This window comes from Limanda limanda, chromosome 14 (assembly GCF_963576545.1).
Source record: "Limanda limanda chromosome 14, fLimLim1.1, whole genome shotgun sequence".
Classification (NCBI taxonomy): Eukaryota; Metazoa; Chordata; class Actinopteri; order Pleuronectiformes; family Pleuronectidae; genus Limanda; species Limanda limanda.
This window is the reverse complement of record NC_083649.1, coordinates 26,333,040-26,477,218: the sequence shown is the minus strand read 5'-3', so window position 1 is coordinate 26,477,218 and position 144,179 is coordinate 26,333,040. Positions and strand designations below refer to the sequence as shown.

At 40.9% G+C, this 144,179-nt stretch overlaps 2 protein-coding genes across 7 annotated transcripts; one reads left to right on the top strand and one right to left on the bottom strand.

The window, feature by feature from the left end:
* The first annotated feature begins 7,818 nt into the window (after positions 1–7,818).
* cblb (Cbl proto-oncogene B, E3 ubiquitin protein ligase) lies at positions 7,819–60,674 on the top strand. 5 transcript variants are annotated; one of them, XM_061085397.1, is made up of 20 exons: positions 7,823–7,891; positions 8,018–8,050; positions 8,956–9,133; positions 9,557–9,807; positions 27,144–27,290; positions 33,089–33,245; positions 35,936–36,057; positions 43,907–44,044; positions 46,111–46,198; positions 46,756–46,887; positions 49,254–49,454; positions 49,704–49,898; positions 50,361–50,735; positions 52,622–52,713; positions 56,117–56,251; positions 56,360–56,424; positions 56,846–56,959; positions 57,600–57,797; positions 58,017–58,124; positions 58,752–60,674. In XM_061085397.1, the coding sequence occupies exons 3-20, from the start codon at positions 8,966–8,968 to the stop codon at positions 59,003–59,005; spliced, it is 2,940 nt and encodes a 979-aa protein (XP_060941380.1). In that variant the 5' UTR covers positions 7,823–7,891; positions 8,018–8,050; positions 8,956–8,965; the 3' UTR covers positions 59,006–60,674. The 5 variants fall into 5 exon arrangements, with proteins under 5 accessions (XP_060941379.1, XP_060941382.1, XP_060941383.1 ...); XM_061085396.1 differs by having other exon boundaries at positions 7,819–8,050; XM_061085398.1 differs by lacking the exons at positions 7,823–7,891; positions 8,018–8,050 and adding an exon at positions 8,513–8,580.
* Positions 60,675–81,744: 21,070 nt separating this feature from the next.
* On the bottom strand, positions 81,745–140,816 carry alcama (activated leukocyte cell adhesion molecule a). Of its 2 annotated transcripts, none has more exons than XM_061086364.1 (16): positions 140,593–140,816; positions 105,848–105,954; positions 103,143–103,362; positions 102,187–102,251; positions 98,184–98,271; positions 96,857–97,027; positions 96,348–96,472; positions 95,839–95,971; positions 94,152–94,264; positions 93,345–93,468; positions 92,868–92,989; positions 92,574–92,703; positions 88,801–88,827; positions 87,275–87,389; positions 86,841–86,960; positions 81,745–83,441 (listed from the first exon to the last, which is right to left on the bottom strand). In XM_061086364.1, exons 1-15 carry the CDS (start codon positions 140,651–140,653, stop codon positions 86,876–86,878), a joined length of 1,686 nt encoding a protein of 561 aa, XP_060942347.1. In that variant the 5' UTR covers positions 140,654–140,816; the 3' UTR covers positions 81,745–83,441; positions 86,841–86,875. The 2 variants fall into 2 exon arrangements, with proteins under 2 accessions (XP_060942347.1, XP_060942346.1); XM_061086363.1 differs by having other exon boundaries at positions 81,745–83,438.
* Positions 140,817–144,179: the final 3,363 nt, after the last annotated feature.

Below are 144,179 nucleotides of genomic sequence, written 5' to 3'. Positions count from 1 at the left end.
ACATGTATTCCGTTACTCCCCAACACTGCCTATTACTCTATCTGATCATGACCCAGTAAGACTGAAATTGAACTTGGGTTTCGAAAGGCATTTTAAATACTGGAGATTAAATGTCTCTTTGCTAAAAGACCCGACAACTCAAAAACAATTAAAACAAACTATAGAAGAATACTTTGCAATAAATGATAATGGAGCAGTATCCCCCTCCACCCTTTGGGATGGGGCCAAGGCTGTGCTGAGAGGGAAATTTATCGAAATAGCTGTTAAATAAAATAAAAAGAGACTTGAAAAAGAGAAACAATTGGAAAGTGATTTAAAAAGATTGGGACATGAGCATAGAGTGACTGGGGACAAAAATATATTGAAACAACTACAGGAGTGTAGAACTGCTCTGGATGAAGTACTTACACGCAAAGCTGAGGGAGCGCTCAGATATACAAACCAGAGATATTATGAGATGGGGAATCGAGCAAGCCGGCTACTCGCCTTTCAGTTGAGAAAATAGCAGTCAAACCGTATTGTTCCTAAAATAAGACATCCAACATCCTTGGCTGAGGTTTCACACCCAGTAGAAGTGGCAGAGGCGTTTCAAACCTTTTACAAGAATCTTTATGATGCACCAGAGGAAGCACCAAGCACGGTGAAAATGGAGGGAATATTTAAAGATCTTAATTTAGTAAAGTTATCTGAAGCAGAGGCGGAGGAGTTGACAGCTCCAATTTTAGAAAGTGAAATAGAAGGAATCATCGGGTCTCCGAAAAATAACAAATCTCCGGGCACAGATGGTTTGCCTGGTGAATTCTACAAGATCTTTATGAAGGAGCTTGTGCCTAAGCTTCGGGGGGTTTAAATTACACTATGGAAAGAATGGGATTTAATTTGACATTTATTAGATGGATTAACACTCTAAATAAAGATCCAATATCAAGAGTTAGGGTAAACGGACACTGCTCTCAATTCTTCAAACTTAAGAAGGGGGTTCGGCAAGGAAATCCAGTGTCTCCTATTTTGTTTGCACTGAGTATCGAACCCCTGGCCGAGTTAATAAGGGGTAATGATCAAATTGAAGGTATTGCAGATGAGGGGGGCATGATGCACAAGATATCGATGTTTGCGGATGATATTCTTTTGTTTATAAGAAATCCATTGTCGTCTATACCAGCGGTTATGCATTGTCTGAGGAATTATGGGGAAGTTTCAGGACATAAGGTTAACGAGGGGAAATCGGAAGCAATGATGATAACAGGAAGCTGGCCCACACAATTGGACAAACATGTGAGATTTAGATGGTGGAAGGGGGGCTTTAGGTACTTGGGGGTGATTTTGACTCCTATTTCCTCTAAATTATACAGCGCAAACTATGACAAACTTATTTCCCAGATCAAAAAAGACTTGGAAGGGTGGGAGATGCTTCCTCTTTCTTTGGTTGGGAGGGTAGAAACCATTAGGATGAATGTTCTGCCGAGGCTGTTGTTTCTCTTTTGTTCTCTTCCTATTGCTGTCCCGGTATCTACTTTTAAGCTATTAGATAGGCTGGTTTCCCGATTCATATGGCAGAACAAGAGGCCTAGAGTGAGACTCAAAGTTCTTTGCTCACATAAAGAGAAGGGCGGCTTATCTTTGCCTCATTTCAGAAGTTATTACTGGGCAGCACAACTTAGAGTACTGGTTTCCTGGATGAGATTGGATATGGATACAAAATGGGTACATATAGAGCAAAGTTCAGTAAACACATCACTCTCAGCACTCCTCTTTCAGACGACAAATGAATGGTGTAAACTCAGGGTACAAAATGAATGGGTTAAGTATACATTAAAGGTTTGGAAGAAAATAAGACTGGTATTAAACCTACCGTTATCTATATCTAGGGCAACAAAAATAGCTGCTCTAAGTGATTTTCTGCCTGCTAAATTAGACAGTGGTTTTAGTAAATGGGCGGAGAAGGGTCTGACAACAATAAGTCAATTATTTGAAGGAACGACTCTCAGGGCTTTCGCACAACTTCAGGCAAAGTATGGTATTGAAGCTAAGGATCTGTTCCGATATTTCCAACTTCGGCACTATTTGACCACACACAAGGAGTGGGACAAAATTAGGGAAACACCAGGCAATTTTGAACAGTACTGGGTGGAGATGGCTCGAATTCAAACAAAACATATAATATCCTGTTTATACACAAGAATTCATATGGATACAGCTATTGACACATTGGATATAAAAGGTAAATGGGAATTGGAGGCTAACACCATTATTACAGATTATGAATGGGAAAGCTCTTGGGTGTCCTGGCACAAATGTTTAAGTAGTCCAACCTGGAGAGAATTTAGTTGGAAGCTAAGAATGAGATATTTTAAAACACCCATAGTAATAGCAAAGTATGACAAGAAGTATTCCCCTCTCTGCTGGAGAGGTTGTGGTCTGATAGGCGACTTCTCTCACATTTTCTGGGATTGCCCTAAATTACAGAAGTTCTGGGAGGAGGTGATGAGGGAGATACGTGAGATCTTGAACTTAGACAGCTCGATTGACCCACAACAGCTGATTTTGGGAACTACACCTTCAAGGGGGCTAGGGAAAAACGAATTTTATATGATCAGAGTTATGATGCTAATTGCCCACAAAATGATCACAGTAAATTGGCTCAAGCCACACCCACCTACCGTAGACCAGTGGGCCCAGAGGCTCCAGGCTGTGAATTGCATGGAAAGTTTAACTGCAAGCCTCCGACTCCGGATGGACATTTACTTTGCAAAGTGGCATCTGTGATAATGTATCTGTTAAAATGAACATTCTGTTGACATTTGACTGGACAAGCTGAACTGAATGTGAAACTATGTGAACCCATTGGGATAACTCTTCTGCCATTTGTATTGTATTTTTATTTTATTTTCACTTGAAATATTGTATGACATGCTGTGTGAGACATTGTCAAGGTACTTGTTCTAATAAAAGTTAGAAAAAAAATAAAAGTATACATGAAAAGTAACTTTTTTTGTATTACAAGTTTCTTTTTAAATGAACTTGAATATGCACATGAGCTCCACACGTATTGAATATGTCCTAATTTCCATAGGCAGAAACACCATTCATTTGTATGACAAATACATCGGGCCAATCTTCATCCAATCATCCCACTGCCAATGGGTGATAGCAATGCTGCTTTTAGACTGACATCTAACCTGACAACTGCCTGGCTTGGTAGTACCTGCCAGGGGTATAACCCCAGCCGGTATAGTCTTCAGGGTCACGGAGGCAGTATTTTGGGTCCATACATTCACTTCCCTCTTTCAACTCCATCATTTGGTAAAAGACCCGAAGACTATGGAACTTTGCAGCTGTTGACGTTGTAAAGGTCACCTTAGTGCACTTTATGAATCGATAAAAGGTACATATGTCATTAGTCAGACGCCTTAAAATTATAAGAATGAGGGAATGGATCTGTGTATGTATTTGTTTATTATTTGTGATGATTATGTACATATGGGGTTCTGTAAGGGCAAATGTGATAAATATGGGGAAGTGACCTCCCGGGGGGGGGGGGTTTGGTTCTGCGGGCTGGTGGTGCTGCCAGAGGTTCGAGGGCCAGGAGATCACTTACGACTTGCATGGATTTTTCTCGCCAAACGGGATTATTGCCTGGGAGTCACGTAATGGATTACTTCAAGGACTGAACATTTTCTGGGCACTGGAAGGTGGTGAGAACAGCGTGGACTTTGTTTTGGTTTGTTTGCGACACTCACCTCGCCACACCTGCAGTAATTTTGTTTGGGATGTTTGTTTGGGGATTATGTTATGGACCTGGGGTGGAAAAATATTGATGTTTTTAATGTGTGCAAATAGCGTGTTTATGTTCACGGGTCCGCCATTGTTTACGGGCACGAGCGCGGGGATATGTGGGGTTGATTGGTGTTTTGTTTAAATACACTTTATAATACGCAACCAGACAGATAACAAGGTTATCGGTCCAACCAGTGATCATTCGTTTATAATAACTTGGTCCGGCGGCGCGCAACGTACACAGCGGGTCGGGTCCACCCGTGTCCTTAAAATTAAAGCGTAGTACATTTTCCCTTGGGCTTAAACAGGGCGAATTATTACAACGTTGGAGGGAGAGTTTGAGGTTCCACTGGAGATGAGTTCTGAGTTACTTTATCACAGAATCGCCTGTATCTCAGCATATCCAGTGATTGATCTTTTTCGCCCCCATACAGTGATACTACAGCTTTTTCACCTGCTGCAATGATGATGCCTTTTCCCACATTTTCCTGTGACTGGCTGGACACCTTAGCTTGCTCGAGAAAGCTAGTGTCATTCTTTATTCTTACGTGGTGGGGAGGCTTGTGTGCCTCTGTGACCCTGAAGACTATACCGGGGGGGGGGGGGTTATTTAATTTGGTGACATTTACACAGTAGACATTTGGAGAATTTTTAAACATTCTTGAAAACTCTTTCCTTTGAGTGATAGATATAAATATTCCACAGGACTAAAAGTCACAGCAGTTTTCCAACACCTTCACTTACATTGTTAACAACAAGTTTTCAGTTTGATGTAATGATCTCTCCAGAGGACTTGAATTATATAACACAGAATACATGACAGATTGACAGGATAAACATTCAACACCAATGCAAAGTGCCCAATGATATAATGATTGATAAACTTTATGAGGTCAGAGTGGGCAGACATAGACTGATCAATTGTATGTTCGTCTGATGCAGCAGTCACACTGATTTTAAAACTGATAGAGATTCATACAAATTGTCATTCAATACACTTGCTATGTGTCAGCAGCTCCTACACTCCCCACCTGTACATTTTATGCACAATACTTCCCTTTCATGTCAGGATTACCAAACTAAATAACTGCCAAGGTCAAGGGGCACAGAGTCTGATTAATGCTCAGTGTGTCAGCCTTTATATCATAATCCGAGTTACTACATATAATTATATTACACATAACAGCATTTATTTCTTCTTGATACCACTGGATTACTGCAAAAAGTAATATTATATATATGTATGTAGTCATCTTTGAGGGGTGACAATAGGGTGGAAAAAACACTACAGCTCCTGCTGTATATCCGAGAAATAAAGTGGCCGCATTCCAAGTAAAGAAACGTCTCCTTCTTATTCAGGGAGTGGTCCGGACGGTTACCAGACAGAGAGCGAGCCAAGATAACCCGTGAGCTGAGCTCCCCGCTACGGCTCGGAGCCGGGACACTGGCCAGAGAAGAAAACACTTGGAATACGTTGCTTGTTTGGTCTACATGTGTGTGCGATGAATCATGTGTAACGTAGTGCGAAGTCGAGTTAGTTGGTTTAGGTTATGCTACATCGCAGACATTTTACGGGCACTGAGCAACGAAATGGTTCAAGCATTCGATTTAGACAGCGTCTCTCCTGAGGAAAAAGTATTGAAATGTCCTGAGGGTCAGTGAACAGGTAGGGGTGGGGCACGTGACAGTTCTAGGCCAATGGCTGTAGGATTAGTGGGATGGGAGGCTCTCATTGGCTGATGAGTTGGCGTGTCAAGGGTGAATGAGGAAGCGGAGTGAAGAATACAGGGGTGGATCATAGGAGTGTCGGAGTTACGAACAAGAAGTGTGTCGTTTGACTTTATTAAAGTTACACATAAAGAGAGAAGTTTCCTGTCGTCTATAAGAGAGGACGCTATAATATGAACGTGTTCACCGTTCAATTTCATTATTTGTCATTGAGTTGCGTTTAGTACACCGTTCTAATAAAAGTGAACGTGTTCAATGAACACGTTCTTTTGCGTTCGTTCATGCACAACACTGGCTGTTTCTGTGTAAAATTGCTCAGTGACAGCAAGGAGGGCAGTCTCAGTTAATTTGCCTGCCTTGAAACCAGACTGGTGAGGACCAAGAAGGTTGTTCTTGTGAAGATAGGAATTACTACACATAGTCATAGTGCATAGTGCATAGTCCATGACAAAGCAACAAGCAAACCCGCCTCAGTCGACATGCACCACTTTTTTTCGAAACATCTCTTCATACTCCAGAAAAAAACGGCACATTGTACAGCAGTGTCCTGAGGTTGTGAAACATCACTGACTGATCCACTGATACAGCGTTTTGACTGATCCATTCACACAGCGATATAATGTACCACCGTGCTCAGCGGAATGTGAACGTGTGCTTTTTTAGGAAGGGTGACAAATGGTCTTGATTTAATGCAGGGGTGTCCAAACTTTTTATCCCGAGGGCCCATACAGAAAAAAATACGAAGGTCTGGGCCACTCAAGCCACTATGCCCCCCTCCCCTGTAGCGGACTGTTGACAGTGCGCCTCAATCTCGTCGCTCAGGGCGGGGCGGCGTTCTGCGGGACAGCTGGCAGGTCAGGGGTGAGTTGGGTGCTACCAAGTGTCTAAACTGAGAAGTTCAATACAGAAGGCCATAGTCCATTACATTACATTACATTTCATTTAGCTGACGCTTTTATCCAAAGCAACTTACAATAAATGCATTCAACCCCGAAGGTACAAACCCAGAACAGCAAGAATCCAGAAAGTACAATTTCTTCAAAAATAAAGCAAAACTACAAAGTGCTTTAAGTAAGTGCCGTTTAAGTGCTACTAAATTGTTAGTTTCAAACATTTTTCGTATTTTTTTTCAAATTATTTATTTATTTTTTGATGCGGGCCAATTAAAAATGGATGGCGGTCCGCTGTTGGCTGGCCGTAGTTTGGACACCCCTGAATGAATGAATGAAAAATATTAAAATTTAAACCAGGGGGACGAACAGTTGCTCCATTGGATTCTTGTGTTATCGTGTAAAACTAACACCGCTCATTGCCAGAGACAGAAAATTATCAAACATGCCTCAGGAGGTTTGTGCGTGCGTCAGTGTGTGCGCCTGTGATGCTCGCTCATTAATTTCACTTGACTCCTCCAGGCATATGTGTTTTATTCCATTTGGAATTACTACAGTTAAATTCTTCCAAACATTATAATTGGGTTATTTTGTTGCTATGATTGTTGCATGCCTGTAAGAATAATTGTTGTCTCTGTAACAGTTATGATGCTGTACATATTTCTGTCTCCCACACTGCTTCCTGTGTTATTTCCGCTACAACACTGATGGTTTTGTCCAGAGAGAGAGGAGTGTGGATTTCTATGGGAGCGGCCCTTCAGCTGTCACTCTCCTCCCTGGCTGCATCAAGACACGAGCATGAAGCTGGAGCAATACCGGAAGTCGGGCCAACGCGCCTCTAAAATAAGAGCATACACCACTGGTGCTTCGGGCAAAATGAATAGAAAGCAGGAGTAAAGTAAAAGCAGTTTATTCTGAAATCATTCAAAAGAGAATCCTGGTTGCGTCCAGCCTTCGTCCTGACACCGGGCTCGCTGCTCGCTCTCAGTGCGTCCAGCTTGACGTCGGTGACACCCTCCCAGGGCACCAGCGCGCGCCTCGTCGCTTCTGCCATTGCGTTGGTCGGTTCCTGGAAAATATTGCTTCACACTCGCATTGACCCTCCCACCGCTGAGACAGCTGCATCAAGCCAGTCGAACACAGGCAAGAAGCACCGGAAAATGCGCCATGGCTTCAAAGTAAAGGGAGAGAATGTGACACGATCGGGTGGAAGGGACGAGTATCGGAGGGATTGGAACAAGATTCATTCGACCTAAAATATCTGATGGAGAGGAACGTTTCAACAAAGAAGAAACAGGCAGCTACAAAATACAAATGCAAAGTGAATAACATTTTCCCAGAACTGTATCTTTATTTTGAAACGCGCAACTGGAAATTACGTTTTATATTTGCTGGCTTCACGTTGATGTCGCTGTACAAAACATACAGTGTAGACCTGCCAGCTCCGCGTTTATGAACTCATCTCCTCCGGATCAGCCTTTAAACACCACCCTGAGGTATGGAGTGTTTGTAGAGGAGGAGCAGGATCACACACACTGGATACTTTCATCACACTCTTTTGGACTTGGACACTCCTTTTTCTGTTTGTGTTTGTATGTTCGCTGGATGCTGATCACATTCAGGAGGGATCCCAGCAGACATCCCCTGGTGGTTTGGTAAGTTAGGACTCTGTCTGTCCTCGGCAATGATCGATTTCTGTGAGTTCCTGTTGAAAACGCCACAGTGATATGGAACGGGATCTCTGCTCCGCTTGTGTTACTTGTTTCTGCTGCTCACAGGCGCTTAAAGAACCAGCTTCAAGAAACGTAGGACGGTTTGAAGGTTCTTTAGTAAGAACAGAACTCTACGAGCAGACAAGAGAAAGAATGAATAGATCACAATGTGCGTGTAAACCACCTCTAATCAGCAGTTTGTTTAGTTCCTTCTCTTCGCAGTGGGGTGAAGAATTCATTTGTGAGAATGATCATGAATGGGCAGTGATTCTGGGTTGGGTTGAAATGTCCTGTCAGCGACCGAGCTGAAGCCACCTCTGTGACCAGTGAGCAGGTCTGCGTCCATCACTGCTGCTCTGCGGCTGAGGCACAGTGCCCCTCGGGATGAGAGTAGTTGGTAGAGCACACTGTCTCGACGTGACGCCAGCCTGTGAACATCTCAGTCATCAGTCAAACCCAAAGACGTCTTTCAGGTAGATGTGCTGCTGAACAGCACTTAAGAGACAAGCAGTGGTGATAACATCAATATGTGTGTTGTTCTTACAGTTCTCTGGAGACTGTTTTTGTTAATGAACCAAAGACATCAATCTCTTCTCTGCTGTTCTTTAAGGTGTGACATCCTATGTTCTTAACCCTCAACAGGAATAAGGAAAAACTACTACCCACTCTCTGAAATAACACAAAATTAAAGAAATTAAAATATCTGTCAATGGGTAGGAACCAACCACAGGATAACTGATTATTTCCACAATCAAAGAACAGGTCAACATATCATCAGGAATGTGTATTTCAAATACTTTTTGAATGGCAGTAATCATTGGCTGTATTTATTCCTTTATTTGCTTCAGTGTTTAGGAAATGGCAACTGCTCTCAGTGGCCGAAACCCCGGCGGACGTGGACAACAGCGTAGTAAGGGTCGGATCTTAGGGATCATTGACGCCATCCAGGATGCAGTGGGACCTCCGAAACAAGCAGCCGCCGACCGGAGGACTGTGGAGAAGACCTGGAAACTCATGGATAAAGTTGTAAGTTTTGAGTTTTAAACCTGTCAGGCCTGTCTGCCAGATGGAAGGAGGCACATTCTTTGTTGTAGATGCACATGGAGAGTTGGAGCTATTGCCAATGGCTGCATGTGTTCCCCTTAATATTGTCTGATAGTGTATTTAATTAATTTAAGCATTTGTTTGACAGCCTTCATTGTTCCACAGTATGAGTGGCACATATTATGATAACTCATTAATGATGTGCCAGCAGAGGACTGATTCATTCATTTGCTTAACCAGATGCTCAGTGGTAACATTGTAACATGAATTAAGTCCCCTTCAGACTCCATCAAATTACGGGATACTGCTGTGTTGTCAAATGTCATCTTAGTTTATGTGATGTGTGAATCTGACAAAATGTCAGAGCATAAAACAAATCTTCATTACTGGATTTCTTTGCTACAGGTCCGGTTGTGCCAAAATCCCAGACTCCAGCTAAAAAACAGTCCTCCGTACATCCTGGATATCTTACCTGACGCCTACCAGCACCTGCGGCTTATACTGGGCAAATATGAGGAGAACCAGCGACTGGCACAGCTCAGTGACAATGAGTACTTTAAAATCTACATCGATAGCCTTATGAAGAAATCCAAACGGGCCATCCGGCTCTTCAAAGAGGGAAAGGAAAGGATGTATGAGGAGCAGTCACAGGACAGGTAAACGATCTTCTGATGAGAGAAAATATTTATCTGGAGTTTTTTTTTCACTATATATACAGTAAATATGTAATATATTAATTTAACATGTCTACCTGCACATCCTCCCCACACTCTGTGGCCATGTTAGAATAGCAGTTAGTAAATACATTTTTAACTGCTAGTGAAGAATACTACATTTTTTAGTACCGATGTGAACACGTGATTTATTCGATTTGAATTTGTCTTGTCTGGCTTTTCGGCAGGATGTTGTTTATATTTAAGAGTTAGTGGTGATGAATGTGAGATGAGTCCACTCTATTCCTGTGAGTGTTTCATTCAGGCATCGTCATGCAGTTCATACACACTTGGACATAGTCCGAGCGTCCAGGGAACGACTCCTGTGTCAGAGGCCTGTCCATACCTGGTTGTAGGGTTCATTATATTTTTAATTGCCGTATGTTGCGAGAATAGACCATCACTATTGTGTCGGGATTTCCTCTGGAGTTCGCCTTTCACATGAACAACAAATTCTCTGGTCAGACACATTCACAACTACAACAGAAATCTCAGGAGCGTTCAGAGGGGTGGGGGGGAGTAGTGCAGCATGCAGAGGCAGGACATGACGTAAAAATCACAGTGTGGACATCATATGTTTTGGTTTATAGCACTTGTCGGCCCATATCACCAAAAGCCCTTTTGACATCTTTGTCAGTATCTTATACATTTTACTGTCCTTTCATTCTGAGTTATTTGTATTTTTGTTATTTTTCAGCATTGCGTCCGTCGCTTCTTAGAAACTTCATCAACCCACCCACTCACTTGTTCTGAGTACACCTCAGGAGGATCTTCTGCTGGGTTCTCACACAGGCTCACTAGAGCATTCTCAAGAGTTCCTAGGGGGCTGGCAGGAGAAACTCAGGAAAATGCCCGGAGCCCCTCATTCATACATTTGTGTTCTCAAATACAGCCCAGCCAGAGCAGATCATTTTGAAAACAGTTTATGTTGGGTTTTGAGATTACAATAATAGTGGGGGACAGAAGTTAAAGTTCCCTACCTTGACTTTTCACTGGAAAACCACCTTTTTAAGTGACAATAATCCTGTGATACCATAGTTTTCTTGAACTTATCAACTCTTTTGCAATTCTGAGGCTACCCTCTGTCTGGGCCACATGGTTCCAATGCTGTGTGCTGGTTTGAGTTGGTTAGAGACATAGATGCATCCTCTTCAGTTGTCATGCACTTGAACAATTACATAAGACACAGAATTTTTAATTAACACTGACAACCAGGGTTCTCAAGTCAATGTGGAACTTTACATTTGTGGATGTTTAATTTCATCTGAACGAAATGAAGCTACGTTTCATCAGAAGCTGCAGCTGTGTATACAAGTAGAATTTTATGGTTAAATGGACCAAGCTCTTACAGAATGAATTCATCCATTATTGACTCACATATCTCACACTGAATTTTAGAATTAACTGTATTTTAATAAGTTACAAGTTGCTAATCTTTAACATAATCTAATTGTCATTAATTCAGACACAATTACTCTTATTTAGTTTCGAAATGATCTTGACTCATCGATGCACAATTTCATTTGATCTGTTGTGATTGATGATAACCAACAATTGGATGACAGTCGAGGGGCTGTGGTAATCCCTTTCACCAGGATTTCCGGCAGGTCATTCAGTAAATGAGAGTAGAATTGAGGGGTAAAGAGCAGGGACATATTCAGCACAAAATCAATGTCGTTGTCACTTCTAGTTATCTGCGTGTAGCAGCCAATGCTGCTGCCATTGCTGTCGTTGCTTCTGTATGCTTGATCTTACAAAGGATTTTTACTGAAAATGTCATGCTCAAATGTCATGTTACTGTACCAACAATTTGTTTTGCATCATCATCATGAAATGTGAGCTTTGAGCCTGGACTATTTCCTTTAACAACGACCTAAGGCATTATGATCACTTAGCAAGCCTATTCACTGGAGCAGCGGATGTAAGCAGAGTGAGACACCATGTACAGTGTGGGTTCTACTGAGTAGTATAGTTGTTTAGGATCACTGTAAAGTACCTAGTAAAAACAGCAAGGAAGTGGACTGGTTCACTATCAACTACTATGCTGTAGGTACCATAATACATGATTTCATGATACTGTGTCCAAAAAGGAGAGAGGACATTGAAAGTTATCATTTAATAAAGATTAGCGCTTGAGATGATAGAGAGCGATTCTTAGGAGCTTGCTATGTTTGCCATGTGCAGAGTAGAGGGAAAATCCCCATGCAATTTACATCCTGTTCATATACGTATTTCCTCTCTGGTTGAGTGTTTGATCTGTGTGACATCCCCCACTTACATTTTTGCTCTTCCACAAATGTCTTTTGTGTAGAACAGCCCTGCTTTTCAGCTTTATCTGTCACACAACATTATTGACAGTATTTGCAATAATCACGACACACTGCTGCTGAATTTATGAACAGGGAGAAACTCAAGTTAAGATCAAAGTCGAATCTCTTAACCATAATTTTGCGTTTTTTAGTTTTTATAGTTATTTTAATATTCCTCATTTGGACCGGTGTATAAGAGATTTGGACCAGTGTATAAGATACACTTTATTTGTCCCACACACATGCACAACATGCAGAAACACGCTTCATGCAATGAAGGGAAATTTGTCTTCTGCTTTTTTCCCATCTGGTGAAGGACACACAGAGCAGTGGGCAGCCATGTACAGCGCCCGGGGAGCAGATGTTGGGGAGTAAGGTGCCTTGCTCAGGGACACTAGGCAGGGTAGGGAGAATAGTCTTTTTGATTCTTGGACAGATCCAGGTTCGTCTTTCATTGTTGATCGTTGTTAATCCATCCAGGCAAGTTTTTGCAGAAACTCCGCGGAGTCAAACCGTGGAGTCGAACCAGAGACCCTCTCCGCCAGAAGTCCAAGACTCTGCCACTAGTCCACCGCCTCTCCTCAAGAAACACAACAGAACCTGTTTCCATCAGATTTTATACAGGTTTAAACAAGAATCATGACAGTTTAAACTGCATCTTTCAAACTTTTTGTTGAGCGACACAGCACTTTTACAGTCTTATCAACCACTCGTAGCACGTTATAGCACAAGTCACATTCACCCATTCACACAACAGCAATTTGAGGTTCAGTGTTTTGTCCAAGGACTCTTTGGAATGCCGACTGGTCATTGAACCACCAACCCTCTGATTAGTGGACGACCCGCTCTTCCTTCCGGGCCACAATTGCCCACAATATAATATGATATTGTATTGTGCAGGCACGGTGTAAAGGTGTAATTCCTAATGCGTCATTCTAGGCCCATAAAGACGAGTTTTAAGCCCCAACCTTCACTCAAGAGAAAAAATGATTTGACATTTATTTTGATAATATTTTGCTGACTGAAATTGAGATTTTGAGACAAAATCTCAATTTGTTAAAGGTTCAGTGTTAAAACAAAACCACACTTATCACGATATATTGGTAATACACCAACACCTACATCACAATGAATACCATTTCTCTCTGCCACCTTTTATAGAAGTCCAATTTAGACAACTAGAGCCCATATGAAACACATTTGTTGTAAACCACAGGCTTTAAAAATGTTTTAAATAGACCTTGACCAAAACATTTTAGGCTTGTACTTGCATTATATATTGCTATGTGATATGGTTTTTCTTCCTACTTTACTCCAGCACATCTTGGTTTTAACTCTGAACAGTCTGCTTAATCTCCTTGTACAGCTGGATGGATTATGAGCTATGACACAACTGGCACCTGTAAAAGACCACTACAACCCCCCCCCCACCAAACCTCTTTGTAGATTTGTCCTCTTCAGTGATATTTGCTTTGTCCCCCTCAATATTTATAGCCCTTAGGTCTCTGCCCCCGTTATCTACTCATGTTCTTCAAGTTTGATCAAAGTCACTAAGTTATTAAAGAAAATTGGTTGTATAAGTGAGAGTGTGAAGAGTAAGTGGGAAAGAAATGAATCTGAGGTGCACATCAATGCATCAAATAACTGCAAATGCACAGGATTAACTTCACATTATAATGGATGTAGCTGCTGGCGCTGTGTTATTGTAAACATCAGTCAACAGAAAGTTTATTCTGATGTGGGAGGATGTGAAGAATCTCCTCAGCCGTTTTAATCAGCAACTCTGCGAGTGTATAAATGATGTTTTACACAACAGTCAATATCCTCTTACAAATATACATGAAAGGAACACATTCTCTTTGAGGAACATGTCACATCTGTATCCAGAAAAATGGGTATACCCATATGTGGCCTGCTGTGCCTTTGTGGCAGCCTGTCTAGCACAAGTCTGTTTCATATACTTGATTAACTGCTGTGATCAGCCCCCAAATGTTTCCTCGGGGCTGCACTCTATTTTAAGACATCAATGCGTCACACCCAACCCCCTAGCCACGTTACCCTGACTTCATTGTCCCAGACGCCACATCTGACCACCTGATCCCCCATCCCCCTGCATCGTTCTTTTCCAAATGCTGAGCAGGACAAGGATGTGATAGGAATATTAATTAGGAAATTAAAGAACATAAGAAAATTACAAACAGCTGTTATTTTAAACAAGTAAAAGTTCACCCTGAAGTTACATTTGCCACTAAAGACTGAATTTTATTTCCATTTGTAGCCTCTTTTGAATAAAAATACCAGGGAGCTCCTCATGTGAGTCTGCAGGTCATTTAATTTAATAAGAGAAATTAATTAAGATAATTTTTTAATGAAGTCTTTATTTTCCAGAACAAATCTTTGGCACTGTTACACTGGCAGTGACTGAGCACCTCTCTCTGCCTCTGTGTTTGACTACAAGTTGCAATGTGGTGGTTATCTGTTGTGCATGTTAGCAGTTAATGGTCAGCAGATATCATTCTTTATTCAGCCAGATGAATCTTTTCTGAGATGGAAACTGTTCTCAGCGGAAGTCCTGAAGCCACAGCTCAAAATGACAAACGCAGGAGCTGTCAGCTCATAACTCACTGCTGCACAGGATCAGTTTGCTGCATGAGATCCGTCATTTTCCGAGGCTGAACTGAAACTTCATCAACACACCCACTCACTTGTGCTGACTACACCTCAGGATCTCCTGCTGGGCTCTCACATGAGCTGACTTGGACATTCTCCAGAGTTCTTAGGGGGCTGGCGGGAGAAACCTCCTTTTTTTATTTTTGCATCTGCCGCATGTTAGAAATATCATCATCATACTACTCACTTACGGAGAATCATGCGGTGTCAGCTCCTCCAGACTTTCTGTGGAAGTAATGCTAGGGGACTTGTCCGAGAGGCCCTCACTCGTACATTTGCCTTCACACATACAACCCTCCAGAGGATGTCCAAAGGATCTCCAGAGCTCAGTGCATGTCTGAAAGCAGCTTAATTGAGATCTTCCTTGAAGATTCAATGAAAACAGACTTTCACAATCAATCAATTAGCTTTAAGTAGAGACAAAAATACAGCAAGTGAAGTGCTCACTTGAAAGTTGTCTGCATTCTGACTGTACTGTCAGAAACAGTTTGATGAAGTTACCTGTAATGTATAGTGTGTAATGCACATTGACAAAAGTGTGACTGCATACACTCTAGTGTGTGTGGCCACACTGCAAAATCTCCAAAGCCCTTGTGTGAAACAGCCACTGTGGACATATGAAGTGATTTGCACCATGGGGCGTTTTATAGCCGGCCTGACAGGCACGCCTTCAGCAGCCTCCCAAAGTGATTGTCTCAAAATCAGCTGGATAAAGTGCACTTCTTTTGCCTGGAAGCATTGTTGCGGATAAAAGGCACTCTGACCCCACTCCCTTCCTCTTTGACCCATTTACTCACCTGCCCCCATCTGACTGTGAATAACCCCTGACTTATGGTTCAGTGACATGCTGGAAAAACATCCTCAGTATTTTTGCTGTGAACAACGGTAATGATGATGATGAGGACTGTTATGCTCAACTTGTGAGTGGTAAAAGCAGATCTAGTTGGATAAAATAAAAATAATTTATTCTGGTGGTTAAATTAATAATCACAAATAAGTAAATTAATAAACTAAAAGAGGGGAACAGGATGAGTGGATACTGCATAAATCAAAGAAATACATCTTTACATTGAATGGTTGAGTCCTTACAATATTCTAATTTGAGGAAAAGTTGAGAAACCCAACATTTCCAAAAACAAGCAGACACTTGGTGACTGTGGAGAGAAAAACTTTCCTCAACAGGAATAATCCTCCAACAAAACCACACTCACTGGCATGAGCGGGGAAAAATGGGAAGATAGAGGAGAGGTGGATGGAAAGAGGGCAGAAAAGAGATGAAGAGGGATAGGGAGGGAGAAGAGAGAGACCAGGAACGGTTGTTGAACTGTCCGATTTAAATTCTGTCTGACTGTTATAATGAAAATAATAAGAGTGATACCAGAGTCAGGAATTTTATTGAAAGTATAGTTACATGTATTAATGTGATCAAAGGTGTGGACTGATTAATCTAAATGGCAGTTCATCTTTTGGTTGCACTCCAGATGGAAATTAGTTTAAATTGAGGCTTGCTTTTAAACCTTCCTAATTAGAAGTTTAGCCTCTGTGGGATTAACAGTGGCTCTGAGTTACTTTTACTTAATCTCATCAAAGTCAGCATTAACAATACAAACGTGCCGGTTGCAGACTGCTTCTGTAGTTTAAAAACATGTTCAACCTGGTCCACAGGCTGAAGACACACTGCCCGCCCCCACTGACTGCTGCTGAGTGTGGGTGGCCTGTTTAAACAAATTGCATAAATAGTAAATGTATTGCATGTCCAGATCGCACCAAATTTCAGGAAAGCCCTCCACCCCTTGTAGTTTAATATATACTTGATAATTGTGAAGTCAATAAAATGAACGGTTTGCGAGAAATGTTTTCCAACGACAGACAAACAGATGTTTGTGGAATTTATAGGTAGGTGTGTTACGTCAAGAAAGTTAAGGTCTGTATGACTACAATCTAGAAGAAGCTCTTTTGAAAAGATTGATTTCTTTATTTATTTTCTTTATTTTCTTTATTCATATTCAAGGAAAATTCAAGTGTTGCTGCCTCACAGACACCAATCTAAAACAAGTTAAAATAAATATTTTTGTAAATCTGAATATTTGATTCCTGTTATTATCACAGGCTGCAGGTAGATAAACTGAACGTGTTTTACTGAGTGAATAACTGAGATGAAAAGACAGGAAGTGTTTCCTTGGTGAATAATCTTGCCACATTTCACACATTTCTCACTTTGCATTTTTTTTCAATTTAGACTTTACTTCTGTCTTTTATAAATACTCATTGTCTGAATGAAAAACTTTCCAGTACTCACATATTGTTTAATGCTATGTAGACAACCTGAAGTTGAAAGTAACATGTATAATCTTTAATGTGGTGTCAGTGGAATGATTTTGTACACGTTCTCACATGATCGCACGTCCCAGCAAGCAGTCATACTTTGAAGTGATGATGTCACACGTTCCCATGGAAGAACTACAAGGCTTAAGCGTGAGCTTAGATGAGTAAGCCTCCGAAAAGTAGAACCAGCTGGGGAGGAAGTGGAGCACCAGAGAAGGAAGCCAGTGCCAGAGGGGGGTTGGGGGTGGAAAGGGTCATTGCTAAGCTAAACTGGTGCTCTGACTCAGGTTTTGTCTGCTGATACATGGGATGGACACAGAGGAGTTTTCTCTCCATGAATCAACTTCAAAAACGTACTCATCATTTAAACCTTTTAATCAAATGAAGGAACAGTATGTCGTTAATGTCTCTTCTAAACAGTGTGGTGATATGTGTTTTTGTAGCGTTAGACATTCCTGCAGCAGTCTATCGTTTGAGAGTCACCAGAGTGGTTAGCTAGTAGCTTCTCGTAGCTAATATTCACGAGAGAAAAAGGACAGCACACCTAGTTCTCTTTGGTCTGTGAACTCAAGAGACCGTTTATTCTGCGCATGCGCACAACAGCATCCCAGTGCACGCAGGCACAATATGTTCTTATGTGACATCATTGCAAGGGCTATTTAACATGGCATTGCTACTCATATTATCAAATATGCTCAACAATTTTACACCTAGAATCATAGACTTTGAAAGACATTGGGGCTCTCAGCATTAACCAGCAGCTAGCCACTGTTTGATCATATCTCCAGAAAAGGGCGGAAGAAGTGTATAGCTGCTTTCAGACATACACTGAACTCTGCACCTCCTCCGTATTTTTGTCCGGAAGAGGGGCATGTGTGAACGCCAATGTCTCTGAGGACTTTTCAGCCTGGCCTCCTAGTATAATGTCTGTTAAAATCAAGGACAATCTGATGTGTGGACACAGCAAAGTGAATCCATCCCACACTGGACTGGACTGTGAGCAAGTGAAGGTTGAGGACACGTGTAATGCACGACAGATGCAAAAAAAAAGAATATTTCAAGAGAGTTTGTGGTGATAAGAGCCGACACTGGTGTTTGTGTGAAGAATATCACGTGACCTCTGCAGCGGAGTTAATACGTCACTTCCGGCTCTGTCTGCTGCGCCCGGCTGCTCCACCTCTCACCTGAATAATGCAGAACATTTGTTGCTGTTGTGAACGCGTCTGTGCAGTGAGTGTGTTGTGCATGTGTGAAAGACAAACTCCGTAGCCAATTCTCCTGATTGTGGTCATGTCTGAAATAAAGGCTCATTATTTCCTCCTCTTTATCTACCTTTTATGAAATCTGACATTCAGAGTCACCATGTATGGGCTACAAAGAGAAATGTTCATAAACACAAACTCTTCTGGTTTTGTATTTTCTCCCATTCCTTCACTTTGCGGCTTTTTAGTACCTTTGATTGATGTTCAGCTTTTTTTCTCTTTGTGTCGAACAATTTGCTTTTAAGAGCTCATCCTCCCTCTCTCTGTCTTAAGCTAATGGAAAGTGTTCTGTGGCTCTTTTTCACTGGCAAATGATTTTCCTAAATAATTGATGCTAATAAGAGTCCTTAGATATGGGGTTCCATTTGTAAAGCAGCTCACGCTGAAAATAACAGCAACATTTTGCCACATTTAGCTTCAAACCATGTTTAAAAAACTGGTGTGAATTTTTGAGTAAATTTTTGCACATTTACAACAATATTTGTCAACTAGAAAAACTAAAAATAGAGATATTTTAAATATTTAAATCCAAATGTTGAATGTTACACTTAAATGTTAAATCTAAATGCTAAATCTAAATCTTAAATTTAAATCTAAATGTTTAATCTAAATCTAAATGTTTAATCTAAATCTAAATGTTAAATTTAAATGTGAAATCTAAATGTTAAATCTAAATCTAAATGTTAAATATTAGGGATGAGCGAGTACAGCATTATCTGTATCTGTATCTGTTAACCATCTGAATGATCCGTATCCGTACTCGGAGTGGGCGGGGTCTAACCCGGAAGTGGGTGTGATTTAACCCGGAAGTGGGCTGGTTCAACATAACTTTTTTAACTTTGAAATTTTTTTATGATTTTTTTTATTTTTATTTTTTTTAAATTAATTTCCACACCAGGTGTGTGTGTGTGTGTGTGTGGACGTTCACTGTCTCCCGGAGAAACGAACACTCTGTGTCCCCAGCACAGAAAGACGCGAACCACATTCGCCCACAAGTCATACAGACCGGCCCTGCCATTTTCACCCTACACTAACACCTAAAGTTTAGTGCAGTGTAATTGTTTGCCGTGATAATTAAATGCCAGTGTGATAATAAATGACAATTTCAAACCATACAAACTGTCATGTTGTACTGTATTTAATAGAGGTTTACTTTACTGTAAAGTAAGTGTAAATGTAAAGTGAAAACAACAAAACCAATCACCATGACCCGTGAACAAATACAACCCACGTCCCTCCACACCAAAAACACAAAGTGCTCACCTCTCCGGGAGACAGCGAACGTCCCTCGCATCTCCAGCGCTCCTCTACTGAGCCAATGCAGGTCTCGTGAAAATTTTTCCAAAGACTCGTACCCGAAGACCCAGTCGGGAAATGAACGAATCATTTCCGCTTCCTTGACTGAGCCTATGGAACAGTCCCGATGCGCAGTGAACCTGAGTGACTGAGAGACAGAGAGCTGTTCTGTGAGTGAGTGAGCAGAGCAGTGTGTGACGGGAGGAGCACTGTGACGCTGTGTGAGGATTTTCATTCAGTCCGAGCACAGATAATGACTCCGATTACTCGTATAATAATCGTACTCGGCAAAAGTGCTTTATCCGTACCGGATACTCGTTTCAGCCGAGTATCCGGCTCATCTCTATTAAATCTAAATCTAAATGTTAAATCTAAATGTTTCGGGTGAAACTAAATATTTAACTAATATGCAAATTCAAATGCCGGTAACAGGAAGTAGTAACAAAATAAAAGCTCGAGGAGGTCAGAGTGTGTTTATAGTGGCAAATAACGAATAAATCTTATCCGGAGTTTGTATTCCCCTTCTGTTGTCCTGGAGTTTTAATTTTACCAATTTTACCAATCAAATTATTAAATGTCCCCCTCTGCCCCTCCACTACAGACACACAAGCAGTCATAAAGATAAAAAGAGAGAGGCTTGAGTGGAGAATACGTAATTTACCCTCGACACCCGACATTGAACGGAGCAAACAGCGGAGAAGTTCTTGAATATGGATGACATTAAATTAATAATTGAAGTGGAGAAGTACAGTGAGCTGTATGATCCTCGGCACATGTTGTATAAAGACAACACCAAAAGCGACAAATGTTGGGACGCTGTTGCAGTTAATGTTGGAGCAACAAGTGACTATATGCTTTTATACTACTAGATCAACGGGTGATATTATTAGCGGTGCCCGGCGCCTCAGCGTCGCTTCAGCGTCCGGTGGCCTTGCTGGCCTCCTGCAGAGTCATGACAGCGGAGCTCTGGAAGCGCATGCCGGTCTTCTCTCACCAGGCGCTGGAAGGGCAGCTTGCGGATCAGCAGCTCCGTAGATTTCTGGTAGTGACAGGACTCTCTCAGATCCACGGTCCCGGGCCTGTAGCGGTCCCAGGCCAGTAGCGGTGAGGCTTCTTCACGCCGCCGGTGGCAGGGGCGCTCTTACGGCAGTCCTGGTCTCCAGCTGGTTCCTGGGGGCTTTGCCTCCGGTGGGTTTACGAGAGAGTGAATAAACTCGTGAAACAAAGAAGTACCGTCATGTAATCCACCTATTTCAACAATGTAACTGTATTCCGAATACCATCTATTTAATTTGTAACTGTAACGGAATACAGTTACTCATAATTTGTATTCTAAATACGTAACGCCGGTACATGTATTCCGTTACTCCCCAACACTGCAAATAATGAATTTGAACGGTGAACACGTTCATATTTTAGCGTACTCGCTTATAGACGACAGGAAACTTCTCTCTTTATGTGTAACTTTTTTAAAGTCCAACAAACCCCACCTTATTCTTCATTTCACTTCCTCATTCACCCTTGACGTCATATCATTAGCCAATGAGAGCCTGCCATCTCACATACCCCCACAGCCATTGGTCTAGAACTGTCACGTGCCCCACCCCTACCTGTTCAGTGACCCTCAGGAAATCTCAATACTTATTGACATGGTGTAGTTAGCTGAACATAAGTCATAGAAAACACAGAGCAGTCAAACAGAACATTAACCTAACTAACAGTCCGTTACAATATTATCTGAGGTCTAGCTTAAACGTTACGGAATGTTTTCCATCTCCTGAGGAGAGACGCTGTCTAAATCGAATGCTTGCACCATGTCGTTGCTCAGTGCCCATAAAATGTCCGCGATGTAGCCTAACCTAAACCAACTAACTCTACTTCACACTACGTTACCCACGATTCATCGCACACACATGTAGACCAAACAAGAAACGTATTCCAACTGTCCAAGAGTTTTCTTCTCTGGCCAGTGTCTCGGCTCTGAGCCGTAGCGGGGAGCTCCGCTCACTGGTTATCTTGGCTCGCTGTCTGGCTGATAACCAGCCTTCAGGACCACTCCTTGGATAAAGAGGAGACGATTCTTTACTTGGAATGCGGCCACTTTATTTCTCGGATATACAGCAGGAGCTATACTCGCATCAACTCTAGGTGGTCCGTCAATTCTCGTTATACACACACTTTGAGCATCTTTTCCCACAATACCCAGGTGCACTACGTCACACACTACACACTTTCCTTAAACTGGCAGGCCATACCTGCAACACAACAGCTCTCGGTCTCATATACAAATGGCAAGAGAAAGGAGAGACGCAGACTCAGCGACTACGTCCGATGCACCTTATTATTATCTGAGGGATTTTTACACACTATCTGATAAAGATTCCGACAGTAAAGGCAAGGGGTAGTGATGGATACAGTTCTCTAAAAAACAAGTTAAGTCTTTCATTCTCACTTTCCACCTAAAAACTATGAAATGAACTGAACTATGAACTCCTTCAGAATTTAAATGGTGAACTATGAACGTGAACGATTCATGTTTACTTGTATGAACTGAACTTTGAACTAGTTCATGAGAGGTGTGAACTTGCACAACACTGTCCAAGAATCCAATTCCCCGGATAAGATTTATTCGTTATTTGCCACTATAAACACACTCTGACCTCCTCGAGCTTTTATTTTGTTACTACTTCCTGTTACCGGCATTTGAATTTGCATATTAGTTAAATATTTAGTTTCACTCGAAACATTTATATTTATATTTAACATTTAGATTTAACATTAAGATTTAAATTTAAATTTAACATTTATATTTATATTTAACATTTATATTTATATTTAACATTTAGATTTAGATTAAACATTTAGATTTAAATTTAACATTTAGATTTAGCATTTAGATTTAACATTTAACATTTAAGTGTAACATTTAACATTTGGATTTAAATATTTAAAATATCTCTAAGTTGACAAATATTGTTGTAAATGTGCAACAAAGTGACTCAAAAATTCACACCAGTTTTTTAATCATGGTTTTAAGCTAAATGTGACAAAATGTTGCTGTTATTTTCAGCGTGAGCTGCTGTACAAACGGGACCCCATACTCAGAAACAATTAAATCAGTGACTAATAACTTCTTGCCTGTCCCTTTAATTTCTATTTTATGTCTCTGCTTTGACATGCAGTGGGTTTTTTCCTTTCCCAAACTAATTCCAAAACCTCTTCTTCTCACCCTCATCACAGTTGTTTGTCCCCCACTTCCTCTTTACCAGCTTTTGTAATATTCAGTGTGGCATCAGCAGCAGCAGATGAGGAAGAAGGGGATCTGATAGTCATCTCATCTGTTTAATGATTCATTTATGAAGCCAATACAGTCCCTCGTGGCCACTCCACTCTTGATGTATCTCTGCTGTCAGCTGCACAAGCACAGCCGAACCCAAAGACACACTCATGTAGGAAAACAAGACTGACCCCTTTTGGATTAAAGCATGTAAATTGTAATCAGGTCCAAACTTTGTACTAAGGGCCCCTTTACCCCTACAGTAGCTGTCATCCCCAAGCTCCGAACCTTAATCTCAAGGCCTCATTCTCATGGGTGATCTACAATCCCATACAGCATGATATAAATCCACCCTTCTCCCCCCATGTTTTTCACACACAGAAAACATAGAGATAATTAACTGGAAATGGTACAAATGCTTGTAGATCAAGCTTTTTTCATATTAATATACTCTATTAACATATTTTGTGTAGGTCTGTTATGATAAATGTATCCCTAAATACTCTCCTTAACAGTCTTAGAGTGAAGGTGACACCAATGGTGTGGCATCATGTAGGTCGGTGTCCGAGTGCCTCACTGTAGGATTTTACTTGATATCAAAGGAGGCACAGATGTGATTTGGTTAGTGAAAAATGTGTTGCATGAGAACCTATTTGATTTCATTCTGTTGATGGGTTGGATATATATCCACACAACAGAGCTATCAAAGGATTACGGCTAATAATTATGTGTTAGTCAGCCAACAGTGTCTGGCCACCCTGTTCCACACTATCTGAGTACATAAGCCCTAATGAAGGGGCTGGCTTTCCTGGGGCACTTGTCAAAAGAGCCAGATTAGACAACCAGTCAAATGGCAAAGAGCATGGCAAGGTTACATGAAGAAGTCTAACTAAGCAAACCATGTGAAATGTTACTGCAAAGGGCTTAAATATACACTCTGCACTCTGTGTCCAGTATCAGGATGGAAAAGGCATGTGTCGCAGTGAATTCTGGTGACGCAGCAATCTTGTAGAAATGCTGTACATCAAAAATGATTGCAATGCATCATACAGCTCAGAATGCATATTGCTATTTGTCTTGGTGTGTCTGGAAGCTGAGCCCTCCTGGAAATTGAGTTCCAGTCAGAACCATTGTCTAAGCATCTGCAGCCTTTCCCTCTGCATCCCAGCGGAGAGTTTTTTGGCTGGTCCATGGTTGATTAGAGGCCTAATGGTGACTGGAAGAGCATGAAATTATTGAGACGGGTTTGGCTTTGTTGGTGCAAGAGCGCGTGCACACACAAACCCACACACACACACAGAGTGGAGTGTGTATTCTATCAGGCACAGAAGATTGTTCCTCGCTTACGACACTTTAACCTTTTATACCCCTCTTGTATTAAATTCATCCACTAATTTGTGATTGCAGTAAACAGAAAACTGTTGAGATCAGTCTAGGATGAGGGGAAATCCTTCTGAAGTTTGCAGAATTGTACTCAGTGTATATTCTTAATAGCTCATTGCAATCCCGATCATTGATTGAGTTATATCATTGCCAGATATGCTATGTACAGGCAAACTGTTTGTGCATGCTCAAGGACAAAGATAATACAGCATCTGGTATAATGTGCTGTAAATATTTTACCCAAACAGCACTGAGATTGATCGACGTATGCTGGTCGAACACATTGCAATGAAGAATAAATCATTCCTGCCATCTAGATGTATTAAACAGAAAACTATACAGAGTACTTTTCTGCATTTCAGCTCATTCAGCATGAGTCAGCAGTTCAGTGTGTACTAATGACAGGTTGATCTGGAGAATAAATGCATTCTGATACCTTATGTCGCTCTAAGGCCTTTTTGTGCTGCATGATGCCACAATGCAGTGAGTAATGTTGTGGATGCATCTCAAACCCTCAGACTGTGGCTGTCAGTAGCTCTTCCTCTTCCTGTAATTATGTGACTTGACATGAAAGTTCTTTGAAGAGTTTATGAGAAAACCTGTGGCTGTATATGTATACTTACAGGTGACGTTCTTCACCATAACTAGATGCTGCCACTTTGCCCGTGAGACTGATTCATATTAGATATAAAAAATGTTACATCATAAAAAAAACACATAGACTAGAACATAAACTCATTGTGGGTTTTGTTATTTTAGCACTAATCTCACAACTCTCTCCCTAATACCACATCAAAGTATGACTTGTGTGGGAAAAGTCTTTAACTGTACCATTCTGAGGATTGAAGTCTTTCTGATTAGTTATCTCTGTGGCATTGCTCAAGTCTGTGTTGTTCATGCAATTTACATTTTTAGATTGTGTAGACCAGGGGTCGGCAACCTGCGGCTCCGGATCTTCAGCCCCTCTGCAGTGGCTCCCTGTACAGTGCGTGTTGCGCATATTTTTCGCGAACGGTGAACTTAACGAATCAGTTTTCATATGATGAACGTGAGTGAACGTCACGTGCGTGCGCGCGCGTGAGAGCGTGCGTGCGTGTGTGTGTGTGTGTTTGCGCTCCCAGATAGCGGACACACACAAGGCCCCGGGGCTCCGCCCCCCGCCCTGCGCACTCGCTCAGAGACTTGCGTCCGGTGTGAACCGGCGTCACACCGTTGAGATCAGAGCTCGTTCACGTGAAGCTCAGTGACTGACCGGCTGCTTCTTAACAGTGAAAACAGTGAAAACACAGAGTTTCTCTGGTCTCAGCTGCTCAGAGATCAGCGCCGCAGCTTCTTGATCAGAGCAGAAGCTGCAGGTTGTTTGTACCGAGCTTAAGTTTCTGTGTCCGCCTTCGGTCTGACCTGCTCTTGTCAACTAAAATATCCGTCACATCCTATTATGTGCCGGCGCTCTTCCCTGCAGGTCGCTGGAGTTTTCGACCCCCGGCCTTGGTAAACTAACCAGGGACAAAACAATTCCAGAGCAAGCACACAGCATCTGCTGAAAAGTACCAAGCTGGAGATGAGCAAAAAAAGCAGCGTTCTGTGTTTCATTTATTTCAAAGTAGGCCTGCACATGCATTTTGTTCTCTTCTTCATAAGAGTTTGGTGTTTTCCTTTTTTGTAACAGATAAAACTAGCAGTTAAATGTCATCAGTTTTTTTTATTGTCGTTCTATAATTTAATAAATGCAACAAACTATAGTTTTTATCTATATTGTATAACTCTATATATAACTTTATAACCTGTGTTATCAAATATGTTTTGCGGCTCCGGAAAGATTTAATTTGGGGGAAGAGGGGGCAAAATGGCTCTTTCGATAGTAAAGGTTGCCTACCCCTGGTGTAGACCTTTATATATATATATATATATATATATATATATATACAGTCTATGGTGTAGACCGACTGGAAATGGAAAATCCCATATTTATCCCAAAACTTTTTAAAAGATTTGTCTCACAAGGTCAAATATTAGGGCTCCACCATTGCCAGTCTAATGCTCTTAATGACATTAGCAATGGCGACAATTTATAGATTTATTCAGTGGTGTTTCCGAGGAGAACTCATTCTATTCTTTGTCTATATTGGAAGGTTGGTGGTTTGATTCCTGGCAACTCCAGTCCCAAAATGTTGTGTCCCTGGTCATTGCTGTATGAATGTGTTTGTGTGAATGGGTGAATGGGACATGTATTGGACAGTGCTTTGAGTGGTTGTTAAGAAGACAACGATGCCGTTAAAGGCATAGATCACCCATAAATGAAAATCCACTCATTATCTTCACACCACTTTACTGATGGAGGGGTGGGTGAAGTGTTTGAGTCCACAAAACATATCTGGAGTCTCATGGGTAAACAGTATTGCAAATCAAATCCGATACAATTGAAGTAAGTGGTGACCACTTCTTAAAAAAAAGTTATCGCAAGTTCTCGCTGATCTCGTCTTGCGCAGATCTCGTCTCATACACCCTTGGGCGAGAGCTTGTGTGTGCATGCACGAACGTGAACGCAGCTCCAGCCAGGATGATACCAATGGAGTTCAGTATCCTCCATTAAATCATCTCTGCACTTTGAATGACTGCATATTGTGTTGGGACAGTGGGTCAAATATTTGTTTCCAGTAAGCCAACAAGATTCTGTCAAATAATTTCTATATGGTGTCTATTAAGCATTTTAGATGCACCAACTGTTTCCTCTCTTTTCTCACCTCTTCTCTGCAGGAGGAACCTGACCAAGCTGTCTCTAATCTTCAGTCACATGTTGGTAGAAATCAAAGCCATCTTCCCTGGAGGACAGTTCCATGGAGACACGTTCAGGATCACCAAGGCTGATGCCGCTGACTTCTGGAGGAGATTCTTTGGAGAAAAGTAAGCTTCACCCCATCTTAGCTTGCAGCTCTGAGTTAATTTTATTCAGAGGTAATTTTATGGCTGAAAGATTCATTCTGTGATAGGGAGATGATGTTCCAGTTTTGAATATCCAGGATATAATCTTTTTTGTGATGGTTCATATATAACCATGTGGTTTCTCAATATAATGATATGAGGGGCAAATGCTTGGATGTTACCCCAATACAGTGTTAACAACATTAACGGCTTAGTATAATGATTGTTGCTTTTTCTGTTTTTATCTGTATAAATTGTAATGCCTGGTTGGATGACACAGTACAGTTCAGTTATCACCTGTACAGTTCACCTGCTGAACACCTGCTTTTTTGGGTCTCCACTCTCCTGTGCTTTGTTGAGCCTGAGATCTTCTTGGCAGAGTAATTGATGCAGCCGCTTAATATCCTATCTGCTTTACCAGACAGTGATGGGTGATGCGAGGATGGACTCTGTGATAGCAATGTAGATGTGGAACAACACTGTGTGGCAGGTTTCAAACAACCCTTCGAGAACAACAACATTTCACTTGCGAGCTAGCTTACTTCCTCTGTGCAGCATTGCTGTTTTATGTTATTGTATTGACATGTATTTCACCCATTTGATGCTGTGGGAAACAGAAAAGGTACAAACTGCCTTCTAAGAGTTTGCAGAGGATACTGAAACAAGCAAACGTAAACATGCATCCAGCCCTGTGTGGCAGGAGTCAGAAGTGCACATGTACGTTTGTCTACATGGCTTAATTCCAGTTATCACACACAGACCGGCAGCCAGTCTGCACTCTGAAATGTCATCTGCGCTAACCCCAAATTAGCCCTGACTTCTGTGCTTGCAGTGTGTGAAGGGTGTGTGATAGAAAAGTGCTACATAACAGTCCATTCATCATTTACACATGAAGGACTTTATAATCTTAGTATTATAATCATGGGTGTATTAGCTCCTCATCTTCTTTTTACTCTTTTACACTAGACGATCTGGCAGAGAACAGATGGAAAGCAGGTGAGTCTGGGGGTGGAGCAGGTTATGGGATCCGTAGGTCGAGGTGATGCAGAGCAGGGGGGAGTGGCTGAATTCTGAAATGACATGAGAATTAGTACATGCAAAATAAGATAAGACAATGAAAATGTTAAGAGCTGACTTAAGTTGTGACATACTGTAAGTAGAAGTCGCACATCATTATCTCAGATAACAGAATGCACAACTATCCCCTGATCACAATTTCATGCCATCAAATAATTCAGGAGTAAAATAATACATAAACAACTTGATTTTAATTAGGCCACAGAGGAAATGTGTGAAAAGAAGAGATTTCTTCAGTGGCATGCAGGGCTAAGACCAGGTTAACAGCATTTATCTGCCAAAATATATGAATCATACAATAAGCCACCTTCAACTGGTATCCCCATGAGGTTTTTAGTTTCCCCTGGAAAGACTTTGCAGTCTTGTGTGTATTTGGTTGTGTTGTGTGTTGTTGATAGTATTTCCAGTGCTTTTTCTTAATGCCAAGCATGTATTGTCAAATTGAGAAAGGTGTTTCCTCAATTCAGAAAGATGTTTTCTCAATTTGAATGAGTTTTGTTTATTTGCATGTTTTGTTAAGTTGGAGGATGCTGAGCTCTCAGCCCACACGACATTTCACCATCAAAAATCACTTTCTTGTGGATGTTTGTCACGTCTTGTCAGGAGACCTGTAACCTTTATGGCCTTGCCAGAGGCTCAGTAGAAGGTTTCCCACCTCACAACCAACCAAGGTCATAATGCATCACTAAGTCACAGATGTCACAGACTCAGCAAAGCCTGCTTCAGTAAATGATCTATGTATATTACTTATGTCACATATGTCCCTTAGATCAATGGATTTCTTGTGTTTTACGTCAGGATATGGTGTAGGAGACACAGTTTTAATTAGAAGGAATAATAGGAGTACAGCTAAAATATGCAACTTAATACATCAGCAAAAGGAAACTAATGATACTAAGTCTGTGTGTTCTAGTTAGGCGTTGTCAGACACAGCACTTGCTATGTGAGGCTAATGTATACAGGCAAGTGAATATTAAAGTGGGCAGCCATGCGTTGAACGAGAAAGTGATGTTCCCATCAGCCCTGGCTTGCTTTTATTAAAGCCGTGACTACTTTCAAAAGGCATTTTGTTAAACTCAGAGGTCATGAAGCATTCAACTGTGCTTTATTTTGTCAGGTTAATATCTGGCTGTCCTTCTGCTGTCTCTGTCCCTGTTATCTCCCTCGTTCTCTGCTCAGTTTGATCTTTTTGCTGTTGCAGCTGGTAGCTCTGGAACTGTTGTGATATCACCACATTGCCTTGCAAGGTGTGCATTTTTATTTTATTGTGTCAAATCACAACCTATATCATCTTAAGGCACTTTACAGAGAACTAACAACATAATAGAGAGAAACCGAACAGTTCCCCCAATATGCAAACACTGGGTGACAAGAGGAGATATAGAACAGACAGCGTACTTGCTGTATTCAACTGTCCGACTGGTTGTTATAATGACAACAATAACAGTGAAACCTATTGATAAAATAATAATAATAATAACAATATAATTATTAATAATAATAATTTATATACATGTTAACACTTTCAATTTAGTGGGGACTCAGCTATCTTAAGATTTGATGACCAGCACTAGTTGTATGTAGTTTTCCACCAGTAATGCAACAATACTATTAAAATATATTTTTATAATAAGTTGGGAGTTATATGGTTGGTTTGGTTTTGTATTTATATAGCGCTTTTGTAGTCTTGATGACAGCTCAAAGCGCTTTACAATACAGTTTTAAATTCACGCATTCACACCAGTGTTAATTTTCGCAGCTATTTTTGATTTAGTCTTAGTCTTTTGACGAAAATTGCATATTAGTTTTAGTCTAGTTTTAGTCATTTTTATCCTTCTTAGTTTTAGTCTAGTTTTCGTCGACGAAAACAAATTACATTTTAGTCTAGTTTTAGTCACATTTAATAGCCACATTAAACTCCTTATCTTCCCTTCTCAGGTCCAGGCACCCCCTGTGTTGTGTCTACAACTGCATACTAGTCTAGCTTGCAGTAGTTAGGTTGTCCATTAGATGTCCCTCCTATAGGTCTATAGCAGGGGTCGGCAACCTTTACTATCAAAAGAGCCATTTTGCCCCCTCTTCCCCCAAATAAAATTTGTCTGGAGCCGCAAAACATATTTGATAACAAAGCTGATAAAATTTTATATAAAGTTATACTATACTAATCTGTAGATTATTGCATTTATGAAATTATAGAACAACAATAAAGAAAACTGTTGACATTTTATTTATTTTTACCTGTTACAACAAAGGGAAACACCAAATGCTGATGAAGAGGAGAAGAAAATACACAGGCAAGTGTAGGCCTACTTTGAAATAAATTAAATGCAGAACTATGTAGGGTTATTTGAGTCATCCCCATATTTGTGGGAAATGTATGAAATAAGAAGTACCCTATTTTGAAATAAATAAAAACATATAGCTGCAGCCTATATATTTTAGTTGGCGTTGGCGAAATGTGAAAACAAAAATTGAAAGCAGATCAGACCGGAGGGGGAAACTGCAGCTGGAGCTCGGTAGATACCAACTGCAGCCTCTGCTCTGATCCAGAAGCTGCGGCGCTGATCTCAGAGCAGCTGAGACCAGAGGAACTCTGTGTTTTCACTGTTTCCATAGTTAAGAAGCAGCCGGGGAGTCAGTGACCGCCTGCTTCACATGAACGAGCTCTGATCTCACTGTCTCTCTGAGCGAGTGCGCGGAGGCGGAGCCTCGGGACCGGTGCGCTGTCTGGCAGCACACACACACACACGCACACACACACAGACTCGCCGCTCCGGGAACTTCATGACGGCCTGATACGATTATGTTTTTAAAAATTGTTGTGACTTAGTCAACCGCCAACATTTTCGTTTCGTCTCGTTAAGGAAAATTAAAATAGATTTCGTCATAGTTTTTATTTTCAAAGATCCATTTCGTTACGTCTTCGTCTCGTCTTAGTCATGGGAAAAGGGGCGTTAACGAATATTTTTCGTTATCGTCAACGAAATTAACACTGATTCACACACACATTCATACAGTGCATCTGATCGCAGCACTTTGTTATTCTATGGGGGGCTATTCAGGGTCCAGCATCTTTCCCAAGGGAACCTCGGCATGCAGATGGGTCAGACTGGGGATCAAACTGCCGACCTTCAGGTGGGAGGACGACCACTCTACCCCTCAGCCACAGCCGCCCACAAAGTACACCTCCAAATTATGCAAGAACTATTTAGGGAAGAAGCAGGCAGCTGGTATGCTGTCTGTAATGGAGTGGCCAGCGCAGTCACCAGATCTCAACCCCATTGAGCTGTTGTGGGAGCAGCTTGACCGTATGGTACGCAAGAAGTGCCCATCAAGACAATCCAACTTGTGGGAGGTGCTTCGGGAAGCGTGGGGTGGAATTTCTACAGATTACCTCAAAAATTAACATCTAGAATGCCAAAGGTCTGCAATGCTGTAATTGCTTCAAATGGAGCATTCTTTGAAGAAAGCAAAGTTTGAAGAACCAAATTAATATTTCTAATAAAAATCATTATTTCTAACCATGTCAATGTCTTGACTATATTTCCTATTCATTTTGCAACTCATTTGATGAATAAAAGTGTGAGTTTTCATGGAAAACACGAAATTGTCTGGGTGACCCCAAACTTTTGAACGGTAGTGTAGATATCAGCTATTCCTCACTTTTTTCATCAACATCCATGAATCAAAATGCCCTATTTTGCAATGTTGAAGAAAATGAAGAGAAGAATCCTTGATCCACCCCCTAAATGTTCCACCAAGTTTCGTTGTAATTCGTCCAGCAGTTTTTGCTTAATCCTCCGAACTAACCACCAATGCATATGAAATCATAACCTTCTTGATGAAGGTAACCAAAGTACTTTACAGTAAAAGTCCTATTTGACTACTCACATCCATTCTTTTTTGTACAATGATTTCGCTATCACACAGGGAAAAATTTAGTTTTCAGCATTTTGCCTGAGGACACTTTGAAATGCAGAATGGACACTCAAACCACTGACCTAATGGTTAGTGGACAAACCACTGTGAGCCACAGCCACCCTTTTCATTATGTTAATTAGCATAAAACTGACGCTCTGTTCATCCCCTCCTTGTGACTGCTGCTGTTACTAAATGTAACACTTCATTTATTCAGTAACTGTGTTGCCACTGAAGTTAACCCAGCCTGCAATTATATTTCTGCAAAACAAGTTTGCTTTTGCAGTGTAGGTGACAGCAGTGGCCTCACACATCGGGTATTTGACATTTAGCAGCAAACAATATCACAAACAGATACATTCCTTTATCAAGACACCATCAAATGAAAAGTATACATTTCTACCGAGTCATGGGTGAGGTCATCACTTTTATTACTCTGTTATTTGAAAATCAATTACTCTTTCTTAAGAATCTTCACACCTGAGCTGTGAATTTGTATCATGTGTCTCTTTGTAGACCTTCTATTGTATTCTCAAATATACATTTTACTAAATAAAGACACATAGTTGGAAAGCAAAATCCAAAAGCTGCCCTGTGATAGGCTGGTGACCTGTGTAACCCACTAGTAGCCCAAAGTCAGGTGGGATTGGCTTCAGCCTCCTCACGACTCCCGGATAAGTGGGTATAGCTAATGGATGTATTTGATGAAATTTGATAAAACACCAGTTATAACACAAGCTGCTAGTATCCATGATTATATTTTTGGACTTGTTGCTCTTTTTCAGGACAATTGTGCCATGGAAAGTCTTCCGACAGTGCCTTCATGAACTGCATCCCATCAGCTCGGGCCTGGAAGCCATGGCCCTCAAATCCACCATCGATCTCACCTGCAACGACTACATTTCTGTGTTTGAGTTTGACATCTTCACACGCCTTTTCCAGGTTGGTTGACACATAACTGTGAATCTAATCTTTTTCACACATGCACAGGTGTTTTACTCTAGGTTCCATACAACAGGGTACAACAGGTTTGGACATTTGTATGCAGTGCCTCTAGTTTGTTTTTACTTTTGTACACATCTTTTTTGTGAATGATTCTTGCAAAAAAGGGAAAAGAAATGTGTTTTGGATCTGTGCTAGTCTGAGTTGTATTTTTAATCTTCCTTTGATGTGACATAAGAACTCAGTCAGTCAGAGTACTGCAAGCAATGACACCCACAAGTGCCACATTTAAAACAGGGAGACCAGCCAGTTATGTCATTCTGGAGTATTCCTTTCTGAGAATAAACCAGAAACAGAAAGCATTAAAACAAAAGGATGCTGGAAAAGGCTGGTGTTGTTATTACATGTGTTGACACATCTGCAGGTGTTCCCTTCTCCAAGCTGTGTTTATACCGGGTCTGCTCGTATCATAGGAAGTTTCAAAGATGGCAAAAGAGGATGTTGCACTCATGGTGGTGGCTTTATCTTGAAGACAGGATATCTGATCAAGCAATCTCCCTAGCTCCTAGTTTATTTTTGCTAAAATGTAGTATTGCCTGAAACTGAAATAAACCATTTCTCCTACATATGGATGTTGAATGTATTCTTGAATAAGAAATATAGAATCCATTTTGCTAGTGCATATTTTCAGTTCTATTTTTGTTCCTCTTTGAAATGTGTGGATGTACTCTGTGTGGCTTTAGCTCCCTTCTGTTGCCAGATTACAGGCCCATGTGGCTTCAAGATGGTGTGTGGGCGGTGAGGCCTCAAAGCGATGCTTTACTTTGGCACAACCTTTGTACTTTACATGTTTACTCCGAGCATGACAAATACGCATGTGAATACTAGACTGATTTTGTCAGGATGTGTTGATTTTAATAGGTTAAAAACAAACTGAAATCTCGGATTTATCGCTTTTTTGACTTTTCATGAACTCGTGGGCTGTCGGTGTGCTAAAGCAAATACAGTGGTAGATAGTAGTTACCTGGGAAGCCACTTCAAGGCTGGTGTAACTTGTATGTTAGTCCCCTGTGTTCGGCCTTGTGTCCCTGGCCTGTTGATTCACTGGTTGGGAATCCTGGTGGAGACAAGCGAGGGATCAGATAACAAAGAACAAAAATGGGCCAAACATTTGGAAGGTTGGGCAGGTCTTATGCTTAATTACTTAAGTTATTGACTGTAGAAACTGGATTTACCTTCATGCAAATGTACAAAATGTGTGACGGAACCAATGAATGACAGAACAGTGTTTTGCTTGCTTCCCAGTCTGACTATGTCCCACTCAATAGTTAACTTAAGTGTATTTTTCCATTTGGCTGTCGACTGCCGCTTTGGGCAGGGCCACTCTCCAGTGTACTGCTCAGATCAACAAACTCACAGAGTGGTTAGGGCTTGCTCCATTGCCATATCAGCCCAAAGGCCAGTAATTTATTTGCCAAACCACCTATACAGTTTGTTGTTATTGTCCCTGGTGAGCTCAGCTAACAGGCTGCATGGAGGTGAATGACGTTGCACCACATGGAGCCAACTGGCAGCCCCACTGATCCCCTCCCAACACAATCTTTATGCTCTTAATTCAGGGATCTGATGAACACCGCTTCGCTGTCAATACCAATGTTCTTTTTTCAAGTGGCAGGATGTCTGAATTTAGTATTTCAGCAACATTATGCATCTCATTTACCTAAAATCATTGGTACACTGACTTGTAGGTGGAGAATTTGGAAAGTGGGCTACTGATCGATAAATAGTGGCTTAAACTACTAGAATCATACCCAGCAAGTTTAAGAGTAAGTAACTGTAGGTTAAACAGGGTTTGTCTCTGATATTCAGTGAGGAAACATACATTTTTTTTACCAAGAATTCTACATAGAGGTGTGTTTGTTCGAGCAGTTTCAGTTCATGAAGCCAGGAATCATGAGCAGTATACACGTTTGGCCACATTTCATGTTGGTGCAGTTAGAGTTCCAGACAAGAAATGCATAGAGGCTTAGTTTTCTGTTAATGAGCTAAGAGCATGATTGAATTACTATATTTGGCTGTACAGGAAGCTGTTGCTCAGTAAAGGTTATAGTGTTACTTTAAGCCGGAAGTGTGGTTGTTACACAGGATGGAAAAAACACTGTGTCATTAAAAGATAGACATACACATTTGTTCTCCTGTCTTTGTGTTGTGTTGTGAAGTGTCTCTTTTATATGTGCATATAAAGTTACACATTAATGTCTTATTGATAACACATTTATTTCAAAGATCATTTAATAAATCTTTGCTGCTGAGCAGTCAAGTAAACTGACTCCTCCCCTCAGCATAAGTTTTGCTAGTTCTCTTCCCCATCAACCATTTTGTCATTTGTATAACTCTGTCCTGCAGAAAACCTCAAGCCAGCAGTAAACAAAGCCAAACACAATGAGTTGCAGTGCACAAGCTGCTTGCATGCTCTTAGTTGTGGAGCTGGCTGGACATCAGAGACCTCAGCCTAAGCATTTTCTCTCTCAAACATTCACTTTGTTTTTCCTGTTTGGTGACACCCAGAGAATTCAGACGCAGCCACGTTAACCTACACTTTATCACTTGATGTTGACCATATTATCAATATATGTAGAATGTGTAATAATTTGTTTTGTGTTAACAACTCTGGATGGTCTTTTTTTCAGCCATGGGGATCAATTCTGAGGAACTGGAATTTCCTAGCAGTGACACACCCCGGGTACATGGCCTTCCTTACCTATGATGAAGTCAAAGCCCGACTGCACAAGTACATTAACAAGCCTGGAAGGTATGGTTACTGAGTGGGTATTTTAATTACCTGACACTTGTTAATTACATGGAAAATTTCACATAAGTCAACCCAACAAGAAATTAAAAACTGTGCATATGTTGAAGGATGATAGAGCATCAGTGCACCTGAAGATTAGAGTGGGTTAGGGCTGAATCAGTTTCTGTAACTTTACCAAATTGACAAGCTGACATTCACGCTCAGTTGACACCACAGCTGATGGTACACAGCTTTGTCTCTCTCTGTCACTGTTGATGTGAACAAAAAAGTACAGGTCCTTCTCAAGACACAGGCCAAAAATGTGGAATTGATATCATGTCTGCCTGCTGTCAAGGATGGCTGATGTCTTTTGACTCCACCCCACCTATGGCTATTTTGACTCAACCCCACCTGTTAAGAGTCGGGTGAGATTCGCCTAAAACACCTGTCTGAGGAATACCCAAACTAAATTGAAAGCTGTTCTTCAACCATTTGGAGTACATGCAAGGTCTTGGTCTCTTTTGAAAGGTAACATTCTGAACTCCCCCCCCCCTCCACAAAGGCCATTTGGAGACTCCAAAAGACCCTTTATAACCAAATAGGCTAAAAAGGCTAATTTTACACTCAAGATCATACTTTTATATAAAGGAGACAAAACCGGTCTTATGGTTTAAAATGTACACAAATAAACATCTTTCATGTTTTTAGCAACATGAAGCAGTCCCGACCGGGGACGAAACACGGACGCACGATGCTCGCGGACCAGCTGGACACTGTTTCACAGTGACTTGCTTGCTGTCTCCTTACATTTTTTCCGTGAAGCAACACATCTGCATGTTGGAAATTTTATTGGCTAAACGATACGTCAGTCATCAGAACAATCGGTTGCAATTGGCTCAGTCTTTACACGTCAGAAGAGGGGCAAGCTCTGTCCGTCAACGAGGTGTCTTGTTGGCTATTGTAGGCAGCCCATGCCAGCTCCAATTGGGTCAAGTTTAGATTGACAGCTTACTTGAACCGATAGGAGCTGCTAGCCACCATTTTTGAGATCGAGAGATCCTCTTTGTTTACATGTGAACAGAAGGCACATCAAAGTTTACATGGAGCTGCTGGCTGCTCTGAGATTACGCAACAGCTGACTGTGGCTATTCTTTGATGTAATAGTGTGTTTTGGACTGATTATGTTACTGGATTGGATCGTCTGGACCTTTGGCAATGTACCAAGACCGTTTTTGTTGGAATGTTATCGATCTGTGGATTAATATGATGCTTCTGAGGTGAGTGACGTCGACTTTGTTATTGTTTTAAATGTGTCAGTGTTCTGACTTAGACGTAGATTGTACCGGCTGTGGTGATCATATCAAGTACACATGTGCCAAAAGTTAGACTAGTTTGATGAGCATAAATTGGATCATTCATATCAATTACATTTTATTTGAATAGTGCCAAATCAAAACATACATTATCTCCAGGTAGTACATAATACAACAATCAAGAATTTTGGCAACTGCTGAGAGAAAATACTCTTTAATTTAAGCCCCTACAAAAAACGTTCCTTTTTTTTGACTTTGTCGCCTCTGTGGACAAAAGCGGTAATGCTTTCACTATCTTCTGTAGTTAAAACTTTGTAAAGCCATCATTTGCATTTGTTTTGGAAGGAGTCTGCACCTTACAGTGAGGTCTGGGCAGCAGCGTTTAGATATAATGCCTTCGGCTGTGAACCGGCTGCTCTTCCCGGAGTCCCTCATTGGGTCTACTCTGTAAAGAGAGCAGCTGGCTACTGCGATCGCAATGTCCAGGATGTGGTTGTTCCGCCAGGTCTCTGTGATGACGGTCACACAATGAGGCGTCATTCTCGTTCTTATCTTATCCATCTTGTTTGTAAGAGACCAAGAGTTGGCACAGAACAGACATTGGAGCATTGGTCTGTACGGGTTAGCCTTTAGCTTAGCGTGTGGCCCGGCTCGCTTACCCCGCTTCTGTTTCCTCTTCGTCCACCGCCTGTATAATTTCTTGTTGGATGGTAATTCCGGTGGTCTCTGGGGGGATTAAAGAAGTGTTGAGACTGAACCCCATGCCAGCAGAAACGGAAACAGCTTTTCGGGCTTGACTCTCATAGTCCAGCCATCTGCCTCAACACATTGTATAGTGTTGACTGTTTTCTACTTTAGTGTTAGTTGTCCAATTAGGATTATATTAGGGGTGGGAATTAGCAAAAATGTGACGATTCAATAGTATTGCGATATTTGGGCCACGATTCAATATAATGGCGATTCTTAACATTTTGCGATACAGCAAGTATTGCGATTCGATTCTGCGATATATTGCGATTCATGTCCCCCATATTATTCAAAGGCATTACAAAAAATGAGGAAAATAAATCTGCTCAACTCACTTCAAATGTCACATTTAATTCTGTGAACAACATTGTCTTCTACACATTAACTGAAGTGCAAAAACTAAGGAATGGTAGTGCACAAACTTTGTCCTTGAACATTCAGGACACTAGGGGCGGGAATCAGCAGGGACCTCCCGGTACGATACTATCACGATACTTGAGTGGCGATACGATGTTTCTTTTGGTTATTTTTTTTTTTTAAATACTGGACCATGGAAAAAAGTTGAATCATACCTTAAAATACAACACAGTCAAATTCACTTAGAGCTTTACAAGTTTTATTTCAAATATTAACATTCATTTAATGACTGCCGGGCAGCCAATAGAGAAAATAAATAAAAATGTGCCCTTTATTGTATAGCCCCTGTCAACTGCACACAAACTGACAGATTACGAAATGTATCCCACTTAGGCTACTTTTAAACAATAAATAAAAGGTAAATTAAATAGAATGAATAAATTGTTACTTAAAATATAAACTTTGAAATAAACAAAAAGTAGGCTATGCTTCATTGTTGTTTGCATGTATGCTATGCAAAGCTAGTGCTTGGGTATGTTTAGATTCTTGTGCTAAAATAAGAGCTGGTCAACATGATCTGGGGTGATGTTACTCCTCCCCCCTATATATACCCCCGTACAAAACCAATAAATATATGTTTAACTTTTTTTTTTTTAAATACATTTCAAAAAATAATAATTCGTAACTGAATCGATTTTTTCCCCCATCCCTAAATTATATCAACCCAAAACGGAACTCAACGAGGGCATCTTGTCATATGAATGAGTATTTTTTGCCTATAGTGCATGAGCCAGAAAGGTTTTCAAATTTTAGTATTCACAGCCATATTGTTTGGCTGATTGCAGAGGTTAGTTATTTTTCTTGTTTCTCGTGCTGTCTGTGCGTTTCCTCTTGGCTCATGGACATTGCACTGGAATGACGTCACACACACAAAAACTCCCTTATAGAATTTGAAAAGGTAGAAAGTACATATTCAGCCTTGTTTGGCAAATCCAAAGTCCCATGAGGAGCTATATTAAGCCACTCAGACTTGAAGACTTGGCACTGTATATAGGCACAGGGCACAGACACACAATACGAGAGCATAATAACAAACTCTATAAAGTAGGGACAAAAGCAGAGGAGATGATGGGTTTACAATGTCTATTACCTCAAACATCCCCGCTATGGAGTAACTGTAATTTTCAATTAGGTGGCCAACCTTTCACATTCCACCCGTGGTCACATTAAGCAGTTTGTATTTTCTGCAACATTTTCATAACACTGGCCTTTGTTCATTCCAAGACATCAAAGTGGAATATGATTTACTGGTCACCTCTTACTTCCTTTACTTGAGGCTAGCGGTGTAACGGTACATGTATCTGAACCAAAAAAAATTGGTACGGTCCTCTCGGTATTTGTGTGCGTCTCAAATTCCACAAGACAACTTAAGCGAAGGACCAGATGTGATGTCGGCTCTGGTCATAGCGACCACATTGTGAAAACCCTACCTCAACACTTTTTTCCGCTGTGTGGCAACACTTCAGTTTCACAGTCAACACTAATGGCTATGGACAAAGACAAGTAGATCGTACAAAAGCCGACATTGCAAATTGTTAGTGCCAGCAGTGCCACCCTCTGCAAACGATGTGGACAAGTACAAATATGTATATTTGATTATGTTTATCATACAATACAATAACTGTGCAGTTTGAGAACAGTTAATTTAATTATTATTATTATTTTAATTAATAAGTGTTTACTTTGTATTTTACTTTGTAAAAATTAGGTAGGTAAGAAAGACACAGCCATAGCTTACCAGGGTTGAATAAAAAGAAATAAACAATCAGTTTAATATTTTCTTCTCGTTTCTACCGCACGGAAAAAAACGAACTGTGACCTCAAAACCGAGGTACGTCCTGAACCGTGATTTTTGTGTACCGTTACAACCCTACTTGAGGCTGAGATCAACAATGAAGGTTTGCTTAGCGAAATTACATCAATGAAGTGATTTCTTGCATTAGCTGGGTACAAGTTTGAAAATAATAATAACGTATGACATCACATGGAAAATGTATCCAGTGTGCAAAGGCCTGAAGTGTGATCAGATTCTGCTTTGCTGTTAACATTGATACATTTTCATTCATCTAAAAGTGTCGACATTTCTTTCCAGCAGTGCTGGGAGAGAAACACCTCATATACCCTCACTGGTCTAATTTATTAATATGATCATGTTTGAAGCTGTTCCGGAAAATATCAGTCAGAAATATTGACTGTCTCTGAATTTCCATTGGGATTATGTAAGTCATGAATCTCATCCTTTACTGTCACACGTCTGACTCACAATCTGAGTTACCTTCCGAAATCATCATGTTATACCTTTGTTTCCAACCCTATGATAGCATCAGAGTGTAAATGATCCCTTAAAACAAACAGCAGAAATCCTTTTCATCGAAGGATATCCTGTTTTAGACCAGTTTAAACTTTGGAGGTGGATATCTGTATATATACAGGTGGGTGCATTCTGCACACAGCACCTCACTTTCAGCTATGAAATTCAAACTCATTGCATCACAGCTTTCTCAAAAAAGAGAATCACACAGTTTGTGAGTAGCGACTGTGGATGTATGTGTGTGTGTGGCATGTGCTGGGACAAATGCTGACAAGCTGTGTTTAATGTGGTGCCAATGCTGAGGGTTTTTATGTCAACGTGTCAAGTTACTGGTGGTGAAGAAGAATGCAGCTCAAGAAACTACCTTTAGGAACACTGCTAATTTATTGCACGTGGCTTGTGTAGCCCTGACCCCCTCAAGTGTGATAACATGGATCAGATAATGAGGGAACACAAAGACGTGTGTCTGTCTGTAAGGGAATGTGGATGGGGTTTACTTATTGTCTGAGTATGCAAATGTGAGGGTAGCAGATCTCCGAGTGAATCACGCAAATACCATTGTTATGAACCAGCAGTGGAACAAACACAGACACACACACACAGCTGTGTGGGCGGAGGCAGTCATTTCAAATGAGCTTCAACATGTTACCATTTCAACTCACTCAGACACACTAAAACACACAACCACACCTACACACATGCAAAAATACACTTATATGCAAACACTTGGATGAGTCAAATCCTACAGATCCAGTGAAAAGTCACCGCAGGATTTACCGAACATTTCTCAATGTAACTTGTGTCCTCACACTTTATTTTGCTCAGTGGCTTTGTTGTGGTTGGAGGTGGGATCATACTGTTGTCAAGGCTTGCTCCAAATCCAGTTTTCTTGCTGGACTGCATTAGCAACTCTTCCTTTGTCTATGTTTTTCACACATTTCCTTTGTATTCAGATGTGAGTGACATAAAGAAATCGCTCGTGTTTAAGTTGTAATCCTCTTCAATTGTCCTTCAAATGAAGTTGATCACATAAGGTCAGTGCTGCTCGCACTTACACTCCTGATCAAAATCTTAAGACCAGTTAAAAAATTGCATGAATTTGCATTTTGCACTGTTGAATCTTAGGAAGGTTCTAAGTAGAGTTTCAAAATGCAAAAAGAAGAAATGGGAACAAGAGCCCAAAAGTTGTGAGCAGGCAATTTATTGAAAACAACAATTTAACTGAAGTAGGCTGTTCATCAGCTGATCAAAAGTTTAAGACCACAGCTAAAAAAAAAAAAAAAACCTCCTAAAACAGAAATTAAAGTGTCAAAAACTGACTCAGTAATGAGTAGCTCCACCATTATTGTTGATCACTTCAAAAATTCGTTTTGGCATGCTTGATGCAAGTGTTTCCAAAAGGCTAGTGCGAATGTTGCGCCAGGTGGTGAAGATGGCTTCACGAAGGGAATCCACTGTCTGGAACTGAAGTTCTTTTTTGTAAACTTCCCTTGCCATCCATCCTCAAATGTTCTCAATTAGATTAAGATCAGGGGAACACGCAGGATGGTCCAAAAGAGTGATTTTATTCTCCTGGAAAAAAGTCTTGGTCAGACGGGCATTGTGAATTGGAGCGTTGTCCTGCTGAAAAACCCAGCCGTTACCACACAGACGAGGGCCCTCAGTCATGAGGGATGCCCGCTGCAACATCTCCACATAGCCAGCTGCTGTTTGACGCCCCTGCACAACCTGGAGCTCCATTGTTCCATTGAAGGAAAAAGCACCCCAGATCATGATGGCGCCCCCTCCACTGTGCCGCGTAGAAAACATCTCAGGTGGCATCTCCTTGTCATGCCAGTAACGTTGGAAGCCATCAGGACCATCAAGGTTAAATTTTTTGTCGTCAGAGAATAAAACTTTCTTCCACCTTTGAATGTCCCATGTTTGGTGCTCCCTTTGGTGCAAAGTCTAAACGGGCAATTTTGTGGCGTTGAAGGAGACGTGGCCTTTGAAGACGTTTCTTGTTTTTGAAGCCCTTCATTCGCAGATGCAGTCTGATGGTTATTGGGCTGCAGTCAGGACCAGTAATGGCCTTAATTTGGGACGAGGATCGTCCCGTGTCTTGATGGACAGCCATTCGGATCCTCCGGCTCAGCGCCGGTGAGATTTTTTTGGGTCTACCACTTGATTTTTTTGTTCCATAACTGTAATAAATGACTGTCTCACTGCGTCCAACCTCAGCAGCGATGGCACGTTGTGAGAGGCCTTGTTTATGCAGTTCAACAATCCTACCACGTTCAAAGACGGTGAGCTTTTTTGCCTTTGCCATCAAGAGATCTTCACAGTGTGATTACTTGACAGGAAATGACATGGAATCCAAATTTTTGCACAGATTTTGGCTTTTAAAGGCTGTGGTCTTAAACTTTTGATCAGCTGATGAACAGCCTATTTGAGTTAAATTGTTGTTTTCAATAAATTGCCTGCTCACAACTTTTGGTCTCTTGTTCCCATTTCTTCTTTTTGCATTTTGAAGTTCTACTTAGAACCTTCCTAAGATCCAACAGTGCAAAATGCAAATTCATGCAATTTTTAACTGGTCTTAAGATTTTGATCAGGAGTGTATATACACACACACACATACGTATACACTCACACACACACAGTCGTGTCTCCATGACTTCAGAGGACGTTACATTGACTAACATTGATTTCCAGGAGACTTACTAACTTTAACCATGGTAACTACTTGCCTCACCCTAACCTAAACCTAACACTAACCTAAAACATCTAATAAAAAAAATTATAAAACACTGAAATACTGTGTTTTTATACAGTAACAGTAGTAAATTCAAAAAGAAACATGTAGAGAAGAATACAATGGATAAAAGTAACAAATACAAGACAGAAAATGAAAATGTATATTATCAGGTGTAATGATGAGAGAATTACTGTGGAATAGAGCATGAGTTGTTTCTGTGTATTTGTGCTTAAAAAATGCAAATTTTAATAGAAAGGTAAATTACGTTTTCATCCAAAAATGGATGCACTGATTGTTTTGCACATTGTGAACCATGTTGATCTGCACTCCCTCCATCTCTCACAGTTACATCTTCAGACTGAGTTGTACTCGGCTGGGCCAGTGGGCCATCGGTTATGTGACTAATGATGGGAACATACTGCAAACCATCCCACACAACAAGCCACTGTTCCAGGCCCTCATCGATGGCTACAGGGAGGGCTTGTATGTATCCCATCAAACACTCCAACACACACTCTTCCTTTCTAGCTCACTCTCTGTTCACATATTGCAAGTTGTGCTGAAGTATCCACAAGTGTACGAGCTGCACACAAATGAGAAATTATCTGCTATTTGCATGGTCCTTAAATGTCTCATTGCAGACCTTCTGGAGGACCTAACTTTTCTGAAAGCCACTGCCTAGTTCATGGCTATTTAACTTGCAAGAGCCATGCTCTCTGAAGAAAATATTAGGCCATAAAAGCCCAAATTTGGTGCCTCTCATTCTACTGCCCTGGTTCCTTCGAACACACTAATCTTTTCTACCTGATTGTTAACATGTAGTGCTTTTGATCATTCACTTTGTTTCAAGAAAGCAGGACACGAGGATCCACAGTGACAAGATAAACCAAATGCAAACATAGATAAAATATATATTTAGTCCAACATGTGACTGGTCCAACTGATGACAGCGGCCACTTATTCGATATAGTTTCTACCCTCGGTCTGAGCATCAACTGCTTGACCTTGGAGCACGTTTCATCACTTCTTCCTTTTGTTAAATTTGACTCACTGTTCCACGTTTCCCAAAAACATCAAAAGTACTAAAAGCACATGCATCTGAAATGAACATAGTGCTTCAAAATTCTCATCTCACTTTTCCATATGATGCCTGATCCCATATGATGCCATGGACTTTTGAGAAGCGCTTTCTGAGCTCGTTTATATAAGTGACATTCAAATAAAGTTATTATTATTAAATGGTGTGTAGAAGCATGGTGATCATATGCAGGAAGTTGCATTACATCCTGTTCACTTCATAAAACATGATTTGTATAATCTGACATGACAACAAATGGGGTTTCTAAAGGAGAGACCTGAGACATTAGTCAGTATCAGTCCCTCCTCTGTCCTCACTCCCCAGCTGCTGTGGCTCTGTCTACAGGTGCCACTGTTAGAGGGGAAGGGCTGGATGTCTCAGACAGTAGGGCTGCTCAAGTAATCGAAATATAATCGTGATTACGGTTATTGGGTCAAACGATCTCCAAACTACTATAATCGAGTTGAAACGATTATTTGGCATTTTTTTTCTAAAGAGACGCACATGCGCAATTCAGTCCCTCCCCCAAAGCATTCAGCGCGGCCCCGCTGACTGGCCCTCACTCTCAAGCAGCTGTGAAGTGAAGGAGGCGAGTTGTGTGTGTGGGGACCGACATATCCGGGATCGACTCTTTGAATCCGACGAGCAGCAGCACCACACAATGTAGCGGCCGCGCAGCGTCTATTCTCCAGCGCGCAGCCGCCGGCTGTTCACACCGGACCCGCGCGGGTCAGCTCGCGATTCTCCGCTTGTTGTTGTATGGAACCCGTTCAATGTCGGGGTTCGGGGGTAAATGATGATGATCCTCATAGCCCCCCCCCCAACCAGGCACCGATATCCTGCATGGTTTCACAGAGGAATAAGACACGCAGCCGTAATCGGTGTTTACCGGAACCGGAAGTGACTGGTACTTCCGGTTAGTCATTTAAAAAAAAAAAAAAAATAAATAAGGGCACATATTAACAATCGTTTGAATAATCATGATTTCGTTTTTGCCCAAAATAATCGTGATTATGATTTTTTCCATAATCAAGCAGCCCTATCAGACAGTATACGTTCATCAGAGTTTAAACAGATTCATGACACACTCGCGTCTCAATAATAATTAGCTAATTACCTTAGCAGCACATGGCTGTGTTTATGTAAATCCTGTCGCCTGCAGACTGTGTGTAGAACAGATGAAGCGTTACTGTTGTCAACAACATCACTTCACCTGCTTCACTGTGTCTCTGCAGCGTCTCTGCTCTCACCGTGTTGTGTGAGTCGAGTGGTATGTCAGTCAGTGAGTCTGTGCATGCATGTTAATTTACATCCTTTTATTTTATGTTATTTACTTTTTCACATCAGAGCTAATAATCCCTTTAGTGCAGTAAGTGAAAAGCATCCTAGATAAATTGCCAAAAGACATGAGCAAATATCTTATGTGTGTTTGTATCTGCTGTCTCGCTAAAACTTCTTTCTTCATTTGCAGCTACTTGTTCCCTGATGGTCGCAGTTACAATCCTGACCTCACTGATTTATGTGAGCTGACGCCTCATGATCACATCAAAGTCACACAAGTAGGTTTGTGAATGCATGGTCATGGATTTTTTTGTGACACACAGCCGGAAGCTTCAATCTTTTTTATGATATTTAAGTGTTGAAAATGTTTACTAAAAATGATCAAATCTAATGCAAAATATGTCAGGCCATTTACATGATGTAATATGTGTGGGTGCGTTTAAAAAAAACTGACTCGCAGCTCCAGTCACTCCATACTCCAAATGTCAAGAACAACTATATAACTGCATAACATCTGCTGTTACACAATGCATCATTGTACGACTGTGTGGCTTTCTGATTTACTTCGATATATTCAGAAACTGAATGTTGTGCATAGTGAGGCTGAAGCTCTATTGTCTATTGTGAATATCGTATTTGAGGCTACTTTGAGCAGTGTGTATTGCTTCATCCAAACAGGGGGTAATTTAACATAATGGTAAAATGGAAATTGTTGTGTGATTCGTTTTACAGAGATTTTACTTTAATTGAGATCAAAAAGATGAATAATCTAAATATGTATATTTTGATCCCTGAATCACGTGATGACTAACAGGAGTTTGCTCTGCCTAAACAGGAACAGTATGAGCTCTACTGTGAAATGGGCTCCACCTTCCAGCTTTGTAAGATCTGCGCTGAGAACGACAAAGATGTCAAGATAGAACCTTGTGGTCATCTGATGTGCACTTCCTGTCTTACAGCTTGGCAGGTAAAGAAATTCTCCACACAGCATAATGTGATTTCACCAGTACATCTTGTTTGCGTATGGTTACAAGTTAAAAGGTGTCTGATTAAGCAGCTGAAGAAGAAGAGCCCGCTCTCACCCCTTCCTCACTTTCTTCTAGGGTCCTTGTGTCTGCCCCAATCAAATTTCTATATATCGGTCATTGAGTAAGTAAAAAATGAGAGGGTGTACACACAGTAAACACTTGTGCTTCAACAAGTGGTCCTCGGTTTTAGGCTCCACCTTTGAATTCGTTTTTTTTTTTTGTGTCAGGCTCCGTTCTCTCTATCGTACTCCCTCTCACTCAGTGTATTATCCACAGCAGCAGCAGTGTATCAGTGTATTTTCTTTATTTATAACATCACTGCTGTGGCCACTAAATTTTATTTGTATAGCCCATATTCACAAATCACAATTTGTCTCATAGGGCTTAACAAGGTGTGACAAACACTGAACAAGAGTAAGGACAAACTACTAAAAAACCTGTGAACAGGGAAAAAACGTAGAAACCTCAGAGGGAGCCACAATATTTTGTATTGAAAGATCTATGTATTTGGCAGTGGAGCTTTAGCGAGGGAGGACCTGGAAAATTATTCAAAAGACTGTGAATGTAAAGGCTTTATACAAGTTTTTCTGTCAGTCAGAGTTTCCATTTGTCATGAGCCTTTTGTTTGAGTCATCTCAGTCAGGAGCATTAATGGACATTCTAGTAGTTATACCATTAACATTAAACACATTTCAGAGATTAAAATGAAAACCTATAATACCATTAAATGCTTTCTCTGTTTTTCTGGCTAAAGTGATGTTCTGTTGATGAAAATATATACGGGATGAGCACTAAAGTCTCTCTGTCTGTCACTCACATTAAGTCCTGGCTCAGTGGCATTTCTCTTGATATTTTTAACATTTTGCAAAATAATCAAAACTCAAATTCAGCCAAAATGTTTTTTGAAACAATAGATCTGACATCGATAAGGTATAACACTGATTTAAATGTGTTTTTGTTTTTTTGGACTGCATTTATAGCACTTTGCTTTTGTAGTCTTAGTTACACTAGTGAGTATGTTTCTCAACGAACATCAATGAAATGGTGAGTCAGAGTAAGAGGAAACCCTCCTCCCATGTGACGGTGAGTAACCCAGCACCAGTCCGTTCCAGGTCATTGACACAGTGGGGGTTCCCTGACTTACTGTATATTATTCACTAGGGTAGCAACAAACACCGACTCTCCCTCAGAGCTGTCTGATGATCTATGCACTACAACATCCTAGTCTCTTTATTGACCATTTTAGGGATCAAATGAGGTCTCCCTTGTTCTAGCTATTAGTTTAATCCCAAATCACAGCATTCACAAAGTGAATCATTCTGGGAGGGCACAGAATGATTCCCTTTGGCTTTTCTGTGTTTTGTTTTGTTGTTTGTGTGTCTGACTTCTAATTGTATCAAGTGTTAGAAAGTGTAAGCTATTTCAACCCACAAAGTATTAAGTCATATTTGTAACATGTAACATCAGAGTGATGCCAACAGAGACAGTTATTTCACTTCTATCCATAGAAAATGTATCTGGTGAATCTGGTAAAACTGGTTAGTACATTTATCAATACTATAATTATAACCTTCAGCTTTTGTCTACTTAGATATTTGTGTTACCCCATCGCTTCGGTTCCATTATTTGGTCAAATTAGATTGGATCTCTTTTCTTGTTTCTCAGATGAAATTTCCTGATAAAAATGAACATGCATTCAAATGATCTCTACAATCTTTCAAAATCGGGTCCTGATGGAAAAGTTATCTCAGCTGTCTGTTGCCGTGGGTTTGTTTAGTGTCTATTATAATCACACCATCTCTTTCCTCCGTGCTCCCTTCCTTTTCAGGGTCCAATCCTTCCCTTCTCCTCCCAATCTTATTTGGAGTAGGTTTCAAACATAAATTTGGTGGGTTCTCGGTTCTCCACTAAGTCTCCACTATGGCTGATACAAATTCAGCTTTATTCTCTGTAAACAGAGTCTGCCTTTGATTGAAGCCACCGAGTCAGAAGAGAGAGATGCACTGAAAACCCAAACGGCTTTATTATCTGATTTATGACCATAGTTTGACAGGGGCTACCATGTGGAATATGCACATGTGGCCAAGTTTAAGAACTGTGTTTACCCTGGAATCGATCTATCTGAGCAAGTGTCCAGTCAACTGTTGATTTGTTTCACGAATGAGGGGGAAAAGCCTAAATCTACTTTTGCTAATTTAACTGAAAAAAGGTAAAGTTTGTCTCCTAATTTATCGTGTCTGTGTGAGAGAGAGAAAAAGAGAGAGAGATATTGTTTCATGCAATCTCTCATCTTCGTCTGTTCCAGGAATCAGATGGTCAGGGTTGTCCGTTCTGCCGTTGTGAGATCAAAGGCACAGAGCCCATCATTGTGGATCCCTTTGACCCACGAAATGAGGGCACCAAGTGCTTCTTCCTGGACCAGCACAGCTGCCACATGCTAGAGCTGGATGACGAGGAAGACCGAGAGGACTGCCTGGTCATGAGTGGACTTGCCAACATCAGGAAGGTAAACATTTGACCTATTGACTTGTGGGGTAACACAAACAAACATAAATCAGGATATTGCTATGCGTACCATAACAGAAAATCATTCACATGTACATAAATGGAGCTTGTATAAATTGACTTGTAAATCATTACAAAAATTCATAAAAGTGAAGGAGAGTCAGTCCACAGCCCAGTTTGGTAAATACTAATAATGCCTCTCTTACAGCTGGTCTTAAACACACCTTTAAGAAATCCTCCTGTTTTTCAGCACTGTGCTGAGCGGCAGAACTCCCCAATGGTGTCTCCCAGCTCTTCACCTGTCAGCCAACACAGGAAAGCCCATATAGGGGACCCCGGTCATTGCGTCCAGCACCTTGGCCTTCCTCCTGTCCCGCCACGACTTGACCTCATCCAGAAAGGTGCCATCCGCTCTCCGTCTGCCAGTCCCACTGCCTCTCCAAAGGTCAGTCACAGCATTTCCCAAAGAGAAAAGTGTTGTATATAAAGAGGATGTATGCAAAGGAAATGCATTAAAGCTTGTTAAAGCATAGAGGAAGAGAAAAAACTATGTTGTACTTAAAAAGCGAATAAGAAACATATCTGCAATGAAGCTGCACAAGACCTTGAATGTCTTTGATGGCCCAAAGTGACATCACGACATAAATGTTGAATTTCTGAAGGTTTGCTGAAACCAAGATGAAAAGTATGATAGAGAACAAGCAGTCGTGTATCATGGTACAGGACAATTGAACCGGAACACAGGAGCAGCCTGTTGAGCTCTCATCACCTAACCAATGTAACATTAATGTGTTTTTTTTCTTTTCACAATTAAAACTACTCACACATGTTTAAAATATGTGTTCCATAGAAAGTACATGGTGGAGTGTTATTAGAAAACTGGTCTCTTATCTCTCAACCTCTGCAGTCTTCACCAGGCATTTCAAGAAAGCAAGACAAGCCTCTCCCAGCCCCACCTCCCCCGCAGAGGGATCCACCTCCACCGCCTCCACCTGAGCGGCCTCCTCCCATTCCTCCAGAGTCTCGCCACTCTTGGCTTCCCAGTTCCTCTTCCACGTCCTCTTCTACTGGGGCGCTCTCAGACTCCCAAATTACCCCTGAGACACGCTGTACCAAAGACAACCATTTGGCAGATGCCCACAGGCCTGGAGTAGAACTCCAGCTCCAGCTGGGACCTGCCGGCCCCTCTCACCTGAACGGAAGACCTCTCAGTTTTCCATCTGCAGGATTTGGAAGGTTACATCACAGAATGGAGGGGACAGGAAACCGAGAGAGCTCAAAGGTAGGGCTTATGTTGGGCTGGTTTTTGGTTTTAACAGTTCACAGTAGTTTTTACATGTATGTGTCTTGCTTAAAGGTTCAGTGTGTAGAATCTAGTGACCTCTAGTGACGAAGTTGCATTTTGCAGCTGAATACCCCTCACCTCACCCTCCCCTTCCAAACATGAACGGAAACCTGTGGTAGCCTACAGTTGTCATGAAACTCAAAAGGTCTGAGCTACTGTCCAAAAAACATTTCAGCCTTCATACGTATATATAAAGTATTTGAATATGAAGGGCTTATTCTAGTGTAAAGAAAACAACAATTTGTACAATTTGAACCATATTGTAGACTGAACCATATTGTACATGGTTGTTAAGGCTTTGAACTTGCTCAGGTCTGCACTCCAACAGTACAGTCAATCTTCTTCACTAAACTTCAAAGATTAGTCACAAAGTGGACTAATTAGTGGCATGTAGCAGCATAGTTTACGAAGCGTGACGTAACTGTCTGTAAGTAAATGTTTGTCCTTTATGTCATCAATGTTTATATTCAGCTTGGTTCATGAGCAGAAAGATTCACATGTTTTAATTGTATGTTGAAATTCACAAAGGAGTTGAGCCTGATTGAATTACTGATGCTTACACTTTACCAAAACTAATTAAATCCTTGTCACATTGTAGACAAGACGTTAAACATCCTCTCTGCCTTTCCTCCAATGAGTAAATACACACTTTTATGGAATTTAAGCATTAAATATAAATAAAATATGCAAAGAAATAAAATCCCTGATGTAACTGTAATTCACTTTTTGAAATGACAACTCGTACATTACCAAGCAAATCCTCCAGAGACTGCTGCAGCATTTACTGGTGTGGAAAAGAGAATACCACTGAAGGTCTGCATAATTTGTATGCTGTCTCCACTTCATCATTCAAAGTGCAGTTGCACACACTTGTGCACATGCAGCCTCTCCCTCTAGAGACTCTTTGATCACAAAGTGCCTCCAGTTGCTTAAGGAGAGCATTGCCACTTTGGGTCCCATCATGGAAGTAGATGTGCTTCTTTACATACTTTTGTCTTCCATAAAGAGGCAGATGTGCTTTGCATATAAAATATATTTCTGTGTTCTTGAAGGTCACATTCGGCCCAAGGGTTTTCAGAATTGTCCACTGTCCAGGCCATACTAAATGAATGTGCTTTTATTATCAGTAGTCGTCTTTCTATCAAATATCAGTCTTAAACATGAAGCTGTGTTAAAAACGAGTCTCCTCCAGCAGTTTTTTCACTTAAACACATAGGATTGCACATCTGAAAAGTAACTCTGTCACAAAGACAGCTAATCTTTATCTTCTCTGGTGTTAGCGGCTCACAGGCCGATGTGACAGCACAGTCATTCCTTCCCTGTAAATGCAGATTCTTTTTTGGCATAGGAAAATGTCTGCATCACATTCCCTCTCAGCATCACTGCTTTTATGAGCTGAGCTTGACAAAGGCTTTGAATTCTGCTGTTGTTGTTTTCTCATTTGAACAGATCTACTCTCAGGAAGGGATTCATACTGCTCACAACACTGTGTTGGTTGATGAGTGGAGAAAGCATGAATACATATATTTACAATACTTGTTTCTGCATCTTTTACCTCAGTCATTATTTTAAGTTAGTTGTATTGACGCTATAAATGACCAACATGACACTGAGCTGATGTAACTTGCTTCATTCAGTCTGGTGTCCTGGCCCTGATTAAGGGGATAATAACTTCACTACCACCCTCCTATGCCAGACTCAGGGAGGAACGAAGTATCTAATGCATATTACTCTGTTTAAGTGTATTTCACTTCATCATATTTACTTGGCATTGTATTTTTATTTATTATTATTATCTTCTTCTCTTGTGTGTGTCTGTGTAGCCCTTTTCTAATGGCGTGCCAGTCAGTGATGAGTATGATATTATTCCTTCACGGCTCTCTCCAAGTCAGTCCTCACTTGCCAGTAGCCACAAGTGAGTATTACGCACACACGCACGCACGCACGCACGCACGCACACACACACACGCAAACACGCACACACCAAAAATAATCCAACAAGGTATTAACTAATTTCCCATATAAATATCCTGGAAGATTGGGATAAAATCATATGATATCAATATCATGTCAGGTGAGTAGGCGGTCCTCTTATTGGGTCCAGGAAAGATTTGTATTCACACACCTTAAGAATTTTGTAGCAGTATGCAGTTGAGATTACTTCAAATCTGGTCGGTGTGATCAGATCTCAAATGCGTCCTCAATGCATATTGAATGAGTACACATTTTGTACTTAGAGCTGTCAACCTGCGATTAGATAAAAAAGGATGGATGTTAATATCAGGTCTGAACAGAGCCCTATACAAACATCAACCGGGTCAGAGTCGAGTTAGAAATTCCCTTTAGTCTTAAGTCATGGCTCCTTAAAGGGATAGTTCACCCAGAAATGAAATTCCACTCATTATCTTCTCACCACTATGCCGATGGAGGGGTGGGTAAAGTGTTCACAAAGCCCTTCTTGAGTCTCGGGTAAACTTTGTTTGGGCAGAATCCAATACAACTGATGTAAATATTGACCAAGATTTCAGACGTAACAAAACAACAGAATTGCGGGTGTGGTGTCATCCAAGAGTCCACACCGCACCTCGTAGGAAGATATCAGTGGACATTCAGGGTTAAAACACGGTGTAAAAGACCTGGTTTCAAGCCAAATATGAATGTCGGAGTTTGCGGCACTTGGATGACACCACATTTGCAGTATGGAGGCATGTTTTGTATTTTCCAGTCTGAAGAAGATGTCACCATTGACTTGAATGGATGATGCTGCAACACAGTTTACCCCTAAAACTCCAGAAGTGTTTTGTGGACTCAAACACTTCACCCACTCCTTCATAGGCATAGTGGTGAGAAGATGATGAGGGAATTTTCATTTCTGGTTGAACTATCCCTTTACGCTGTTCCTGTCTTTTCTTTGTGCTTTCAGACTCCGGAACTTTTTACTAGTGAGGTATCGTGGCCTTAGGGAAAAGTCCTATTAGGAACAGCTTTAAAATGATGGCTGAACATCTAATAGCCTTTTAGCTGCAGCCAGAATTGGATTAGATGTTTCTGTGTATCAGGCTGTAGTGGAGGCTGGGGATAGAGCTGCCACTTCTGATAAAGCCTGAGCTGAAAGAGGAAGCTCTGGTTCCACTGAAAACTATTTAGTGTTGTAAAATATCGTGAGTTTGTTAGGGCAACACACAAACACTTACCCTACAGAGGATGTAGCTTACTTGGACGTATATCCTACATTCACCAGATCACTTTCTCTCTCTTTCAAACACACACAGATACACATTATTGTTATTATCATTATTATAATTGTTACTGAAAAGTATATCAAGATATAAAGACTCCATTTATCACCAAAAGCTCTGGGGCCTTGCGTAAGCATCTTTAGACTCCAGTTTGTGCATACACTACTTCTCACACACACGTTGAGATCTGTGAAAGTGGTGATGCAAACTGGTGCTTTGAAGCCAGATTATTGATCCTTTTTATCAGTAACATTAAAAAATCAACAGCGTTAGCATTATATATCTGATACAGAAACAATGATTGATAGTTTCTAGTTATATCTTCTATAACACTGAGCCTTTATCAAGAGTAAAACTGTAGTTTTCATATAGTGTGAGAGTGTGTGTGTGTGCGTGTGTGTGTAAAAATGCTGCAGTGAACGTGTCGGTGCTGTCAAATACACAGAATTCATTTGAGACCAATTACAAAAAATATACTTCTATTTTCAGATAATGTCCCATAGTGGAGGTTAGGATACCATCAATTGCCAATCAAATTGTATTTGTATAACCCATATTCACCAATCACAATTTGTCTGAAAGGGGTTTAACAAGGTGCAACGTCCCCTGTCCTTAACCCTCAACATCCACTGGTCTTGGAAGTCATTGTGTTTTGTGAACATTCATGCCGTGGTGATGGGTAATGCTGGGTGACGGATGCACTGGCACAAATAGAGGAGCATGCTTGTAAAAGGATGAGGAGGAAACAACTGTTTCCTGGCCCATGATGATGCCTGAATCATTAGCTGATAGAGATTCTATAAATCTGTTATCATAGATCTTTGTGTTGAACTGAGCCCAGTATTACACAACAGAACCAAACCATCTCTATAAAACGAAGGAAGTATTCACCACTCGGGGTCCATTAGCAGACGGGTATGTGTGTGACATGATGGACACACTGTATAAGTGTTATCGTTATTCTTAAAACCCCTTTTGAGAATAAAATAATTCTGTTAAAGTTTATAGATTAGGAACTTTTTTAATAATGTCTGCGGTTTTGGATGATTCCAATACAAACAGGCGGTAAAACAAGTCCACTCACATTCTGATGGTGAGAAACTATATTTTATTTGCCTCCACCTTTAAATCTGAACACTTTTTTGTTTCATGCACATTCCTCTCAGTCATATTCTCTCTCACCTACTGCAAAGTGATAGTTCTCCCAAAAATGAAAGTCCACTCATTATCTTCTCACCACTATGCCGATAGAGGGGGGCCTTCATGTTGTGTATGCCATTTTCGTTTTTTGCGTGCACAGACACTTACAGTAAGAATCCTAGGCATTGTTTTATAAATGAGGCCCTAAGTCAATACTACATCTTTTCGCTAAGTTTATGATTGATACGGAACAGTGGTTGTGGCTGCAAAAGTGCGTCTTGTTATTGATTGGCCATCAATGTGTGCACCATTCAAGTTAAACTGTTCCTTCATTGTGGCCCTGACGCAGCAGTAAGTGTGCTTAGCAGACTAAAGGAGCAGAACAACACGATTTTACACAGGCAGTTGGTAATTGCTGCTGCATATTTTTACAATCCACAACTGTATTCCTTACTTTTTGTGGCATTGCTGAGTCTGAAGCCATGAGCTGTGCTGTTTTGAAATCTGTATCCTGATTAATTAGCATAGCATTTCATGTACATATAAAGCCACAACCTTTTCCCTGCTGCTAGGCTCACTGTTTTTCTGAGTGGTTCCTGAGCAGTAATGAAACAAGTCAAAGTGTTCCTGGACGTCTTTCACATTTTCCCTACTACTTGGCACACACACACACACACACACACACACACACACACACACACACACACACACACACACACACACACACACACACACACACACTAATTTTAATCAAAATTCTCTGTTGTCGCTGTAGAAAAACAGACCATTTACTATTGTTTAATGCTTGAAGTTTTATTGTGAAATGTGTAAAAACACTAATGAAAAATGTTGTTGTTGCATGACTGCCATCCTCCAAATCTCAGTGATTGTAGTTTAATAGAACTGTATGATTGACACTAATGGGAAGCTTCCTTACAGAGCCTCCAACCCTTTCACTAGTCCTGTTAAAGAAAGACAGCAGAGGGCGATGGAGAGGCCGGAGGATGACTATCAAATCCCTTCATCCCACCTCTGTCTGAGCCAGGCTCCAATCTGCATCTCTGTGCCCAGCAGGTACTGACCTCCTCTCAGAGTATTTAGGTCACCATGGTGATGCAGCAGTGGTGGTTTCAGAGCTTGATAAGTCTGCTGTGACCCAAAGAGTTTTCCTCTGTCATTCAGGAACTTGGAGAATGGCTCCACAGAACCCTCCATTGAGGAGAAGAAGCAGCGGTTCCCTGAGACTGGTAAATCCTGAAACCTGCATCATAACATATTATAGAAATGATGATGGTATCCCTATAGCCATGATATGCCATCACTGACCTGTCCATCTGATGTAATTTATGTTGTAATGAGCAGGTGAATGTGACCCATATCATTCTTTAATCCACTAGTGAGTCTTAAAATAAGAAGGAGGCAACAGATCATTTATGTTGTATTTTTTAGAGCAAATCAACCTCTTTAAGCTGTAGAAACATCTTGATGCCTGCACAGGTATATATTATTATGTCTCAATAGAAAAGAATGAATAGGGTGCACAACATCCTGCGGAACTAAATAGTAGCATTTGAAAATGTATTTTATTGTTCCTTAAAGTAAAACTGAATATGCTGAGTTATTGAGACGTCAGGCTACTTTCTGCTGAGCTCTGCTTGTGTTCCTCAGGTAGACACTCAGAATCGGTCAGAGAGTTGGTCCCGGGGGCAGCAAATACTGACCTCTGCCCCTTCAACACGAACCAGTCACCCTCCAACTATGACATTCTGCTACCCCCCCAAGGTAGCTCGCCACAACAAGCAACACATACCACCCTCACCTCCCCCGTCCTGCCTCAGCCCCCCCACTGTTGACATATTCTGTCTGTCTCAGCCTGTCTTCTCTGTGTCTCTGTGTTTCTCCTGCAGATGTGTCTAACTGTGAAATGTCTCTCTCTGTATATCTCCCACTGCCAGACCTGTGTCCCTGACTTTTTCCTATGAACATTATCCGGCAGATTATTAGAAGATCATAAACTCTGTTGATAAACTCCCCAAAAAGACTGGGCCACATGAGCTGTGCTAGACATGAGTGCTGTAAACAAACAGAACTAGGCTTCAGATGAGGGCCTAGTGACACCAGTTCACAGTTTGTTCACCCAGACTCTGTAGTTCAGCATACGAACAGTCCTACATTTACATCAGGTACATGGGTAAGTATTTTAAACCTAAACATAAACTTTAGTTTTTGACCCACGACAGACCTCCTTGCACCTCCCGTTGCCCTCCTCTTTTGGCCTCTCTGGAAAAGACAGCATGCCATCTGCTCTTCAGCATGTGGTCCCAGCACACGGCTCCAGTTTTATAGGTAGCTCCTTGCGGAATACGCATCAATCTAGGCAGAGCTGAGAACTCAGTGTTGTCGGTGGCCTCTTATGTTTCAGCATTAGAAGAGCTCTTCAACAGCCGCCCTCCATCCCAGCCTCCCCCTCCTCCTCCGCCAGTGCGACACAGCTTTACTGACCTCTTCTCATCTCTGCCGTCCTCATCCTGCAACTCATCTACGTCCTCCTCCTCCTCCTCTGTCATCCCACGACCACACAGGCCCTCCTCTGGACATGAGCATTTACTGTTAACCCCTGGTGAGCCAACAAAACCTGCAACATTTCAATTATAGTTTGATAGTGATAAAGGTGGTGCATGTCCCACAGTGTTGTGCTAATCTTAGATATGTCTGTTTGTGTATATTATATTATGCTTATGGGAAATTGAACACACATCATTTCCTGCATTACTTTGTTGTCTGACAGATAAGCATCAAGGTTGTTTACCTGACTTTGTCTGTGTCATCTTTTGTCTAGACACAGTGTTTGAAATGCTAAACAGTGCTGCTCCCCTGCCTCCAGTCCGACGACACACAGAAAATGTTAAAGGCTCCAGAGGCTGCCTTGAATACGACCATTTACCAGGTAGTCAAAGTCGAGCTATATCCCCTTCTCAGCAAATAAGAACATGAAGACATTCACACAGGTCTTGATAAGGATTACATTTTCACAAAGACATGTGAAAATTATGTATTATACATATGAGTGTTTCAGTCATCTCACGTTATCAATATAAGACCAAAAAAGATCAAAATCATGTCCTTGAGTAATTAAGGTCTGGATTAGGTATGAACCTTTGAACTTTATGAACCTAAGAAGCTTTCATGGGCCTGGAGACTCTAATAAACATGAACAATATGAACAGGAAGCCTGAAGCAGCTTCACTGATGACTGCAGGACTTGCTTTGATTCTGAAACATTGAATTCCAATACAGCTTAAATATGGGTTTTAGCAGTTTTTATTCTGAAACAACAGTCCCTGTTTCCCTTCAAGCAGGCAGACTGTGGCTGAGACTAATGACAGAGGTTGAACTCTGAAGGTGGAAAATGTAAAAGCTTTAGCTTCTATGACTAGTAGCAATTGGTCTACTAACTGTTTCTTGACCACTAATAATATACTATAATATATAATAAAATACTCTAAATAAATTTCTGCTTGAGTGCCAGGGGCATTTTTCCACTGACACATTTTCTCTCCCTCTCCACTCCAAGTATTGATGGACTGTTCACAGGCCCCTGCGAGGCCTCCCAAGCCACTGCCCAGGAAGATCCCTCCAGACATCCAGCCAGGCATACCCCACAGCATGGAGTCCGAGTCCATAGACGCCAAGATAGCCAAGCTGATGGGAGAGGGTTACTCCTTTGAAGATGTGAAGCGGGCGCTAATGATTGCCCAGTACAAAGTGGACGTGGCCCGAAACATTCTGCGAGAATTTGCCTTAGTGGCCCCGAGACTGAACCTCTAGTCCTTGAGACGCTGTGCCTCTAAATGCACTCAACAGAAAGGGCTTCTCCGCTGTCCTTGCTCAGACCATTGGAAAAACCTATGGTCATCAGAGAAAAGAACAATTTCAAGAATGATTTGCCTTTTGTTGCCGCACAGAGATGATGATGCACAACAAAGTGGCTACAACCAAATCATGTCAGAACTAAGAGAATGAAAAGTGATTTAAACCTGTGAAAAAAAGAAACAGGCTTGTTGTCGTTTCTATTGAGCTTTGCCAGGGCTGGCTTCTGGTTTTCAAATGCTCTGGTTTGAATTGGACTGTTGGACTGGCTATTTTAAAGCCCCGGTCCTGCTACTGCTGCTAATGTTCTTTTCACATCCTGTCACCCTCCAGTCAGTATTTTGAAGGGCTTTTCAAAAGAGCTAGACATTTCCTGCCCAGTTTAGCCTACACGCTCACACAGTTATAAGTGATCATTTGTATTTACAGCCAGTGGGGGGAGCCAGACTCCACTGTTTCTCTAATTGTAATTCTCACTCTCCACTTGGCACTATCTCCTACTTCTTCCTCTTCTTTGCCTTGTGTGTTGCCTATCAGAGAATACCCCACTGTTTGCACAGAGTCTGGCTGATGCGTAGGTCTTAACAAGGTCTGGTGAGTTGGGAGTGGATAGATGGAGTCAGGGGATGCCTTATTGATTCACTTGTTTCCCCCAGACCTTCAGAAAACCGCACCACAGCTCCAGAGAAGCACTCTTGTTAGACTTATTTTGACAAGAAGTGTAAAGCAACAAGAGAGTGTGTGTTTTTATGTGTTTGTGTGTGTGTGTGTGTGTGTGTTTGTGTTTCTGTTCTTCGACCAGAGGATTAATAAGCTGAGGCCTTTTTTAATTACATTCTTCATCTGAGGATAGCAAGCCTCTGAATGTATTTCTTCTGCATGAGTGAGCTATACCTTTGTACACTCTGCTTCCTCTAAGACCTGGTGTTGCCCTAAAGTGTTAGTGGAAAAGGTTTATGTCCTCCTCAATAACTTCAAGTCAAAAGCCAGACATTTGTGCCTGCATTTTTACTCAAGCATTTAAATGACAGGAGTGAACCTGTTGTGTAGATCAGCGAGCCAGACATTGTGTGTTAGAGCTCTGAGGTGACGGTGGTCATTAGTCATCACGCTGCAACTTCCTGTCTCCACTTCAAAAAACAGCCATCATTGTGGAAGTGGCCACATTCTCCCCACATGAAGAACGCTCACTCTGAGGTGGAGTGCGAGTCACTCTGACATCTCTGCAGCAGTTCTTCTTTTTCTTATTATCTCAGATTCTTCTGTAAACACAACAGACCTGAACTGCACAGCTTTCAAACTTCGAGACCTGTCATATCCACCTTCAGAATCAGCTGTATTTCTCCCTAATATGTCACCTATGCATATAATGGATTAGCTTAAACGTAAAACATTGCTGTTGTTATTCCCTCAGTAGGAGGGAAGCGGGGGGCTATGTTTTCATGAATGATACTCTTTCCTTTTCATTAATTCTATTTTCATAGCAATTAGGCAACCAGCTAATTTAAATATATAATTCTGGAATGGAGTTAGGTGTTGATTTATGGAAACACGGTGCCAACAAAGTCTCAGGCAGTCTGTCCACAGAGCACTGATGAGTCCTGATGATCCACAAGCTCCATTCAGAGGACGCTGTAGTAGAAAATTAACTCAGCAAGGTTGAAAAAGTATTTTGTATAAGTGTTTAAAGACTTCTCAAGACTTTTATGACTTGTATTTACATACAACAGATTATTGATGACTTGAGCTGTTTTATGGTCGGAACTGTTTATGACGTCAATATAGTAAGACCTTGTGCGACTTAATTACCCATCAAAGGAAGGAGTGTATCTATTCTTATCACCTCAGGGAACACATGTGAATCAGCTGTTATGTTTAGTTTCCTGTCCTTCCCCCACCTATGGGAACCTGTCTGGATTGGCTCAGAGAGACAGCCCTATCCCCTGGTATATAAGATCTGTGTATCTGACTGTTCTGCATCTTCACTCTGAGACCCTTGCGGTTTCCCTGTGTTGATCCTTTCTGCAGAAAGCCCCTTATTAAATACACGTAGATAACTTTGTTGTTTCCAGCCTCTTGTATCTCCAGATTTCCATCACAATTTGGTGTCAGAAGTGGGATCGCACGTCTGGACGCATCTGGACTCGGTGTCTACGGTTGACTGATCATCTTGGAAAAAAGTTTCCAACCTTAACCTCCCCACGGGTGAGATGCAGGGACCTAGACCCGAGCCGGATCGTCTCAGCGCTGCGATCTATCCGGTGAGAATCTGAGATTTCAAGTGTAATTTATCCCAGCAGAACATAGTGTTATAGAGAAGTTGGTCTAAGAGGAACGGGATCCTCAAGACGGGTGAAAGCCCCGTAAATTTTTAACCAAGGTTTAGAAGAAACCTGGAAGGTAGACTGACGAGGTACCTTAAGGAGTTGTTTCGACTGCAACCACAGAGAGGACATAATACTGAGTGTATTTGCATTGTGTCAGGCAACTCAAAAAAAAAGCGCGCTATGTAGAGAACTTCTTTAGGGCACTATGCTTTATGTTGGTTAGGCAGGATTTTTAAAAGTGTATTAAACCGCAAAAAAAAAAAAAAAAAAAAAAAAAAAAAAAAAAAAAAAGAGACGAATTGAGAAATTACCATTGACCAAGTAATTATAAGGAAATTACTATTGATTATTATATAGGGGATACGACAGTATTTTGAGGATATTAATATTACTACGTTTCCTATTTTGCTCCTTACGAAAGTGTTTTGGAGATTGATTGAAGATAACTAAAACTTAAAATAATTTTTTTTTAAATATGGGTAAAAGTAACAGTAAAGAAAAATTTGATGGAACTGATCTGAGTAGTCCTAATATGAATTTCATGCGAAGGAACTATGGTGACACAGCACTTAGCCAGGTGAAAGTTTGGATGAATGAATGTGGGTTTCCAGAGGGGGGGAGTTTTAGCATGAGACAGCTGAAACAGCTGAAACAGATTCTAGACTGAATCTAGAGGAGAACGAAATAGTAAGTTAGGCCAGAAAAGTAAAATTTTAAATTTCAGGCAGATAGGAATGTATGTTGAATGTGGTTAGAAGAATTGCATCATAGGGACAGAAAGCACACACTGGCAGGGACAGTTAACACCTCACAAATGTCTCAGTGTCTCAAAATGCAGGTTTCCGACCTCGACTCTTCCCCGCCGACAAGACGACAACCAGAACAACACCAAACTCCACCAGAAGCGGATGTTCCACAGGCAGGAGCCCAGGTTCCACAACAACCTTTTCCAGCTAATGATGTTCCAGACCCGCAACTCCTCTCTTCACCTCGCACCAGACAAGTGGGCAATATGGACTGGGACAAGATCCAGCCCAAATCACAAAATTGTTGAAGTTACCTGATGTTGCCAGCCTGTTAAAACGTACAGGCATCAAGTGGGACTCAGGAAGAGCTTAATAAAAGCACATGCAGTTCATGCGAATAAGAAGAAGAAAGAGAGACTGATCTGCATAAAGCCTCACTGAAGATGTTCAGAGGTACATCGCGATGCAGAAGAAGAGGATTTCAAGGAAGGAGGGGGGACGCATATGGAACGATGATTGGGACATTTGTTTTCTCTGTGGAGAGAAGGGACATTGGGCAAAACAAAAATTGCCAAGGAAACAGCAACTTTACGAGCCTGAATGAACCGAGGCGGGGATGGAGGAGAGGGAGGAACCAGCATCTTTGAACAGAGAACAAGGCCGTGAGGGACACATCCCACATCGAGAGGGTGAATGCACCACACAAACACAAACACTTATCACAGAAGTAAATGATTTTTTTTTGTTTTTTAGAAAAGAAAGACAAACTATTGATAGGAACATAGCTTAAATAGCAATGAGATGATTATGCTAATATGCCAATGCACACACTCACAGTGCTAGGGAAAGATATTATATTAAGTGTAATGCTGCTTCACTGTTATATGCGTATGAATGGAAGCTTTGCTCATCTGTTGTCACATCAAATCGACAAAGATCTAGTGGACAAGGCACATTCAGTCACACAAAGAACAGATACCACGTATATGCATCCAAAAGATTTAAACTTCACTGCACTCAAACACAAAGGGAGAGATGCAGGTTTGAAAAAATAAGTTGTGTAGTGTGAAAGAAAATTCAACACTAAGTTGCATGTTCTGGAAAGAACATAGATGTGCTGTTTCTGTAGTCACCCTCTCAGTTCCTTCACAGATGTTCAGAGGATGCTTTCCTTTTTTGATGTTCCTGGTTCACACTCACATGACTTGCTGTCAAAAACAAAAATGATGAATGGCAAGACTTGCGACCGTGGATACAAAAATGTGTCAATGCTGACATTTGGGAAAAGATATCAGATCCCGTGGTTAAGTAAAATCAATTTTTAAAGTGTTTAGAAAATGATTTACATCTGTTATTTACACTTTCAAGGTTGTTTAACTGGTACCAGACACAAATACAGAAGCCAAATATGCACATGCATATTTAGTTTATACAAACAACATTTTAAGGGCTCAGAGGTAATCATGATGTGGGTTTAATTAACACATGGAACCTGTGGTTATTACACCATGATCTGACAATATCTACTGTAACAGAAAGCCATCGATGGTATTACACCAGTTTTCAACTCTCTATTGAGGGCAGGTGTAATTGTTCCTTGCAAGGATTCACTAGTGCACACTCCGATTTTTTCCGGTGAACAGTATTTTTGATAAAACACAACCTGATGATTTGAGATTCATCCAAGATTTGTAAGTTGTCAACGCCGCAGTACAACTTCGCGCTTCGTCGGTTCCAAATTCTTAAAACAATCCTTTAGCAAGTTCTGAAGGATTATAAAGGATTCTCTGTTGTTGATCGGGCAAATGCATTCTTCAGTTTTTAAATTGATAAAGACATATAATACTGGTTTACATTTGAGTTCAACAGAGAAAGTTATACATTCACATGCCTCGTCAAGGCTATTGTGAATCACTGACCATTTACAACCAGGCACTAAAAAGCTTAAGATCATTAAAGATAACACCAGGAAGTGCACATTTACGATATGTTGACAATATAAGGATTAGTGATTTGTGCTCCAACTGAAGAATATTGTGAAAATTATTCTGTAGCTCTACTAAAACATCTAAATGCAGAAGGACATAAGGCAAGCCTGAAAAACTGCAGTTTGTTAAAGTATAAGTTTGTTAAAGTATAAGTTTGTAAAAGTATAGGTTTGTAAATGTAAAAGATCAATTTTAGGGCATGTGATCACAGCAGAGGGCAGTCCCTCTCCCCTAATAGAGTAACAGTAATTCAAAGATTCCTAAAACTGTTACAAAGAAATAAGTGATGTCATTCCTGGGAATGTGCTCTTATTGTAGATCATTTATTCCTAACTATGCTGTCCTCGAGGCGCCCCTTAGCGCAATCGCACACGGGCAAGGCTTGCAAGCATATAGCAAAGTGACATGGACTGATGACGCGGAGAAAGCTTTCACTGACTTGAAACTGACCTTACAAACGACCCCGACTTTAGGACTACTGAACCCTGACCGACCTTTCACACAAGCAGTTGACGAGAAGGGTGGCTACATGACTTCAGTGCTGCTCCAAGAACATGGGGGTAAACAGAGACCTGTTGCATTTTTCTCAGCAAAACTTGATCCAGTTGCTGCAGGCCTGCCTACTTGTCTCAGAGCTGTAGCAGCTGCAGAGAAGGCTGTACTGGCATCCAGGGATTTAGTAGGATACTCCCCACTCACACTGTTGGTTCCACATGCTGTGTCTATGATTTTGTTGGAACAAAAGACATCTCATTTGTCTGCTGCACGCTGGCTTCGTTATCATGCTATTCTGTTGGAAATGCCTAACATCACTGTGAAAAGATGTAATGTTCTTAACCCAGCAACTCTTCTTCCAACAGAAGGAGATGGTGAACAACATAACTGTGTAGTAACAATAACTGAAGTTTGTTCCCCCAGACCAGATTTACAGGAAACACCACTGCAGAATCCAGACTATGAACTGTTTGTGGATGGATCAGCGTCTCGCAATTCAGACACAGGAGCGAATCAAGTTGGTTTCTCTGTGGTTACAGCACATGATACATTGATTGCACGACCTCTCCCTGCTTCCCTGTCAGCACAGGCAGCAGAGCTCACTGCTCTCATTGAAGCATGCAAATTGGCTAAGGGGAAAAGGGTGAATATCTACACTGACAGTAGATATGCATTTGGTGTAGTACATGATTTTGGCACGATTTGGAAGCACAGAGAATTCCTTACATCATCAGGCAAACCAATTGCACATCATGCTCTAGTGTCTCAGATGCTTGATGCTGTCCTCCTCCCCAAACAGGTTGCTGTATGTAAATGTGATGCTCACACTTCTAATAATGACCCAGTATCACAAGGAAATGCCAGGGCAGATGCAGCAGCGAAAGCAGCTGCTCGTCAGCCCCTATCTGCTTCACACATTCTGTTAATCGTTGCTTCGGAGAATCACATAATACACACACAGCAGAGAAGGCGACGATGAAACACCGACCTCCGTGGCATCACTTCAGTCAGCTGGGTCGGAGTGGCAGTAGAGGAACTGTTCTCTCAATATTGATGACATCAATCCCCCGCTGACTGATAACTCTTGATACGAATTTCGTTTTTGAAACATTCAATCCAATCTCCCATGCCAGTTTGATTTGTTGGGTTCCAAGCATCCTGTTTTCGCACGTATGTCTCCCCCACACTGCACCTTTATATTCCCAGTTTGGTTACTGTTGGGGTTTATGGGGGATGCCAGCTGTGTCCCGATGGTTTGCTCCGCCAGATGACGCGCCAATTAGATTTACAGTGACGATAATGTAAGATGTGTTTCCCCTCCCTGACTGGTTTCCTCCCCAGTACCCTTTAATATCGATGAAGAATGTAATATTGTTGTGTTGTCTGTTTAATCTACTTTTATCAGTGCTTCCTCCCATTTGAAGACGCACACCGTCCATGACAAAGGCAGTTTGTTTTACACTACAGTGATGATGATGATGCATTTTGAAATCCTGGTGAATTGATGTATTTGATGTTTTACTGTAGTTGTAAACTCTCTTATGTTGTCAATAAATGACAAAAAGGAGGGAAATGTAGTAGAAAATTAACTCAGCAAGGTTGAAAAAGTATTTTGTATAAGTGTTTAAAGACTTCTCAAGACTTTTATGACTTGTATTTACATACAACAGATTATTGATGACTTGAGCTGTTTTATGGTCGGAACTGTTTATGACGTCAATATAGTAAGACCTTGTGCGACTTAATTACCCATCAAAGGAAGGAGTGTATCTATTCTTATCACCTCAGGGAACACATGTGAATCAGCTGTTATGTTTAGTTTCCTGTCCTTCCCCCACCTATGGGAACCTGTCTGGATTGGCTCAGAGAGACAGCCCTATCCCCTGGTATATAAGATCTGTGTATCTGACTGTTCTGCATCTTCACTCTGAGACCCTTGCGGTTTCCCTGTGTTGATCCTTTCTGCAGAAAGCCCCTTATTAAATACACGTAGATAACTTTGTTGTTTCCAGCCTCTTGTATCTCCAGATTTCCATCACAACGCACAGCATCTTCAACCTAAACATGTCTTATCAAATGCTCAGTGAGTGAAGGGAAGAAGTTTGATGATGAAAACCTTTCCTCTTGCTTCAACAACGGTCACAAAAAGGTTGGTTTCAGAAAAAGAAATGATTGTGTATTAGAATTTATTGTCTGGTAAATGATGAGCTAGCATAGATTGACAGCTTACATACTTACTTTGCTTAATGACAGTAAAATGTGATGTGTTGATGTGGTTTTAACTATGGTGTCTAACTACTGTGTAACAGGACTGTAGTCAGGTTTACTGTCGGTTGATAAGCCAACTGAGTTGGAGACTGTGAATGTTGTTTATGATCAAATAAGAAGTCGGAGCAGTCTGTTTGGACTGTGTTTGGACTCCCTTGTTTAGTGAGAGAGTCCAGCTTAATAAACGATGCAGAACATTGACCCAATTTCACCTCCACACTCATTTTTCCTGAAGCCATTCTAAGGCTTCCAAAATCAATTTGGAAAGACATTTTCAGGTTTTCTTCACAGAGAGGCTTTAAACTGCTAATTGAATATGACTGTGATGGAGCTTTCCTCAAAACACAGAAAACAGAGAGCTTCTGATCAAGTATTGAATAATGTCTGCCAAGATGTAAATGAAAAGGTTCAGTTTGGACATCTTGATAATACAGCAGGAGGAAGTCCGGATCCCAGTTCTAATAACACAGCTCACTGACTCTTTTTTTTTTTCACGTCTGCATAATGTGATGGTGTGAAATCAAACATGAAAGTACCTTTCGCCTGAGTGATGTGTTCATCTGTGCAAATAAGCCAGGCATCTTCACAGGCTTCTCCTAATTACAATATGATCTTAACCCTGATCGATATTTAGATTGTAAATGGACTGAATTTATAAGGTGCTTTAGAGCCAGTATTATCGACCACACATGCTTTACAGTACACTTCACATTTACTCACTGATACACACACATACATTCAGTGGTTCTTTATCACACATTTATTCATACACTGTCACCACAGCCATCAGGGATCATCCCTCTCTACCTCCTGAGCCACAGCCACTCTCAAACAGTGACCAGGTCAATTACTGTGTGCATAGGTGGGTGTAGCCCTCTGAGAACCATAGAGCACTGTGTTATCATGACCAAATAACAATGAGTGAACGTGCTCTTAAAGTCTATGATGTGGAAGTCACAAAACATACTGTTTTTTTATTTCAGTCACTGTGACAGAAAAAAAGACAATGGACAACTCCTCGTCTGGCCCACACCCCTCACCCCTTTGTCCCACTTTCCTCTCTCCCTTTCTTTTCTGAGCGGCACTTTAAAGGAGGGCTGCAGTTTAAAATGTACATATGTTAATAATACGGCCTAAGACAGTCCAGAGAGAGTTTGTGATTATGAGCGATGCTGTGGAAGTCTGAGAAGCACGTCTCCAATCAGTGAGTCCACAGTGCAAACACATTCACAAAACCTTGTTTACCACTATCAGGCTGTATGTTGATGCAGCACACCAGTTAACAAAAACACACATGTAACTGTATAATGAGGCACTTAGATAATACCTAGTCATCAGCTAAGCAGCTTTATACTCCTTGATTTACATTTCAACAATTATGTGGTGTTTATATTATGCTTTTTGTACTGAAGCAAAAAAAGAATTCTGCCAGCCTACTCTCCATGTCCGACTCACAGAGTAGAGCATTGCTAATGTCTGGTTTACTTCCAGTACAAATAGGGAATTCAGATGTGAAAATCAGTGGCATTCCCCTCTGCACTGTTGTTACTTTTATTTTCTCAAACTTGAACAGCCCTGATCTCAGAATGGTTCATTCTATTGGACTCCCTGTTGATGAGGGTACTTGGCCTTAGGTTGCAAAGAGCAGTTTTTATTATCAAATTTATGTATTCATAGTCAAAGATGTGTTGATAATATGTAAAGCAAAGAGTCATGGACGATTAATTTATAAATCTTTTTTTTTTTTTTTTTTCTTGAAATATTTTCATGGACAAGTAAATAAAGAAAGTTACAATCCCTTTGCTTTATTTAATGTGTGTGTGTATGTACTGTGTGTGTGTGTGTAATGATACTATGGTACACTTTATTGCTGTAGAAAACAAACACCCACTTTGAACCAGAGGCTGCAAAATACAATTGAAATAACAATAGAGTGTCATGTAATAATGGCTCCAGGGAGCTTCACTGTTTCTGCAGCTACTGATAACAGATCAGGAGAAGCTTGCTGACAACCAGTGGAAGGTCCCACTTTCTTAATTATAGGAATAAGAAAGTGGAAAATAGTCTCATTGCTGAACTCTAAGGTACAGAAGCTTTACAGATGGCAACTGCAGTATTAGCACCGCTGTGTACTGATGTGTTGTTCTGTTCTTTGATGTGTCGATCATCTGGGATGTCCTTTACTGTAGTCAGTAAATCCCATGTGCAAACCAAAGCCAACAAAGAGCAGATCCTACTAAAATGTGAGTTATGTGTGTGTGTGTGTGTGTGTGTGTGTGTGTGTCTGTGTCCCTGTGTCATACAGCTCAATTGATTTAGAACAACTCATAAAAACACATCAGTGAGGCACACTGTTGCACTGGGGGACATGCTCCTTTATAACCATGAACACACACACAAACACATACAGTATAGTATTATGAAGCACCGATCTGCTGCTGAGTCCTAAATACGAATACAATCCTGTTGGCGTAACATTTGCTCTTTTAGGAAACTAGTGAGCTTCTTAAAGACTTTTCTGTATATTGACCACCTCGCTGGTTTCATCTAGCTCCATTTTGAATGTGCCTGTCTCTGTGTAGCCTGTGATCACATTCTGTAATAAGAGTCACTGTTCCATATATATACACTGCTCAAAAAAATTAAAGGAACACTTTGAAAACACATCAGATCTCATTGTGAAAAAAAATTATGTTGGATATTTATACTGATATGGACAGTTTAATGTCTTAGAAACAAAAGGATGCCACAACTTTTTGGAAATAAAAGTTTTCAGCCTACAGAGGGCTCAACTTTATAGACACCCCGAAAATCATAGTGAAAAAGTGATGTGGCAGGCTTGTCCATTTTGCCACAATTCAATTTCTGCAACTTAAAATGCTTCTCAATATCTTGTGTGGCCCCCACGTGCTTGTATGCATGCTTGACAACGTCGCGGCATGCTCCTAATGAGACAACGGATGGTGTCTTGTGGGATGTCCTCCCAGATCTGTCTTTTTTTTTTATATTGTTATTAAGAGGTTAGGCACAGTAGGTCAGGAATCAATGTCAAATTTACATTGGGTATCACAAAATCTCAGCACGACAATCAGCAATACACAGAGACATTAACACCACAAAAACACTGCGCATCTTGATGGATCAAGAATAGTATATACAGTCTTCCTCTTAGAATGTTTTTCTTATTTTATGGACCACATGAACGTGGTCCAGTGAACAACACATTACACAACTCAATGAAAACAACAACAATAATGATAGATAGATAACTGAAAATTCTATTAAGTAACAATTAAGTATTAAAGCTGCACAATATAAACAAATTAAAAGGAAAAAAACAAAAGGAAAAACAAAAAAAGAATAAGTAAATGAATGAATGAAAGGGTTAGGGTTAGGGTTAGGGTTAGAAATTTGTTAGAGCTACCTTTCACTGAATATCTGATATTTTCCAGCTTTAGAAAAGACATGGTGTCGTTGAGCCACTGAGTACTGGAGGGAGCTTTAGTCGACTTCCAGTGGAGAAGAAGGTGGCGTCTTGCCAGTAAGGAAGTGAAAGCTAAAATGTCTAATTGGGTAGAGGTAAACCGGTTATGGTTCTCTGGGAGCCGGAATATGGCAACATGGGGGGAGACTTTTATAATCACTGAAAGTATTTTTGACATGATGTCAAAATAGTTCAGCCAAAAGCAAGAGAGTAGCGGACAAGAGTAGAACATATGGGTTAAATTGCATGATGAGGCATGACATTTGTCGCATTTGTCAGTGATACTGGGGTAGATTTGCGACAGTCGCGCTTTAGAAAAGTGGACTCTAAACAGAACTTTAAACTGCATAAGTGTGAGACGAGCGCAGGATGAACTTGTTTGAATTTTCTTAAGAGCAGTTACCCACCAGTCATCCTCCAAGTTTAGATCCAGTTCATCTTCCCAGGCAGCCCTAACTTTAGTAACTGGAAAGCAATCAAAAGACAGAAGTTCATTATAAACTTTAGAGATGAGTGATTTTTGAAGTGGATCGTGGTTTAAAAGCACCTCCCACTGTAGGGTCGGCGGCAAGGAGGGAAAAACTGGAAACAAAGCTTTAGCGCAGTGTCTAATTTGAAAGTATCGAAAGAGATGAGAAGGTGGGAGATGAAATTCTCCTGAGAGATTTGTAAAGCTGCGAAACATACCATCTTTGTAAAGATCTTTAAAACATTTCAGGCCTCTATTATGCCATGTGAGAAGGTTGAATCTGTAAGCGGAGGTCGAAATAAATGATTGTTCAGTAAAGGAGCTAAAGTAGATGTTGATTTAAATTTGAAGTGTTTCCTAAACTGATACCAAATTTTAAGTGTGGAGTGAACCACTTGATTATTTGTGAAGCCTGAGAGGTTGGATGGAATAGAAGAGGTACGTAGAGCAGGTAAGGAGGATGAAACACATGACTGTGCCTCTAAGTGGCACCATGGCAGATCCACTGACTTAAACCAAAATGAAATTTTTTGAATGTGTGTCGCCCAATAATACAGTTGGAAATTCGGAAGTGCCAATCCGCCATTGAATTTACATCTCTGAAGTGTGGATTTGCGGATCCTAGGAGCCTTTCCACACCAAGTCAGAAATAGTCTGATCGATTGTTTTAAAAAACTGCTTTGGCAGGAAAAGTGGGAGACAATGGAACAAAAAAAGAAATTTGGGCAGAATGTTCATTTTAACCGCGTTAATTCTTCCAATTAACGGGAGAGGCAAGCTCTTCCATCTTTGGAGGTCAGATTTAATTTTAGACATTAAAAGTGAGAAATTAGCAGAAAAAAGAGAGTTTAGCGTTCTGGTTACGTTGATCCCGAGATACTTAAAGCCAGAAAGGCTCATTTTGAAAGGGACATCTGACTGTGTGAGCTGTAATGCTGAAGCATTGACAGGATAGCATTCGCTTTTAGAAGTATTCACTTTATAGCCTGAGAAAGAACCAAATCTCTGGAAAGCAGATAAGATTGTGGCAATCGAAAGGACAGGATCTGAGACATACAACAATAAGTCATCAGCATAAAGTGACAATTTAAATTCTGTGCCCAATCGTGAGATCCCAGTAAAAGTGGAGGAGGACCACAGGAGTCTGGTGCCACGGGTTAGAGTAAAAAAATTGGACTGAATGCCATTAGTGGAAATGTTTGCTTGTGGAGATGTGTAAAGGAGACGTATCCACGAAATGAACCCATTACCCAGTCCAAACTTCTTTAGTACAGTAATTTAATAGTCCCATTCAACCCTATTGAATGCTTTTTCAGCATCGACCGAGATCACTACCTCAGGTGTTGTTGTGGCAGTTTTAGAGTAAATAATATTTAGGAGTGTTCGGACTTTAATGAATAACTGTCGCCCCTTAACAAATCCAGTTTGCTCATGTGAGACAATAGTTGGTACAATGTTCTCCAGGCGATAGGCCAAAGCTTTAGCAAGGATCTTAGCATCTTCATTTATTAATGAAAGAGGTCTGTATGAGCCACAGAGATTCGGATCCTTATCTTTTTTTAAGAGGAGACTTATGGAGGCTTGCCTTAAAGTGGAAGGGAGAGTGCAATGTTCAAGTTATTCCTTATAAACAGCATGTAGCAAAGGGGACAATTTATCCTGAAATCTCTTAAAAAATTCCACTGGAAATCCATCAGGTCCAGGAGCCTTGTTATTTTGCATACCTCTCGCAGCGAAAGTGATTTCTTCTACTGTTAATGGTGAGTCAAGTTCTTTAGCAGCATCTGAGCTTATCACAGGAAAGATGAGGCTATCTAGGAATAAATTCAATTCAGTGGTGTCAGGTGGAGATTCAGACTTATATAAAGAGGGATAGAATGAGTGAAAGACAGAATTAATGGTGGCGGGCTCCTTATGCAATGAGCCAGATGAATCTTTTATTTGAGGGATCATACGTGAGGCAGCCTCTCGACGTAGTTGATGAGCCAGAAGACGACTTGCCTTGTCGCCATGTTCATAATATGTGGAGCGTGATCGTAAAAGAAGTCGCTCTGCATCACTAGTGGTGATGAGATCAAATTCAGTCTGTAAATAGACACGCTGTTTAAGTAAACTGGGAGAGGGGCAAGTAGCGAGTTGTTGGTCCAATTTCGTGATATTGATAGAGATTTCTTGCAATTTGGTTTTACGGGACTTATTCAAGTGGGCAGAGTAAGAAATAATTTGTCCCCTCAAGTATGCTTTTAATGATTCCCACAGCAGTGAACATGAAACTGGTTCCATATCATTTTGATTTAGAGAGATATAATCATCTGTGGTAGTGGGGGATGGTCAGCGTCGGCTACAGGAGGGAGGGAGTGGAGATAGGGTTCTGGGATCGGTGCCTGGGAGAGAGTCTAATTGGACTCAGGTGTTCCAGTTCCACTAATGACTCTCCCCCTTATCAGCAGTAGCGAGCTGGGGCTCAGGACAAGCATCACAGGAGCCAGTCCACGCTCGGACGAGGGACGCTCAGCTGCAAAGCTAATTGTGATATGTATGCTTGTGAGATTTATTTGTGAAGTGTCGGGAGAAATAAAGAAGCTACTGAGACACTAACCTGTGGTCCCCCTGATTCCTGACTAAGAACCCCGGTAACAGAGCGATCTTGTTACACTGGAGCCCAACCAGATCGTTATGGAACAGGAGCAGGACCAGAACCCGACACAGCCGGCGGTGGCGCTCGGCCAGATGATGGAGGGCGTCGCGGCCATGCAGCGGGAGCAGGCCGTATTTAATTAAACCTGGGGATGCTCCAGAGCCAGATGGAGCATCTCTTCTCCCAGCCAGCTGTAGCGCCGTCCCCCGTGGCCCGCTTCCCGTTGGCGGGTATAACCCTCCATAAAATGTCGGAGGCGGACGACCCGCAGTCCTTTCTGGAAATGTTTGAAGCGACGGCGGAGGCGTGTGAGTAGCCGGCGGAGGAGTGGGCAGTGCGGCTCCTTCCCCTGCTGTCGGGGGAGGCACAGACGGCGGCTCTCGCAGCGGAGGACACAATGCTGGGGAAGGTGGTCCTGGAACAGTTCGTGTGGGGGCTACCGGACCGGACCTCGGCGTGGGTGCGATACCACCGACGCTGGAAGCTGCCGTCACTCTCGCGGAGGACCACCTCGCCGTGCATCCTGACGGCCAGGGCGGAGGCAGCCGCTCCCCCACACTGACCCGGCTGACCCCAGCCCCTCAGCGAAGGGGCCCTCCTCAGCCCCAGAACCCGGGGCGGGGCCCACCTGATCCCCGTGTTACCCCTGTGTTGTCCCGTTTCTTTCACACGCAGGTCCCAGCCGCTACAGGCACCGCTCCCAACCCGCAGGGGGCGCCTCGGATGCCTGGGCAGGAGTGTTGGAGGTGCAGGCAGCTCGGACACTTCCGGGAGGCGTGCCCCCTCATGGAGGTGGGGCAAGTGATCCGGGTTGCCGGCCCTGCAACACCCTTCCCCGGTCCGGGAGCGACATACAGCATCCCGGCAAGAATTCAGGGGGCTGTACATCAGGCCATGGTGGACTCAGGCTGCATGCAGTCCATGATTCACCAGAACCTGGTTCGACCCGGGGCTTTGGTGGAGGCTTGTTGGGTAAATATTAGGTGTGTGCATGGGGATATTCACAGATACCCAATGGTGACAGTGGAAATTAGACACCAGGGGAAAAAGAATAGAACGAAGGTCGCGGTTAGCTCCCACCTGACGCACCCCCTAATCCTGGGAACTGATTGGCCGGGGTTTCATTCTGTAGTGGGGCAATGTGTGGGGGTGCGCTCATGACAGACAGGGACATGTGACGTGTGCGCTGCGCTCAGCGGTGACACGAGGTTGTCTGACACTGCAGACAGGGGGGAGGAACCAGCAGTGACTCCGAAGGAGGCGCCGCTGGTTCCTGAATTTCACTCCATGGAAGATTTTCCACTCAAACAGTCTCGTGATGACACTCTATGCTCAGCCTTTGATCAGGTGATACAAATTGATGGTCACATGGTGCGCCCTGACGCTGCGCAGACGTTCCCATATTTTTCATTGATCAGGGACAGGTTATACCGAGTGAGTCGTGACACTCAAATAGTAGGAGAAACCACCCAGTTGCTGGTGCCTAATAGCCGTCGGGAAATGGTTTTCCAGGCGGCTCATTTTAACCCAATGGCTGGTCACCTGGGGTATGATAAAACACTAAGCCGGATAATGACCCGATTCTATTGGCCTGGCATTCGCGGGGAGGTGCGCAGCTGGTGCGCGTCTTGTCGTGAATGTCAACTGGTGAACCAACCAGCCATCCCGAGACACCATTGCGCCCGCTACCATTGATGGAGGTTCCATTTGAGCGCATTGGTATGGACCTCATTGGGCTATTTCACCCGTCTGCACGTGGGTATCGCTTTGTGTTGGTCCTGGTGGATTACGCAACGCAATATCCAGAGGCAGTGCCGCTGCGCACCATCTCTGCAAAGAGTGTTGCGCAGGCACTGTTTCAGGTCATCTCCCGAGTCGGGATCCCAAATGAGATCCTGACTGACCAGGGCACCTCGTTTATGTCACGAACACTTAAGGAACTCTACGGATTACTGGGAGATAAATCTATTCGGACCAGCGTGTACCACCCACAGACTGATGGGCTGGTCGAGCGCCTGAATAAGACATTGAAATCCATGATCCGTAAGTTCATTCACGAAGACGAGCGCAATTGGGCTAAATGGCTTGATCCTCTGTTGTTTGCAGTGCGGGAGGTACCCCAGGCCTCCACGGGATTTTCTCCCTTTGAACTTTTGTTTGGCAGAAAACCACGGGGCATACTGGACCTACTTAGAGAAAACTGGGAGGAAGGTCCAAGCCCCAGTAAGAACGAAATTCAGTACGTCCTGGACTTGACTGCAAAACTCCACACACTGGGGCGGTTATCACGGGAGAATTTGCTCCAGGCCCAGGCACGTCAACAGCGCCTGTACAACAGAGGAGCTAAGCTTAGACAATTCACACCGGGAGAAAAAGTACTTGTATTACTTCCTTCTTCTAGCTCTAAATTACTCACCAAGTGGCAAGGGCCCTTTGTGGTCACACGGCGAGTGGGGGATGTCGACTATGAGGTTGTGCGTTCTGACAGGGGTGGAGCCACACAGATATACCACCTCAACCTCCTTAAAGCATGGAGAGAGGCAGAGCCTGTGTCTCTGGTGTCGCTGGTGAGTGAAAGAGATGAGTTGGGACCCGAGTAACCACATTCTATCAATCCGGCTTCGCTCCCTTGTGATGACCATCTCTCACCAGCCCAGCGAGCAGAGATTGCCACGTTGCAGCAGCATTTTGCTGACGTGTTTTCCCCCTTGCCAGGACGCACAAAGCTCATACAACATCACGTTGAGACTTCCCCTGGGGTGAGTGTGCGTTCACGACCCTATAGGCTTCCTGAACGTAAAAGAAAAATTGTTCAGGAAGAATTGGCAGCTATGCTCAAGATGGGGGTAATAGAAGAGTCTAACAGCGCCTGGTGCAGCCCCATAGTTCTTGTCACCAAGAAGGATGGGTCTGTACGGTTCTGCGTGGACTACCGCAAGGTGAACGATGTTTCACGGTTTGATGCATATCCAATGCCCCGGGTCGACGAGCTCCTGGATCGGCTAGGCACTGCACGTTTTTTCTCCACACTGGATTTGACCAAGGGCTACTGGCAAATTCCCCTATCTCCAGATTCAGGAGAAAACGACCTTTGCGACTCCGTACGGGTTATACCAATTTGTCACACTGCCGTTCGGGTTGTTCGGGGCTCCGGCAACTTTTCAACGCCACATGGACGGGGTGCTGCGTCCGCACGCTGCATATGCTGCCGCCTACCTGGATGATGTCATCATTCACAGTGACACCTGGGCGGAGCACGTGCAGTGGGTGGCCGCAGTGCTGGAGTCTCTGAGGCAGGCCGGACTCACGGCCAACCCGAAGAAGTGTGCAGTTGGACGGAGGGAGGTTCGGTATCTGGGGTACCACTTGGGCGGCGGGCAGGTGCGCCCTCAGGTGGATAAAACGGCAGCTATCGCAGCCTGCCCGCGGCCCAAGTCCAAAAAAGAGGAGAGACGGTTCTTGGGTCTGGCGGGGTACTACAGGCAGTTCACCCCCGCGTTGGCTGACCTGACCAGCCCACTGACTGATCTGACCCGAAAAGGTGCCTCAGATCCGGTTCAGTGGTCGGAGCAGTGCCAGCAGGCATTCGAGAGGGTAAAACAGGTCCTCTGCGGGGAACCACTTCTCCATACACCTAACTTTTCTCTGCCCTTTCTCTTGCAGACTGACGCGTCAAACAGGGGGCTGGGGGCGGTTTTGTCTCAGCAGGTGAGGGGCGTGGACCACCCGGTGCTGTACATCAGCCGTAAACTGTCAGAGAGAGAGGTCAGGTACAGCACAATAGAAAAAGAGTGCCTGGCAATCACGTGGGCGGTCGACGCCCTTCGATATTACCTTCTAGGACGCTCTTTCACCCTCTGTTCGGACCATGCTCCGCTCCAGTGGCTCCACCGCATGAAAGATGCCAACGCGCGGATCACCCGTTGGTATTTGTCCTTACAACCCTTCAAATTTAAGGTGATCCATAGGCCGGGTGCACAGATGGTTGTGGCCGACTTCCTCTCCCGTTCAGAGGGGGGGGGGGAGTAGGTTAGGCCGGACGGCTCCCCGGCCTAAGTTGGGCGGTGGAGGTATGTGGTAGTGGGGGATGGTCAGCTTCGGCTACAGGAGGGAGGGAGTGGAGATAGGGTTCTGGGATCGGTGCCTGGGAGAGAGTCTAATTGGACTCAGGTGTTCCAGTTCCACTAATGACTCTCCCCCCTTATCAGCAGTAGCGAGCTGGGGCTCAGGACAAGCATCACAGGAGCCAGTCCACGCCCGGACGAGGGACGCTCAGCTGCAAAGCTACTTGTGATATGTATGCTTGTGAGATTTGTTTGTGAAGTGTCGGGAGATATAAAGAAGCTACTGAGACACTAACCTGTGGTCCCCCTGATTCCTGACTAAGAACCCCGGTGACAGAGCGATCTTGTTACATCATCTATTTTAGTTGTAATAAATTTGGTGAACTTATCATCTGAGAGAAGTAATGTATTAAACCTCCAAGGTGTTGAGTACCGGGGTTGTGAAGAGAACTGAATATCTAAAGAAAGAGGGGCATGGTCAGAAATAACAATAGGATGATAATCAACAGACAGTACTTTGGGAATTAGTTTAGCATCAATAAAATAATAAACAATCCGAGAGAAAGATTGATGCATCTGAGAAAAGAAGGAATATTCCTTGTTATGAGGGTTATTAAATCTCCAAGGATCAGTGCAACTGTTCCTGGACACAAAATCTGAAAGTGATCTCGCCATTGAAGAAGGAGTCAGAGTTCGTGGGTTGAAGCAGTCTAAGTTGGGATCAATTACACAGTTCATGCCCCCGCCAATTATGAGGAGGCTTTTGTTCAATGAGGGAAGACGTTCAAATAGCTTATTCATAAAGTTTGGATCATAGAAATTGGGGGCATATATGTTAACTAATAAAATGGGAATATGGAATAGCGTACCTGCAACAATTAAGTATCTGCCGTTTTTGTCTGATATCACCTTAGAAGCTGAAAACTGAATTGACTTACCAATTAAAATAGCAACCCCTCTGGCCTTAGAGTTGAAATTAGAGTGAAACACCTCAGAAACCCAGGGACATTTAAGTCTGACCTGATCTTTAGTACGCATGTGGGTTTCAAATGAGCAAATATCCTTGATCTCTTAATTGGACTCCCCATGCCTTTAATATTCCAGCTCAAGAATCTCACAGAGAATCCAGTGAATGGGACATCAGAAGTATTAGTATTGGTGGCCATATGTTAAATCCCTAGAGATAGAAATAGACTGAATGCGGATCCCCAAGTAAGGAAGAAGAAGAAAAAGGAAGAAGAAGAGAAAGAAAAAGAAGAAAGAAAAAGAAGAAAAGAAAAGAAAAAACGCAGAAACAAACAACAAAAAAAAACAAACACACACATTGAACCACCCCCCCACCCCCCAATTGCACTTACAACGACTCCATCCCCAAACGATGGAGAACCCAGTGCTAACTCCACAAGGAGTCAGATCCCTAAAGCGAACACTTTCGGCTTTTTGCATAACTATCAAGCTTCGGGTTAAGCTCCTGCAAGTCTAGCAACATTTGACAGGAAGGTACAGCCAATCAAGACCAAGTTAAACTGAAAACCACATACTGTGTGTTTATGAAAATAAGAGGAAACAGATTAACTGAAAAAAGTAATAAATGTCAATATTAACTGTCACTGCTTCCTCACCGGTGTGTATCACCTCACGGTTCTTCTTACAAGTTGAGCGACCTGATGAATGCGCTGGCCTCCTCCGCCGAATCAAACCTCCTCTCCGCACCGTTGTGTGTGATCCGGAGGCGCGCCGGTTAGAGCAGACCGTTGCGGATCCCTGGTATCTCGCAAAGCCTGCGACGAACATCATTAAAGGCGGCTCGGGCACGAGCCGTCTTCGGGGTATGGTCGGGAAAGACAGAGAAACTCAACTCTCCAACCTTGATCCGCTGCTGGGTTCTGGCTCGGCGCAATATGTCCACACAGTCTGTATGATAGTGAAGACGAGCGATTATGGGACGAGGGCGCTCTCCGGGGTTCGGCTTCGGCTGGAGAGTACGATGTGTGCGGTCCATGAGAGGCTCCTTCTCCAGCTCAAAAGCCTCCTTCAGCAGAGACGAAACATCCGCAGCAGCAGAAAAGGTGGAATTCTTCAGGAATTCCCACTAACCGTATGTTATTGCGCCGCGATCTCGCCTCCAGATCTTCGCATTTATTGTCCAGTCTTGTCAGCTCAGTTGTCAGGTGCTCCACTTTAGCCTGTATGGTAGCAATGTCATCGGTGCAGGAGGAAAGCGATGTTTCCATTTCACCTACGGTGCTCTTCAGAACATGCACCTCAGACTGGATGTTTGTAATGCGGCTGGATAACTCAGATTTCACTGCCTGTAGTTCAGTCTTGATGCTTGACAAGGTCTCGGTCGAGGCAGCCTGAAGCTCAGCTCTGAAAATAGCTGCCATCTAAACACGGAGTGACGAGAGCAGCTCGGCCTTGAAGTAGTGTGCAGGAGCCCCACCTGTGGCCTCGACCAGGCCGGAGGGGGGATCACTACGAGGCGGGGATGCAGTGTGCGAAGCAGGCCGCGACGGTTGTACAGGTGGTTTGGCTCTTTGAGGCATTTTGGTCGGCAAAAAGACGGCGTTAAATTTAGATTATGGAGGTGGGGAAAACACACACCGAAGAAAGATGGAAAAGGTGTACCTAAAATAGTTTTTTTTAAAAGTTGTTGCAGGAGCTCTGACAAACACGTCCTACTCCATTAGTCGCAACACCGGAAGTCCCTCCCAGATCTGTCTAAGGGCATCAGTGAGCTCCTGTAAAGTCTGAGGAGCAACCTGGTGCTCAGGGTGAACCTGCTCTCATCTGTGAAAAGCACAGGGCGCCAGTGGCGGACATGCCAATTCTGGTGTTCTATAGCAAATGCCAATCGAGCTCCACGGTGCTGGGCAGTGAGCACAGGGCACACTACAGGACGTCGCGCCCTGAGGCCACCCTCATGAAGTCTGTTTCTGACTGTTTGGGCAGAGACATTCACACCAGTGGCCTGCTGGAGTTAATGAATCTGTGTATCTCTTGCTTTGGGGCTTTGCAAATAGCACAGGCACATTGTGAATAGGCAGAATCATATAGTCCTTTACAATCACTCAGATAAGCAATTGTGTATTTGAATTTCTTGCAATCTGCAGTGAGCGTAAACAACCTCCTACTGCCACTAATGTCATGAACATTAATCATGTTTCCAGGGAAGAATATGTTTAATTATTATTATGACTACCCCCCATCCCTCTCACTCAATTGTCTATGTATGAAAAGCTCCTCCCTCTCTGATACAGTGACCAATGTGACCAAACAAATTTAGTAATAATTGAAGACTTGTGGGCCTGTTTTGGTTTGGTGAGTTAGGTAGATTAAGTTTCTCTTTGGAGGAACAATAAAAAGCCATCCAACACTTCAAACATGTGTCCGGTTAACACAAAGATTACTTCTCTCTGCACTAATACACTTATTGTTCAAGTCATCATCAAGAAATGGTGGTGGCAGGGATTTGCCCCCCCCCCCAGTGAGCAGACCTGAATCATCCAAGGAGTGTGCCTGATCAAATAACTGCCTCCTGGGGGATCTGGGTTTCCATTTCTATATTTAAACACGGCGTCTTATGATTAAATGCAAAAGATGCAGAGGCTTCCTCCACAGCAATACTGGCTGGAGAAACGTTCAAACTTTTTTTAATGGCTTGCTTTTTAACTATGCTTGGAGGCTAAACTCTAGCGAAGGACATGGTCTTACAGCTGGAACAGAGGTCTAAAGCTGAATGCAGTCGGCTTCATGCCAGTAATCGTTGACCAATTCAATTTCATTCAATCCATTATATTTGTATAGCGGCAAATCATAACATCCATTATCTCAAGGCGCTGTGCATGTTCAGGTCAAGACATATTAATGATAATCAAAATTAAGCTCTGTCTGACTGGTCTTCAACTTTTGGTTGTTTCGGTAGCTGACTGGTTGGGATTGGTCATTGATGTGATGATGATGTAACTGCATTGTAGAGGTGCAATCGTTAAAGAAGGAAGCAGTTCCTGTATTGGCAGATTAAGAAAAGGGCCAACTCAACAAACACTAACATGAGGCCTTCATTCAACTCTGTGTCTGTGCAAAATATAACTATAATTATATTTTGTTCCAGGTTTCCATGTCCTTTCTCATGACCTCCAGAAAGCGTGTAAATGTTCAGTTGTACACATAGACTGTACATAATAAAAAGGTTGTACACAGTGCAGCAGTGCAGAGGATGGTGAAAGGGGGCTTTTAATCCACACAATGCCCTGGATAATTTTTATTTTTTTCAAAATGTACACTTTATTGTCAACAACAGTACAAAAAACAAAAGGGTGTATTTACAACTCTGCTATGGCCTTCTCATTGTACCCTCTTTGGTTTCACTGCTGACCTGATTATTTTATAAGGAACGAAATAAAGATTGACTAGGTGCTTAAAAATGATCCACTGCTTTCATGTCATACAAACGGTTCTCCTTTTGAAGATGCTGGTCAGGAAAGTGTGCTTCATTGGTCATCGCACTAATGGAGTTCACAATGTTAGCTCATTATTGGCAATAAGCTTAACCTACTGGTATTTTCAAGAAGAGTATGAGTCAATCATTCAAATGCATTCATCAAATTTACATGTTACAAACTCAAAGGTTGTTTAAAAGGAAATTCTTGACCATAAATATTAACAAGATTTATGATTCCTGTTAAACCATGTTGTCAACAGTTTTTCCGGTCGCTGCCTTGTGTGATGAACAAGAGCAGAATGATGCCAACCCAGGGAGCCATTATTTTTGTTTGACCTCATCTAATCTGCCTTTTGCAGCCGCTGTCTTCAGTTTGGGTTATCCTTCACGCCACATAGCTAAATTAACATAATAATGACAACATTACAGCAGAGAATGAGCAAAGATACAAAGTCCTTATTTACTCGCATGACACTATCCTACCGCTCAGTATCTTTCAACACTTGATGCCTTCCTCACAGGCGTTAAAAAGAAATATTGTGCATGCTGCAGCACAGCCATCAAGGTAGGTTACATGCAGAATATAAATACACCAAAAACACACACAAAGAAAATTAAAAACAAAAACAACATAAAATAACCACAGAGAACATTCAGACCTGGTACCAGTAAAGCTCTTTCAAAAAGAAAACATGACAAAATAACATTAACATGGTCTCAGCCTGAACAGAATGGAGCAAAAATGTTGGGCAGACAGGTGAAGACAGCAATGTAGTGTGTTCAACTAAATCACAGAAGTTCATAAAAGTTGTACCTTCCTGATGACTTATTGACTAACAAAAAGTGAAAAGAGCTGAAGAGGGAAAATAGTACATACAGTTCCATATTTAAACTGACTACATCTCTTGTTGACAGGGGGTCCATTATCTAAATATTCAAACAATCACTTTTCCAGTGTTTAAAGCCCAGTGAACATAAGTGAGGAGGTGGAGAGATGGCATGTCCTAAAAAGTTTCTGTTTCTTTGGGGATATACAGCAGTGAAGTGTCTTTTTCTCTCAGCACAGCCCAATGCTTTTACACACACAGCACACAGAAAGTTAAAAAGACAAATCAAAAACCATCATCGGGATACTCAGCCAGGACACACACAGAATTATGATTTGTTATACAGGCCTTTAAAAGGAATTGACATTCTTTGAAGAGGAAAAACAAAGTGGCGAAACCCCACTACATAGCCTCATGTAATTGCTCAAACAAAACAGGGAGCATTGACCAGGAACACAAGAAAACCAAAATGACACGGTAACACGAGGCAGCCTCAATGCAGACTTCAAACAGCGAGGTGGGACAGCAGGCTGATAGTAGGACTTGGAAAACGACTCTGACTGTTGCTAATTATGTGGAGCCTGAGCGCATCAGCAGCCAACTTGGAGTCTGTCTGGATGTCGCAAGACTGCTTTCAACTGCTTCTTACCCACAGAGAAATGGAGATTAAAAAAAAACATGTCAGTCAACTACAATTTCCACATATGATGCCCACAAAACAGTCTTGCATAAATATAAGGCCACATTCATCTCAAAGGCTAATTCCAGTTTATCATAACCTATATCTTATTTTCTTATTGACCATCACCTCTATCCAATTTGACAACTTTGGAATCAGCAATGTGCACAGGTATATGTTTCACCATGTTCACTAATGCAATTAGCCTGCTCACATGCTCACATTCACTAATTAATACTTAACTCAGAGCTGAGGCTGAGGGGAATGTTTCAGTGGTATGTGGACACAAACCAAGATAATATACACTGATAACAAACCAGAGGATCAACAAACGTTTCCTGCTGAGGGGAGCATGGATCTCTGCTCCATATTTCATTTGACAGTATTCTAACCAAAGACTGAAACTGCCTTCTCTAGAGCCCTGGAAGAGGAAGCGTAATTCAAAAAATACATGGAAATCATTTTGGCCAATTTCACTGACGGTGTGAAATTATACAGTCCATACTGTACAATGCCAATAAAGGGCATATTAGTATATTAAATATTGATATGACAGTTTCCCAAATCTGGCCAAGGCCAATTTTTGTTTAGCTGCCTAGTGGCCCCCTGCAGCATAGGGCAAAAATCAGGCTTCCTCCATGTAAAAGGATGAAATATGGAACCAGCCTACCCTAAAATCTGTCATTTTAGGGTATTCCATATTCTTATCACACTGATGTATGTGTGTTAATTTTTCCAAAAAGTTTGGTTTTAATTTGTCATTCTTTCAAAGATGTTTGACAAACCTGTCTGTTTGTCTAAGTATCTCACCGCTCATATGAATTGGCCCCTGACTTTTTTTTACAATCCACATGGTTTGGATAGGTATTGAAGCCCATTTCCGCCACTGTGATGAAGAAAATAAAAATCTGTATCTCATATTATGACTTACCATCTCATTATTATGAGATAGTATCTAATTAACAAAATAAAAATCTGTATCTCATAATTATGACTTAGCATCTCATTATTAGGGCCCGAGCACCGAATGGTGAGAGGCCCTATTGAAATTGTAAGGATTATTCTTATTATTATTATTATTATTATTATTATTATTGTGACTAAAGTGAATTGGCTTTTTGAGGGCTTTAACATGCTGAACTTCTAACCAAACTTTGCAGAAAATTAGAGAGTGGTGAAAATTTACGTATTCTGGTGTATTTGGAAATGGGCGTGGCAAAATGGCTCAACAGCGCCCCCTGGAACCCAGCCCCTAGGTTTCCACATAACGGATTTTCACCAAAATCGGGCAAGAGGTGTATCGTGACTAATCATGAAAAAAAGTCACAAAGGGCATTATGAAAAACGCAACAGGAAGCCCGCCATTTTGGATTTAGTGGCCATTTTGGCCATTTTGGCGATTTTTACTTTAATGTACTTGTCCCAGGGCTTTCATCAGATCAACTTCAAATTCAGATGAGTGTCATCACAACAAGATGGAGAAAAAAGTTGACTTAAAAAATCAACTTTTCGTCACACCGTGTGACCGTGGCTTGGCGTCAAAGTTTGATTAAACGCCATCAAAACACGAGGTTCTGTATCTCAGACATATTTGGACCAATCAATTCCAAACTACACACATAAGACAAGGGTCCCGGACTGATGATATCTACACTGAAATCATGACTTAATATCACAGCGCCCCCTGGTGGCAACAGGAAATGTCTTTTTTTTTGCATGTCTTACACTTGGATGTATTTCTCCTCATCCACTGACCTCAACCATGTCAAACTGTACCAAATGGGTCTCAAGACATTGATAATGAAGATATAAGATTACTGTGACTTTTCGTCAAACACAGTATTAATGGCGTGGCATCAAAGTTCATCAGCTCGCCGTGAAACACGAAATTGCTGTAACTTCAGTGTTCATGGTTCCATCTCACTCAAACTACATGTGTGTGTTAACATCCCCCCCCTGAAGATATTCATATGGTTTTAAGAAATGGGCGTGGCAAAAAAACTGACTAGCGCCCCCTAAAGGGCAGCCCCGGCACTACGATTGGCCGACATGTACAAAAATCTATGGGGACATGTGTCTTTTCATTACAAACAAATAAGTCTCTTGGATCGATATGTTAGATCAAACAGGAAGTCCGCCATTTTGAATTTAGTGGCCATTTTGACCATATTCACCATTTTTACTTTGATGTACTTGTCCCAGGGCTTTCATCAGTTCAACTTCAAATTCAGATGAGTGTCATCACAACAAGATGGAGATAAAATCTGATTTAGGGATTTATCCTTCGTCAAACCGTGTGACCGTGGCGTGGCGTCAAAGTTCATCAACTCGCCGTGAAACACAAAATGCAGTTACTTCAGTGTTCAAGGTTCTATCTCACTCAAACTACATGGGTGTATCAACAGCCCCCCCGAAGATATTCATATGGTTGTAAGGCCGTGTGACCGTGGCGTCGAAGTTTGATTAAACGCCATCAAAACACGAGGTTCTGTATCTCTGACATATATTGTCCAATCAAGTCCAAACTAGACATGTAAGACTAGAGTCCCAGCCTGATGACATCTACATAGAAATCATGACTTTAAATCACAGCGCCCCCTGGTGGCTACAGGAAGTGCAGCGTTTATTGTCCAATTAAGTCCAAACTAGACATGTAAGACTAGAGTCCCGGCCTGATGACATCTACACAGAAATCATGACTTTAAATCACAGCGCCCCCTGGTGGCTAGAGGAAGTGAAGCGTTTATTGTCCAATCGAGTCCAAACTATACATGTAAGACTAGAGTCCCGGCCTGATGACATCTACACAGAAATCATGACTTTAAATCACAGCGCCCCCTTGTGGCTACAGGAAGTGAAGCGTTTATTGTCCAATTGAGTCCAAACTCGACACATAGGACAAGAGTCGCGACATGATGACATCTACACAGAAATCATGACTTAAAATCACAGCGCCCCCTGGTGGCTACAGGAAGTGAAGCTTTTATCCTTGCCACAGAGAGGAAAACACATCCAACGCGGAGACGTGCGCTTGGTCATCGACCGCTCTCTCCCCCGACCGCAACAGACTTCAACGTGCAGGTGCTCGGGCCCGCAAGTGCTACAACGTAGCCCTAGTTATGAGATAGTATCTAATGAGATACTAAGTCATAATTATTAGATACAGATTTTTATTTTCTTCATCACAGTGGCGGAAATGGGCTTCCATAGATAGGAACGAGGTTGCAACAAAACCTTCAGAATTAAGACAAGTTGTAATAAACTGGAATTATAATTCACAAAAAAATATATAATGGTTTTCTAATTAAACTATTTCAAAACTGCACTTGAATTGGACTGCCAGTATTTGTGTGTAAATTCTTACCTCTTTCATCCCACATAGTACAGACTGAGCATCTTTTAAACAGTGTGATTGTTTTCCTCTAGTTTCTTGCTCTCCTCAGATGTCCCCAACTCCTTCTCACCAGTTTTCCAGCTTCCTTGCCTGTGGTGAATACAGAACAGCAAGTGTTATTTACTCCTGGTATGGAATGACTTTCTAACCCTGCTGCAGACAGCACAGTCAGTCAGCCAACAGCACGCTGCAGACTCGTCTGGTCAATATACACATGTCATGCTCCCACTCTCTGCTCTTGACTTGCATCCGCTTCTGTTGATTCTCCCTCTGCTTTGTGCTGTGAAATCCTCCCACCTGGTATTACATCGACAGCTGCTTATCACGTCTCTGACCAGTGTCATCGAAGATGAAATGTAAAATGCAAATGTGCACACTACTGCATACTCCCGTGTTTTCTATACCTTGAATTCTTCAGGTAGAGCCAGTAGATTATTCCAACTACTGCAGCGGCTATGAGGAGCCCTGCTACAACACCCACTATGACCATTGACTGGTCGTCTGAATCCTCCTGAGCGCCTGAAAACAGAAAGCAACACTCCACTTAATATGAAGGAGCAACACACACAAACTTACACAGTGTTCGAACAGAGAACCATAATCTTCAGATGCTCCTTACAAACATTTTACCACCACTGCACTATATATACTCCGGCAACACCCTCATTGGCTGATTCTTAATCACACTACGCTTTCTTTCTTTGTCTTGTGCTAACAGTACAGCAGCGTGTTGTCTTATCCCTATAGTAACATTAAAACCATCACTTTAAAACAACCAGTTGAGCTTGTTTATATTCCAGGGAAGTAAGATCATCAGCAGCTCACAGTAAAACGTTGGATAGTTTGGAGGAGACGCTTTCTTGTGCATTTTCCTTTAAAAGAGCAGCATTATATTAGTGTGTCAGGCGGACACAGGGAGAGAAAATGCATGACTGTGAGAAAGTCATGATAACTGTACATTCTGCTCCATCACCTTTGTGCACTTTGCAATCACACATATCATTCTACTGAATGTTTCTGTGCAGCTCAACATCCCTCAAATCACCCTGAGCTCCTTGTCTTCATGTGTGTGTAGGAAACGTTCTCTGATCACAATCGTTCAGAAACATTTTGGTTTTTACAAGAAAAAACACAGAACAGAAATCTGATCATATCATGAGTCTTAGCTAGCTGCCCGCTGAATGATGTGCAACAAGTGATGTACGTTATCAGCTGCTACATGGGCTTTAATGAAACCTGAGAGCTTATTGAGTGCATCAGGCCTTTTGTTGTAGACTATAAAAAATGAATGAATACATAAGTCTCCACTTGCAAACAAGCCAGGCTACAGTCTTTTCCCTGTTTGATTCCTTTTTAAACTTGTGCTCAATAACTTCTCAAAGCATACGACTGGGCTTCTTATTATTATTTTTTGTTATTTTCTCATGCACATTGTTTCATGGTGTTAGACTCCTTACTATAGCCTAGAATAGCTACAGGTCCTGTGGGGATCCTGTCCTGCCTCTTGTCTTGGGCCTGACACTTACTGAAGATGCTTCTCCCACTATACCCACACACCTCACTAACTCACTAAATATTATCATACATTGCCAATTGAATCAATGTACTTTGAATAAATTGTAGTCCAACATCCACAGTCAATGTGTAGTTCAGATGGCGGCAGTAGCTGTGGCACATACATAGGTCTGACAACTGTGTTTTCATCTTTTAGCAAAACCATCTGCATGAATGAGCCCGCTTGAAGACACATAATGTAGATATGAGATAAGATGAGGGTGCCTGATCAGACACAGTCTTGTCTGCATGTGGGGTGATGGATATGGGTCAGTTAATGCAAGAGCAGAAACTAATAGTGTTTATTGTCAGATTATGTATTAACATTAACAAAAAATAAATAAAGGATGAGGGAAAAGAAAAACAAAATCCTTACCTTTTTCTTCCATTTCCTCCTTAAAAACTGAAATCAAACATAAATAAATTAGAACTCAAAAATAAAAGACATAGTTTTGTCATACTGGATTCTGCACTGCTTCTGCCAGATACAGCCTGACAAGATGAAATCAAACACAAGAAAACAGTAATACAGTAACTAAAAGCAACAATTTACTTTGCTCGTCAATGGTATGCCAAGTATACATTGGCTCTGAGACTGCAGCTGAAAAAAAAGCGAGACAAGTTTATAACCCCAACAAATAGTAAATCCAGCCAAACAAGGAAGGAGGGAAGGAGGAGGGAGACAAAAGAAAGATTATCACAGACAGAAAGAAATAATGAGAAGGAAAAGCAATGGCACAGCATGTATGCATGAAATGAAATGATACCACACTGGCATTCAGTTTTAGCTTAGTGTTTGACAGCTCTGGCCTTTCATTACATACTCTTTTTGTTTTTGTTTGTTTTCCCCATCCCAGTCTCTATACAACAACATAAGCACATTCTGCAGTGGTTTGATTCAGCAAATGACTGTTGAGAATAGGTTTAAACTATTGTAGGAAATTAAACAAAGGGTTTATACAGTGTTTAAAAAAAACAACTTCAAGTCTCTTCACATCCAAGAAACAGTGCCTATAACAGCAGCCTACTTCTGTGTGTGATTTCACTTAACTACCGCACTATTTTATACAAAGACTCAAACCTGTTCACACCTGTTTAAATATAATCCATAAAGTGCAAAACGTTGTATGATTTGGTCTGTGTGCAGCCACTTATCCTATATGAAGAAATCACTCCTTAATGTCACTTTCCATTGATATTTACTCTTCTTTATACTGATAAATTAAAAAAGAACTAAATCAATTCTGAACTCATAGAGCTATGCACACCAGGCACCACATTTCACCTGAACCGATGACACTGTTGGATAGTAGTCGTCATTTATTTATTAGATCATTTTATTTTTCTATTGTCTAATTCTCGTTGCCAATTCTACAAATAAAGGAAAGAAAACCAGCATCACAAGTCTTCAAACATCTGCAGTGAGTAACTTTCGTCATGGGTGTATAGCTGCATAAATCAGTTCTTAGCTGTTCTGTCACCATCATCATCATCGTCGTCGTCAATAATTCTAGATGTCAATGTCAATAACGCCGCATAGTTAATATATTTAATATCTGGTCTATTCATTATTCCAAATAATTTCTGTTATTTTCCTCTGTATATTTTGCATAAATGGCATCCCTCCTTGCAGCTAAAAATGTAATGTTTCTTTTTATATTTACCATTACCATTAATCTATTTTCAATAACACAACGTCTAAAATGTTCTAACTCTTATTACCTTTGCTATACCCTGTTAATTTAAATTGGTAAAATAACTAATTATCACTGTGTCTTTAAAGTATTATCTTATCTCCTTAGATGACCCTGAAAGAGACTTTGTTTGGTGTTTTCTCTCTTTAGATGTTCTAAAATGTAATGTCCCTTGTTTTTGAATCAGAAGTAAAGTGTTACAATGAGTTGTCACTATTAAAACAAGGCTCAACTAATTAAGCTGGGTAATAGTCCAGGCAAAGTAGCAATTTACGACCGACTAATTGTAAAATAATTTTTTTTCAGCATAAATTATTTCTATGAGGTGTCCAGAACAACATACTAAAAGTCCTAAGAAATCCTAGTTGAGGAAATATGTTTAATTCTCATCAATGTGTGCCAATAAGCTCTGCAACAATACACCCCAAAAGGGCTATTGTCTTCCTTTACTCCTATCAAAATAAAACTTTACACAATGAAAGTAACCATGAAACGTAAATTTTTTGTATTAAAAGTTTCTTTGAAAATGAATTTGAATATGCAAATGAGCTATACACTAATCGAATAATACCCAAATACACCCAAATAGGCTTAATTTTTTCCTTTACTCCTACCACAATAAAACTTTACATAGTAAAGGTATTCATGAAAAGTAACTTTTTTTGTATTACAAGTTTTTTTTTAAATGAATTTAACAAGCACATGAGCTCCACAGTTATTGAATATGTCCTAATTTGCATAGGCAGAAACACCATTCATATGTATGACAAAAACATCAGCCCAATCTTCTTCCAATCATCCTACTGCCAATGGGTGATTGCAAAGCTGCTTTTAGACTGGCCTCTAACCTGAAAACTGCCTTGTTTGGTAGTACCTGCCAGGGGTATAACCCCCGCCGGTATAGTCTTCAGGGTCACGGAGGCACACAAGCCTCCTCACCACGAAAGAATAAAGAATGACACTAGCTTTCTCGAACAAGCTAAGGTGTCCAACCAGTCACAGGAAAATGTGGGAAAAGGCATCATCATTGCAGCAGGTGAAAAAGCTCTAATATCACTGTATGGGGGCGAAAAAGATGAATCACTGCTGAGATACAGGCGATTCTGTGATACAGTAACTCAGAACTCATCTCCAGTGGAACCTCAAACTCTCCCTCCAACGTCAACAGCTGCAAAGTTCCATAGTCGTCAGGTCTTTTACCAAATGATGGAGTGGAAAAGGGGAAGTGAACTTATGGACCCAAAAGACTGGGTGTGGCATGTTTTGGATGGGAGATTTATGCCGATAATGACTGATCAGCCTGCGGCACCACCAGAAATACTAGATGTAGTCCGCTGTAGTTGCGAGAAAGACTGCAGCACAAAGAGATGATGATTGGGCCGATGTTTTTGTCATACATATGAATGGTGTTTCTGCCTATGCAAATTAGGACATATTCAATACGTGAGGAGCTCATGTACATATTCAAATTCATTTCAAAAGAGACTTGTAATAGAAAAAAAGGTACTTTTTGTGTATACTTTTACCATGTAAAGTTTTATTGTGGTAGGAGTAAAGGAAAAAATTAAGCCTATTTGGGTGTATTTTGGGGCATATTCGATTAGTGTATAGCTCACCTGCATATTAAAATTCATTTTCAAAGAAACTTGTAATAAAAAAAATGCTACCTTTCATGGTTACTTTCATTGTTTAAAGTTTCATTTTGATTGGAGGAAAGGAAAAAAATAGCCCCTTTGGGGTGTATTGTTGCCGAGCTTATTGGCACACATTGATGAGAATTAAACATATTTCCTCAACTAGGATTTCTTAGGACTTTTAGTATGTTCTGGACACCTCATAGAAATAATCTATGCTGAAAAAAATTATTTTACAATTACTTCTATTTTTGGCTCCAAAATTGGTTACTTTGCCTGGACTATAAGGGGGCTAGGGTTAGCTGAAAGCTGCTCGTACAATCCCTGTTAAGTTACACTGGCAGCAATACCACTTTTAAGGCACCAGCAGCTTCGTTGTTGAGCTGCACTGATGTAGAGATGGTCATTTGTGCATACATCCAATGGGGGAATCCAGAGTAAAGCATGACTTTCATTTGACAGATCTTTCGTCTCTGGCTGACCTTCCTCATCTTTATAAGTCAGTTTTGCCCTATTCGAGTCATCCACTGTTTAGGAATTTTGTGTTGCCTCCCTCTGGTCGTGGATTCTCTCTGCCTAAATGCAGGATGAACAGGTTTAAAAACTCATTTATCCCTGCTGCCATTGGCCTCTTAAATTACTCATTGTGATTTTTATATTTTTATATTGTTTTCATTTATTGATTGTCTGTTTATGTCTTGCACTGTCTGTAAAGCTAATTGCCCCTTGGGGATAATAAATATTTCTTGACTTGATTAGACTACATTTCCCACAAATAGGAAAATATAACCAGTCGACCTTACAGACAAGAATTATCTTACCAGAGGAAACATTTATGGTCATGATGTCATCTCCCAGCCTGTTTCTGACACTGCAGCTGACAGTCAGGTTCACCTTTGGGACCACAGTGATTTTATGGGTGGCCTTGCCATTGATATAGGAGCTCTCCTCCTGGAGGAACAAGAAAAAAACATTCATGGAAATACCAGATGATTATTATTATTATATAAAAATAATATTTTCTAGAGACAAAAAGAAACTTCCCCCCATTAATGTAGACATATTAACAAATATACACACACACACACAGCCACACATTTGCCACCAACACTTACCTTAGTGTTATTGACGCTCCATTGGAAGCTTGGTTCTGGTACTCCCTCAGCCTCGCAGGTCAAAACTTTGTGTTCGGCATCACCAGCCCGATGTTTGGTCAGACTGGTGATCACAGGCTTCCCTGATGTAAACACATTAATTACTTATGAAGTAACATTTTATCACATACAAATATTTAATGTGATGTATCTGGGTTTGCAGAATGTTATTGGCTCCAGAAAGACAGGTGTATTCAGGAGCGCAGAGACCCAGTTGATTTTGACTATTTAATGCACTTTGTCAGGTCAGTGTATGCCTCAACTTATTACAAAATGTTATGTGGTTTAATTTTAAATTTATAAATGTTTATTTTTTAATAATACAAGTAGTATAACATCTTTGTAAAAGAGAAGATTGTGCTGTTAAATATAGTAGCAAGATATTTACTATTAAAGCCAAACGAGGAGAAGGACACAGACAAAATTACAGACACCCACCTTCTACGACCAGCTTGAAGCTCTGACGGCGCATGAGGCCGTTCATTGACACCTTACATATGTACTCTCCTGCATCAGCATAGCTCAACTTGCTAAACTTCGGCTCTTTCACTGCCTTTCCATTCTGAAAACCACACAAACACAATGTCAGCAATGGAGATACAACGCAACACACAAATTGGCTTTTCCCTGACCCTTGACAAAGACATCCTATAAATCCATGTATGCCAGGTGTCAGACTCATCTATCCATCTCTTTTCTATGGCCACTTTTCAGAGGAGGAAGAATATTCATTTCAGAAATAATTGTGGAGATACAGCAACTACCGCTGCTGCAATCTACATATCAACATGACGAAGACACTCTTCTAATCTAATGTCTAGTGTTACTGAATCTGCACTATATACTACTTTAGTGCTACAATGATCCAGGCACTTTCCTTATGTTTTGTATTAAATGTTATTCATTACATTTACTCCATATATAATCCTGATTACTAGGATTCCTACCTTTGTTTATAAAAATCCACCATCTAGTCTATAAATGTAGCATAGGTAGTATAAGCTAAGCTATCTGTCAGACACACACAAAATGAAAGGTTTGACACAACAATTAAGTTCCACAGGACTTGAAGGAAAAACAAATTATTTGTGACTACAATTCATAGCACTTAGTTTCTGCTGTCAGGTTTATTACTGGCTGAGTGATTGACAAGACAGTTTAACAAACATGCTGTTCCTTCAACTTTTTCATTTCCTATGTTTCACGGCAGCCTGTTTCACAAAACCCAAACACAGCACCCTTTACCTTTGCCCAAGACACTTCGGCATCCCCTGAGGTGTTCGTCTCCATCTTCACAGACAAGGCATCCCCTAGTCTCTTCTCAACCTTCCCAGTGGGACTCAGACTCAGGTCAAGGACTGGGAAAATAAGAGAGAACAAGTATTATGACAACGAGGGTGTTTGCCTCCACCAGCCAGTTCAGTGGCAAAATGTTCTCAACAGTTTTTTTTAATCTTATTAACGTTTGAGTACAGTCTTATCAAAAATAGTGTTCAAGCTTTAAGGTGACAACTTGAATTACAGTTTTGTAAATTTTTCTTTGAAGCTCATTCTCCGTTCCTTAGTGCCACAGATGAATTCTTCTCATCATGGAGGCGAGAAGCTTATCACCAAAGTACACAGGATCAGATCTCCAGAAAATTGCCAGGATGATGGAGCAGGTTGCTAAAACATAATTTATCATGTGCATTGTAAAGGGCAAAAGAAGATGTGATACAAATAATAACTTGTGTCCAAATCTGCAAACTATAACTCTAGTGAATGAGCTTCAATTTCATTAGCTGTACTACTTAATGTAAAATTAAGTTATTAACTGTTCCACAGAGGCTCCTTGAAATGTTAGTGAGGACTCCTCCTACAATAAGTGTTAATTTTAGGCTTTCTAAACAAAATCTCCAGCATCACACACTTTTCCTACACTATTCATAAACTTTTAGTTCTGTAATCCATAGATTCTCTCTCTGATGTGATTAATAAAATGAGGTCCTCAGTGTCTGCCTGTGAGATTTCTGACAGAAGGTAGCATCTCATCATTGACTGTGTGCACTTGGAATGGCTATTAAACAGCACAAAAAGCTTTTTATAGCATTTATGAATTACAAATCAATTTCTCTGATAACCATAAAGTAGCAATACATTGGTGCCATTATTTTTGTTGCCAAAATAATTAGAGTAAACAGATAAAAAGAAGCTACTTCAAAGTCAGCAGGGAAACGTATTGTAACACCACCAGTTGTTCAATTCAATTCAATTTAATTTGTAGTGCCAAATCACACTACACATAATCTCAAGTCCCTTTCCATATAAAGGTCAAAAATCGAGAAACCCAACAGTTCCCACAATTATAGTCAATTACATTTCATTTAGCTGACGCTTTTAAGTACTATTTCTTCAAGAAAGCCATATGTGAAATGCACTGAAACTGCGACATGGGACATCGAGGAGGGAAAATGCGTCAAGCTTGTTATGTTCTGTTCTGTTCGACAATAATAGGGCCCATTTGTTCTGAAGACTCAGAAACATGCACCTGGGAAGCAAGGAGAAATTACTTGAGGGTTTGCTGGGAGACAGCTTAGCAGTTGGAAGAAATTAATTACCGCCCAAAAACCTTGACACTTTTGCTCACTCGATGTCAGAAATTTCTTATTAGTTCTCCATTTCCCTGCGTGGCACTCATGCTTTGCCACCCTGCCAGGCTGGGCTCTAAAAGTATCCAGTTGGTTGCCAATTACTCTGCTTGCATGACTTTATTCATAGTTTATTTCTTGCAATACATTTCAATCAAGGCTGAAAGATCATGGGTGAGTTTTATAGAAGTAGCCATTTGTTGGCTCAAGTGAAAGCCAAGACAGCAGTTAGAGGTTTTTAACTGGAATACAGCAGTGTTGGGGTGCAGTATGCAAGGTCACTTGCATATGTCACGAGTACTCACAGCCAACAACGATGCTTTCGGTGGCCTCCAGTTTGTCGTTGTCAGTCAGGGTGCATTTGTATTCCCCTGAAGCCTCTCTGTTGATGGCAGCCAAAGTGTAGTTGTCCGAATTTTCCACCTGTATTTTCTTGCCCTGGTGGAGAGATAAGAGAATGGGGAGCATGGAGAAGAGAGAGGTAACATTAGCTTCTGTCATTCTAATAGAATATCAGGAAATGATTAAAAAAAAATCAAGATAGAAGCAGGGATGAAAACAGGAGCCATTTCTTAGAGAAAGACCGCAATGTAGAGGTCCAATTAAATACTTGAAATATTGCTTTCACCTAAAGTCAGATTGAAAGCTTTCAAAATCACATAGCAATAACTGAAAGTCTCAGCTCTTGAATTTTCAACATCATCATTAAGTTTAAGTTTTCAAGCCCTCTTCAAAGGAAGATGATATTTTTGATAGGCATGGTAACAATGTGGGGTTAAGAAATGCTGAGTACTCATCTGAAGTTTGAACTGACCTTGATGTGGAAGAAGAAGGAGCTGGGTGGTGGGTTGCCGTCAGCGTTACACTTTAGTGTCACATTATCTCCTTCTACAATGTGCTTCTTGGACATAACCTGGAGGCTAACCTTCTCTGGTGGATCTGGGAGGTTAAGTGATCAATTGAGATGAAAAGGGAAGATGAAAAAATGACAGCATGAGTCAATCACAGGCACAACATACCAGGTCAATTCAACTATAAAGCAGTGTTTACTTTATGTTTTTTATCTGTAACGATCAAATAATCTTTCATCACGAGCCATGTGTGTAGACTGTCCCGCTTACAAGCTCAACACACGTACATACACAGGGCTCGGTTATAATAATTACAGACGTTGTTTTGTGTATTTAGCACCTACAAGTGATTTTAATCCTAAATAAATAATTATTAAACATCTCTCAATAAAACAATTAAGCCACTAGCTATCCTAACTAACACATTGCTATAGGATGCATCCAGTTATGGACTGCATTTTACTTCACTCACAGTGAATGGGAATGGGTTCCAGGACCGTCTCCTGATTGGTCTTCTCATGTATTGACATGCATGCAAACACTGCGCCAACATCCTCCTTGGTGGCTACATACTGAAGAATGGAGGAGGTGGTGGAAAGGCCTGTGGCTGGATCACGCTTCATGCTCGGGGTGATCACAGTGGCTGTACAGGCAGAGAAAGGGTGATGACGAACATGCACAGACTTCTGAGTTGAAGTGGCATTTTCTTCCTTCGCTAAATGTTTCTGTCATAAAATTCTGTAGTTCTGAGTTGATCACAAAGACTTAGAGTAATTGAATTAGCATATTCAAATCTTTGAAGAAACGATGTCTTGCAAAATGAATTCGGTCTTGTTTCCTGTTGTCTTCTGTCTATTACTGCTGTAAGACATGTCTGTTGTTAGTAATGGTCTCATTGGGAGCTGTAGTCCCTGACAGACTCTGCTCCTCCTCTCAGTTGTCTGCAGTTACTGCTGCTAGATCCACATCTATCTGCAGCATTTGGCTTTTTCTGGAATTTAAGTTCTTTTTACAAAAATTTGGTTGATAATGTTCATCATCACCCAGATTTGGCAAGACACAGACCCAAAAAGCACTGAAAGTTTGTTGGATGGAGTGGCAGGTAGTGTCAGAGCTACAGATTTATTCAATTAATTTTATTTGTATAGCGCCGAATCATAACAATCTCAAGGCACTTCTGTTACTGTCAAGAGAAACCCAACAGTTCCCACAATGAGCAAGCCCTTTGGTGACTGTGGAGAGAAAAAACTCTCTCATTTATTTCGGATGGCAAAGTCAGAATTGTGCTGTTAAGGGTAGGGTGGACCAGAGAGAGAGAGAGGGAGGCAGCTGTAAAAGCAGGAGAGCTGCTTGTTGTCTGGCCATAGCTAGCAGCTGCTAGCATCCCTTATCAAAGGCAAATTGTTAAGGGGTTTGGGGTCGATGTCAGCATTTAATTTTACAAAGTGTTGACCTGTCTCTCCTCCGCTTTGTTCTGTGTGTGGGTGTCACCCCTTCCCACACAGAGAGAGCAGAGACAAACTCGACTATGAAAACAAAATGCAATAGAGAGGCTTTTTCTTTGGTATCTTTCTACACAATCGTAGAGAACACACTGCGGTTTAAACCTTTTAATTTCCTTCTTCGATTGGATTTTCCATTGTTATCATGACAACTTTGTTCCTATTTGTCTGAAGTGCAGTAAATCATTGAATTCAAGTCTTGAGTCACATTGTCTACTTTGCTGTCAGGTGAAATATACATTTGCTATCTCCTGAAATAACTTCCTTAGCAAGGTAAAACCTCCCTCTGTATATTACCTTTCCCAACAGTTACCAGTGGCTGTCCATTCTTTATCCATGTAATATTAGCTGCAGGGTTCGCATCTGTCGCAACACATGTTCCCACCTGAGTAAACATAAAAAGGGAAGTAAATGTTAAATGGAAAAGCGGTCCTTTAATTGAAAATGCTAAGAGGCCAATGCAAGTAGATGTGATGATGTTTGTTATTTATTAACTGAACTATATAAAAAATGCTCTTATATTTATATGACTATATTCGTATTATTTATTATGGACAAGAAGACATCAATATAACATTATCCTTGGTTTCAGTGTGGACACAATTTCCCCCTGGCAACAATAATAGTGGAAAAAAATGCACAATAATATAAGCACACATCCACTTCACTGTAAAACCAATTTCTGATAACTTTTATTTGTCTCCAAAGGGATGTATTATGTAATGCCTACTTTTCCAGGAGTAGAGTAGAATGTGGGGTATTTGCCAGTAAAAAGGAAAACAACTATCTCATTCAGGAATGAATTACTTTTTGTGTTCAGTAGCACAGTTTCTCCCTTTCTCGTTCATGTATTGTCAGGATTGAAGGTCAGCAAAGGTAGCAGAGATATGCTGTGTGTGAACCTGATAGGGAGTCAGTCACAAGAACATTCCTTCTCTGATAAAGCCTGGTTTCATATCCTATACTACAGCCTGCATCGCTCAATAAACTTGACTTATTTCAAGAAGCAGAATGATCCTACAGTAGAAGCACAAACATTTATTAGAAGGGGTATTAATTCATGTAATATAGTTAGTTTATGAGCACAGATGGATTTATATTTAAAGACTCCTCAATATAGGTATTAAAGCAGCAACGTCAGGCCACAGGACAATTCATAAAAACAAAAAAAACAGGCACGTTCATGGTCAAGGTGAACCTTAATGTAACAAACATGTGGTGTTGTGTGTCATATTCACTTTCAATAAAAGAAAGTAGTTGCGGAATATTGTGCTTTAAATAAACAAACAAATAAGATTTGCATAATTTTTTGGGTGAAGTAACAAACAAGTCAATGTGTTTTATTTGTGCATCGTTACATAGCATTATTACATCTGTACTCATATGCACATGCAAGCCAATGAAAATGAGACAGGTCAAGCTTTGTGCATACTCCACTTTCCTATCATTTGGAATTCCACTTGAGCCTCAAGCAGCCCTGCCCTCCACTTTTCTCTGTGTAAGTTATAAAACTAAAATCCCTCTCCTCCAATTGCTCTTTTTCTCTCACTCCTATTCCCTACAACTCTGCCTGTCTGTCTCTCCTCACAACAAGTTGCCCAAAGCTGTTCAGTAGCACCTGAATTCGTAGGAATACCAATAGAGGTAGAAGTAATCACTTGATTCATCTAAATGTGTTTATACTGCATGCGGTGGAAAAATGCACATTGGAGTCCACAGCTTTTCAAAAGTTTTATGCCTTCGCGCTGGCGAAAGCCAGGAGCCGGAGGCTGGCGTGAGAGTGTTCTCCACAGCAGGAGACACAGCTAGTACCAGCAGGGCATCAAACCCTCTGTGCAAACAATGTGGACAAGTTCATTTTTTTTATAACAAAAATGAAAATACATATATTTAATAATGATAATTATGCAATACAATAACAGTGTTGTTGCAGTACTGTCAATTTTCTACATGCTGCACATTAATGGATATTTATTTTAATATTTGTATTTATTTAGTTATGAGAGTGTTTATTTTGTTATTTTATATTTGTAAAAATTACTGAGGTAAGAAAGACAGCCATAATTAACAACGGTTGAATAAAAATAAATAAAACCGAGGTACGTACCCAACTGTGATTTTTGTGTACCGATACACCCTAATATATATATATATATATATATATATATATATATATATATATATATATATTAGGGTGTATATATATATATATATATATATATGTATATATATGTATGTGCTCAAACTTCAGAGAATAAAAAAACAGCAACATTAGTAGAGACTTCCTGGCCACGGGTCAGGTGTTTAACTATATTAATCTCAGTAAGTTAAAATTTTTGAAGCATTACATATGCACATATGGTTTTTCTTGTTAATGTCTTGTTAAAACATTTTAATGGCAACCATACTGAAATCGGTCTTCTTTAACTGCAGCTCAATCGCAGTAATGGCCCCCACTGGAAAATGATCAGCATAAGGAGGCGTCTGACACCACAATGATGTAGGTGAGCGTCTGTTCAGTAACATGAGAATAAATATAAAAGGTCTATTAAGAAAGATTTATATCCACATTAAAGTCACAGTGGCACAGTTTAGCCAGATGAATACTTTATACTGTTTGAGAGCCAAATCTTTCATTTATGAATATGTGTTCACAGCCAGGATGTGCCCTGTTAGTTCTAAGTTTACAACAATCCTTAAAAACTGGTGACACATTTTTTCACAGGTACTGCTAATCTATCTAGGATCAATGTAATTGTATCATCACATAGCAGAGTGAAGTCTTGATCCACCTTTAAGAAAAAAGTTATCAAACTATCACGACAGGAAATACTGTCAAACGTTCAAGACATTATAAACAATTATCTATTACAGTCATTTTAGCCAGTTTAGGGTAATGAGTTCTAATTATAAAGTCACATCATTCTGTGATGCTACTGATGATGACAACCTAATGCAACTTCATATACCTATGCTGTTGGCTGCACTTCAATTGCAGCAGCATATTTAGTGACATATGCATGTACGTTAATATGCAGGCTCAGACAGTGTGCACCGAGAGGCATAACGAAGTGGCTGGCCGAGTGCCGAGTATGGATTGGAGGTACCCAACGGAGGACAACAGAGCTAAGATCCTGTGGGACTTCAGATTCCAGACTGACAAACAGCTGCTGGCTAACCAACTGAGTGGTGGTAGACGGAAAACATGAACAGAAGAGGGCAGTAGTGATAGACATATATCAGAGCCTTGCCACATCTTCAATTGCAAACAACTGCACATGGCTGCTTTTTCCTTAATTAATATAATTAGTCAGATAAATAGGATTGCCATTTTTATTTTGAAAGTTGTTTAAAGTATTTTAATATCTTTTAAGTATCATAGACTGTTTCTGTTAATACTGGTGTAATGTAATTTACAAACAAAGTCTATAACAGTGGTCAGTGCTCGCCACACTTTATTTATGTAACAGGACACATCACGAAATGTCATGATCTCTCCTTTCCTCCAGCTGCTCTGCACTGTGCTTTCAGAAGGATCATTACTTTCTCATCTTCTTACATGAGATGTGCAAGTTTTTTCAGAGGGGTGATTTCACATATTGGGATATGTTACTAGAAATAATTTATTTATAAAATAGTTTGAATGATGGCCTAGCAGCAAGACACCAACTACTATTTTACACAGCAGAATATTCGCATAAATATGATGTCAAAAATTAAACAGACTTAATCATTCCCTGAGCTGATCTACTCAGTTACATACTGCTGTTGATGCATATTGGTTTACACAGCCTGAGTCTACCTAATCCAGACTAGGGCAGTTTATGTGGTGTAGAAATTGCAAGAAATATTTTACTGGGGGGTGGACTCCCTTTGCCAATTACCTTCCCATTATCAATCATAACCAGGCGCATATGATGACCAGTCATGGCACATAAATACGATATGCACTTTCAAAAGTATAAAATCTTCAATCATCAGTCATCGTTCATTTTTTCTCTTGATGTCCTCCAATGCCTTGGGCTGCTTGAACTTTGTGAACTATACAACAAGCGAGTTTCCTGTGTGCCTCTGCAGCCCTGGACCATAGAGCTAACTCATGCAACACTCTCAGCTGGTTTTCATGTGACATGTGGAGCAATATTCAACTGAAACAGAAATCTCTCAATACCTTGACTGGAGAAACGTTCACTTTCATAGAATTACAGGACCTCATTCTGTTCATAAAAAAACTACCTATACACACATTTGTGTGCTTCAGTCCAGCTCACTACAATGTAAAGACTGCGGTGAATCTTACCATTGTTGGTTTGTCCCTCTGAAGCACTTCAGCCTTGTCCAGAATCTGAACGGATGACGGTTTCTCTGGAAACACAGATGCAGAGAATCGTGTTTCAGAAATGCACAGATATGACTTGGGAAGAATCTGAAAAATGTACTTCATATTTCCTCCTTTTCTATATTTATGTCGAAAAAGTCTGGCCTTATGTATAGAGCTGAGGGGCACAGGGAGAACAAACAAACTAACATTTCAATGACATTGTTCAGCAGCTGGTGAGTAGATACTGTAGCCCAAGTTAGTGCCTGGCTGCAAACTTATTGGGTTGTTAAAATTCAATCTGAAGGATATAATTTCAACCTGTCCCCTTTTAACTAACCTAATATACTCTCTGAGGCCTATTGAGCTATTCTCTTCATGTCCTTATTCACTGATGAGCTCACAAAGCCCATTAGCAAGTGATACATGGCCCGTTTTTGGAAGGGAAATTTGGATTCAGAATCATATATCCTACAGCACAGAATGTAACAAAAGCACAAAAAACACAGTGGATAACATTGACTTTTAATTAAAACTAACCTGGTAGTTAACTAAATTGCAAAAAAATGTCACCCTTATTTCTTTGAATAATTATTTGGGATTATTAGTCAAGATAATGTCTTTCTGTTTACCTTAATGACTTCATGACACCATGAAGTCATTGTAACGTGGTTTTATTCTCAAAATGAATTGTTCTCCATTCAACGGATCAACCTTCATGAGTTTTATTTGAAGAGGACTAAATAGTTGCCCTGTAAGACCAATGATCAGTATAAGACCAATACATAAAATACTGGAAAATTATGTGATGCTGGCAATGTCAATTATTTATTTTGATTATATTTTTATATCAATGAAAATAAAATGGAAATAACATAACCTAGAAGAAAACTCCTGGGAATAAACCCTGTAGTGTGCTGTATGAATTGTATACATACTGTGGACAACAACAAGGACAGGGTACTCCAGGATGTTGATGCCTGACACAATCATGCAGGTGAAGGTCTTCTGGTCTTTAAGTGTGGCCTGGGTGATGAGCAGGTTGTTCTTTTCATCTATGCTGACCCGCCGGGCATAATCATCTGTGGCCTGAACTGTGCCCGGTTCACTTTGGGACTGTCTGACCAACAGATCGCCAGGAGTGCCATCGTCTTTTTCCTAAAACATGAGGTCACAGGGAAGACACACAGATGACACAAAGGTCTACTGATTCTGTAAATCTGAATGACTGTTTCTCATTTCTCAATTATTTTTACAGTTTCTGAAACAGAGTGACACAATATTACACCTGTCAATCAACAAACCTCCATACAATGCCTTACAGTGAACAAATATTAATCAAGAGATGAAAAACGATCATGTCTCATCGTTCCCGATCTTAGTGAAAAGTCATCAAAATTGCTTTGTCTAATTACACTTTGAATTATGAGGATACATATTTACCTTTACCTATCTGTCTATACACTTTTTTTAAATTACACAGTGGTGGCTGTACCTGCAGCCACACAGCTGCAGAAAAAGTTAGATCAGACTGATTAAAAAACGCTGCTGTTCCAATCCTCACTTAAAAGGGGATCATATTACTCCAGTTTTTAAAGCTTTACACTGCTGAGCAAAATAATTGACCTCAAATGACTGCTACTGCTTTACAAAGCACTGAATGGTGTTCACTAAGTAATATGACCAAAACTAAGTAGATATTCTCTGTAGCAGATAACAACAAAGGTTGCATTTTATTGTTATCTAAAACAGCATACATCTTTGACCAAAGATGTATGCTGATTTCTTATCAGGCAGTCCTAGAGAGCCTGATCTGGCACGGTATCACAGCTAGGGTGGATGACCTCTCTGTGCAGTTGAATATCACCGGTACCGGTTGATACATTCGGCATGGAAAATTGGCTGCATTAAAGAGCACTATCCCTGCAGACTTTTGAACATGTTACTCTAGGAAAAGCCAACCAGATTGTTAATGACACATATTCTGCACACATAGCATGGGTAAAGACTAGAGCCCAAGACAACTTTCACACTCTGTGAGATAATAATGTTTATCTTTAGCTTTATCTTAATATTTCTTAACTATACTGCGATAAACTATCAAGACCCCTCAGGTCGTATAGGAGGATTGGGGTTATTTAGTTCAGCTATTTTGTGTAATTCCTTAGTCTTAAATTCAGTATTTAGAGTTTCTGTATCTGGTTCATACGATTTGTATTTCAAATTGCAGACCAACTGCCCTGTTTTGTATCTTTAGTTGTTAGTTCATGTGATCTTTTTTTATCCACTTTGTGTTGAATCACTCTGATCAGCCAGTGTATTTGCCAAAAGTTGTGTGTGTTAGGTCAGTTGGTTTGTTCTCGTTGTTTTATCATACCACCCTAAGATCAGCTTTGTTAACGTCTTTTATGGGCTCTGAACTTCATTGTTTTTTAAAAAATATATATATTTTGTCATGTTTGTGTAAATAGAGTCCTTATGTTGAAAATCCACCCGAATGCACTTGTGCCTTTTCACTTACTCCCTCACAGACATGGATACCGAAATTATGTTTATTCTAAATGTTTTTTTAAGGTCCCTCGGGAGTCCTTTGTTTAATTTATCGCTTGAAGTTTCGCCTTAAAGTTACATAGGCATAGGCAGTATTAGCAGTATTAGTAGTAGGCACTATGAGTCATTTCCTGCAGGAAATGACTCATAGTTTCATATTACTCACTCCCTCCTACTGTAAGGTCATGTTTACACAGTTGGTTAACTATGGCAGCAGTGCTGCAGGTGCATCAGCACAGCAACATACTGAACATTTAGCTTGGACTATAGAACTCTTGCACACTACAAGCTGTCATAGGTAGATGCTAGGGGCAATTTAATAAATAAAGACGAACCTATGCACCTCAGAGTCCGCATCTAATATCTAAATTTTTTATCAAAAACAGATATCACATCCTCTGAATTCTGAATTGCTTGCTTTTTACTACACCGTGGGAACCTTGAACACAGGTGGGCTAACAAAGAAAACACTGAAGATCTTGAAGATGTACCTGCCAGCTATTATCACTTTCTTCTCTGATATATTATTCAATCTATTACCATTAATGTTTTGTGCACTGCCGGGTGGGGGGGGGGGGGTGGGGGGGGGGGCAGGAAGGGCATGTCAAATCAATGTGGAGAGCTTAAAAAAAAGTGTATTAATTGATGACAAAGTAGCCAAGTGCAGTAATATAGAGAATTTAGGAAGTGACACATTAAGATTCATCCAGATGCATTATATCAAATTGATCCATGAGGCTAGTGAAGATTCACAACTCTATCTTTTGTGGTGTTATTGTATTAATGTGAAGCACTTTGCTCTGTGAAAAGCTCTAGACTAAAATTTTATTATCTATTGAGAATAACAGTTATCAATGCAAAACCTGTATACATCTTTAGTTTACCTTATTCTTCAAGGGAAAAAAATGTAACAATTTGACAATGTGGAGGCACACACAGCAAAGATAAGACTAACAAGACAAGACAAGATCACTTCATATTGTCCTTCTCCTCTTCTTCTATGTCCCAGAATGCCTTGTCTTACGCAAGTGTGGATTCAATAAACCTAAACTCTTCACAAAATATATTGACACTCATCAAGTATCTTACTTACATATTTCCACTTGATGAACATTAGATCCTCTGGTAAAGCAGATCCATCGTTGCACGGTATAACAATGGTCTCTCCATACAAAGCAGTCAGTGTATTTGTACCCAACACTGCAAGACACAAGACATCAGATTGTTACAATCATTAAAAATTAGAGCTGTCAAACGATTAAAATATTTAATCGCGATTAATCGCATTTTGTCATAGTTAACTCGCGATTAATCGCAATTAATCGCATATTTGTATCTATTCTGAATGTTCCTTCATTTATTATTTTTCCATAATTTTACTTTCGTTTTAATGCTCTTATCAACATGGAAAAGTGGATTGGCTTGCTTTATGCAAATGTTTTATATTATTGAAAAACAACATTGCCAAACAGGGCGGTACAAAATAAAATTATAAAGTGCACATTTCAGGTAAACAAGGACTCAGCCTATAGTGCAGTTAAACCATGGCTTAATATTTTCTTTTTTTCAAGTTTGCTGTGAACATAGCAGTCAGTCCTCTTATTTCAGAAACAATGAACCATAACAGTTAGGTTACCAATAAAAGGTAAGCCTACTACTTCTTTGCTTTAAGCTAGCTACTCAAACAGACAAGCAACAAATAACAAACAAACAAAATACACAGGCAGGTGTCGGCCTACTTTGAAATAAATTAAACACAGAACTTTGTAGGGCTATTTGAGTCCTCCCCTTATTTGTGGAAAATGTAAGAAATAAGAAGTACCCTATTTTTAATAAATAAAAACATATAGCTGCAGTCTAATAGTGTAACGGACTGGGTTTATGTTTATGTTTGGTTTTGACTTATGCTCAGTAAAACACTGTTGAAGGAGCGCTCTGATGTCTGACGGTCAGTGAAGGGGTCTGGGTGGGACATGTGACTGTTTGGACCAATAGGATGGGGGGATCGGGGATCAATGAGGAAGTGAAGTGTTGATGTCTGCGAGTGACGGAGTAACAGCGAGAGGTGCACATGTTCGTGTAGAGGAAAATACCAGTTACTAAACCACGAAGAAGTTCCGTGTCCAGTGGGATGCTATAATGGCTTTAAAATATATATTTTAGGTGGCGAAATATTAAAACAAAAAGCGAGAGCAGGTCAGACTGGAGGCGAACACAGATATTGAAGCTGCAGCTGCAGCTCTGCTTTAACTCGAGTTAAAAAAATTGACGGCGTTAAAATGGGTTTGCGTTAACGCCGTTAATAACGCGTTACACTGACAGCCCTATTAAAAATATATTGTTCTATTACAAGGGATCCACAATTTTGACTGCTCTGCATACTATAACATTCCAGCAGAGCTGTCTTTCTGTCTCATAAGATTTTCTCAATTTTATCTGATGAGTAGTCTGCAATCACTTGATCTGGAGCCTTTGTTCAGTGGTGAGAGGCAGAAAGAACGGAGGAGTAAAGCTAAATATATGATCCCAGAGTTTTCAGACAACCTGAAAGCGTCCGTGGTTAGATTGTGTATCTCCGCCTAACCAAAAGTATCTTCAAATTGATGGGAATGAACAAAGTGAATAAAGATACACCAAGCTACGTTGTCACTTCAAATTTTGCAACATCACATTTCAAACACGCCTCTCATTAAGTCTGATGGCAGAGGTGCAAGAGGTTTGGTTCGTTAGGTTAGGTCAGTGCTCCTTATGCTCTACAATGCCATTTCCTTTGTCCATTCACGTGAGGGAGAACTAAGGTGGTGTAGTTGCTATGGCTGCACAGCCCAGACATGTGCAGCGTGGGAGGAGAAAGAAAAGGAGTGAAGATAAGATGGATGGAGGTCTGTGCAGAGGGGAAGGATACCAAGGTTTTCACGCTTCAACTCTTTCTATTTGAGCTTTTCTCTAAACAGGCTGAACAAGAAGCGCTTCAAATTCTGGTCATTCCAGAGTGATGAGGAAAGACGAAGCACAAATTCAGCAGCAGCTTATTCTCAGGCTTGACTTTATGTTTCCTTGGAGCAAGGTTTAGTGATAGCAAATCATTAACTACTTATTGCAAGTATTAATTTCTGTTACAAGTTTATTCTGTGTAATCAAGCAAAGTCTTAAAACAAACCACACACATAGCAGAAAACTTCTCTGCCATCACAAACATTGATTTAAAATGGGGGTCAATTTACTATAAATTTTAATTAAATTAAATGAATCTGATAAAACTGATGCAGCCGTCACTCCGTCTGGAGTCACCACTCGGTGGTCTTGTGTAATGCCCTGTCCACAGTTTTATCTGACTTACACACATCATGTGTAACTTACCTGTCAACACCAAAAGCTACTGTGTAAACAGGTGCAATGGAACATTTAAACTGGAGCAGCTGTGTTGAGTTAGCTACGGGTTGAAGGAAAGGATCACAGTCATCTATGCTGCAACACACAAGTTCAACTGTTGATCCAAAACACCCTGAGCTAAGCTAAGGTGACCAGCAGATCTGAATGGTGTGTGATAACATTGAAAAAAGAAGAAGATCTATTGATGCTTTAACAGAACTAGTGTATGTTGAAATAGACAGAGGCAATTGATCCGCAGCGAATGCAGAAAAACAAAAAAATTAAAACAGTGCAAAAAAAAAACAGCAACAGAAATGTGAGCATCTGGAAATGAGACAATGCGCTCATAAAACATTTTTATCAAGTAAAATAAACAAGCAATCTTGAAGTTATTATGTTAAATTACTGCGATAAGTAAAACATAAGTAATTCAAAATATACTTGAGAAACATTACTGTCATATCTTTTAGCTGTCAGATCTATCGTCTGACAGCTAAAAACTGCTGTATTCTCACAACAGTTTGTCAGGCTGAAAGACTGTGTCTCTGAGACCAGCGCTCCACAGGGGACTGTGCTCTCACCAGTACTGTTCACCCTGTACACATCAGACTTCACCTACAACTCGGAGTCATGCCACATCCAGAAGTTCTCTGACGACTCTGCTATTGTGGGATGTATCAGGGATGGACAGGAGAGTGAGTACAGAAGCCTGGTGGATAACTTTGTGCAGTGGTATAGGCATAGCCACCTGCAGCTGAACACCACCAAGAACAAGGAGACGGTGGTGGACTTAAGGAGGTCTCAGCCTCCTCTGCTTCCAGTCTCCATCGAGAGGGTCAGTGTGGAGGTCAACACCTACAAATACTTAGGTGTCCATATGGACATAAACTGGACTGGTCAGCCAACGTTGATATATATAGAATATAAAGGGTCAGACCCGGCTCTACTTCCTGAGGAGGGAAGAGGTCCTTCAATGTCTGCAACAAACTCCTGCGCATGTTCTACCAGTCTGTTGTTGCCAGCGTCCTATTTAAAGCTGTGGTGTGATCTTCCCTACCTCAGTCTGCCCTCCATCTCTTTACTGGCTATACTAGCCCCTTGTACAGACTTTACATATTCTCTTTTATACTTATATATATATATATATTTTAGTTTTTTTGTTTGTTTTTTAATATATATTTTTTGTACTATCCACTCCAGCAGCACAAGAACATTTTCATACTGACACTGACACAATTCACTGTATTCTGTACCATAGGGTCAGACCCATTCATGTATCTGTAATACGTTGTCCCTATGTTTCTGTGATTTATGTATGTATGTCGGTGAGGTGTATAAGTGTATAAATGTATAAGCTACTGGATGACCTAAATTTCCCACGGGATTAATAAAGTATTCATCTATCTATTTATCTATCTATCTATCTATCTATCTATCTATCTATCTATCTATCTATCTATCTATCTATCTATCTATCTATCTATCTATCTATCTATCTATCTATCTATCTATCTATCTATCTATCTATCTATCTATCTATCTATCTATAGTAAAGTATGGCTCTGTTTATTCAAAGTTAAAAGAACACTCTTAAAAAAAATATTTTAAACAATTGTGTGAACTTCCAATTACACATAAGTATATAGATTTTTTTATATTTCAATGTAATCATGCACAGAGATGCTTTCAAATAACTGCAACAGTGTATACTGTTTGCAACAGTAGTTGTGGTTAAATGAAATAGTTCCATTGAGTTCGCTGGTAATGCAAGAAGCAGGTCACATGGGAATTCAGCTCATTGACTCAGCTAAATGTATCATCTTTGAACACATAACAACAGCTACCGAATAAATTTGTTCTGGATGGCTAATTATGAAACTGCTGCTGGAAGAAAATTCACTGTGAAAAGAACAAAGTGGAGAAAATAAAAAAGAAGAAGAATTTAGTTTTAGGGGCTGTTTCCTGTTTCCTGCCAAGTTTCCTGGATTACACATTTAACCAAAGGAGAAGCGGAGAAAATAGTAAAAAATATCATAGCTACAAATGATGAATACAAAGGCATACAACCATTTTATCATCAACTATTTTCACTAGTAAGTATTGCTGGTGAGTGGCAGCAGTCAAAAAAGGATGGAGGCATAATCGTTATAGCTCCACATCATAAATAATCTCTGTTCATACTAACACACCTAAAAACACATCACAAGACCACCTCTGAAACTCCAAATGTGTTTTGTAGACTTTAACACTTCACCCAGCCCTCAATCAGCATAGTGGTGAGTAGATGATGAGTGAGTTTTCATAACTATCCCTTTAATAGCTGGAAATAGTAGAAGATAAAGCAGAGCAGAACTGCGGGTGGCCTTCCTTATTAGGTCTGAAATGATGTTTTTGACTCACTGGTTTGTGTTTTGCAATCAAAAGGTTTACATAATCAACTTCACCCAACTGGAATGCATTATGTAATCCTCACCAACTACTGATTACATTTAAGAAATACATTTTGCTTAAGCAACAGTTGAATTAGATTTCAGCAACTAATTGTACAAGTGACGTTCATATGTTGTCCGACAATAAATATACTGTCAATCTCTCTAGCACTGATTAATGAATCTGCAGGTCCCATTTTATTCGATCTCACTGTAAATGAAGCTACTGGGAGCAGGTTGTCATTTACTGCAAGACACTCGCCCACTAATTTACTCACTTACTACTATAATTTCCCCCTCTTTTCTTAATCTCTCCTCTGCTAAAGATTATAAGCACATCAGACTGTTTGCACTCTTTTCTCCTGTGTGAGCTCTCTGGTTTGCCATCTCTTGGTCTATACAGCAACATTAGTTGAGTTTCCTCTCAGTTTGGCTGCAGGGCTACTTAGAATTTAAAATATTTGACTGTTTTTCTCCTGTCACTTGGAAACCGCCTTTCACAAACAAAAACCCGAAACCGTGAAGGCATGAATTTGTTTGCTCTGCCAGCTCTAACACAATTGCGCTTATCTGACTATTATCTAGCAGCTGAACAATGTGTTCCATGGGAGATGAAAACAGGCCTTTGAGGAGTCTCCCCATCGCTACAAAAGCACATAGTCCGCATCTCCAAAGTCAGCCTTGTCTGGAAAGTCAAACTATTAGCAAGTCTAACATTGCCTACATCCTGTCTGTGTGTATGTGTGTGTGTGTCTGTGTGTCTTAACTAGCATATTACCCCAAACCATGACAGCGTAAAGATGTCTGTTGAATCACCCAGGAAGTACAGTGGATTGAATGCTTAAAATTTAAAGAATCAGTAAACTTGCAGATACATCCATTGTCATCTTCAGTGCTGAAAACATAGAAAACATAACAACATGTGGCTGCAGCTCAGTGACAAACTCCCTAGTCTTTTTGTACAGTGGGGCTACAATAGGATGAGATTCCCGCTATATGATAACCAACTGTATGATAATATTTCGATGTATCAGGGTATTTTACAAAGTGGCTTTTTTGAATATGGGGTCTGACCTAATTGTCAAAGTGTGAAAGTTTGTTGTGTTGGATCAGGAATGCTGAAGAATTAACAAAAATTATAATAAACAAAATCATAAACATGATTGTATAGTAAGCAAGAGCAGGCTGCAATACATAAGGAATAAAACAAGACACTAACAAAATAGCATAAAACCACAACATAACCACTGTGTAAGACTGATGCACGTCGGTCAACAAAAGCAAAGGCCATGACAGAATAAATTGTAAAGATGGTAGTGCCTTACTTGATGACACTTAATACAGATGTTGTTGCAAGATGCAAAAAGATGTTATAAACAGGCAGTAAAGCGATGTGTGTTAAAGGTTCAGTGTGTAGAATTTAGTGACATCTAGAGGTATTGTGAACATTGCAGATGAATAGCCCTCACATTAATCTTACACACTGGACCTTTAAGACACATGTGTTGACCCACATAGATTAACAAGCCCATTTCTGAGTAAGGAACAAAGCCAACTGCACATTATGACCAGCCTCATTTATCAACCCGTCCAAATGCTGAGTCTGAGCATTCACTTTACTTAAACAGACATTTTTCAAATGGTTGAGGCGGTGGACTAGTGGCAGAAAACTTGGACTACTGGCAGAGAAGGGGTCTCTGGTTCGATGCTGGTTCGTCTCCTCGGAGTTTCGGCGGAAACTTGCCTGGATGGTGTAACGAACCTGGACCTGTCCAAAGTTCAAAAAGACTCTTCTCCCTACCCTGTCTAGTGCCCCTGAGCAAGGCACCTTACTCCCCCAACATCTGCTCCCCGGGCGCCGTACCTGGCAGCCCACTGCTCTGCTCTGCAGTGTGTCCTGCACCAGATGGGTGAAATGCAGAGGACTAATTTCCCCAATGCATGAGTGTGTCTTTGCATGTTTGTGCATGTGTGTGGGATTAATAAAGTGTATCTTCTTCTTCTTCTTCTAACTTAACGTCAAGCTCAGGAGAACACTGTATACTACACTTCCTGTGAGAAAGCTTATTTGTATTTTTATCTTTCATGATACTTCAATCTCAATATATAGAAATTATACGTAATTTAATTTGATAAAGAAGAAAAGTTTACTAATGGCCTTACATTACTAAAATTTTACCAGCAGTTGTCATATTATTTTGTGTATTGAGTCATACAAACATTTTGGAGTATCAAATATTTTTGGAGTGTATCAAAGGTGAGATTGGTTATGTTTGATCACTAGCTCAGTCATACCTAGTCTTAATGTTCTGTGCTTTGAATCAATAAAGTCCAATTAGACATATCCCAGAGAGGTTTCTCATGGAACAAATGAAATCCTCAGCCAACCAAGCCACTATCATTAACAGAAGTGAGAAACCTCTTTAGCAAGTCAGTGTATTTTAACCTTAGCTTGTACTATATCTTAGGATCATCTTTATCCCTGCATTGTGTGTGTAATGACAGTACAGCCCCGTGTCTACCAGAGACTAGGTATTTGCTGAAACAATGTACTGTTTAATATATATATATATAGTACAATCGCATATTATCACAAAGATTCTGTCTCAAGACATTGATGGATTCTAATGTGGACTATTAAGGATTTGTATAATGCTATATTTTCTCCTTCATTGTTTAATTTATATAATCTTTGCCACAATAGAAGATGTTCGACGAAGGAAATTTAAACAAGTCAAACAGGAGGTTCAAGGAAGAAGATAAAAAGTCACAAATGGGTGATGTTGTGGTTTCCATGTTCCACACAGCTGATTAGAAAACATAAATAATGGCTCTGTGTGAATAATTTAGCTACATTGGTCTGCGCCTTCAACCCCATCAACACAGTGGGAAAAAATAAGCTGCTGGCCCTTCCACCAATCACACATAATGGCGGGCACCTGGTCAAAAATAAAAATGAAAGCTGTAATCTTATTTTGGGAGATGTCATTGAAAACAAGCCAGTGTGCCAGGGCCAGGAAGTGTAAGTGAGAAGATGGCAATTAGCTCCAGCATGTTCCGCGGATCAGATTGAGGGAAAGCTCCAGCACATTAGTGGGGAGACGTGTTGATCCCGCAGTTCACATTTTAACTTGAGCTTTTCTGCCAAATGTACGTGCCAACTCTGAATGGAGACTGTGGAGACCCCTCCTTAAAAACAAATCACACTTTTAGCTTTCAAGTACTTCTAGTAATTTAAATGCATTCCCACTGGAGAGAAACACAGCATGGCATATTGATAAGATATTCTGCAGGAGACAGTGAGATGAATAAGTCTTAACAAGCCAAACGGCCACCCCGTTGAATGAAAACATCTTTGAAGATCAAAGCTGCCATGATGATTGTGAAATAACTGAATATACCAAGAAACTTTTACACAAACGTTTTTTGCGGTTTTTCACTCTGGACAGTCTTTCTTTCCCCAAAAGTCTCTTTGATATTTCCCTCTGAGGGATGCTGGGTTGAAACCTGAGGGGTTTGGTATAACTCTCAAAGGTTAATGATGGATACAATGTCAGCACTTAAAGAGGGCAATCCTTTACAATCTGCACAGTCACTTGCACTAGTGTAAAACTACCCCTCTGAATTACTCTGGAGGCCTACAGCCAAGCTGTTAGGGTCACTGGCAATAGTGGATTTGCCTGGTCACACTTAACAGATCATTTGTCACCAGCTCGAACAGCAATCAAGAGTCCATATGTACGTCAATGCTTATGTCAATATCTGCCATCTGTATCGATCTGAGGTGAAGCTTTAGAGAAGTCGGTAGACTGACCAAGTGTATATATTTCAAACCTTTATTTTTCTAACGCCTTACATGATAAACCAAAAGGTAAATTCTGATTGGCAGGCAGATGGGCATTGTTTTTTGTGAAGGCTAGTTTGTCAAAATAACATAGATTACACAATTTTTGGGGGAAATGAGTATGTAACTGTAAAGTAAATAGGCACTACAAAGTGCAGCTTCACAGGAATGATTGAGTATTATGTTTCTTTTTACATGTCGTTTAAGCTTAAGTAAGCATTATAAAAATGAATGTATATCTATCAGTAATACAAATCAGCGAACACATTATATTCTTTAGTTGTTAACAAGTTGTTCTGATTTTGGTTTTCTCGAAAACACAATATACACTGAGCTTAATGTCAGGGAAACATTTAGTATTTAGTATTTGTTTGTACTGTAAACAAAAAGAATTTTATGTGCAGTCACATATTTGAGGTTTGAAAACATGTCCTGTTTATTGAAATAAAGAATAAGAAGAATAACTTTCATGGAGGACTAGACTCTTTGATCTGTTTCTGAGTGGGAGCTGTAAAACCACTGGCATGAAACCTGTCCCAGTCGCCACACACAGAGCTTCAAAACCCAGTCAGGCTAATCACAGCTTTTGTTATGGTACAAAAATGCGTGCAGGAGGTCTGAACACAAATGAAGGAGCCTCAGATGTTCCTGGATGCTGTAAAAACCATTAAATCCTCTGCAGCTGAAAATATTTTTCTAGGATGAGGCTGAGAGCTCTCATGTGGAGAATCTCAAGTTTTGGAACTGGATATATATATCTATATATATATTGCTAGTTTCATTCAATTTACAGAAATGTGTTAAGACAAGGTACAACATGTTATAAGCACATCTCTTTTCCGTTCTTTGTGGAACTTAAAAGATACGACAGCAGAGGCGGGGTGCAACCTTTGCTCTCACACAAAATATATAAATAATTAATTAATTAATATTTAAAATTAGCAGACCACAGCAGATGCTGAATTTTAGGAGCTATCTTTAGGCTAGGGTCAGTAAGGTTGGTTCTGTGGCCAAAGAGCCCCCACCCCCTACCACAGTTACTCATGCATCTGTCCTCTGCCATTACTTGTCTCACATTGTCTTCTCTGTTTACGCACACTGAGTTCACTGCATTCCAGCAAAGGCTATAAATGTGGAGCTTGCTCACTGGTTTAGACATGTCTCACCTGTAAAATCTGAGAGTAAAGCTTTAAACACCATCACTGCATACCAACGTGTATGCTAAATGAAAAATTAAAGCAAAAAGATCCTTTTTGATATGGTGTTGGCAGGGGAATATTAAGCATAATAAAGCCTGAGTTGACTTAGCTTAACAAAAGGGAACGCAGTACAGTCCTCAAATGTACTTACTGTGTTTACCTTTGCATTGTTCCAATCTGTCTTACTGCTGCCACTACAGAGAAACCATGGTTCCTTTAAGCAAGACAGCCCAGGTTTTATGGCATGCAGCACATTACAAAAAAACTGTTAACAGGTCTAGCTAGTCCCAGTGAATTCCTCTGGCTCTGACAGTTTAAATTGCTACCTGTGGCCCCCAGCATGTTTAATTTGGCCAGACATCTGCTTTGTCTTCCTCACACACATATGCACACATGCATGTATGAAGCTGTGCTAGCACCGTCATATTTAAGATATAATCATGCAGGCACTAGCTGCTCTTTGTTAGATAAGTCACATCTCTCCTAAATGCAGTAGTGTTGTTAAGATTTTAACCCCTAATGGACCTACACAGGGACTCCGTCTCATGCTGAAGATAGTTTTACAGTCGCCCAAAAATTAAGCTCAAGCAACAATTAAACAGACCTAACAGATGTTGAATGTGCATGCACAGTATACTGTATGTTCCTATTTTAACACAGAATTTGTTTTTGAGAGAGTGTAATCATGTACATGTAACTTGAAAGAACAGTGATTTGTTCCAGTCATTCAGTCTAGCTGCACTTGAAGCAGGCTCTCACAGATGCTTTGACTTCTTCCAATCAGGGAGTGAAAATGAAAATAAATTATCTGTTATGTTGTTTTTATGGTGCATACCTGTATGTGTGAGCACTGTTAAACGTATACACAAATTCCTTTTGATCTGTTTGGTTTAAGGCAAGTTTTGCTGAATGCCAGAGTCCGTGTGCAGAGTAAATTGTATTCAAGGGAAGCTGTCTGACTGCATCAAGGTTCATCCGTCATTTCACATTTTGAGTAGCGGACTGAACACCTAAATGTCAGGCCTCATTGTGTAACCAAACCATCGGTACTTCATGAATGTAATCAGCTGAATGGCTGCTGCTAACACCGACTGATGATCAGCTTCGGTTCAGTAGCGTTGAAAATACATAGGGGTTACACTGATAACCATATATGTGAGTGAGAGTGCATGTGTGTGTGTGTGTGTAAGTGTGTGAGAGAGGGAGAGAGAGGGAGAGAGGGAGAGAGAGAGAGAGAGAGAGAGAGAGAGAGAGAGAGAGAGAGAGAGAGAGAGAGAGAGAGAGAGAAAATACTGTATAAAAGTAATCATATGTACGCAAATAAATACCTGTACTATTAGGGGTGGGAATTGGCAAAAATGTGACGTTTCAATAGTATTGCGATATTTGGGCCACGATTCAATAGTATTGCGATTCTGCGATATATTGCAATACTGCAAGTATTAATTCTGTGAACAACATTGTCTTCTATACATTAACTGAAGTGCAAAAACTAAGAAAGGGTAGTGCAAAAACTTGTCCTTGAACATTCAAGACACAGGACCTTTGTAATTATTTTGTGAATAGGAGACCTCTCACATGAACACTGAGCTCCCAGCACATTACTTACAATTATTTAAATACAATACAGTAACATAAAGCAGACATAATAGAGTAACATAAACCTGAGAATAATCATATAAATAAGAGTAGGGCTGCCGCGATTCGTCGACGTCATCGATTACGTCGACGCTGAAAATGCGTCGACGCGTATAAAATGCGTCGACGCATTTTTTTTTTAAACCGCTGGGCACCAGCCGCGATAGACTATGCATGCCGCGGCTGGGGCAGCAGTCGCCCCGGCGCCCCCCTCCCCTCCACGCAGCCGGAGGCTCGGTGTGCGGCCCGCCTCAAGTTGTTTTTTTTTTGGGGGGGGGGGTCCTCGTCCACGGCGCTTCACGGCGTCGCTGGTGCGGGGGCTTCCTTTCTCTTGGACCACGGGGCGGTGTCCGTCGCAGGTGCGGACGGCGGCCCTGGACGCGAGTCGGGTCCTTCTCGCGTCACCTCAGCTACGGCGCCCGCGTGGGGGGAGGGGGGGCCGCTAGACTGAGTCCAGAACATGTGGACATGCTGACATTCTTACATTACAACACGCATGTCTAACTAACGTTTGAGTTTGATTTTGAGCTGGACACCATTGTTTCTTATACTTTAAACTTGTTGCACTTTGTTTAATATGCAGACATAACTTTTTTATTTTGATAAGGGGTTAAATAGAAACTTTGATATCTTTTTAAGTTGCACTGCTGACTTAACTTATATGCCCTCTTTTTTATTTATTTTTATCACGTTGGAGTTGCTAGTTTAAACCTACAGTTTTGCACTTTAATATTTGAGCCTTTGTTTACATTTTGTTTTGTGCTGCATTATACGATGACATACAGTTTGTTGTTGTCAAAATAAAATTAACTGAAATGAAATGGTCAATTTGATTTTTTTGGAGGAAAATTAGTCGTTTAGATTAATCGACTAATCGATAAAATAGTCATCCGATTAATCGATAGAAAAATAGTCGTTAGTGGCAGCCCTAAATAAGAGTAACCTAGAGTTTCAATCAAATTGAGAAAAATAAACAAATGTGTACTACTAGAGTCTAGTCCAGTTGGCTGCAAGGTCATGACACAAAATGTTAAATTCATTTGGGAATATTGGCTTTTTGTTCAGAAAAAGGAGTTGGTCAACATGCTCAGATGTTAAAGTGCTCCTCTGGGCCGTTACTATATCTCCTGCAGTGGAGAACACCCTTTCCGCATACACACTAGGTATCTTTTAAACTCTGAAACTCTCCTCGTCATGCTTTGCCAGCCAGGGGCTGTTACATACATAACTGTAAATAAAGTATTAAAAAAAAAAATATCGCGATACTGAACAGAATCGATTTTTCCCCCCACCACTATGTACTATACAGTATGATGCCATGCTTTCAGCTCCTGCAAATATTTCACAATAAAACACTTTTTTGCTTTTATTTTTGAAAAGAGTAGTCTACAGGAAGTGTTTTCAACAGAATAACTTTTTAACTGTGCTGAAAGATCATTTTCTCTGTCTGTTCAGCTGTGAACTGTGCGCGGAACGTAAGAAAAAAAACTATCGTATGCTATGCTGTTAACAAAGACACGGAAATAAAAAGCAAGCTGTTCCACAGCCAGTGTCCTCCGGACCTGATAATTTAAACACAAACTGTATATTTCCTGTGATTGCAACGCTTTGCTCTCAATCCATAAAGGCCAACCTGCAGAGCCTCCTTGTAGTTGGCGTTTTTTTCTCTCTCACTGCAGCAGCTGTCAAATGTACATCTATAACAACACTTTATGGTATTAAAGGTAACAAGTTATGACCTAACTGGTAGCTGTGGTAGAGGGGTTGAACGGTCGTCCTTCTAGATAATCAATGTTGCCTTTAGCTTTGGGTAGGTTGAGATTACATGTGGCTGAAATAGGTTTCCTCTATACGGCACCTGGTTTCAACTTTATTGACAGGGTAAGGAGCTAGGATCTATGAGCTGGGATCCATTGCTCCACCATGTTAAATGGGGCTAGTTGAGGCTTTTCAGACATAAGATTGGGATGCCTCATGAGTGCCTTCCATTGCAGGTTTTCCAGGAATGTCCACTATAAAATCAGAAACTTTCTTTTATATTGTTGGGGCTGTTTATTGCCCAAATAAAAAGCCCAATGGATTAGGATGGAGAGTAAACTGTTAAGGGGGGACAGAGAGAGAGTTAGGGAGGACATGGGGCGGAATCGAACCCGGGCCTCTGCGCATTGAGGCCTCTGCGCATTGAGGCCTTGCACGTTGAGGCAGCAGTTTTACCAGGTGAGGTATACACCAACCCCTTTTCTAACTTTCTAATGACGACAAAATAAACATTTTCCGAGAGGGTTTAGCTCAAACATCCCATTAACACAAGCAGTTTATTTTGCAGTTGCATAAACTTGAAATCTGGACTCTGACTGGGCACTATATTATTTCAGAACAGCTCACCACCTGCAGCTTCTGTGAAAGATTTTCCCAACACTGCAGGTGTTACAGAATAGCCCTAGCACGCTTAAAGTCTGAATAAGTGCTTTGATCCAGCTCTAATCCCTAGCCTGGCTGCCTGAGAACGTAACATTTGGGAACAAATTGACTGACAGTTAATAATCCTCAGTATATGGCATGTCCTCACTCCCCTATAAACAGTATCAAAAGTCCTGCACAAGAATAAGTCTTTTCTTTGGTATTAGATTTAGAGGCAACTGGACAGCCAGACAATAAGGGGAAAAGGGAGTGATAAGGCAACGCTCTTTGTTTGCTTTTGCCTTCAGTGCTGAAAAGTACACCTGACTCCCCTGGGCCTGCCTAAATTACATTATCTTGGCACAAATGTAAGGATATGAATACATGCATACACACTTCTTCTTTTGTCAGACCATTTTGTGGTTATAAAATCCGAATATTAGCAGAGCAGCAGCTTGAAATAATCACAGACGCAACAGCTACATGTAATCAGACATGCTTCATCCATTGTTTAATACTTATTCTATTGTCAAACATAGAGCAAGTAAAACAGGTTATAAAGCAGCTTCATTATGAATTCAACTGTATTTAAACCTTGTGTTTAATATGAGCACAGAGAGTAGGAGACAGTCGTACAGACATAGGGCTGAAACCAGCTGACACTAGGCAGAATGTAAATATGACAAGATGACATCATGAAGATGCAAATGATTGTATTGCAGTATTTTGTGACTTCAAATTAAAAGTTAATTGACACTGACAGCACAGCCATATATAAGGTTTGACCTACAGTCTTGTTGAGACCTAGGTCATAATTATCATGTAACATGTAACACCAGAGGTTGGTTTGGTATCTGTGCCATGGGCATGAATACAAATTCAAGGAAGAATATGGCCATGACTTGATGCTACCTTCAGGCAGAGTAGGGGCCAAAAAAATAAAAACAAATAAACATGGGCCAACATACAAGGATTGTAAGTAATGCAGCAACAACAGGGCTGGAAGCCATGAATGGATCGCATTTGCATTCCCCTCATTTCCACCATCACCTGCCACTTCCAAAAAAACTCTAGCTGCTCCCAAAGTAAACAAAACATGGGATACCTTGGAATAGAATGTTTTAAAGCTAAGCTTTAAAATCTTCATATTTGTATATAATAAATAGACTACATGAAGATTGTCCTTTCTGGTCTATAAACAGCTCATTGTCACACATTGCATTCTCACCCCTAGGACACGCTTGAACATGCAGACTAAAGGAGCCTGGGAATGAACCCACACTTCTGATTAGTGGACAAAGTGCTCTACAGCCTGCACAACTAGAACATGATGACTAGAAATATGCTTGGCATGCAGTTTCGGTTCAACAGTTAAAATCCAATGCTCTTTGATGACTTATTTGGTAAAGGCCTGATTTTAAAAGGAACAACACAACTTCTATATAAGCCATGAAATCTATTCTTGTTTGAATTGAAATATCATCTTCCCTATGAGAGTAAAGCCAGACACAGTGTACTTGAGAATTCAGTTTGCAGTGTTTTGACCCTTTTAAACCTGTTATTTATTGTTATTTCATAAGATATATATATATATCTCTATTTCAATTCAAATGTACTTGGGAATATGATGAAACTAATGCTAATCATTTTTTTCACAAATATTAGACTAATATATAGATTTGTAAATGTAATTAGTAGCTCTTAGAAAGCTCTTTGAAAATGTTGAGTGTTTTGCTGATGTTCTTTGCTGATTGACAATATGTTATGTAGCTACAGTACATATAAATACACAGAATTTCAATCTTAATGTCCCTTGAAGATGAATTTCTAATCCTTAATTGGTTTTATGTCATACTTAAAATAAAATATTTTAAGAATAATGATTTGGGATTTACATGAATATGATCGCTACTGCCGTCTTATCACATTTGAAACTGTTTCAACACAATATTACATAGCAGTACATACTTTTTTGTGATAATGCTGCTTCAATTCAGCAAATTTTCATCTCAGAATAATTGTAAAAATAAATTGTATTATATTACAATTCCTTCCTCAAAATTCTCAAAGTAGTAAGTGACATGAGCCACAACACTGAGGCAGCTATGGACAGGATGCAAAACGGCCTTTTCTCAGTCTTGGTTTCTCTCTCTGTCTCTATGCCAGTACAAATAGATAGAGTAGGTCATGAAGGTGAAACAAACTATTCCTACCCCCTCTGAAGTGCCACTGATGGCAGGGGGTGGGTGCTGGTGATGGGGGTTAAGTTGGGGGTAGAAGGTTTGAGGGATGGCTCGTCCTTACAGCTGCTTTTGTCATTACCAAACTACCTTTATGAAAAAGGGTCCTTATTATTCAGAAGAATCTGCAAAGGAATGCATACTATTGAGGTCTGAGGGAGTCAGCTATTTATATCTAAACCATGACAGAGAGAATGAGAGATTGATTAAGGGTTTAGCAAAAGGAAAATACGAGTAAAAACCAATTGAGCCATGTACAAAATGGTTAAAAGAAGACAATGTCCTCAGCAGATAAAAAAAGCAAACCTTAATTTCTCCACATTTAGTGTGGCTGAATATTTATATATGTGTCAAGTTGAGAATAACTTCTGAGAATGCAATTATTTGGGGGTTTAATATACAAAAAGCAAGACACAGTTTTATTATATGAGATGTAAGATCCAGTATTTTAAGTATCTTCAACTTTTAATCTGATTTGAATTATAACATGATATTTCACATTTTACTTATGCTCATTTTGTCATTTCACCACACTTCATCAACTAATGTTAGTGACTTTCCTCCTTCAGTGACCAAGAAAATGTTTTCTATTGAGTGAAATGACAGACCAAACCAGATAGAATCATTAATACAATGACAATCTGACAATAACCGGATTTTGATGCAGAGTTAAAAAACCTCAGTTGTTCCTTTTCCCCTTTGCCTCTGATAAGGGACCATATGCTATTGCTGGTCTACTCCCAAGCCGAACACACATACTTCATATAAACTTCCTGATGAGCCGCAACTTGGCCTCTGTGTGCCCCTGTATGTGGTGCCCTGTAGAGGGAGGTGGAGATGGAAGGCTACTACCCTTGAGAATAGAGGCTAATTCATTCTATGTGGGAAAATGCTCTCTGCTGCTTCAGCAGGCTGCAGGCACCAGCATGTCTGCAGACAGTATTATGCTCATCAGCAGAGACAGATACAAACATTAAGCCCCTTATTGTTAAAAAAAAGAAATCGGCATGCCTTTCATTACTTACTAACCTCATAATTTGCTAAAAAACAACGGGCACTGTGAATATTTGTTTTTCCAAACTCATGAGACAAGAGCGTCCAAGAAATGTTAACCTTCAGCAGATGCCATATTGTTGTGTCAATTATGTTCGTGGCGACACTCTCCCGTTCAGGAAAGTGAATGACAACTGCATACTAAGCAGGAAGCCCATTACCAGAAACAGAGTCGACTCGTGGCAATTCTCCATGTTTATCAGAGTGGATATTAATGGACACAGCCTATCAAGTGGTGCTCTCCAGCAAATGGTCAAAAACACGCCCCTTAAGCAGCTAAATGCTCAGTCGTTCCTAGCTTGGCTGATATGGAGGAAAGAGACGTTGAACAGAGCAGTGTATGAGTGCTTATCATGAATAGGGTTGTGGATGGTTATCTAAAAAACGACAAATCCCCCTGATCAGAATTCCCACAATGTAGACAGGCCTATCTTAGCCTTATCTGAGGACTATGTAAATATAGAAAAGATTAAGATGTTATGTGGAACTAGAGTCAAATGCCGATAAAAACTGATTGTTGGACACAAATCTGAAGCCACTCTTGGTTTGAACATTTAGCTCAACTACAATTGACCGAAAAAAAGACAAAAAAATGTCTGTTTTCATTGCTGTTATTTTTATCATTTTTGTAACACAGAAGATGATGACAGACGGTTGATTGAGTTTCCTGGTGCTTAACAGGTCACCTTGAATGAGGGTCAACTCAAATTATCTTGGCACTGGAATCCCCCTCAGTGTCACTCTGCCTCCATAAATGACAGCAAGGAAGCAGTTGTATGCATTTTCACCTGGTTTCAAATGACAAGCTGGAAACAATAGGTGGCATCATGTCCCCTCTTAATGGTAGTCCCCTATTTACAACAATTTTCTACCCTGAAACCTGAAACATTTAAAATTGTAACCATTATTTCAACACATATATTAGATAATCTTCATTAAAAGCCATAAATAGGGGAGTTTAAAGGGAACAGAAAGAAAAATCATGTGGACTGGAGGAGACAGGGATTGAACCTCAGACCTTCTGATAAGTGGACAAACCATCTTCCTCCTCTGCTGTAAATGACAGTGATTCAAGCAGATGTGAATTTATGATGTTGCTTTTTTGGCTATTACATGGAATAATCTAGTATATAAAACAGACTAGGTCCCACAGGCATACAGAGTTATCCAATACTCACCAACAGCTGAAAATGGTGGCTTCATGAGTCCTGATTAAATCTGCTATGGATGATCATTTCAGTCCACACTAAATCATTTCAGTTTATTCCTTGACTGACAGAGACAACATAAACTAGTTTTAGAACAGCTTTAAAGTCAACCTGTAAACGCTGGAGATCCTCTTGAGTTTCTCTGAAGGGGCTGTATGAGTTATAGCCAATGTCCAAGTGAGAGACTGTAGAGTTTCCGCTGACTTTCTCAGCCTGCCTCCGTAGAATAAAGTCCGTAAAAACTCCAGAGGAGACGATGTGAGAACACAGTAGGAGATCCTCTGTAGGATTCAGTGCAAGCAACAGATGCAAAAATAAATATATCCAGATGTAAAAGCATATGCATGGAAGACACCCACAAAGATGTCAACAGACACTGGTGTTGATGTGCTGTAAACAAAAATGCACTATCCCTACAGCAGAATTAATACATTACATTCTACCTCTGTCTTTAATAGCACTTATTGATTCTTATTTTTCTTGGTTTGTACCCTGATGGTTGAATGCACTTATTGTAACTCGCTTTGGATAAAAGCATCAGCTAAAGGAAAAAGCCAAAAAAGAATGAGGAATGCATTATTTAAATAAAGATTAGAACAATAAAAGACATAACAGCAACATCACTGTTTCTGTCTAGTTGCTGGTATACTTTTATCAGCTTCAGTCTGGGACTTTAAAGGGACTCTTACCTTTGTTGCATTTGAGAATTACAGCACATTCAAATCATCCCGCCTTCCTCCAATGCCCCACCCCCTCGTTCCCATCCACGGTGTTTTAAACTTTTGTTTTTCCCCCTGGGAGCGGCTGTTTCAGTACGCCGTGGACCACTTTGGTCTGCCATCGTCAGTCTCTACGGTCGATACGGTCGCTACTCGCTACTATCTGCCGTGGAATCAAAACAAACCATATAGTTGAGGCCAGTGTTGGGAAGGATACTTTCAAAACGTATTCCGTTACAGAATACAGAATACATGCCCAAAAATGTAATCTGTAACGTATTCCATTACATTAACTAATCTGAGTAACGTATTCTGAATACTTGGAATACTTTTGGTTTGTATTGCATTTTTTAAGTGTATGATTGCCGCGTTGTTATAGTCAGTGGAGCAGCAGCAGTTTAAACTCTCTCTCCGCCGATGCGGCGGGCCAGCTGGATGTCCGGCTCCCATCCACTCCCACCTCTGTGCCGGCCCCACCGGAGGCTGAAGGACCCCCCCCCCCCCCCCCTGCGCCAAGGCTGCCTCGCGCCGTGCTACGATCGTTTCGGCGTCGAGTCTATTTTTTTTTGCGCTTGACGCGAGCGTATCGCTCCATGAAACACACTGAAAAATGATTTTAAACGATATTGATGACATTTTATATGATATAAATGATAAAGTATGCATCCCATAGTTTGTATTCCCCTTCTGTTGTCCTGGAGTTTTAATTTTACCAATTTTACCGATCATATTATTAAATGCCCCCCTCTGCCCATCCACTACAGACACACAAGCAGTCATAAAGATAAAAAGAGAGGGGGGGCGGCGGAGAATACGTAATTTACCCTCGACACCCGACATTGAACGGAGAGAACAGCGGAGAAGTTCTTGAAGATGGATGAAATTAAATTGGGACGCTGTTGCAGTTAATGTTGGAGCAACAAGTGACTATATGCTTTTATACTACTGGGTCAACGGGTGATATTATTAGCGCTGCCCGGCGCTTCAGCGTCCGGTGTGAACCCGGCGTGCCTCGCTGGTCTCCTGCAGAGCCATGACAGCGGAGCTCTGGAAGCGCAGGTCGGTCTTCTCTCACCAGGTGCTGGAAGGGCAGCTTGCGGATCAGCAGCTCCGTAGATTTCTGGTAGCGACGGAACTCTCTCAGAGCCTCGGTTCTTCTTCACGCCGCCGGGGGCCCGGGCGCTCTTACGGCAGCCCTGGTCTCCAGCTGCTTCCTGGGGGCTTTGCCGCCGGTGGATTTACGAGAGAGTGAATAAACTCGAGAAGTACCGTCATGTAATCCACTGATTTCAACAATGTAACTGTATTCTGAATACCATCTATTTAATTTGTAACTGTAACGGAATACAGTTACTCATAATTTGTATTCTAAATACGTAACGCCGTTACATGTATTCCGTTACTCCCCAACACTGGTTGAGGCCTTGATGACGCGGGCCCGAATGCGCCACAAGAAGCAGACGGGCGTCTGTCGGCCAATAAGGTCCTTCGGTCCGAAGAATTTTATTGGTTGAAGTTTTCACTAAATATTACGAGAGTGAAATAATTGTTTGTTTTAACTCCTGGTGGGTCTGTCTTGCATTTTAGAGTGTCATTACCTTATTAATACCAATTTAACCTTATCCACAAAAAGTGTAAAAATGCAACAAAGGTAAGAGTCCCTTTAGGAGAATCATAAAACTTTTCAGACACAAATAATTGTGTTATCCTGTCAAATGAACACTGTCTATTATCATTACAGAAGGGCAGGACTGATAACGTTTGCTGCCTAGCTGCCACATTAACGTTAGTCGTTTTATTATTAGGTGAAGACAAACAGATGTTCACATGGGTGGTTTTATGTTGAACTAGTGTCAAAATGAGTGCCCCAGTTGACAAAGGTCTGTTGGAATATACATCACACACACATATGTTTATACAATGATACCATATATATATATATATATATATGCAGTACATATGCACTACCACCAGGCTGCACATTACACATTGACATTATTTTAACTGCCAACCACATTAAAGGAATAGTTCGCTGAAAAATTCAAATTCACCAGCATTGCACTCCACTACTGCAGCCGAAACTTTGAGGTCTGACTCATTGTTGACGGCAAACATTTTATGGACACCAGCATGAGCACACAGTTGCTTGCGGTGGCACAACAGCAAAAATGGAAAATAGCACGGAAATAGCACTGCATAGAGAACAACATACACCAAGTTAGAGATCTCTTATGGTGTTGTGAGAAATGTAAAAGACATTTTAATTCATAACGAAACTGTGGAGGGACAAATTAGAATATAGCAGCCCGCCAGTATAGATAGTTAATGGGAAATACTGACTTAATATCAACCTCTCTCTACCTACGTTTCCTGCATCTGTATTGTCTCCCAAAAAGATAACAAGCCCAACAACATCCTTAGGGGGTAAGGAGCTAAACAATTATATTAAGCCTGCTCCTGCCATGCTTTTAAATCCTCAGTTGTATTAGAGAATTGCCACTAACAGCTTTCTAAGACTTTCTAATTGTTAAGTGTAAATTAACTATGACAGTGGAGTTGGGTTTAGTTTCTGTTGGACTCTGTTCAGTCTTACAAAACTTGTTCGAATTTTGCCCTCAAGCACTCAGGCACGATTGTCTTTATGTGATCAACTTCCTAAGAAGCTTTTTTCTTCTTCTTTGTGGATGGAAGCAATCCTTTCTAATATTAAATGTTTGAAACGGCAGATCAGTCACCATCCTCCTCACTCTGCATTACCATTGGCAGTTCTAAAAAAAGATGCGCACAAGTTAGATAATATGACAAGAGGGGCGGCTGAGGGGTAGAGTGGTCGTCCTCCAACCTCAAGGTCGGCGGTTCGATCCCCAGTCTGAACCATCTGCATGCCGAAGTGTCCTCAATAGCCCCCCATAGAATAACAAAGTGCTGCAAGTAGATGCACTGTATGAATGTGTGTGTGAATGGGTGAATGTGAAACTGTACTGTAAAGCACTTTGAGTGGTTTTCATCAGACTAGAAAAGCGCTATATAAATACAAATCCATTTACCATTTACCATTTACAAGTAACTAACTCAGGGCTGGAAAGATTAAATAAATGTCAACAACACTCAGTCACAGCATGTAAGCCACTGACAAGATGGGCCACTTGACAGGTATCTCACAAAGGATCTTTTTAATATAAATGTTTGTTGAATCAAAACAAATCTCCACAGTTGTTTTCACTTTAGGCTGAAAATGGCTTAGGAACATCTATTAAAACAAATTTAAGCAGTGGTGCGACATCAACACTGTACAGTTGAAATGACGAAACATGTATAGAAACAAGCTCAATCTCCTGAATGATTGTATCTTTTCAAAACCGGGCCCAACTCTTCTTTGGAAAGGGCTTCACTCATCCCTTTCCCAAGAAGAGTTGGGCCTGGATTCTTCTCAACCGGTTTTGAAAAGATACAATCATTCAGGAGAGTGAGCTTGTAGAGGCTTTATTCATAAGAAAATGGGCTTGGTTCATCTATAATGAGTCTCCTTGATTTAACAATTCCCATGAAAAATAGATGTAGTCCATGTTGACAAAATCCTTTTTTTTTACGTGCTACTGTATTCCTGTCAGAGGTAAGTGACAGGAAGCAAACCATAGTTTCTATTGTCCAAAGAGACAGTTGGAACAAGGATAAGTGAACACAATATTGAACGTAGGCTCAACTGAATGGCTCATCAAATCAAAATGTGGCCCTTGCGATAACAGACAGGCACTACTACAGGGGTGGTTTTGAGTACTTTGGCAGGTGTTTATGTTTGACCACTGAGTGCTTGTACACTAATGTAGTAATGACCACTGAGTGTGTGTGTAATATTGCAGTAGCTACTGACCACTGAGTGTGCTGACTGGAGTCCCTTCTGCTTTGATCACAAAGATCACAATGTGGTCTCTGTTCAACTTAGATTGCTACATCAACATGCAGTAAAACTGTGCCATTTGTTTCAGTGTGAGACAGTCTTCTTTGTCTCATTCTCTAGAAAGTGATACAGTGTACATCCCCAAAAGTATCCTTTGCTTTCTTATCTGTGGTAAGAACATTTGTAGGGGTTTTCAGCAGTAGGGTTTAACAGCAAAGCACGGTACATAGTACACTGCTGTTTAGTTAAGAGTGCTGTCTAAAAGAGAACGTATTCCAAAATGAAATACCTGAGCTCTGGACCATCCCAAGAGACAGTCTGATGGTGGTGGGTGTTATCACTGTATGGTCCCTTGGAGATTAACCTGGAATTTCTTCAATAAGACCAAAAGAGGCAGGGCTTCCAGTGGTTCCCATCAAGTCCCAAAGTTAAAATTAAACCTTAATACCCCTAGCCTCAGAGGAGAACATCAGGATATAGTAGGTCTGGTCTTGCTTTGACCTTACACTACACTGTAGCTGAACAGTGAACAGACGCTTTACTTTACACTTACTCTAAACAGCGATTCCTGCATATACAAGAGATCCAAAGATTTATGATTTCACAGATATAAACTTAAGATAAATACTGTAGAGTAACTTTATGATGATTTCACACTTCATGTGATCTGAAAACTAATTTATAATAAACCAGAGGTGAACTTTGTTAGGTTAGAAACCGAATAGCTTCCAAAATAATTTGAGCTTTGTATGTTTCAAATGAGTATAATACAGCAGTGACTGTTTCTCAGTTTAAGATGGAAACCTATAATGCTACAAACATGATGATTTAGGGCACCCGGAAATTATGTAAACAGAACTTAGGAGCCTCTTTTTTTCAGATGACTGAATTCCCCAGTCTGCATTAATACTTTTGGGAAATATATCTAAATGTCAAGCAGTTCCGCCTTTATAATGAGATCTGATACACTACCTTGCTCCACAGTCTGTTCGCTGCTTATTATTTCTATTACATACATATGAGGACATAATACATACTCAAACTGTACTTGTCAAGGTCTGAAAGAGATCGTAGACAGTGCGATATGTATGCTCTTGTAACACACTGTCTTGTCTTGCTTACATATTCTGAAATTTAGCAACGTTGATATCCCCATGAGAAACTCTATGGCCACACTATAACCGTCAAATATAGACTGAAAGAAGTCCCTGACAAAGACTGTTATCCCAATTAGAAAAAAACAGGCTTGTCAAACAGTACTAGTACGGAATAAGTTTGGTGCTTTTTATGGTAAATGCTACCTGTAGGCTATCCCCTAAATCTAGACAGCAAATAGAAATCATCTACTAAATCAGATATGCCAAGTGTATACCGATGAAAAGTTTGCAGTATGTGCTTGAAATGTGCAGTTAACCTTCTGAGGCAGCTCCTGAAGAGGTGAACGGACGTTGAGAGTTTTTGTTCATTGACTGAAGAGCAAAGAATAACACAAAGGATTTTCTCAATGGATAAGATGCTTTTTTCTCCCAACTGGACTGATTGTTATACATGGCAAGTGTGAATGGGTAATAAGTTGGGTGTAAGTATGGCCGAAAATATACTTGCTGTTTAAACATGCGCTCGTGTAGACAACCGGCTGCGTCGTGAACGTAGTTGTCCACATACTTGCAAATGTACAACACGTGTTACCGATGGGTACCACTAGATGATTTCCTCTGCCGAATTAGCCCTCTGATAATAAACCACATATTCTCTATACTACTGCTACACTGCCCCTACTGTTCAAGTGCATACTGCATCTGGCGTACGCGTAGCGTTAATTTCTAAGGACGTGCACAACCGATGCTCCAAATGGACGTATGATACGCGAGGCAGCCATCATGCGCACAGGTACGCATAGTAAACAGCAAATCTATCTCAGCCTAAAGGAGAAAGGCAGAGCTACAAAGAAGTGACCAAAAACTAAAGAATAAAAAATGCATTATCACTACGGTTGGATTCCGAGAACCGGTTCCAATACGACCGGTACCTACCTGGACTGAAATGCAACGCAGATTTCGGTGCTTCATTTCGGTGCCTGAGCCAATTGAAGACTGAGGTCTTCGTCCGTCCCGCCTCCTCACACTTCCACTCCTTTCTTCCGCAAGGGGCGCCTCCTGTCGGGCCCCCGAATGAGTCGGCCGCGGCTGCTGGTGGACAAACTCTTGTCTCCGGGCTGCCCGCGTTAAGGCCAATTTATAGTCGGATTTTATGCAGGCACGCAAGACACGCAACGTGCCCCTTGCGTGCTTGTGTACACCCTCTTGCGGCTTGCGTGCGTCCACCAATTTTTCTAACTATACGACAAAGCTACGCAAGGCTGTGATTGGTCTGCTTTCTACATCCCGTCCGGAGTCTAGTTTCCGGTTTCATGCACCATAATACCAGCAGAAATCCCGGAAGATTTAGAAGAACGAATATAGACCAAATAGAAGAGCGCTTGGCAGAAGAGATCCAAAAGTATGACCACTTGTATAACCCGTCACTGACTGGCAGATTTGTCCGCCAGAGAAAGGCTATGAGGATCAGCAGTGGCGATGTAAATAAACAGTCGACGACGACTGACACACACAAAGAAGACGTCTCTGAGTTCGTCTTCGACAAAACATGTTACTCTGCCTAGTGTTCTGGCGTGGCCAGCCGCAGTGACAGTACTATAAATATGCCATTACGCCTGCGTCAGGGCTTCCGTGCAGGTGTGGGAGGATCTCCTCTTGGCTGGCCCCCGCCGGGCGCATTCCCTCTGGGGCGGTGCGCCGCGACCGGCTCTGGGTCGGCTTGGAAAGGCTGGGGGCGGGAGGAACAAAGACCACCCTGAGAAAGGTTTTACAAAAGCGTCTGCATTTTGGGGGGACGAAGGCGGGCCGAAGCCTGCCTGCGACAGCACCAGCCGCGGAAACACGGGGGTCTCCGAGTGATGGAAAAGCGACCCTCAGTCTTCAATTGGCTCAGGCACCGAAGTCAGAGTCAGAGTGTGTGTGTTTTGTATTTATTTTTATTTATTTAAGTATAGTTTAAACTTTTGTTAACAGTTCATATATTATTCATAGTTTTAAGTTAAAAAGTGTTTTGTATTTATTTATATTATAATCTACTTTAAACAGTTCATACATTTGGCAATAAAAAAAGCCTTTCTTAAATGTCGTCAAGTGTCGTTTTGTGCACTTTTAAAAAAAAATTTAAAGTATCGGTTCAGGCACCATTTAGGCACCGGTATCGTTTTAAAAGTATCGATTAAGTACCGGTATCGAAAAAGAAAAAAAACGATACCCATCCCTAATTACCACATAATTGTTTTAATTGAGCCCACAAACTCAAAGCCATGGAGGAGAGAAGTTTTCTATGAAGTTCCAAATTATAAAGTAGGGCGATTTCAAAACAATTTCCTATTGAAACTGCAGAGTAATGCAGAATATGCTGGAGAAACGGGGACTAGTCAAAAAAAAGAGCCACCAATGAAGACTCACAAGCTCACAGCGGTACAAACACAACTTTGAGATGAGGAAAATGCCAGAGTGCACTATGGGTCTAAGCACCATTGAGAGGTATATTCAATCAATTATTGTACAGAGTCTGTAAGCAAATGATAAAGCTCCAGCAAAGAAAAATAATAAATACATTTTGATTGTGCTCCATCAGGAAATCATTTCCAATTTCCACCTCCTTAACGCTTGCAAAGCAAGGGGTGAGGTGGTCTTATTCTGTTGACTAAAATAAGATGCACCATGGAACTATTGGTAACCTTATTTGGGGGGTGAGCTCAAGATTAAGGCCTTTAGATCAGGAGTCTTCTGCTGGTGCCAGGTTCCAAATCCCAGAATATCTTGTTGCAACACTTAACTTAACAGAAAATCTTCCTTTTGTTTCAATATGATAATAATGATGATGTTTCAATATGTAATAATGTTAATATAATAATTCTAAAACAAAATAAAACACAAAGTGTTCAGGCCCAAACTTCTGTCTATTATTCAGCCAAAACCACACATGATCACAAAGCTGCCAACCCAGGGCTACTGAAATTTAGACAATAAAACAGAGCACTGTGCTGATAGAGAAGGAATACAAAGTGGTGAATAGCTAAATCCTACAACCTTGATTTTAACTGTCACAAGAAGTTTAATCTCTAGCAAAAACAATACACTGAAATGCACAGGTAATTCCATTAAAATGTATTAATTTGAAACTCTGCAGATTGTGCATACATGGGCAAGGATGAGAGCGGGCTGCATTCCTCATTCACAGTACTGAAACCTGAGCAGCTCGACAGCATCATGTGAAGCATCATGTTGTACCACCAACTGCTCCACAAGCACAGAGGTGGCTGTCAGCTTACAAACCAAAAGCCTGGGCTTCAGGCAGCATATGGTTTAGGATTACCAACAGAAACAGCATGCTGGAGGGATAAAGTTAAATACAGCTGCAAGATTGTAAAGGAAGGAGGGAATCTTACAGACCCAAAATCTTGTGTTATGGATTCTGTATTTTACAGAAAAGTTACATAATTTTCCAATATTAAAGGGGTTTTAATATTTGTTTCAGCTGATCTGTTTTTGATATTGCTTTGTGACTTGTTGACAAAATTAAAGAGCTAAAAAGAGTTAAATATAATTTTGTATTGTTTCATCATTAAAAAATAAGTTTGGTGGAGATGACAAATCTTTCCTGTTCAAAATCTCACCGCTGCACCGAGGCTCAGATAGCTGCTAGTTACTCACACTATAAACTCTCAGGTCATGGCCACAACTACCAAATACACCACATAATAGTTACACATCTGTACAACCCCAAAGTAAAAAGAAGTATTTCACAATAAAACAACTGATACTATTAATCGTGTTTTTGGTGACATATTCCAATTGAAGTTGGATTTTTAGCTGTTGTTCAAACTCCTCAAGTCTGTATACTGAGTCCATGGCTGTGAATGTTCAATATTTAAGACCAACAGCACCATTATTTTGATGCTTACAAAGAAACCAAGAGCTTAAATGCTGGAGACAGTGGCAGGTGGTGGACACTTCAGCTCAATGTTGTTTAACACAAACATGGTGATCTACAACTGCAGTGCTTTCATCAAGCATTAGGAGCCTTCGGGGAAAAACACAAGATGAATGCATGCTTTGTGAAACCACCAATTAAAAGCAGCGAAAAATGTCAACACGACCCACTTTCCTGTCTCTCCTGATGCATATGTTGTCAACTACCACTCTGTCAACAAGGCAGAAGTCGCAACACAAACTCCACATTCCCAACTGAACAGTATTAGACCAAAACACAGAGCTGTGCCCTCTGCCCCCCAGGTATGCTTGCACCCTACCTTAATATACACTGTGTAACACAATGCTTTGGCATGTGGAGAAAAGTGTCTGTCAATTCCAGCAGCTTTTAATATGATCAGGTCTAGTCTGCAAACTGTAGCTTGTGCAGGAATAAAATATGATGTCAAAGTGGTAAAAGCTGGAGGAAAGTCACACAGCAGATGTCTCACTGACAAATAAATCCCAGATATTTGGACCATCATCTTAAAAACAGATTAAGATCAAGGCTGATTAAGTATGTATCAAGTCTATATGAAGTCATTCCTTGAAAAATAATCAAGCATTTAATATCAGATCATTATTGAAGTATTTTATATTTTCATTTTTAGCTCAACATACCACAACTGACCTGGACCTCTCAGGAATGCAGGTCAGACAACAAGTCAAATGCTTGTGTCTCAAATATCAAGTCTTTTCAAGATCATACATATGCAAGTCAGTGTTAAAGGGATAGTTCACCTAAAAAGGAAAATAACTTATTATCTACTCACCACTATGCCGATGGTGGATGAAGTGTTTGAGTCCACAAAACACTTATGGAGTCTCAGGGGTAAACAGCTTTGCGGCCTCATCGAAGTAAACTGGACCCCTTCTTCAGACGTAAAAAAAAATGACATGCCTCAACACTGCTCATGTGGTGTCCGGAAAACCACACAAATTCTCGCCCAAGGGCAAGCGCAGAGTGTGCTTTCGCATTGCTACGCCTTCTGGCTTCGCTACTTCCGGTAGTGGACTTTTAGACTTTAAACACAATGTAAATGACCTGGTTTTTGAGTCGAATATGAATGTTTGGGCTTTCGGACACTTGGATGACACCACACAAGCAAGTTGTCTATTTTTCTGTTGTTTTATTATGTCTGAAGAATAGGGGCCAAAATTTAAGTGTGTCCGGCCCCAGGGGGGTTAAGCGAACACATCACTGTCTTTACCTTCTGTTTAACCCCTTCTCATTACTTGTTGGCTTATATTGTATTCAGCAACTCCAAAATGAGCAACACATTTCAAATACATTTATTCTATATTTTATTTAAGGCCTATTTAACAGAGCTTTTCACTGGTCCTCTCTCCATGGTATGTCTTGGACTTCTAGGTCAATTATACTGTGTCTGAGTACAGCATGCTCATTTTCCAAATGTAACTCATTCTTCATCAGGACCCTGTCCACACACATACAGCCCCAGCAAGTATACAAAAATGTGAAAAAATGAGTCTCTTAAATAATACATCTTTGCACTTTTCTTTAGCTTCCAATAAAAAATGTAAAAATCTTGATGATAAAACTTTGTTTTTAATTTCAGCATACATACAGTGGGGAGTGAGGTTCCAGGGGGATAAAGAAAGTGTATTGCTCTAAGGCAATTTAGCAAAATCTAATAAAAGTTCCTATCCCCACTCATCTCATTGCTGAAATTAGTAAATTAAAACAACACACATGGTAGGAGGTAGTATCACCATTTCATTATCATGAATTATCAACCAAAATTGGCATCAGTCTCAGATTGCAACGTGTTTGTTTAACATCCATGCAACGGAAGTAGTGACAGCAAGTGGAGTCCAGTTCTTGATTTATTAAAGGGCAACGCTTTATAGTGAATAAGATCACACAACAACAGAGTCAATATAGACACTTTTTGTGTGAGAGAATAATGATAATAGTTATGTAACACTACCAATAATAATTGTGAATATTACTTTTGAATATATAGGAACATTATAATTATACCATGATAATACTGATGACCCAAGATTATTACCATGATAGAACATTTTCAGTTTCATCTCTAGTGAGAGGAAAGTGAATTCTTCAACACACGACCAGCAGAGCATGAGCGTGTTGCAAAATGGTAAAACATAACAGATTCTTCTTCATGCTGCTTAAGTATGAATACTATTATAGCTATGGACTCTGCTGCACCAGCCTCCGCACCAAAACCCCAGCTTTTTGCTTTCTGCTTTTCTTATTTCTTCCTACCAGTTAATGCTATGCTGCCTCATTTCATCAGCATGTTTTTTCCTGGCAACATAGACTTGATCAAATTAAAATTCCCTGCTCATTAAACAAAGCTGCTACTCTGCTGATAGGATTTTGGCAAATGCAGCATTTAACTTCTCGTTTTGATACAGTCACACTTCGCTGGAACTGTCAAGTGACTTTCACAATGACATTATGACAAGATGGGAACAACTTGACGCCTGGCCCAAGAGGAAACCTGCAACGCTAATGGTGAATCATACTGTCTCATGTGACCCCAGTGTGTGTGTGTGTGTTTTCCCATGATCTCATTTATTTTGTTTCAATTTTGACAGCACTGCTTCTTAAAACAGCTACTGTTGCTGCTTGTTTCTAATCATGTTGATGAGTGAGGTTCTTCTTTTGTTGGGGGGGGGGGGGGGAATGTCCTTTGTGCTGACCGACACACAAGCAAGCGTGATTTGTGGTACCAGCATAAGTTATGCTTCTCAGGGAATGGGGAGGGGGGCTGATCATAAATATTCAATATGTTCTCTTTGTTCTTTTTTTCCCTTCATTAGTTTCTACATATTTTGTTACATGTGTACCATGCAAGATTTATTTGCAAACATATACTTATACTTAATTTATATTATTGCTAATATTAAAGCTGCTGCCATGCTCCGAACTCAGGAGAATCTCTGGACATTTTCAACAGGGGCTTTATGTGTGGACGCAAAAGTCTGAGGGAGAGCCTCCAGACTCAGGAGATTCTCCTGCCACCCCCATAGCAAAGACTCGGAGAATGTCCGAATGAGCCCATAATAGAAGACAGCAAAAGATTCTCCACAAGAGTGAAATTCATAGTATTCCTATAATTTCATATGAAGTAGGCTACTACACTTTTCCATGTGTCATGCAGGCTGTCTTAACAGTACCTGTGTTTGACTTCCACACAGTGAATTAGAGACAGAAGATGTGTGCACCAACACCTTGCAACCTGATGTATTTTTGCCGCTGGTAGAGGACAGATAATCAAAGACATCAGTATTTCAGCCACCATCTATGTCGTTGGGATCTTTTATTTATTCAACAGTAAGTGAGCATTTACATACGAATGTAGGCAAAACAACTGAATAAATTAAATTGAACCACATTTTTGCCAATTAACGGGCTGGCAGAAACTTGGACTATGGGCAGAAAAGGTCTCTGGTTCGTCTCTGGTTCGACTCCACGGAGAAACAACAAAAAGACGAACCTGGATTGATCTGTCCAAAAATCCAAAAGGATTCTCCCTACCCTGTCTAGTGCCCCTGAGCAAGGCATCTTACTCCCCCAACATCTGCTCCCCAGGCGCCGTACATGGCTGCTCACTGCTCTGTGTGTCCTGCACCAGATGGGTTAAAAGCAGAGGTTAAACTTCCCTCCTTGCATGAGTGTGCTTGTGCATGTCTGTGCATGTGTTTGGGACAAATAAATGTATCTTAATCTGTATCTTAATCCCGCTGGAGTGAGGAAAGCAGGCCCTCCGGAAAGAAACTGTAGCTCAGAATTATTGATGTATTACCCTTGGTGCTGATACATCCACCAACATCTATTTTCAACATTCCTCCTGAGTGTGATAATATCATGATGACATCTCAAGCTGTCTCAGCTTTTTAAGATACCATTGCTGCAGGTGGAGAAAACCTTGCTTTCCCTGAGTTTCATAGTTTCAGAATTTATACTAAACACACTATTATTAAGTGTTTTGAAATTATTTCAGCAGCAGCTCTTGGAAGAGGACTAATCTATAAAATAACCTTATAAACCTTTGAGCCCTTTCACATGACAATTGCAAGTTATGGGCTGTTAATGTGACATGCCTGGACAGCAGGAGGGGCTGGGAGAGGCTTTCTGAATAACAAATGAAACTCAAGCCATCTGGCAGAAAGATTGAGGTGGGGCTTCAAACAGACTGTGACCTTTCAGAAATTAGCTACTGGTGTTTGTTGGATGAAGGTAGCTAGCCCCTCACTGCTATAGACCCCAACCAAGTTACTTACCCTCCAGGCTTACCTGTTGAGACAGAAAGATAGCATTTCAATCCACCCTATCCCCCTAGCAGAAGCAAATTGCGTGCAACTGCATACCACACCCACATCCGACATTCTCTCCCCTTAACAATCAGCATAAGTGAGAAGAAACTATCCAAAAAAACAGGGGAAAGAAATGCACAAAGTTCATATTTTAGTCGATTATGCAGCTCTACTGCTGCTTTGTAAAATTAATTTGTGGCAATTTGATGTTTCAACAAACATAAATCCACAGCTTTTATGAAAACAAGATGAATAGAGCAGGTCTCCCCCCCCCCCATCATTGTGGGACAACTACATCAACTTGTCACTACATGTCTAACAGCAACATGGTCTGTGCTTGAATACATACCATTAAAACCGGTTTTAGGTTTCTGCTTAGAATCGCAGCAGGACTTATGGCGTAGCATGTAGCTTAGGTCGTTATGACCTCTGACGCCTGTGTGCTGCATGGTAAGTCTGTGTGGCTTTCCAATGACGCTGCTTGTGGCATCATTTGTATGCCAATGTGTTGAGATTATTTGTGTATGTCGAACAAAGATGACTGAAATGGAGTCAGTTGCATTTTCTCCAACAGCCTCCACTAAGCTGTATCCCATCATATTTGTGCTGGCAGCTTACCACACTCTCAAGTCACCCTGAAAAGCTTTCTGTGGCATCAAAACTTTTAAGTGTGAAAGTCTCTTTGAAAGTGCTACCCTTTGATGAGAATTGCTACAGATGAAATGTGACCAAATAAATAAATAAGTATGCATGCACTCAGTTCTCCTGTGGAGTCACTGATCCAGTGACAGACCAGATAGCATCGCGTGATGAAACCCCTGGTGTGTTTACCACCACCACTCCCACCCTCCTGCCTAACCTTCCAAAAAACACACACACACACACACACACACACACACACACACACACACACACACACACACACACACACACACACACACACACACACACACACACACACACACACACACACACACACACACACACACACACACACACATTCAGCAACCAGTCAGACAGGCTGCATGTCCTCCTACCGCTCTGACAAAGAACAGCCCTGTGAATGACCAGCAACACAAACGCAACTCATAGATAAGAACTGGGAGAAAAAATGTCAAACGTTAACTTGTCCTGTGTATAAATGACAATGTCAGTGGTGCCAGTGCTGCTTATAATTTAGTAAGTGGAATAAGGATGCGGAGAAACTACACCATGCATTACCCCTCTAGACTGGATTACTTTAATTCTTGATTTTCAGGATGTCTGTGAAAAGCCTCCACTTGGTCAAATATGCTGCACCACAACTGCTGAGAGGAACGAGAAGGAGAGATCATATTACTGCTGTCTTAGCTTCTCTGTATTGGCTCGTAAAATTCAGAATAGAATTCAAGATCATGCTCAGGGTAAAAATGTGGTATTTTGACCATAACTACGTTACAGACATTTCATTTCAGTTAGGCTGCTAGAGGTTTAGAATGCTGGGGGAGCTCCAATGATGCACTGAGCACTTCACCCCTTCTTCCTGTCTCTATGCCCCCACATTTATCTATTTTACTACATGTCACTAACTTTGTGTGTTTTCCCTCCCATAGTCCCCCCCCCCACCCCCCAACCATCATTATTATTATTAGATTAACTGTTGCTGCTATCATTAATATCATCTTAACATCTATATGCATCACTGTTATTGTTTTTCATTATATCAACCAGTCTGTCAGAGCTGAAACCCGATGGTTACACAACTGTGTTGAGATGATGTATTCTATGATTTGGCGCAAAACCAATAAGATTGAATGGAATCATTTCTGGCTTCTTCTCCGTCCGATCAACATCCTAATACACACGATAACAGACACACACCGAGACGCAGTACCCAAACCGAGGCTTGGATTACAAGTGAATCCAAACAACCGCATCCCTAAATACAAACAAATGATCTGTTATCAGAGAGCGCTCCGTCACCCCAGGGCTGCCGGGAGGGGGAAGGGGAGGGGGGGGGGGGCTGTGTTTGTTGGGCAGGGAGCTGGCTTCATTTAAGGCAACTGCCTGGAAGGCGAGTGGAAGATAAAGCACCTCCTGTGTATTTACAGGGATAGATATGGCCAACATTTAAAACACCCACACATTGATACGTGTTTGTGTTTAAACATATATTGTAATCACAAACTGATAAACACTTCAATCATTGTTTAGGCGAAACCAAGCGTGAGTTTTCCCACAGTTTCAGGCACAAGCGTAACAAGACGTGAAGTGACTGTGGTGTATTACACGGTCATAAAGGAGGTCCGGGAACTTCAGGTGTAAGTCTGTTCCCCTGCAGGTAGTTATTTCTGAGCGGAGCCTCGGGTCAATTAGCGGAGAGCTACCCGAAGCACCACATGTCTCCGGCCGGGGTGAGAAGCCTCCCGCGCTTCCTGGAAGGTGTTCATGCCACATTGCGGACGGAGCTTACCTTGGACCAGCGTCCCGGCGCTGACCACGGCCAGCAGCAGCAGCAGGGCAGACGGAGCCATCCTTAGAAAGTCGCTCTCAGGGGTTTGACGAGGCCGTACACACGAGGAGCTGGAGTCGGTGCGAAAGTGAAGGAACCCGGCCCGAGGATACGAGTGTTGTGCGAGCGAGCTGTGGAAAGTCCGGAAAACAACCAGAGCAGTGACTGCGAGAGAGAAGCAGGTGACACATGCAGAGCACTGCGAGAGGAGGGGGGGGGGGGGGGGGGGGGGGGCAGGGGGAGGAGGGGGGAGGAGGGGGGAGGATGACGCCTTGAGGTGCCGTCGGAAATCGGGAAACTCCCACATCTGAATGAAGGTCAGCAATACAGAGACGGCACAAGGACAAGTGGAAGTACGTGTTTGTTTATATTAGTTTCGTCTTATGAGACTGTCCTGCTTTGGGACGCGTAATGGTCTGAGGTATTCACGAGATAAAAGACATATAGCGTAGCGCTGCATGACAGCACCTTTGTCAGAGAGTCGCATTTACACATGTCACTCTGAGCCTGGAGTCAGCACAAGTCACTGTTTAACTATTATTAACTGGCTGATCGGTGATGCCTCCGTCCACCATTCCCAAACATAGGCTACTGGATCTCTTCACTCCAGACGCCTGGCTGATGTATAAATTGACTGATCAGTTTATTATTTAAAACTTCCAATAGGCTACATATATTATTTTTTTCCCCAGAACACCTGAACACATGATCTGAACATTTGTCGGTTATTGAGAATTCAAAAAGTTTACGAGGGGCACCCAAAGGCAGCATGTTTTCCTGCTTTTTTCGCTCCACCTTCACGGGCACAGTAATGACAGAAGGGTTGTGTAAACGAAAATACACGCAAACAATAGCAGCATATACCAATACAGATTAAATGATACTAAAGAGTCATGTTTCCGTGGGATTTGTTTGAACTTTTTTTCAAAGTTCAAACTGAGAATGCAATTCTAGGAGAAAAGAAGAGAGCTTAGGTAGTCAGTAAAATGATGTCAATAATAACATCTTACGTCATCATAGTAGCAGATAATATCCTTCCTGTCAAACAGAAACCAGAGTTAACAGCTTCAAAAGAGTGAGATCTGTCAAAACTCTCGGAATCAAACAATAGGCAAGACATCTTTTTTTATGTTTTGTTGTTATATATTATATATATATATATATTGTTAATGTTGGTAAATTAAGCATTGAAACTATGGACAGGGTTTTATGTCAAATTTTAAAATGACATATCTTAGCCTTGAGGTAAATAAAACAAGTTCTTCCTACTCCTGGTATTTTGGTTTATATCACTCTTTGAAACATTTGGCAAATATTCCTTTTGAACTTTGTCTGTATGTTAATTTCTATCCAGTAATTACTCTCCCCACACGGTGAATTAATCAATTGGGAAATCCAGAGTCAAAGAATGAAAGGATCTAAAAGGAACTAGAAAACTTTTCAGACATATAACCAATCATATATTACCATGTTCATCAAATAGATTGAACAATCGTATGTTATAATAATTGCACAGTGATCCAATTTGTTTATATTTTCTTTTTTCAAGCCACTTGGCTCTATATGCTCCTTCTACCAGCTTAAATATAATTGATACAGCTTTAGCTGGATTTTGTTAAATCTGTCCTTAAAGTTATTTTTCATATTTGTGTATCACCTCTGTTTTGTGAACTTTTTTCTTTCTTATTTCCTTATTTCTTTTAAATATCACTCCAATAAATCATGTTTCATTATATTTATTTAGCCAGCATTAGGCATCCTCGGCTAGTTCATTTTGATAATGCCATTGAAAGAGTATTGAATTCCGAGTGCCCTCACATAGCAGTGGTCTTCTAGCCTGATGTGCCACATGGTTTGTTACACAGAACCATCTGATGGAAACTGTGTTGAATAGGGCAGGCACTTTAACAGATACTTGTAAGATGATTGGATGAACCATCTCTCTTTCATTATCCAGAGGCTATTCATGTAAACCTGCTACATCTAAAATGTTGCCCTGCCTCTGTATTCCTCTCCTTTCTTATCTATATGTGGTGGCTGTATGTTGAACTTGTTATTGAAGTACTAGTAAACACAGGAAACTGCATGGGATGTGTCATGTTTACAATACAATTATAATATATAATAGGTCACCACTATGCACAGTAGTTCATGAGTGTCAAAGGATAGCGTTTTGATATTGATGTTGTGTGTCATGCGCATTGGTTTTAGAGTCTGTAAGGGGCTAGGTCTCTAAGTAGGGAAATATTGTGACACACAGTTTTATGACACAAGATTTTCATGTGATTTAGAATGTTAGTGGATTTAAGGATAGTTTATTATATATTATTTTATGGATTGTCTATAATTGTCATAAATAAAACATTTTAATCAATCATCAGAGTTGCAAAAGGGTGGAAACATACATACACACAAAAAGGTCAGAATGTGGAAGTATCATCTGACAGTCATGCTGTACACAGGCCTGACTTGGGCTGAGGAACTGGTTGTATGTTGACACAGAACAAACACAAATATGTGATCACCAACTTACTGACTGACTGACTGTCTGGCTGAATGGCGGACTAACAGGTTGACTGACTGCCTGACTAAGTAACTGACTAAATGGTTGACTGACTGACTCACTAACTCGTTGACTGACTGACTGACCAACCGACTGACTGATCAAGCCAGCGTTTCCAATAAAACAGCAACAAATGAAAAGCTGTGCGAATGCCTTAAACTGCTTTTTCCTACAAATCTCATCTCATTAATACCTGAGGATTTCTTAAAAGTGAATTCATATAACTGCCTATTGATGGTTGGTCAAATTAAATGGCCTGCAGCTGTGATTCATCAATAGGCAAATCACTAAATGTTCTTATGAAGAGATATTGTTATAATTCAAATGATATTTACTCTGATACTATAGCATATTTTCATTAGAAAACTGTAATTTTAAGAATAACACTTTGAATTAGGAAGTAAAATTCCCTTACATGCTGTGTTAATTTCAAATTTATTCAATTATATTCTGAATATACATCAATGTATACTTAATATGTAAAATCTAATCAATTGGACATACTAAAAAGCCTGAAACCTGTCTTGGAAAATATCACTGAAGGTGAATCCAAGTTGAACAGGTTATTTCTAACTGGTGTGTAGATTCAAATTTGACTTTAAAAAGTCATGATGTCACCCCCTATTGGGTTCACTAGCTTTATGAAAAATCTGTATTGATTATAATTATCTGGGACCTGCTGTTGCTCACACTATAAGCTACATATTCAAAGGTATTTTTTCTGCTCACCAAGTAAATAAATGTATTATGAGTGCATACACCTTCCATGAGTATGCTCAGAAACAACAAGGCAACTATGTCACTGAAGTCACCGACACACACATATGACATGGGTTGCAAACATCTCTGAACAAATATTGTATAGACCTTGAGTCTCCCTCCTCATAGTCTGTACAGTATTTCTGATCAACATACCCGCAAGCCTTTCCCTGCAACTGCCAGTGATGAGAGAATATAGCTTAGTGATAAATACTGAGAAATGTTC

What these genes read in the sequence shown, in the direction of transcription:
- cblb (XM_061085396.1), top strand. Translation starts at nt 8,966, where the DNA reads ATGGCAACTGCTCTCAGTGGCCGAAACCCCGGCGGACGTGGACAACAG. An exon ending in GACTTGCCAACATCAGGAAG is followed by an intron (nt 49,455 to 49,703) that starts GTAAACATTTGA and finishes CCTGTTTTTCAG; the next exon opens with CACTGTGCTGAGCGGCAGAA. An exon ending in TGAATACGACCATTTACCAG is followed by an intron (nt 58,125 to 58,751) that starts GTAGTCAAAGTC and finishes CTCCACTCCAAG; the next exon opens with TATTGATGGACTGTTCACAG.
- alcama (XM_061086364.1), bottom strand. Translation starts at nt 140,653, where the DNA reads ATGGCTCCGTCTGCCCTGCTGCTGCTGCTGGCCGTGGTCAGCGCCGGG. An exon ending in GGAACCCATTCCCATTCACT is followed by an intron (nt 96,473 to 96,856) that starts GTGAGTGAAGTA and finishes TTAACCTCCCAG; the next exon opens with ATCCACCAGAGAAGGTTAGC. An exon ending in GGAGCGTCAATAACACTAAG is followed by an intron (nt 92,704 to 92,867) that starts GTAAGTGTTGGT and finishes TTGTTCCTCCAG; the next exon opens with GAGGAGAGCTCCTATATCAA.